At 47.6% G+C, this 122422-nt stretch overlaps 4 protein-coding genes across 7 annotated transcripts; 2 read left to right on the plus strand and 2 right to left on the minus strand.

The window, feature by feature from the left end:
- The first annotated feature begins 1738 nt into the window (after window positions 1-1738).
- CCDC9B (coiled-coil domain containing 9B) lies at window positions 1739-29715 on the plus strand. 2 transcript variants are annotated; one of them, XM_058027032.1, is made up of 15 exons: window positions 1739-1783; window positions 3143-3196; window positions 5435-5548; window positions 5945-6049; window positions 6757-6819; window positions 7206-7373; window positions 10601-10750; window positions 16559-16633; window positions 18449-18633; window positions 19989-20050; window positions 20556-20609; window positions 21040-21145; window positions 21713-21770; window positions 22135-22947; window positions 27445-29715. In XM_058027032.1, exons 2-14 carry the CDS (start codon window positions 3176-3178, stop codon window positions 22915-22917), a joined length of 1944 nt encoding a protein of 647 aa, XP_057883015.1. In that variant the 5' UTR covers window positions 1739-1783; window positions 3143-3175; the 3' UTR covers window positions 22918-22947; window positions 27445-29715. The 2 variants fall into 2 exon arrangements, with proteins under 2 accessions (XP_057883015.1, XP_057883014.1); XM_058027031.1 differs by lacking the exons at window positions 1739-1783; window positions 6757-6819 and having other exon boundaries at window positions 2992-3196.
- Window positions 29716-34878: 5163 nt separating this feature from the next.
- On the minus strand, window positions 34879-35403 carry INAFM2 (InaF motif containing 2). The gene has a single exon (XM_058026614.1). It carries the CDS (start codon window positions 35263-35265, stop codon window positions 34879-34881), a length of 387 nt encoding a protein of 128 aa, XP_057882597.1. The 5' UTR covers window positions 35266-35403.
- A 5966-nt stretch (window positions 35404-41369) lies between these two features.
- On the plus strand, window positions 41370-75690 carry PLCB2 (phospholipase C beta 2). Its single transcript, XM_058027081.1, has 32 exons — window positions 41370-41742; window positions 45246-45323; window positions 46817-46885; window positions 54026-54166; window positions 54859-54938; window positions 55225-55278; window positions 57372-57447; window positions 57805-57905; window positions 58198-58364; window positions 58571-58717; window positions 58976-59133; window positions 61017-61099; window positions 61465-61549; window positions 62677-62848; window positions 63626-63723; window positions 64419-64515; window positions 64632-64716; window positions 64988-65112; window positions 66078-66232; window positions 66589-66753; window positions 67718-67817; window positions 68092-68196; window positions 69171-69256; window positions 69349-69445; window positions 69608-69661; window positions 70191-70401; window positions 70596-70767; window positions 71714-71790; window positions 73400-73495; window positions 73771-73828; window positions 74381-74467; window positions 74689-75690. The coding sequence occupies exons 1-32, from the start codon at window positions 41659-41661 to the stop codon at window positions 74959-74961; spliced, it is 3636 nt and encodes a 1211-aa protein (XP_057883064.1). The 5' UTR covers window positions 41370-41658; the 3' UTR covers window positions 74962-75690.
- Window positions 75691-79615: 3925 nt separating this feature from the next.
- PAK6 (p21 (RAC1) activated kinase 6) lies at window positions 79616-118127 on the minus strand. 3 transcript variants are annotated; one of them, XM_058026192.1, is made up of 13 exons: window positions 117694-118127; window positions 106297-106620; window positions 105787-105985; window positions 105124-105188; window positions 99999-100186; window positions 96271-96479; window positions 91787-92389; window positions 88174-88665; window positions 87799-87932; window positions 85015-85141; window positions 84710-84835; window positions 83905-84039; window positions 79616-81652 (listed from the first exon to the last, which is right to left on the minus strand). In XM_058026192.1, exons 6-13 carry the CDS (start codon window positions 96472-96474, stop codon window positions 81485-81487), a joined length of 1989 nt encoding a protein of 662 aa, XP_057882175.1. In that variant the 5' UTR covers window positions 96475-96479; window positions 99999-100186; window positions 105124-105188; window positions 105787-105985; window positions 106297-106620; window positions 117694-118127; the 3' UTR covers window positions 79616-81484. The 3 variants fall into 3 exon arrangements, with proteins under 3 accessions (XP_057882175.1, XP_057882174.1, XP_057882173.1); XM_058026191.1 differs by having other exon boundaries at window positions 99996-100186; XM_058026190.1 differs by lacking the exon at window positions 99999-100186.
- Window positions 118128-122422: the final 4295 nt, after the last annotated feature.

A 122422-nucleotide genomic window follows, 5' to 3' on the forward strand; every position in this document is an offset into this window, starting at 1 on the left:
ACCTTCTCTGGCTCCTCTCCTTCCCAAAAGCAAACCTCTGGGTATTGGAATCCCTGGTGCCTGGATGATGGTCCAGAAGGATTGCCCACAGCTTGATGTAGGCACAGACCTCATTGGAAGGCAGTGCCAGTTTTGGGATTGACACTGCACTGTAGAGAAAATCAGGAGTCTTGACAGCTTTTTAATGGGGACAGCGGTGGTGTTACTGCAGCCCTTTCTGGCCACAGTGCTGGGAATAATTAAATGTACATGCATATTCATAATCCCATAAATCTTGGCACATTCATAGAATTCTCTTTTCTCCTCTGACTGTCCCAAGGGCACCGGCAGGTCCCCAAACCAGCCTGTTTTGCCTCACTGCTGCAGCTGCAGAAGCTGCTTCCTTGACTGGGCCCTTTTGCCCATGGGTTTCTGTGTCTGCAGTGTTCACTGAGGGTTCCCATTGATGTCAGATGATGATGCAGAAGTAGGTGCCTGTCATTTGTACCACTCAGACATGGTAAAGGACATCTGAGACATGTCAGCTCTTTGTATTGAGGTCAGGAGCAGCTGAGACTGCCCTGGAGGGAAATGCAGATCTCCAGCAACATCAGCAAAGGCAAAGGTATTTTAGGGATCTTCGCCCCTGGTTCATGGCACTGCTCATTGCTGGAAGAGCTTGGTCACACTGCCAGGAATGGCAGGGACATAGGATGCCATGGCTGTGAGGTCTGGAGAAGTCTGGAGAAATTCCTTGTGAGCAGTTGGCTTAAGCCTTGATAATTTGAGCATGACATGGGCAGCACAACGGACCCAGCTGCATGTGGTGTTCAGCCAGCAGTGCACACAGAACCTGGCCTTGGAGTTTGGGTAATGGTTTCTGTTTTAACCTGAACCTCAGCATCAACATAGTCTGCAGTGTCCTTGAGGCAAGAGACATGACCACCTCACAAAAAGGACAATGCACAGGATAATGCACTGGGGTCCCTCACCCCAAAAGGCCACACAAAGACTTGCATTTCCTTCAGGGTGGCCTTTCAGCGGCTGTCACTTTGTTTTCTTCCCTTTCCTGGCTGCCAGCAGGCACAGGGAGCAAATAAGCCATACTGCACTGCAGGAGGGGTGCTGGGGGGACACATTTTTGGTGCTGGGGTTTACATCCCTGGCCAGGGCAGGTTGTGATGCCTGGTCAGGACAAGGTGCCTCCCAGGAGGCAGATAACAAAAAGAAATGCAGGCAGTGCTGGATGGTGCCTATGCTGATGAGGGCTTCAGTGTTTCCATGAACACTGACTCCCTGACTCAACCCAGTCCTGGGTGACCTTGTCCCTGTGGTCTCCAGCCCAGCTAAAAATGGGATATCACTCTGCCCTCAAAAGAGAGTGTGCCAGCTTGGAAAACCAAGGCAGTGCCATCCCACAGTTCCCCTCCGTTCCCAAGTCAAGGTAAAGCTCCCCATGACTCTGCATTTCCTGCACAGCTTTGTCCACTACAAACATCTTGACAAGCACTTGGGCTCCAGCAAAGCTCTTTTTACTGATTTTCTGCCCACAGCTGAGTCTTCATTTCCCTCATCAAGCCTGAATCCAGAAGCACTGCCTTGGAAATGGTTTCAATTTCCCTTCATCATTGAGTACCTACTAATTAATATAAGTCAGTCTGTCCCTCCAAGAGCTTTTACTAAGCTGTGCTTCCATCTCCTTAGTGCCTTAGCCGTGATGTCCAAGTCATGTGCAAAGAAGGGACCAGATTCTGAGTTCTGCAAAGTCTTTGGCAGATTTCCCTTCAACTACTCCAGGTTTCAGGTCAGTTTTCTCGAATTTTGTGAGGAGTTGAACTGCTTAAAGGTTTAGAGTGGACAGTGGGCAGCAGTGGACCAGCTTGGTTTTTTTAGCATATGAACATAGAAGAGCCCACATTAAGGGGGGGCTGTGCATCAATCCTTGGGCAACAAAACATTCCCTGGTGTACTTCCATCTGCTGTTTGCCTCACACTCGATCTATGTCCCTCAGGATGGAGGGAGAGGGTAGCCAGTCTGTGCTGAGGGAGAATGTAGCACATGGCCAGGACACATGGCTGAGGTTTGTTCAGCCTGGAGGAGACTCATTGGGGTCTGCAGCTTCCTCACAAGGGGCAGTGGCAGGGGCAGCTCCGATCTCTGATCTCTGTGACCAGGAGCAGGAGCTGAGGGAACAGCTGGAGCTGTGTCATGGGAGGGTTAGGCTAGATATCAGGAAAAGTTTCTTTCCCCCAGAGGGTGGTCAGGCACTGAGCAGGCTCCCCAGGGAGTGGGCACAGCCCCAAAGCTGACAGAACTCCAGGAGGGTTTGAACAATGCTCTCAAACACAGGGTGGGATTGTTGTGGTGTCTGGGCAGAGGCAAGAGTTGGGCTGGATGATCCTGTGGATTCCTTCCAACTCAGGATATCCTATGGTGAGGTAAGGGTTCATGTGGTGACTCAAGATGCAGCAGCTGAATGCTGTTCCCTCAAAACCCTGTTGCTACTTGTGACTCTCCTGAGAGTTGTTTTGGCAGCTTTCAGACAGGGACTCATAGGAGTCCCTCTGCTTTGGCTGTGTGCTTCCTGCTAGTCCTGCTGCCAGCTGGTGATGCCCACCCCACAGCACTCTTCTGTTCCTTCCTGAAAGAAAGGCCCACTTTAACAGTGGGGAAGTCATTCCCAGAGAATACTGAAATTGAACAGAAAAAGGCAAATCTGACCCATGTTTTCCCATGAAGGCTCGTGCACACACTCACACTCAGAAGACGTGCAGGACCCCAGATATTTCCCGGCCCCGCCAGGCGTGGAGCCAGCCATGCATAACAAACAACACGACCCCGTGAATGGCCACGCAGCGAAGCCAAGCTGTTTGCTGATCCATCCGTCATTGTTCAGCCGGCTTTTCCCACTTTGAACGAGGGTTTGTGGCATCAGGAAGTTAAAAGGAGTCAGGAGGGGGGAAAAGGGGGAGTGTTTCTTTTAAAAAGAGAGTGAGATTGGAGAGGAGGACACAGGCACTCCAAACCCTGTCTGTGCTTGGTATATTAGGCAGCCAGTGCTCTTGGCTGGGAGCCCAGACGAGGCTTTTGTAATCAAAACATGATCTTGTATGCTGTGCAACCAGTGCTGAGAAAGGCCGTCTGATGGCTCTCCTCTTTTAGCTCTGCTCTGGAATCCGCCGGGCTCCGCCGCCGATGTCCAACATGCACCGAGCTGTGAGTGCTGCCTGCGCGGGGCCTGGGAGGGGCGGGGGCGCTGGGGTCCCTCACCCCAAAAGGCCACGCAAGGACTTGCACTCGCTTCCTTCAGGGTGGCCTTTCGGCGGCTGTCGCTTTGTTTTCTTGCCTCGCCTGGCTGCCAGCAGGCACGGGGAGCAAACAAGCCGTACCGCACCGCGGGAGGGGTGCTGGGGGGAGCGCATTTTGGGTGCCGGGGTTTACATCCCTCGCCGGGGCAGGTTGTGGTGGCTGCCTCAGAATAAGGTGTCTCCCGGGAGGCAGATAACAAACAGAAACGCAGGCAGTGCTAGATGGTGCCTGTGCTGGTGAGGGCTTCAGCTGCAGCTGTCAAGGAAGAGGATATTTCTTAAAAAGAGCGGATACATTTGCTTACGCAGAAGAGCGTTAGTACGGGCCGCTCCTGTCCCCTTTCCCTCCCCCCCTTCCCCGCCATTCACACTTTCCCAACCCTGCTGTCTCCGAGGTCTGGCTGTGGAAGCAGGCGATCGTAGAAGTGTATGGGAAAACACTGCACGCAGAGACAGTCTGGAGCGAGGTGTCCCTCCAGCCCCCAAGGAGCTGCGTAGCCAGAGTGTGTGCCACTTAGGAGAGGGGCTGTCACACAACGGGATGTCGTCATTTAACTGAAGCCTAAAGCCGATAGCTTTCAATTTTCTCCTTTTGTGACATTTTAATTTGCAATAGAATGAGGCCTCTCGTTCCGTGGCTGTGCCCTGCTCTCGCGGAGGCTTTGGGTTCAGCTGATTGCTGATTCAAAGCCATCGCACGTTTATTCTGCCAAAACCATTTATAACTCTCTGTCGCGGTGACATACGGGCACCTTGGCTCCCCGGAAGAGCTTTACTCTGGGGAGGGCACGGTGGAGCCACTTTCCATCCTGAGCATCAGCTCCAGCACGGGCTGGAGCAGCGGGTTCGTTCCAGAAAGGGAGGACATGGCCCGGCCCCCTGTTATCGGCTGGCTCGGAGCGGCAGCTGACGAGCAAACGCTGACTGGGCTGAAGTGTACAATGGGTGAGCCCCGGGGAGCTGAGCGTGGGCTCCACACGCTGCCCGGCGCTTCGGCCGCGGGGCCCGGGTGTGCGGGTGAGCGACCCCTCCCGCCCACAGCTTCCCAGCATTTGCTGAAACAGGTTGTGCACAGAGAAACACCATAATGGCTTCGTTAATAAAGGGAAGGAGAAGTGCTGAACACCAGCAAACTTTCCTTCCAGTGACTTGTTTCCAGCTGGAAATGGAAAGACTCCCTCCCCCCAATACCAGCCGTCTTGCAGTGTAGACAAAATGCTGACAAATGGGCAGAGGGAGGACAGCCTGACAGGCCTTTTCCATTTTTTGCCTTAAAAAGAGAAGAGCACGAATAAAACCTCTGCAGGAATTTTAAATTTTTTCTCAAGCCGGCAGCTCTGCCAGTTCTCCTTCAAAAGAATCTGAAGATGAAAGGGGTGTGTTTGAGGGCATGCACCACTTTGATCCCACCCTCAGCAGCCAACACCCCAGAGCTCAGTAAACAGTGAACCTGCCAATTTAGTGCTCCCAGAACAGCTTCTGTTCAGGTAAACACCGAATTTGGCTTTAATCAGCCTTGCAAAATGCCCATGGAACTGTATCCACCCACAAAGGCAATCTGCTCACCTGTCGCATATCCGATGATGAATGGCAGTGGAAAAGCCATTTGTTTCCCACAGATCTTGACAAAATCCCATTGTCCAGCAGAAGAATGTGTGGAGGCAGTTTAAATGTTCCTGTTGTCCCACTGGGACGCAGATGTGTGCCTGTGTCTCTGTGTCCTGGTGAAGCAGCCCTTGGCAGGGGCTGTAGGATCAGATACCCCTCACAAGGGATGCCAGTGGGGATGGGCAGGTGCAGGAGCTGCGGTCTGTGTCATGAGCAGGTTCTGCTGCCTTTCCCTCACTGATGTCTGACAAGGTGCCTGAGAACACGTGAAGGTGAGGGTCATGTACTGCATGCAGATAAGCAGGGTGTTAACTCTGGAGCCCACTGACAGCCATCAAAGTGGGGCAGCAGCGCTTTGCTCAAACTACCTCATTGCTGAACAAAAATTGTAAGAAAAGGAAATGTGAATTCTGTCAGGAAAAGTCAGGGAGAAGTTATGGGAAAGACTGTTTCACTTCCCACCTTGTCCAGACAGAAGGAGCAGGCTTCATCCTGTTGGTAAAATGACTGAGAAGAGCTTTGCTCCTTGTGTTTCTAGGATGCTGCTGTGGATGATGCTGTGTTAAGGAAGAAAGAGCAGAAAGATGTTGAACTTGATAAGAAAATCTTGGCTTTGCGGAAAAAAAATGAAGCACTGATACGAAGGTACCAGGTGAGTCTGCAAGTCCTTACCTTCCCCAGCTCTGATCTGGGGTCCTCAACTCACAGTGTAGATTGTCAGCACAGTCAGAATGACTGTGTTACTTAGATAGCATGTTTGTATTGGAAACACTCAGAGAAGGTGGGTAGAGCTCTGCCTTTAGCTTAGGCTTTACCTTAGCCTTTAACTACAATTCTTGAGTTGCTTCAGAGAACAGACACTGACACTTGTCTCACTGCTGCAGCATCTCCTTACACACTGCCACCTTCCTCTGTCTGCATCCCATAACTGGGACACAAGTTGGTCCACTCCCTCTTAGAGGTGGAGGTGGGTGCATTTAGCAGAATTAAACAGGAAAATGAACAACATCCAGGTACAGGCTTGTGATAAGGGCTATCTGTGTTTCAGGAAATAGAAGAGGACAAAAAGCGAGCGGAACAGGAGGGAATGGCTGTTACCTCCAGGAGGCCCAAACAGGATGGACTCACTATTACCATCACCAAAGCTCACAATGTAAGTGATGCCTCTCCTTCACCATGGGCCAGCTCTCACTCCAGTCCTGCTCCTGCAAAATGGCATTTCTGAGAGAGACCATCCACAACAAAGTTCTTTGAGCACAGGAAATACATCCTAAGCCCTGAAAAGTGTGTGTGAGTTCTGCAGAGATGTGTGATCAAAGTGATTTTAGGTGCTGCACATACGTTTCCAGCCATGCCCAGGCACCTCTACCCATGCACAAAGAGATAACTGGCAGATGACTGGGTGTGTGAACAGGCACACTTGGCCCTTGACAGGTCCCAGGTGTCAGCATCACTGCAAATATGTAGGCAGAGTATATCAGGTATGTGTGTGTCACTGGAGGCATCAGGAGGGCCTCTGAGAATGCCATGGAAAACTTATGGTCTCCTTAGGCTTTGGGAGTGAGCAAAGCAAGTGGCCCTGGGCCAGAGACTGTGAGTCCCAGGTTTCCTTCCTAATTGGATCAAATCTGATAAGCTCTGTCCACCCATCCTGGCAGCATGGGGCTTGGGAAGCCAGTCCTGCCTTAACCCCTTGGTGAACTTCTCTGCCAGAGCTCATGCAGAGCCTGCTGAGCCAGCCCACCCTGCTTTCAGCACTCCGGGTTGTTGGATCCAGGCCAGTGCATTGCTCTCCTCCCACCCCGGCCACGGCCCTCGCCTTTCTCGGGGTGCTGCTGCACACATTTTTCTCTCATACAGGACCTGAAAGATGCAATTACCCAGACTGAACACTATGGACAAGATAGCCCAGGCCTCTCGATGGTGAGCACCACCCTCAGCCATCCACTTGGCTTCCAAGGCCACCTTCAGCAGAATTTGGGCTTTCCCAAGCTAACTCAGTGTGCTGCAGAAAGAGATGAGGATGGCATTTCTTTCCCATAACTCTGGCATTTTAGTCTGAAATGTCAGATTTGTAAGTGCAAAGGATTTTTCAGCCCTGCTGTCTTTGTGGGTTTTGCTGCTGAGCAGACAACAAGCCCCTTGTTCCCCAGGAATGTCACAGCAGTGTGCCGGGCACAGAGAACTTCCTGGGGGCAAGGGCTGTTCTGTAGCTGCCTTCCCGCTTGTGTGCAGGTGTGTTTGGGGAAGGGAATCACATCCCTGAGTCAAGGCTCTGGATTTGCTAATGGAAGTGGTTCATTTTCCAGGACAAAAGGGTGGTGAGTGAGAAAAGGGGCAACCCCTGTCCTACAAGCCCTGGGTTTGGCATTGCCAGTGAGGAAGAGGAGGAGGAGGAGGAGGAAGCAGATCATATGTTCACATTCAGGATGGGGAAGAGGGTGCAGCTGGCTGTTACCATGGACAACAAAGCAAAGGTGAGTAGGGAAGAGGATTGCTCTCACACTGCAGCCTCTTGCCTTACAAAGGAGCTTCTGTTCTGCCTCTCACTTGAGCTTTCTGTCCAGCGTGTCACATCCAAAGGGAGCAGTTCCTTGCTGCTTGTTTCCTCTCATTTCACAGTTATTCAGCACAACCTCAGAGCTACCACATGCTTCCCTCTCTATATTTGATTCCCAGGAATCAGCCCTCAGGCCTTGCTAGCCCCCTCAGCAACACCCTCCACCCAGCCAGGTGGAACCAGTTCCCTTTCTAAGGGATCAGTCAACTTATTGCTCTCCTGGGCCAGTCTGGTGGTAAGCTGTATTGCTGTGCCTGGAAAGAGGGGCTTGCTTGGTGACACTGGTGTGACTGAATGAGGCACCACCATCCTTCCTGTGACCACTGCAAGGTCTCAGCACCAGAGATCCTTGGCTGTGCAGGAAACCACTCACATCAAATCATCAATAACCTAAATCATAGTCAAGCGAGATGCCCCAAAGGAAAGCCAGCTGGAAAGTTTCAAAAAATGGACATAAGTCCAGGAGTTTCCTTTGTTCCCCTGTTATTTTTCCTGGCATGCCCCGGATGAGTATTTTTAACACTGCCTCTGCAATCTGGGGCATGCCTCAGGCATGAGATGGGCACATCTCACCTTACAGTGACTCTGTATGGGGAGTGGTGTAGTTCTGACTAAGCTAAAGAGCTGGTGCCAGAGTCCCAGATCTCTGTCAGGCAGGGAATGACCCAGGACAAGCCCTGTGGAGGGGAGGAGTTGGCTCTGCCAGGCGCTGTGGCTGTAGACCTGCTCTCTGTCCCTCTTGGCTCTGCATGGGTGCTCTCCTCATATGACATCTCTCACTCTGGGAGCTGGGACACCAAGGACCAGGATTTCCCAATGTGGGACAAGCAGGCTGAGAGATCACCCAGACTGTAAAATAGGAAACAAGGAAAGAAGACACATGTCAGCAGACACATTGAGCAGAATGTGCCTTCAGGCGAGGCAGCTTAGCCAGAAGCAAAATGGGGAGGAAGGGAGGGAAGAAGGGAGGGAAGGAGTGGTAAAGGGAGGGAGAGCAAAGGGTATTACACAAAAAATCTGGTGGTCTCCCAGCCTGGATGTGTCTAGCTGCCACATCTATGTTAAATAGCTGTTTCCTGTATTTCCTTTGAGTCTTCCTTGCCATCTGCTCAATAAATGCAGGGTTAAAGACTTTGTCAGCACACCAGCCTTCACACCATGCCTTTTAACATCCAGTAGCCCAGGGATGGTGTCACCTCCCTGTAATCCAGTGATGTTCTCTGAGGCTTCTGTTGAGCTCGAGGTGTTTGGGCACAAGGTTCTTTGTGTTGGGTCTCATGAGAGACTTTCTCAGACAGCAAGTGATGAAGTCACCTTCAAATATCCTCCCAGTGCCAGACCTCCCTGGCAAGAGGTATCTGTGACCCTGTTACATGTCTAAAGGATGAGCCATCAACACCTAAACACTGAAGAGCTCTAGGGAACAGCTGTTGACTTAAGATGAATAAATGCTTGATGTACAACTTGTGGATTAATAGCTTGCTGTTGCCTTCTAAACCATCTCTGGGCTTACTTTCTTAATAAAAAAATTATGTTAAGTAGAATGCCAAACACCTCACACAAGTGCTCTGGGTAGGGCAGAGACAGGCCAGTCTCCAGTTCAAGTTCTCACCTCAGCAGTACAGCCTAGAATTACTGAACCCAAAAGCAGAGCTAGAAATCCCCAAGGGAATATGTAACAAGGTTCCCACCATGTCTGTTTATCTGGGGCTGACAGGACAGGCAGAGCCAGACCACTCCTCTCCCCTGAATCAGGCTGACTCAAGAACTATCTCTGCTGAAACAGCAAAATCACACAAATGTGAAAGATGAATAAACAAGAGACTGAGGTTCTGCTGCTGGAAATACTCCAGTGTCTCCTAAAACATTTATCATGTGCTAGGAAGCCCGATGACTGAGAAGCTGTAAAAAAGGTCATGCTGATGGAGGCTGTGAACAGGAAGGCTCTCTCCTTGCTAACATCTGCACTCCTGGCAGAGCTGAGGGAAAATGAGGTTAATGTGAGGCTTCTTGGTATCACATGTCATGGCAAAGGCCTTGATTGCATGTCTTCCCTACAAACCAGAGGTCTGGGTGTGCTTTTTGTTTTTAAAAACAATTTTGTAGCAACAAAGTTCCCAAGTTTCACTAAAGTTTCCTTGGAGATTTTGAGTACCTTTTAAATCAAGGCTCCAGTAAATGTGAAAGCTCAGGGTGGAAAACAGAGTAAAATGCACCATCCTTTAGAGAGGGAAGCTGCTGAGGTTCCTTCATCCCTGGTGAAGTTGAGCAGACTTCATATGGATGAAGAGAAAAGAAAAAGATCAGAGATAACGATGGATATGACTTATTAAGTCTCTCATTTCCTTGTAAGGCAAAAATAAAAAGGCACATGACTGGCCTGAAAGATGACACTTTTAAATGAGAAAAAGAATGAGTATCTTTTTGTACAAAAGATGTGCTCATTTTGTGGAATTGATGGCTGAGGGCACTGGCAGGACATCAGCCAGCAACAAAGATCATTAACAAAATAAGAAACAGATGTAAATCCATGTAGTGAAATCATGACACTAATACAGACAGCTGTAAATAATATCTGAGAAGGGTAAACTGCCCTTGCTCAAGGAGCTTATATATCAGGTTTCTTAAGTATTCCACTGCTGAATAAATAATTCCAGAAATACAAACACACAATGACTATGAATCGATGAATTATCAAATGCTAATCTAATACATTTCAGGGGAGTAACTGCTATGTGGACAAGGATGAAGAGAATGAACCCCACTGTTCCCCTTCTCCTCCACCTTCTAGGCTTATGCTCTAAGGTAGCCTCACATTTTATTGGGACATGTTGTATGGGGAGGGGACAACCTCACATTTGTTTCTAAGACACAGACACTAGCTTAAAATAAAACCATCCTTCAGTGTTCATGCTGCAGATTATCTAAGCAAGGTAAATCCCACCATGCTGGTGTTGTGCTCAGGTAAACACACCTCTGTAATATCACAGATCCCTTCCAGTGGGGTGGCAGCTTTATGAGCCAAGGGGTCTGACTGTTCTGCTCATTTTCTGTTCTGCCAGGCCAAAATCCTTTGCAGTTTGAGATGGCCACTCTCCTAGGAGGGCTGATGGGGGTGTCCTTAACTGAGCCTGTGCCTTCCAGGGCAAGAGGATCGTCAGCGAGAAGCGCGCCGAGAGCTTCCCTGGCCCGGGCCGAGTGCCGGAGCTGAGTGAGGAGGAGATGGACCATTTGGTGGCTTTCCGACGGGGAAGGAGGATGCAGATTGCCATCACTATGGACAACAAGGAGAAGGTAAGTACAGTGCTAGTGACTGGCCTGGAACCTATCCATGGCATCCACTTCTGCTGGCATGAGGAGAGCCTAGCCACAGGATGTTGGGAGACACTCTATGTTAATAGGGCAGCTTATCTCCTTATCTCTGCCTTCCATCCATGTGAAAGAAGAAAGTCACAATCTTTTCCCTCCCCTGTGATCCTAGCTAAAGCTAGAAGCCTCCTAAACACACTGAGTTCATCAACAGATGCTGCTTTGGAAGGATTGATGAAAGCACTGCTAGATATGGGGCATGAATCTCACCTTGTCTCTTACCAGCTTTTCTTTGAAGCTACACCGCAGACTGGAACAGGAGCAGTGTCCTCCTGACTCACTGCACCACTTAAACGTTAACAGAGCTGGGCTATATCTGCCTCTGAACCACATCCTGCTGTGCCTGGCCATCACCTGCTGAGTGAACTGGCTGAACTTTGTTAATCTTTGAAACATATTTCAAATACTTCTTTACAAATACCTTTCCCTTTACACACACAGAGGCATGTGCTATTTTCCTCTTTGGAAGCTTTCACAGATAAGAAAGAATGCCTGCAGCAAACAGGGTCAGAGACTGTGTAGGAAAACACACTTGGTGTAGCTACCAACCACCCAGGAATGCTGGGAGACATCTGCAGCCCCTCTCTGGAATAGTGCCAACCATTTGCTGCTACTACCCACACTCATCTTCAGCTTCTCCTCCTCCCCAGGGCTTACCTAGGCTCCAGGAGTTCAGGTGCTCCTTTCTTGTGGCTGCCAAGCTGTGTTTTGAATGCCATAAAGCTTAAATGAGCTGCCTGGTTGAGCCACTGGTAACCCCAGAAGTCCCCATGACAGACATCATCACCAACATTCCTGGATGTAATGGGATTGACCTGACTGTGCTGTTTCTGCCTTTAAGCTTGTCAAATGTACTTCTGTAATGTGCCAGGCAAGTGTCTTCTGCTCTCTGCTGGACCTGTTCAAACACTTGTCTCTGAGGTCATCAAGGTTGGGGCTGTACTAGGATAGAGCAACAGGAGGAGTGCCTGGATGTTGGCTTTAGATCCTGTGGTCTCTTAAGTGTATGGACTGCCCTGGAAGGTCATCTCTTATCTGGTTTTATTATGGAATATGAAATTTGAGGCTGAGCATCCATGTATTGGTTTTGGCAATGCCTTGCTCATACTGGCCTCAAAGCATCTAGATTCAGAGCATATGAGGGTGGGCCTAAGGCTGCACTGGCTAAAGCCATAGAACCATGGAAGCTTGGAATCCCAGACTTGTTCAGCCTTGTTCCCTGACAGCTCCATGTGCTGTTCCTGCATCAGGGGAAGTAGTGAATAGATCATTCCCAGCACTTCCCAAAGCACAAATGATTTTATCGACCTGTTTCACATCTTCCCTCAGCTATCTCACGTAACTTAAGAGATTGTCCCCATTTAGACTTGTCTGCTGAGGACTGTTCTTTATTTCTGATCATTCTCATTGTCCCCATTTGTGCTTTTGTTATTTTTACCATATTCTTTCAGTACAAGCAGACCAGAACTGCACATGGTATTCCAGCTGCGGGCTCTCCAGGATGTACTCAGTGACATAACAATGTTCTGGTTTGTTCTCTATTCTTCTCCCAGCAAGTTTGCATTTTCTTTGCTTTTTTTTTTTTCCTAAATAATTGAGCTAACATTTTTAGAGAACTAGTCACAGTAACACCAAAATTTCATTCCTGACTGTTAATCATAGCTCAGGACTCATTACTCTGTGTGTGTATACAAGAAGGGACATTTTTCTCTGTGTGAGTTATTTTCTATTACTGATATTGAATTTCAGCTGTAATTTTATGATGCAGGCATTCAATGTCAAGAGATCTTTCGCAGCTCTTTCCGGGCAAATTACATTCTTTGCCCTGGATGATTTAGTATCATCAGCAAACTGTCATCCCTCTCTTCAGCTCCTTTTCCAGACCATTTATGAGCATGTTGAGCAGCACATGTTCCAGTGGCACACTCCTGCTAATCCTCTGCCATGGAAACCACCATTTTCTTGCCACTTTTTCTTTTCTCTCCTTTAATCAGTTGTTAAAAGAGAAACTTCATTTTCATCCCCAAATAATCAGCTGCTGGGGAGCCTGGTGGGGTGTCAGTGACTGGGTAGCTGTGTGTTAGGACCTGAGCTGGGACCCCTGATTCAAGGATTAACTTTCAGTCCCTCATTAACCCCAGCATGGTTCATCCTTTGGGCCTTTTTACCTTGTGCCCCAGCTGGTTCCCTGCTCTTTTGGGGTTCCCACAAAGGCCGAGGAGAAAGAGTCACATCCATCACTCCCCCTCCAGTAGCCTGGCCCCTGTCAAATTTGCTTCCTCCTCTGTGCATGTGTCATATTTATCCAATAAAGTATTTGATGGGCATCCTCATTACCACACATTTTCTCTATTTTTATTCTTGATGAAATTCAATAAAGAAAAAAAGACCAAACTAACAAAACAAAACAAAACAAAACAATCTCCAAAGAGGAAACCTGCTCCCATTCTTGCTGCCCGTGGTGCTTCTGGCTAACCCCACGCTGTCAGTCCCAGACTGCAGCAGAGCTGAGATAGGAGCTACCAAAGGAAATGCAAGGGAAAAAAGATGCTTTCATGATCTCCTTTTCTGAGACGGCTCCAGTGCCATAAGCAGAAAGACTCTTTCACTCTCTGTTAGCCCACGGGGCTGAAGGGACCAAATTATCCTGTCTCCTTGCAGAGTCCATCGCTCTACTGCTGCAGCTTCCTGACCTCCAGTGCTGCTGCTGGCTTGGAAGTGCCACATCTGGGATCCATCTCCGCCTGGCTGCCCCTAAACCTGCCTCAGGGCTCTCCTGCATGTAGGGCTGCAGACAATCCTTCATTTTTAGCCCTAAAAAGCCACTCCATGCTTTGGCAGTGTTTCAGGCTCATTAGTACATTAGAGCTGGGAGCCAGCAGCCCAGGACCAGTGCAGCACAATGGTTAATTAACAGGTTACAAATCATCTTTTAAATGGGCAGTTGATAGAGCTTCAGGGCTTTTAAATTGTCCTTTTATTAACAGAGTTTCCCAGGATGGTGTATCAGAAATGACTGTAATCAAGAGACACAAAAGCTGCTTTCAGGGACTAACACAGAGGAGTCGGACTTGGTGCTTGCAGAGGAGAGGAACCAAACCTGTGGCAGGAGAAACACTTGCTTTTACATTGCAGATGGGAGGGAAAAATAGGCAGAGAGGGTGGCTGAAAAGTCTTTAGCTCCCTTCAGGCAGCACAATTAAGGAGGCAGATTTTTCAAAAGAGTTATAAAAAAATCCTCTCATGTACTAGTTTCAAAAATCCTGCCCAGTGGGGAATCTGAGCACTAGAAAAACGGCTTTAAGCTTCTACAAAAATCTCCTCATTTCTTCAAGAAGAAATGCCAGTTGTGGTGCTGACACGTGCCTGGAGAGGTGGGTATAAAGGGTTTGTTTAACTCATCTGATTGTCCTTATTTTTAAAAAAAGAAGGCGTTGAACTAGCCCAGAGATATGGAAGCCTGTCAAAGCTTCTGGAGAACTGTTAGTACCAACCAGTGCTTGGCTGGATAATGGCATCAGTACTGTCACCACTGCACAGTGACATTAGCTGGGAATATGTGTGCCAGGGAGTCAGAAAGACCCAGTGGCAAAAGGCATTTGGGATCCCAGGGCTGGTTTGGAGCAGGCTCTGCCCCACCTTGGGCCCCACCCTGGGCCACTCTGGACTGAAAAACTGAGAAATCTTGGCAGGAACCTCAGGATAAACAATCATAATCTTCCTTGACTGCTTCAGGCTTTTGTGTCCTCCTCCTGCTCTGCAGGAACAGTTACACTAGGAATGATAACGTCCATGTCATTTTTCTTAATTTTGGGGGCAGAGAGGAGAAGAAAAAGAAAAACATGTTTTGGTCCCTCTTGGCCTGGGTGTGTGGTAACAGGAGGAGCAGTTCTGGGACAGCAGGACAACAGGAATTCTGCTCCTCAGCCAGTGCAAGAGCCAAGCTGACTGTTCTCTGCACAGCTCAGACCCGCTGTCCTGGTACAAAAGAACTACATTTTTGTGGTCTTCTCCATTTTCCACAGTGCCCTCTGAGAAGCAAAAATAGAAGCAGACTGAGGCAAAAGGCAGCTGACTTGCAGTGAGGGTGTAAAAGGATGAAGGGTTGTGCAGTGTCTCTGTGACCCAGGTTTGTGGTGGGCACTGATGAGCGACCATTCCAAATGGGACAGCCACTGGGATGTAGGGCCCTGGAGAGCAAAGTTTCCAGATTTCTGCTGTTTGATCTCTCAGTAAATGCTCAGTTTGGGACTGCAGAGAGTCATTCAATTTCTCACTACAGGTTTCTTCAAACAGGGCTGCCAGAGCAGGTGATTTTGAGTCCAGAGGGAGCATTTTTGGTTATAAAAGTTTACACAGCAACATTTTGAAATAAATCCCCAGTGTCATCTTTCACCATATCCCCTTTTGCAACAGGCAGGATGTGGTGAGGGGCAGCTTCTCTGAGCGCAGACCCATCTGCATTTTTCCCAAATCTTTGCAGAGAAATCCCAGGACAATATAGCTAAAATTTTCCTTGTTATTTCCAAGTATCTGTTTGAACAAACCTCCATCTGTACTGGAGCTACAAGTAAGACCAGTGAAGCTGTCATGCACCAAGTGCAGTGACAGTCCATGAACTGTATGGCTACATTTCCCACCTGCCTCAGACTTAGCATGTGTGGGCAATCCCCCAAAAATGTGTCCCCAGCTCATTCCCTGCATGATTCCATGGGATACATGGGAACAAGCTGCAGCAGCATTTGTTGCCTTAGGAGATTGGGCAGAGCTGCAGGTATCAAGACTGATATCCCAAGTTTTCCCTGTAAAACTAAAGCTGTGTCTGGTGAATGCATGGAATAAAAGTCCTGTTTCCAGCCTGGGCTGGACCTCACCACGCTGCTGCTTTCTGGAAGGGCTGAGCTGGCAGTTTGTGCTGCCACGTTCCTCTTTGTGTTTCAGTTCTGCTTGGCACTGCAAAATGGCAGCAGGACAAGCTCAGCCCCCCACAGCCCCACCCCTGTAGCTGTCCAACGAGGCAGGAAGCCTTTCCTAAAAGATCTTTATGCTCTGCAGACTGTTTTGTTAAGACCCACTGCAATCTCACCCTGGCCTCTGACATGGCTCTGTCTCAATTATTCATCATGTGTGACAGAGAACCCCTGGCTTGGCCTGTGTTTGGTGCCTGTAGCTCACTGAGAAACAGAGGCTGATTGTCACCTCCTGCCAGGCTGGGGAATATCAGCACCACAGCAGAGCTTGTCAGTCTGGTGGCAGCATGGGTAAACCCCACGGGAGCAGGGATGGACCGTGGTAGAAGGATGCCATGTTTGCCAGGGACTGAAATCACTCCTAGTTTGACCATGCTGGGTTGTAGCTCCACCAGATAGCTCCTGTTTGTAGCTATCCAGATCTTGTACAATGGAATTCTAAAATGGCCCAAATCTGTAAAAGTACCTGAAACTTGGTCTGCCTTGGAAAGAAACAGGACCATGCAGGACACCACTCTGCTTCCAGCCTGGGAGAAGGAATGACCTCTGGGATGCTTTTCTTATGCACTCCTTGCTTTCTGACTTCTTTTTTTTCTACATCAGTTTGATTTGGGGCCCCAGAAAAAATCCTTCCTCTTTTGCTGATCTTTTCTGAGAAGTTCTTACATGTCCTGGTCAGCATAGGTTCAGGTGCTGATTCCCCGGCGAGGAATCCTTGCTTAATCCTGAAATAATTCCTGTGTCCGTGTCCGTTCTCTTGCAGGGAGAAGAGCGGAGAACAGCAGAGAAGAGGAGAACAGAGAGTGACAGAGGGCCAGAAAGTGAGCCCAGCCGGAAGGTGAGTGGGACCCAGGTCCCTTTGTGGGGACCTTTGTCTTGGAAGAGGAAACCAGTAGAATGTGCCTTCCCACCATAATCCTAAAGGAAGGTGACCTTTGAGGTCTCTTGAGACCCAAACCATCCTGTAATTGTGTGAAGCAGCCTTGTGCTCTGATGTGGCTCCTGCTGTTCATCACTCTCATCATACAAAACTTTGCTAAGCTGCTGACACACCTGGAGCAAGAAGCACTGGAAAGGTGACAAGAACCTGCCTCCATACCTTGTCATGGCTGCTCAAGCCCTTCACACAGCCATAGGGATGTTAGGAAGGGTAACATGCTCACCTCTGTGGCAGCACAGTTTTGGCTGTTTCCTCTCTCAAAACCATTTCCTTGTGGATTGAAAAGCTCAGGCTGTATTAGCTACAGCTCCTCACTTCAGCAGGAGATGAGTAGGATGGAGGTAAATTAAAGCACAGGCCTTCCCACTGACTGTTTAATGCAAAGCCTGGAGACATGCTGGCTCCCTCGAGCCTGCAGATGCTTTAATTAATGGAGCACAAATAGAATAACCCCACCTCAGTGTGATTCATTAGGAGGACACAGATGGGCTCTTAGACACTAAATCCAGCTGAGCCCCCCAGAGCAGGAAGGGGGAGCACAACAGCCTGTGGTCCAGCTAACCACAGCTACGCTGTAATTGAGGTGAGGGACCGACTCCTCCTGATGCATAGGCCCCCAGCCATTTCTGCCTCTCCCCAAAAGGGAGCACAGGCATCAGCCTCAGTCCTTCCCTTGCTTTTGGCTTTATGGATGCATCAGGGTCCATCCTGGCAGGACCCGCTCACCTCTCCCTCCTTGGGGACACGGTGTCAGGTCCCCAGCTCCTGCCAGCTGAGGAATGCAGGAGCAATTGGTGCCACCCCAGCTCCGGCCCACGCAGGTGAGTCACCTTGGTAACAGGGTTTTCAGTCCCTTCTTCCTGCTGCTTCTCTTACCCGCAGTGCAGGGCTGAGGAGTTAATTCCTCTTTGGGGAAGGTGTGAAGGTGGCTGGCATGGAAGGACACGTGTATGAGGTGATGAATTATCTGCTGGTAATTAGCACCCCAGGACTCAGCTCTGCACTAAGCTATTCCCTACACACTGTTGCTTGACAACACACCACAGCCTGTCAGCTCCTGCTTCCACCTCATCCATTAACCTGACAGCTGGGCTACTTCCCCCCCACATGCTCCATCAGCTCTGAATTGTCTTTCCATTAAGCTTTAAATTTTTGAGCAGTGTCAGCCCTTAACCAGTCTGTCATGAGGAGTGATAAACCAGGAGCCTGACAGCAGTGAAGGTAAAGAGCCCCTTTGCTCTGAGAATGCTGCTCTTGAGCACAGGGTTGGCTGCAGCTCTGTGACTGTGGGCTCCCATGGATGCCTGGTGGTCACACAAGGCTGGCTTCCTTCCCTGCCTTCTCACTTTAAAGGACTTCACAGGCGTAACTTCAATTTATGTATCCCAAAGCCTTCAGGTTGGGGGACTCATCATTCAGACCCTGTTGAGAGATATTGTAAGCACTCCAGGAACTGACTCTATGCCATAAATAAAACTTAGCAAAGGTTCCTGCCTCAGTTTCCCTTCTGTAGAGCCAAAAAGCCCCAGTGTATTTGGGCTTTGGGTAAAGCATAGTCCTGGTGTGCACACAGCACTTCAGAGAAAGGAGCTGACCTTGTCCAAAGTTGTTTTCAAATATTCCTGAATATTTGTGGTGGTGACAGTACAAAGCACCCTGAATGCAGCTGTTTCAGACAGTTTTATTAACCAGAAGCTCTTTTCCCTCCCCTAGGATGGTGGGAAGCAAGTCCAGAAGAGCCCTGGAGACCCGAGTTTCCCCATGAGTGGCCGGGAGCGCTCGGAGTACATGCGCTGGAAGAGGGAGCGAGAGCAGATTGACCTGGAGCGCCTGGCACGTCACAAGAACGCCAAGGGCGAGTGGCGACGGGCTTGGGATGTGGAGAAGTCGGAGCACATGTAGGTCCTTCCCTGTCCCAGGGTGCTTTGCCTGCAGCAGGCCTAAAGCCAGAGGTGGGATCTTGTGCAGATACTTATGAATCCCATGCTGTCATGTGCCTGACCAAATCCACACTGCTGCTTCTTCCTCCCCAGAGCATGCCCATAAGTGGGATCTGGTGTCAGAGTGATTCTCATGTTTTCTTCCTAATATGAGCTCTCCTGAGAGGGGATACCATGTGCTGACAAAGATTGCCTGCCTTTGGTCCAACCAGGATATGGACTGTAGGAGGGAGGAGAGCATGAACCAAGGTTCAGTCTGCATCTGGAGGATGCTTCCATTTCCACACAAACAAATCTAATGGCAGGAGCGTACAGGTGCTCTTCCAGAAACCTGGGTGGACAAACTTGCATTGCTAGTCCACAGGTTCTCTAACTGCCCCCACTCCTTTGTCCTTTTTAAGCACAGGAGAGCCCAGCATGCCTAAATCCTCCCCACTCTGCAAACTGAGCCTGTTCAGGCATTGCAGGGCAAGGGGGTCACTTCAAAAGGCCACCTGTGTCATACAGGGACAATGCTGAGAACAGCAATGTGGGACAGCTGGGAATGGGGCTGGACACATCCCTGCCTTAATCACTGTCCCTCTGACTGTGCTGGTTCAGCTGGGTCACACCAGCTAGAGAGCTTTGGAGGATGACTTGGCTCCTGTAGCAGGAAAAGCTTCTGGTAGGGTGCGGAGTTAGACTGTTACAAAGGTTTGGTGATAGAACAGTTTGCACAGGACAGGTAGGTGGGACAGTCATTTGGTTGAGGAATGGAATCAAACACATCAATTTTCAGTTGCCGAGACCCCAATAATTAGGGGTGAATTGACTGAAGTGGGGGCTGAGTGTTGATGTCAAGACAGCCCTGAGCCCTACTGTTTTTCCAAAAATCCATTTTTAAGAGAAAAGCCATAATATATAACAAGCAGGGCTAGAAGCCAACCAAATGGTCTGATTTGAGATGACAAATCCTGAAGCTACTTCAGATTGTATTTGGAAGCTTGGGAAGCTGCATTTGAGTGTAGTACAGCTACATCTATACATCTACAGAGTGGAGTACACCCTACATCTATAGGAGGTTCATAACATGCAATATATACATATGGGTACTGATGAAAGGTTTTAGAGGTTCTTCTTTGGGGTAGAACTACCTCACAGCCTCAGTTAGCACATGCTGCTTCAGCTGCTGCTGAGAAACCTGCACAGGTTTGCCTGAGGGCAGGTGCAGAAGGCCAAAGGCCGGAGCTTGCATCGTGCCAAGGGCTCCTGCCCACACTTTGCACACTGGAGGAGGATGGTCAGGTCTGACAATGCCTGTTTTTAACCTGCAGGTTTGAAGAGGACTTTGTTAAGGATGGGGAGCCAGCCTTGGATAATCCCAGCAGTAAGAAAGGTTGGCAAGGGACACCTAGACTCTGTCCTGACGCTAGTGAACGCTGATCGTGCGCATCCCAGTGCCACAGCAGCTGTCGTGGCTGTCAGCTGTGAAGCTCTGCTTTCCTGGGCAAACACCTCTGAGCTGGGGGCTCAGCCCTCCCTGCTGGGCAGAGGGCTCGGGGGATGGGATTTGAGCAGCTGGGTGCTAGAGCTTTGGACCTTCCCAGGGAGAGCAGTGGCTTCTGGAAGCTGGTACAACACAGTGTGGAGGCACAGCCCCGCCTCCTTTCCCACACACTCCTTTAAGAGGCAGTCCTATTCCAGAGCACATCATCTCTGATCCCTATGGCACATGCTGGCTTCTTTACGAGCATAAGTCCATCCTGATTCCTGTTTCTCAGGAGATGGACTGGCAAAACAAAGCTTTCCCTCATGACACCCTATTTGAACATCAGGTTTTTTCTGCCTGTCCATTACAGACCCTCACTCACTTTAGTGCTTCCTTTGTTGTGTCCTTGCAGGGGGAAGGAATGCAAGGAAATTCCAGCACAGGTCCTTTCCTGCGGATGGGAGAGGTGAGTAAACCACAGAATTGTGTTATGTCACCCCACTAAATGCCAGCACCTCTGATATCCCTCAGGGAGAATGTTCTCTCCAGACACTTGCAGATTTGGAGAGCCTTTTGGAACATACCACATGGCTGCTCTCATAGCTGTGTGCAGGGGAGAAGTTTTCCAAGAACAGCACAAGTAAGACTGTATCCAAGGAATAAGATTTAAAGTTAGAATTGGAATTTGGAATTTAAAAAAAAAAAAAAACACAAAAGAAACACCCTAAATTCTTTATTGTCTTCATTACTTTAGAAAATATATGTGCATTATGCACACAGCTTCAAAGGCTTCCCACCTCAGAGGTCCTGTCCAAGATTACAAGGGTGTTGGCCTGTTCAGTGGTCCATCAGCTGCTTCTGCCTGCTTTTGCATGGCATTCTAACTTGTTTTCTAGGTGGAGGACATCATGGAGTCAATGTGAGCGACCCTGGGCCAAAGGCAGTGCCTGCTGTGAGCAGCCGAGCCAAGGGGAAGGACAGACTGACAGGCAGAGCCAGAAGGTGAGGAGCTGGCAGCATGGTGTGCACATCCACACCTCACTCCCTGCCTAGTTATGAAGAGGCAACCTGTGCCAGGGCCTCATCACACTCACATGGAAGCATATGCCACCCAACACTTGCCTGTGTCAGTGGGAAGCCATTGGCCCTTGTCCTGTCACTGCAGGCCCTTGTAAATAGTCTCTCTGACTTCCAAGCTACTTCAAAGTAATTTTAGCCTTCAATATCTGCCTCTGTGATTGCTGTCGTGGAGACCTGGGACACTTGGGCACTGTCAGGCAAGCAGGCCCAGACTCTGGCAGGCATCAGCACAAGCAAACTCTGTCTTCTTAGTCTGACTCAACTGTCTGTTCTGGCAATTGAAGTTCATATGTTCATTACAACTAGAATTACAACAACCAGTTCATTAAGATTTAGTGATCTCAAATGAGTGTCTCTGGGTAGGCCTGGACAAGAGGCTCAGACAAGGAATACATGGCCCTGGAAGAAATCCCTGTCTGGGTGTCAGGCAAGGGACACTGGCTTTTTAAGAACTTCAAGGCCTAAATTCTGATTACTTTTTCTTGACAGATGGGATGCAAAAGAAGGCGAGGACATGTCTCTTGTGAAGGATGACCTTGATGGCCAGGTGAGTTCCTAAGTTGCAGGCTGGCAGCTGAGATTTGCAAACACATGCACTATCAGGAATATTGAATAATTTCAGCATTAAGAAAGGTTGGCAAGGGACCAAGGAATCTCTATTCTATTCCAGAGCTGGAATAGAGCTGGTTTTGGGTAACTGTACTCACCACTAACACTCCTCACATGGCCTGGTTACTTCTTACCCTGACCCTCTGTCCGCACAACCACCTCACCTATTCTGGTCCCTGAACACTTCTCCACCTACATCCTTTTACATCCTTTTTTCTCAGGTTTTCAGAACCATCACAGACTAGAAATACGATATACTGGTATTTTAATAAGCTAAACTTAATATGTCCTTTGTTTCTCAGAGGAGCCTTGGTATGGACAGGCAGAAGAGCAGAGGTGACGAGGGGGTGGAAGAGAACTGCACAGCTGAGCTGGAGGAAAAGGGGAAGCAGCCAAGCCTCCAGGATCACGGGGCCTCCTCCTCCCAGCGGCTGCGAAGTGGGAAGGTCCAGCCTGCCCAGAATGGCCAGAAGGAGGAGCAGAGGGGAGTGAGGGGCTGCAGCACAGAGGTGTCTGTGGCCAGCACTGGGGACTCAGAGCCAGGGCCCACGCCAAGCAAGGAAAATGTTGGGGAAGATGCCAATGGGAAGCCTGGCACTGCTGACGTCTCCCAGGAGAAGGAGAGCACTGACAGCACTGCTTCACAGAGCAGCCTACAGAACACTCTGCAAGGCACCAGGCCTGGCAGCGAGGAGACCTTGTCACTGCCCATGGGAGCGAATGTAGATGGAGCTGGGTTGGAGAAGCAGCCAGCTTCGGAACAGGAGTCCTCTGAGAACTCTTCCAACAGCCACGGAGGAAAGCTCGACACAGCAGCAGGAGACAGGCTGGATGCAGACCAAGGACAGCTGGTGAGCAAAGGAGGGGAAGAAGTGACCCAAACCACTGTTCTTGAGGGACAGGCACTTGCACTGAAAGGAAGTGAAGATGCTGAAGGCACTGAACACCACGAGCCTTTGCCCCCAGGGAAAGCCAGCTCTGACAAGGCTGTTGTGCCTGAGCAGGACATGGCAAAATCCCAGTCTGGGGAAGGGGACCAGCCTGAGGACTGCAAGGACAAGGACAGTGGGGACACTCACAACTAGCAGATTGCCCCAGCTTGCCTGAGACATAAGGTGAGTCATCACATTAATGCTCTCAGCCATAGTACAGAGCCACAACTCCATTTTCTGAGGTACAAAGGCATCATACCAGATAACTGTTTAGAAATGTTCATTAGCAGTGCTATGGATCTCTAAGGTAATTAAATCTATGGATCACAAAGGCCTGTCCTGCAGTGGGTGGGGAAGGAATGCAAAGTCAGACAAAAATTTAGACAGAAAACTGGGCTGCTGAAGTTTGTTGGTGACATACATTAGTTAAGGCACATACTGATCTATTCCTGGGAAACTATGACCTTAGAAAGGATGGGAGGAATAACCTCAGTGGGATGAGTTTATTTCTGTCTCTGGGGTGATCACAACTCGAGGTCAGTGTGGTCCTTCCCCAAAACACTTGCAAAGCCACAGGGGTCCATCTCATGGGCAGAGCTCGAGAGAAGGTTGATTGTATGTGGGATTCTCTTCCAGTAGAAGGTCTGTGAGTGCTACACTTTGAATTACACATGGTAACACTGATGTGCAGGGCAGTGTATAAATACACAGGGTGAGATGATTCCTGGTGTAAAGGCCCACGAACCAAACAGAAGGGAGGGAGAACAGAGCCAGTTATGGAGCAATGCTCCAGGTTTCACACAAACAAATAATTTTTCTTCCATAAAGGCAAATGCAAAGCCAGGAGAAGGAACAACGGATGACAAGCACAAAGTTGAGGTAGAAATTAGGAGGAAGGGGAAAGGAGAGAGGGTAGGGGCTCTTTGCAAGGTGTGCTTTTTCCAGGCAATGTCCCACAGAGCAGAACATCACACTAAACAGAGATGAGTATTCCCAGAACACAGTTCAGCTTGCCTAACATGGGAGTGGCTCTCAGGATACTCGTGCCTCTCTCCTGCACAGAGGCAGCAGCTCTGTTCCATAAGTAGGCACGGGAGGCAATGAGCTGCTCAGAGCCAGGCAGGCAGATCCCCCCACCAAGTGCCTTTCCCGGATTCCAGAAGCTTTTCTGCAGACCCTACACAGCAATGTGTCCCCTGGTGTTGCTCAGTATTCCTCCCAGAGGTACAAATGAGCTTAGGGATGAAGTGGCTAAGCTGCTAACAAAGACTCTCCCTATAATCCAATCCATATAAAAGGCAGGGAGAAGTGCAAGCGTCATAGTGATTTCAAAAAGACAAAACATCAGGAACCAGTAGGAGCTGGTTCTATGTTTGAACTAAAATTCCTTCAAGTGAGGGAAATTAATTCCATCAGCATTTAGGAGTATGTTATGAAACACCTGGATGGACATAGTGGGAGATTACTGTCCAGCTACGCCTCTCCAATCTCCCAAAATTCCCACCAAATTAGAGGATGGAGGAATTAATGACTGCTTTGCTTGCTCAGGATAACTTTAATTAGACACCAACTAAGAGGAAACGATAAATTAGAGTAGTCCATTTTCATCTCAGCGATGGAGATTCCCGTGGTTTGGTAATAGGGCCCTGAGTCCACTTCAGAGCTCAGCAGGTACGTGTAACAGCTGGAAACATCTGTACTCAGTGATAACGATGTGCTGGCCCCCTGCCCGGCTCGTGGGGCCCGTGTCCTACTCACATTAAATGCAGATCTCACATCCCTTCCTGCACAAGTGCAGCCCTGTGCAGCCACCACGTGGGTTTCACAGCTCCCCCTCCCAATGTCTATTTATGGCACTAAAAATCTCCAGCACCTTCAAATCAGTGGGAGATGCTGTGCAGAGAGCTGTGGTGGGGCTTTCATCCTTCGCTTCAAATAACAAGGAATAAATATTTACTCGAAGTGCAGGGCTGGAATCCCTGGAGAATGTCCAACAAGTCCCAGAGAAGTAAACGATACACAAAAACCACAGAAGCTTTTCCCTGAATTCTCTTGAGAAAATTAATCTTAACATCTTTAGAGAAAATGCAGCTGGGGGTAGATTTCCAGAGCAGCTCCAGGGATCTGACCTTGCTGCACTGGCTGACGTAAACAGGAGTGGGGCAGGCAGGGCCTGAGTGCTGCAGGACGGAGGAGGTCAGCAGAGGTCGGCTCTGATGCAAACCAGCGCCCAAGGTTGGTGCAGGAAACAGCACAAGCAGAAACCAGCACTTCCCAAAACAGCTGTGGAGCTGCCGAAGGACAACCAGCTTCCTTGAGGTTCAGGAGACAGGAAGGTACCATCTGCTGGTATGTTTGGGGAGTTGGCCTAGGATTGGCAGGGTCAAGGGCTTGCCTTGAATAGCATTGGTTTCCCTGGTCCTTCCTGCCGCCCACACCACTCTCTGGAGCCCATCCTCATGCCATGGGCATTTTAAATTCCCAGAGCACCTCTGAGTACCACCTAAGTGGAGAGCTCGGTCTTTATGCAGTCAGGGAGTGGGACTTGACATAGTTGTCTCCATATCTCTAGAGTCATGGCACAACATGGGAGGAGAGCGTTAACATTGGAAAACACAGGGATTCTGTGAGAATGGTGCAAGAGACTAGGGACACACAGGGAAGGCTCCAGAGCTGTTGAGGGAATGTTGTTTAGTCTAGGAAAATGAAGGCAGAAAGCAGTGGAATTGTGATCTCTGTAGATATGTGGGTAGTGAACATCAGCAAAGGGGAAGAAACATCCAAGCCAGAACACAATGCTGGGGCAGGGACCAATGTATTGGAAAAGCCCAGGAATAAATATGGAAAATTAGGACAAGGTGGCTTCCAGAGCACTTGGAAGCTCACCATGGCTGAATCCTGAGGGCCACTTACTGCAGCTTAACACGTCTAAACATAACTCAGGGCTCTGATGGGCGAGCTGCTGCCATTCCAAACACCAGGAATGGAGCTGCTCTCATATCCCACAGTTGTTCCTGCTATCCCAGACCTTCATTAGCTATGTTCAGCTGCAGCTTCAGGGAGTTCTGCACATCCCTCCATCACATGGGGCCTGACCAGTAGGTCCCACAAGGACCTGCTGTTGGCTTGGCTGTGAAGGCCATCCCAGTGACATCGCCCAGCCAGCCAGGCTGGGAGGTGTGAGACAGACAGCAGTGATCTGTGACAATCCTTTCCTGTGACACTGACACACAGAGGGAATTCTGCCACCACACAATTCCCACTCTGGTGGCAGAGCCCAGGCAGCACAAGGTGGCATTGCTGCCCTGAGCCCCAGCTCACAGCCAGCCCACAGCTGCTCCATCTCCCACTGGCCCTGGAGTTATGTATGGGAAAGAGGATACAGTGGGAAATGTGAGAAAGGCTAATCACTCTGGCTAATTACCATGAGAAGTAATGACTTTAAAGCCCACCAGTGTCTTGGCTGTAAAGACTCACTCATGCATGGGAAGAAGGTGTCTGTATTGAAAGGATAGTACTGCAAAGCAGGAAAGGGAATTGTCTCCCAGCACTGAAACACAGTCAGAGCCTTCTGAAAGCATCAGTGATCAAATAGATCCACAATAGAAGGACTCGTGCTGGAGTCAGCTCAGACTCATAAACCACATTACTTTACAATATCTGGACCACCAAGTGTGACTGACAGTCTGCTTCTGGCCCTTCCCAGTGTCATTAAATCCCAGTGTGCTGCCACAGCACTGAGCAGCCCTGGGCAGCAGGACACAGCCAGCCCTCACTGCTGCACACAGACAGGAGAAGGAATTAAGTCTCCAGCAACAATCTCATCTCAGCTGTACATAGCATCAGTTGTGTCAGCACCTCGGGTCTGATTTCAGTGCAGTTCCTTATTAAATACATGTGGCTGTGTCTTTAGATGATTCCTTGAGAAGTTTCTTTTTTATGCAAGCCAAGTTTCCTGTGACCTCTCCTGCCTTTGGAGGATTTAATCTCTTCTTTTTTATATCCCTCTCCCCGACTTTTCTTGAGAGCTTTGGGTGCTGAAATCTGCATCAGCAAAAGGCAGATCTATGGATTTAAACATGGATGCAGCAAAATGCCAGCTCAGCAATTCTGAGCAGCACCCAAGCATCTGGCAACTAGAAAAGAATAAAAATTCTGCCTTTCCCAGTTAAATTCAGCATGTCTGGGTCTAGGAGCAGCTCTAGGACAGCAGGCTCCACTCACAGGATAGTTTTTCATTAGGAAAAGCTGATTCAGCCTCTGCCCTTGGGGTTCACAAGTGCTGCACACCCAGGCCAGATTCACCAGGAAGGATCACAAAGCCCTACCTGAAATCAGCCTCTTCTCTTGGTGCTCCAGGTGCTGAACCAGCACACACAAGAACACATCAGGATTGCTGTTCCTGAGATATAAGGAAAGAGTAAAGTTGATGTATCCCAGAGGAGGACTGAGAGTGTTTAATCCAAACTGGTAGAGTCAGCTCATCCCCTGGGCTGCAGAGCCTCCACTGCTCCTGTTCTGATTTGGCAGCAGGTATCTGGGTTATGCCCCAGTGGTGCCTCCCAAGCAGCCCCAGCTGTGCAGGAAGGGCAGGGTGGAATCAGCAGACATTTTAATTTACAGCTCAGCAGTTCCCTGGAGACTGATAATCCTGCGGCTGTCTCTGCTCTTGTTTCACAGGATAACGTGCTGGAGGCAGTGGAGAAGAGGAGCACAAGCTTGTCCTCACTCTTTTACCTTCTATGAAATCAGCTTCAGCACCTGTGCAGTGCCCTTCAGCACCATTCACAATGTGGGGTCCCCATCAGCACCCACTCACAGTTCTGGCATCCCCCTTCCCTATCCGTGTGTGAAAGGCCAGGGAAGGGTGCACACACTCCCACCCTACAGAGAAAACACCATCACTTATCTGTTTGTTTGGCATATATTGCAGCTGCGTGGCAAGCCAAGGAAATGTCTACTGGATGCACTTTATTTTATTTAATGACTAATTCTTTTTAAACTTATGGCTTGGGTTTCTGGGCACACACGCTGTTTTTTCCCCAAAGGCTGGAGGCACGTGCCAGGGGCTGTGCCAGCAACTGGAACAGCAGGAAGAGGTGACTGGCAAAGCAGAGGGGTGAGGTGTTAGGGTGTAGTTCAGTAGGTGGGTGAAGAAGTTGTGTTCAGAGCTCTTGTACTAGAGGTTTGCACGTGGTTGAAGTGTTGGCAGAGGTGTATGGTAGTGGCAGGGGCTGCAGGGCATGAGCAGGATGGATGGATGGATGGATGGATGGATGGAGCGCTTCTGACAAGCACAGATCAAGCCAGCACCTCCTCCTTGAAGAGCCTCCAGCTGTCCTCCCCTTTTAGAGGCTGAGGAGCACATCAGGACAGTGCTTTGTGCCAAGGAAGGTGCCTGCTTGGGTGACCAGGTGTGTGCATAACCCAGCAAACTCCGTGCCCCCTTCCCAAGCGTAACTGGGCATCCCTGCAGCACGGCAAGGAGGGGGACAGCACAATAATCTTCCTCCCCCACCACACTGCCCAAAGCAGTTGGCAGCAGGACCCAGGCCAAACTGGAGCTGGAGGTCCAAGACTTTGTATTAAACATTTTCACCTTCCTGGTTGTGCCTTCCATAGCCATGTGTTTCATTAAGAGAGCAGGAATCCTCTCTAAGCTGCTCTGCAGACCTTCTGACCTGGCCTTAAAGATACCTTTCAAATGGAGGATCTGGAGGAGCTTTACAAGCACAAACATGCAGGAATTCTAGCTGCTTTCCAGTTACAGCAAGCTAGGACCCAGCTGGAATACAGCTATCAGTTAAGGAGAAGGCACAAGGAATAACACAACATAATTTGTGACTTCTGAATGACAGGGCAGAGTGGGCATCACCCTCACTTCAAGGATGCTCTAAAATCTGATGCCAGAGTAAGCGTCCCTGGGACAGGTATATGTGGAGACTGCCTGGAATATCCTGCAGGACGTTGGCTGACCAGGCTGGCAGACTGCCCTGGAGATCAGGTTGGCACGTGTGGACTGAAATACTCTATGCTGCTTTAATAAACTAATATTTGCACAGACAAGCATTTGTTTTCCCACGTGACTCAGACCCGTGACACCTATCATGAAGCACAAGCCTGGGAATTTCCTCTATGTGCCAAATTCAAAAGACTTTACTGGCATCACACCAGGTATTATCAAGAAACAGAGCATGCAGCTTTTGTGTTTTATCAGTAGGAACATCTCCACCCCACCAAAGCCCAGACTGGGTTTATTTGGACTTATCCAACAGATAAAACAGATAAATAGAAGATTGTAAAACTGCTCCAGGTCCTGGAGCTTCTCCATCACTGTTAATAGCTGATTTTCCTTATCTGACTGGCTCAAAAACCTATTTGCAATTGTTTAGTTTTTTAATTCATTATTATTTTGTACATCAGGTCTCTGACCTGGCTCTTGGTCCAGTCAGACTGAGTCATTGCCAGCATTTCCCAGGAGCCAGCTTGCCTCATGGTCCTTGGAACACACAGTCTCAGCTCAAGAGCTGTTGTGCCCCAGGAACAGTTGGACACATGGCCAGGCAGGAATTTTACATTGCCCTGGTCCAGGACTGTGTTGAAGAGATAAAAAAACCTTACTGCCCTAGAGTCCATTCTGTAAGGAAAAACCATCACTGGTCCTCCATTCCCTCCTTTTTTTCCTTTCTTCCAAGTGACACTGCAGGTAATGATGCCCAGGAAGAACCGAGTCTGATCCAGGCTCTGGGAATGGGACTGGACAGCTTGTGTCTGTTCTAAGTGTATTTTTTCCTGCTCATTAACACTTTGCTCAATGCACTTTGTTTGGTGCCTGGGTTGTGATTTTTCAGACAACTGTGGCTTAGCTGTTTCTTCTTTATGGTGAGAGAAAAAACTGAAAAGTTGACAAATCTGATGTAGAGGGATTATTTATATGAAATAAAAGTTGGAATGAGGAAAAACCTCCTGTGTCTTACTATTTCTCAGTTCCACATGTAGAGATTTCCAAACAGAGTCAGTAATCTCTGCCTTTTAGAGCAACAGCTCTGGTTCAGAGCACTGATTCCTTTGGGAAGCACTGAACTCCTGGGCTAGCTCAGCTTCCTCACCACAAAAGCTCCCTGCAACAATGCCAGGAAGATGAGGATCACTTTTTCTATGAGGCATCAGAGCCACCACCTCATCACCACTGGACTTTTCCTGCAAGCAAATGCAAGGACAGCTCACAGAGTTCAGTCACCTGCCTGCACAGGACCTGTTCCTTCCCAGCAGTGGCTGGTAGCTCAGGGATTTCGTGGAACTTGTTCCAGCTTTTCCAGACACAAGGGAAGCAGCAGCACTCCCAGGCAGAATGCTTTTTCCTTCAAACCAAAGGATCAGCTGGCCACTAGACAGCGTTCTTTTCCTTAAAAATTTGGAAATCAATTTCAACACAGCCACTCTGTAGCTAAAACTATCAGAATTGATCCCAGACTGGTGAGTCAGCTCTTGCATAAAGAAGGTAATTTAACAAACTTCAAGCCAAGGACAAAAATACATTTGGATAAAGTTGGAGATACTTGTTTCCAAAGTAATTACTGAAGGAGGCAATAACACAAAATCCTGACAGCAGTTCAGCTCTCCATTCCTACCTCAATAAGTCCAATACTTGCAGCAGGAGCATACACACAGACCACTAACCAGTAAAGCCCAATACAGAGTCTCTAGATATAAAAATAACAGAAAATTTCACTGGTTTTCCACAATGATCTCCCTCCAGATAAACTGGTTGCAAGTGGCAGAGGACACTGAGGACACTGAGGACACTGGCACTTAGCTATCAATTTTATATTTTAAGTGCATAATACAGTAGCTAGTGCTTTTCAAGTCAATGGGAGGCCCAGAGCAAGAGAAGGATACAGCACTGCTGAGAAGTTAAGGAAGTTCAGGCAGCCTGCTGCCTTCCCTGGAAAGGTTTTACAGCAGCAGCTCAACCAGCTCCCAGGCTCTGCAGCACTGGCAGGCAACACTGAAAGTCCATGGCTGATTCCTGCTCACACCATCCCAGTGCAGTGACACAGCACCTGGCCAGTTTTCCCAAAACTGCCTCTGAACGTGTGTGGAACAGCCACAAGCCAAGATTCATCCCCTTAGCTTCATGCTATGACTGTTTCTTATGCCATTCCCCCCTGTGTGCTCCAGCAGCTCCTGGACTCAGAGCCAGCCGTCGGTAACACCGCCCTGAGCAGCCCACTGAGATCAGCTTTGACTTCTCTGGGGGAAATCCCCGATGGCCAGAAGCAGCCACTGGTTTTGTTATCATCCCTACACCACACAACTGCTTTTCAGCTACTCTCAGGGATTAAGCCAAGATTCCCTGTCAGAAATACTGCACAGGAATCTGGGATTAAGATCTGATGTGCATTGCATCAGATGAGCCCGCAAGAGAACGCGCATGGGGAAAAAAGAGCTTTTAGAGATGGAAACGTGAGCCAGCTGCTGGAGCACATTACATGCTCCAGTAACTCTTCCTGTTATTTCCCTTCTTTCTGGTCCCTCTGCATGTGAGTTACACTAAATGCTCTCCTTGGACAAACTGGACTCATTTGGACAAGACCAGTCTGCACAGGCAGAGGGCAGGTATTAGATGTCTACCACAAAAGCAAAAAGCTTTAAGGTAGACTCAAATTTCACTCACATTTGAGTATTTCCTTCATCCAACTGACTTCCAGATGTCTTCCTTCCTCACCGACATGGGAACATGGCACAGCTCTGTTGGTAGGTGACATGTAGAACAGCAGCTGTGTGAAGGGAATAACCTTCCCCAGCAATTCCAAGGAATCAACATCTTGAATCACAAGGTTACAGTAATTTCTACCTGGGAAGCAACACACAACCCCGTGCCTTGTCGTGCCTGATACAATCACACTAAGTGAACCTGAATTTTATTATTTTTTTGAGGAGCAATGAAGGGAAAGGGTGAACTGGAGCTGAAGTAACACAACAGACGACACAACCATCTGCCTTTTAAACCTCAGCTTTACCCCAGACTGGTGACTGCACCATTTTAGGGCACTAAAGCAATTCTGCTGAGATGCAGATGACTGTCTCAGTACAATGATAGCAACATAATGTAAAAATTCGCAGTCCAAGTATCTGTTGCAGCCAATCTACTTCCCAAGAAATCCCTAGTGCCCTGAATTTTAAGTTAGCTTACATCTAGAACCCAGTCCAGATGAGCCATTTTTGTTACTGGAGTATTTGCAAAGTACACTTAGTCACCGATTTCTTCGACAGTATGTCATGACAAGAGTAAGAAGCACAGCAACGGGCTCATCACAGGCTGACAACAGCATCCCAATGGGAACACATCTGCCTCTGGAGGACTATGACTCCTGGCTAGAAAAAGGATGGAGAAATTATTATAGCTGAAGAATATATGTCCAGAAGATTTGGAAAACCAGGCTGCTGCAATCACCAGAGCTCCCTGGCCGTTAGGCTGGCAGCACACAACCCTTCTGCATCTTCCCCAGGCAGCTTCCCCTCCCTTGCACACTCAGTACAACTGGAGTGAAGCCCCAGGATGCTCCAAAGCCAGTTGTAATAGGTACAGAAATAGCAGCATTTCACTGAAATCTGTTTGTCAGCAGAGGAGAAGATGCAAAAACACAGTCTGGGAACTCACCAAGCCTGCACTTTCCTACAGGAATGCAGACAGCCACAACCATCCTCATACTGGCTCATCAACTATTTTTAGCACCAGAAGGGGAGGCAGCCATCAGTGAAGGGCCTGTTCCCTTTGATCCAGTGGATCTGAGCACTGTCTCTGTCCCAGAGATCCTTTGCTACCAAAACCACAAACCAGGTAAAGAACTTTAAGTTGTTCCTGCTCCCGAGTACAAGGCATCTCTCAGCAGTTACACGACAGGTTGGAAGAGGGCCACACAGCCCATTTAATTCCATTCACTTCCTCTCCCCTCTGCACCACACAGCCAGGCCCTATTAGTCTTCTGAGAGCAACTGTAGTTAAAGTGAAGGATGCCAGGAGGCCCTGGGCACTCAGCGCACAGAGTCACCAGCTCCAAGCTGCAGGCCAGCAGCACAGAAATCCCAGCATCCATGGCATTGCACGCAGCTTTATTTATCTCCAAGGTTTTACAAGTTAAACACAAGCTCCTTCTCAGAGACACTTCCCAACTGGTTCTGCATTGCCACCTGAGCTGAGAAGCAGACTAAACTCAGCTGGCACCACAATGATCTTGGTTTCTCTGTCATTCATTTCTCCCTTGGGAAGCTGCAGGAACTTTGCCCCACAATCAAAGGTGTATGCTAAGGCCAGCAAAAGGCATTGATGTCACCAGGAGCAGAACTGCTGTGGGTGTGAGCAGCCCCACAGAGGGATCAACACACTGCAGGCAGAACCACCAAAGGAACACAATGCCCCACTCACAGAACAGACACCCATGGGGCCTGGAGCCAGTGCTGCTCTGGGACACTCAGCCTTCCCCCTGCAGATGAACAGGGAGAGCAGAGGAGCACCTCAGGAGGTGACAGCTGCAGGGCACCTGTCTGCTGACTCAGTGCTTCCAGCTCTTCCACCTGCCCTGCAGGAGGGTGGCTGTGATCCCATGATTTTGGCTGAAGTGACTAAGCGGGATCGTTTTGTCCTTCCCACCAGCTTTTTGTTCCAACAACACAAAGCATTCCCTGCATGCTCTCCGGAAAACTGGAAAACAGGGTGAAAAGAAGATCACAAACTACTCTCCATTCACCTCATTTCTCCCTGCAAACCTTCTGCTCCTGGTTCTACCTTTCACAGATGGTGTGAAGGCAATGCCCAGTTGATGATGCAGCCTTAACAAACCACCAGTCCCAAACCCCAATTTTGATATGAAACAGCTCTTTTCAAGCAGCCAAGTGCTGTATTTTATAGTACCTTTGTGATCTGCACAACTCAAATACGTACGCCACGTTACACCACATTTGCATCCCTCAGCAGAAGGAATCTGAACTGCTGTGATTCTTTTATAGGGATGCAGCACAGCCTGGCAGCTTCACAGATTCAGCTGAATCCATCCATCTGGAAAGCAGCAGCTTGGAACAACATGGCTCTTAAGGTTTCCTAGTTTATATCCCACATCCCAGAATTACTAAAGGCCATTTTTTCACCCTGCTCATCAAGGAATAGAAGATTTCTCAGGACCACAGGGCAGGAAACCATGGAGCTGGGAGGACAGCTTTCCCAGGACTCACCAGGAGCTGCCTGGGCCAGACCTACCCTGGTTCTGCATGCCCCAGAGGTGCGGGGACAATCCGTAAGCGCTGCCATCCCTTGCGGGCAGCAGCACGAGGGTACAACCGCGGGTACAACCAGGCCGCAGCTCAGAGCCCACCAGCACCCACCGCCACAGCTCCGCCTGCTCTGCCAGCACAGATCAAACCTTCCCAGCACCACTGCTTCGTTTCCACAATTAGCCACGTACAGAGGTTTCTCCAGCCTCACCTACAGAGACCAATAACAAATGAATCAACATCATGTACCACAGCTGCCCATTGCAGTGGCCAAATTTTTGTTACTCAGACCCCTTCCAGTTCAGCATTCCTCCTCCCACCACCGAAGAGAACATACTTTGTTACAGAGACTTTCATATTGGGAAAATATTTTAATATAGTAAACAAGTCAATTTACCTTCCACATATTTTAAATAAGTTTATGCTCATCGTTAAACAAAACTGTTTTTACTTCAACAATGGATTACAGCCTCTAAATTCGTATTGTTCCCAGCTGATCCTGTAAATAGCGAGGAATTTTGGACACCGATATCCTTGTATAGGTAACAGACTGGCATAAACAGCGCAGGAATTCAATGCGGGTTCAAAGGGAGAGAAGCTAGCCCTGGTGAGGAAGAAAACGAAGCCACAAAATTCCCTTTTGAGGAAAAATCGGGGGGAAAAGAAGATACCGCAGTTCCACCGAGTCCAAACGGGGCCGAGTCAGTCTCCAGGTCAGTCTCCAGTCAGTCTCCACGGGCGCTGCACGGTGCCGCAGGGACGGGCGAGCCATCGGTCTCCATCCTCGGCCGAGCCCCGCGGCCGCATCCCCGGCGGCGCGCGGCCTCCCGCGGCCCGCCCGGCTCAGGGGCTGCCGGCGCCCGGCCCGCTCCCGGCCGCGGGCGAGGGGGACGCGGCCGGCGGGGCGGTGGCGGCGGGGCCGGGGCCGGTGCGCGGCGGCGCGGGCGGAGGCCCCGCCGTAGGTCCGGCGGGCGCGGCGCGGAGCTGCGCAGGGGTGGCGGCGGCGCCGGGGCCGGGGCTGGAGGAGCCGCCGCTGCCGCGCACCGGCTGCCAGATGAGGCTGTAGTAGACGGCGAGCACGATGGCGGCCAGCGAGACGGAGAGCACGTAGGCCAGCACGGTGGCCAGGCGCACCCACTTCTTGTTGGTCTTGGCCGCCATGCGCGCCTTCTTGTCCCCGGTGTAAGTGGCGGGCTTGCCCCGCTCCGCGCCCGCCTCCTTCTCCTTCATGGGGGCCCGGCCCTTGGCCCGCTGCTCCACCGAGCCCTCCGTGCTGGCTCCGGCCCGGATCGGCCGCCGCCGCCGCTCAGGACATGCCGGTACCACCCGTGCTGCCACCGGTGCCGCTGCCCGCGCTGCCCCGCCGGGGGCGAGGGGCGGAGCGTAGGGGGCAAGCCCGCCCTGAGGGGTGGGAACGACAGGAGGGGAGGAGGGCAGGGGAGGAGAGGAGAGGGGCGGGCACGGGGAGGAGCCTGGGCCACCTTTAAAAGGAGCCCCCTCCCCCCCGGTGCCCGTGTCACCGCACCCCTTACCCGCCCCGCAGTGAGGGGTGGGCGGGAGCGGTGCCTCAGGGACTTGGGCAGCGCTCGCCGAGCCGCAGGAAAGCTTCTGGCACGGCCTCCTGGAACGTGCCCAGCGCTGGAGGAGGTCAGGAGTCTCCTCTCTACCTTGGCTTCCCGACGGAGTTACTTCTTGCGCTCTCCCTGATGCAGGTATGTGCTGCCTGCACCTCTGTGAGGCTGCAAGGGTCCCGAGCCAAGCGGCATTTTTTTAGAGGGAAAGACTGCCTTAGTTTGGTCCAAATTGGGTTCTTCCCAAGCCCGTTATTGATACGATCTAAACCTCCTCTTAAGTTATGGCTTCACCTTACTCCACAGGTGTTAGTTCCCTACAAAATTGCTCTATTGTCTTGTTCAAAAGACAACTAAAATGATGATTTGGGGCATAAATTAGTTGTTTTTTTTTTCTTCATGCTGCAAGAAAATTACTTTTTGGAATGATGTAGTTGTGCCTTCTGCAATTGTTTTCTCCCTCCCCTCAATCTGAGGTCAGTCAGGTGTAGTGGTTGCAGCAAAAACCTCTTGTAAACCAGGACTTGTAGATCTGCAGGAGCCTACAGCAACTGGAGAACTGCCTGTAACCCAGAGGCTTCCCCAAGAAGACATGTTATGGAATAAATGGAGTAGCTGCAAAATAATTCTAATTCTTGGAAAGCAAATTTATAGCACTTCATACAAAATGGATTTGCTAGTAATTTTTCAATGTGTTTTCCCTCAGTGATGGGTTTGCTCCAGCTCCTCCTTTTTTTTGGTTCAGCAGGTGAAATGATGATGAGTTACTACCTCCCACACGTCCCTTCCCTATGCTCTTGCTTAATTCCAGTTAAGAGGCAGAGGGTTGACAGGTACCAAGAATGCCTCTGGGGCTGCGTGAGGTCTCGACAGTTTTTGTCTGGTGCTTGTAGGGTTGAAGTACTGAGGCTTGAACAACCAGGCCCTGAGCCAAAGCTGACCTCTCGATGAACCTTCCAACCAGATGTTGTATGTGTCCACTCATTTCAACCAATACCATTAGCAATATGGTAGATGTATCTGGTCATTCTCAAAGCATGTATTCGCCTTTCCCTGTTTAGGAACCAGATAAGGCTGGATGTGCAGGGGAGCTGTTGGAACATTCTCAGCAAATGTACAGAGTGTGATGGGCTTGCGATGTTCTGCCTTCAGCCCAACAGCCTCCCCTCCCTGTTGCATTTATTTGTGACTCACTCATGCTGCAGTGGAGACTTGCCCTTCCTAAAACACACAATTCCATGGTAATATTCAAGAAATTCAGTATTCTTAAGGCGCTCTTCTCCCTGCCAACCCTTTGCTCTCAGGGCTTTGAGTAGGAGCAGGCTTGTGTTCATTAAGTGTGAAGTCTTGGCTTTTGCCAAGGTCAGGTGAAGGCTTTTCATTTTATTGTGGACAAGTAACTGCATGTGAGCTTCTCTGCAGGCAGCTGTGAGCAGGTCTGTGCCCTCTTTCCTAAAGAGAGCTCCTTGCTAACAACCATCCCTAAAGAGCTGCAGTAATGGTGCTTGCTTTGGCCTTGTGGTTTTAGCAAAAACACCAAGCTGTGCTCTGAGTGGATTCCTGTGGTACAAAGCTGGAGCTCTGGGGTCTTGTAAAGTCAGTGACTATGTTTGACACTAGACACAGCTTGCAAATTATCCCTCTCTGGGATTCTTCCTAAAGAGCACAAAAGAGGTCACTTGGAGACAGAGTCAGGGATACGTGATGCCCTCAGGGACTCCTGCCAGGGAAGGAGAACTGCAGAGTCCCTAAACAGCCTTCCTCCCACCACTCCACAAACTGCTCTGCAGGCTCCTCTTCTTTATAAGCTCCTTTAATTTTGACTTCTCATGTCTGAGGGCCATAGAAAGCTTGAATTCTGCTGCTACCTCTTGCAGTGGGATGTTTGTTTGGTCTCCAGGGACTCCCGAAGGATGTAGCTAAATGAACCTGCATTATTGATTTCCCACAATCACAGTCAGTGAATAGCTTCCCAGTGCTGCAGGATAGGGGAAACTTAATTAAGGGAAGATTGCTGGCCTGAGATAGATTCTCTCCATGCTTCTGAGAGTACCAGAATATTGGATGGGATGCCTGGGACATCTGTCTGAGCTGTGCAAAGGCCTTTGCAGGGAGGAGGAGAATGCTCTAGGTTAAGGCTGGATATTACAGAAATGAGAGCTTTGGGCTAGCATGTGGAGAAGTGAAGGGAAGACTGTGGTTGACACTTGTTCAGTTTCATGAACCCAGTAGGCAAACAGAGTAAGTTGGGCTGGTGCAGTGGGAAGTAAATGTGGATGAGCTTAAGAGCACAATGGGGCTTTCTCCCCCAGTATCCTGATTTCCTCTGCAGTGTTTTGTACTGGAGGTGAATATGGGTGGGAACAGGCTGCATTCACCTCCAGGTGTGGTACAAGTTGCTTTCCTCTTCTTGTTACTCTGCTACTGAAGTGTACCACGAAATGGGCACGTTGTTTGTGTGCCACTGCTCCTCATGCTTCCTTTCCTGTTAATGACCTGTCTTGGAAAGTCTTGTTCTTTTCCCAGCAGTCAGGAATGGCATGGTACAGCCAGCCCTGGGCAGCAGTGACCTGGCACTGCAGGAATGTATGGGATGTTTAAATGTGATCCTGCTTGCAGCCTCACTGTGCTGGTTGGAAACGTGCTGAAAGCTGTCAGTGCTGTAAACACAACACACTGCCCAGTGAGCAGTTAATTACAGGCCTAACCATGTCTTGGTGGTTGGACAGATAGTTTATTGGGATTTGGGGTTTTTTTGCACAAGACCTCACTGCTTTTATGGTTTTGTGGCATCTGTGGTCACTTCTCTGTGCCATAGTCCACTGTCCTCTGACTTTTGCAGATCAAGCTGAAGAGTCATGCTGAAAGCTGTCAGGAGTCCTTGGCCTTGTGGTTTCGGCTCAGAATGGGACACAAGATATGTCCCTGTACACACACTCAGCAGTTCTGCTCTCCAGGGTGGTAAGAAAATACTGTCTTTGTGGTCTTAATGGGATTGTTAATCCTTTCCGGATTGCCAGCGCTCTGAGGGCAGAGCAGCCACAGGAGCAGTGGGATGGGCTGGCATTTGCAGAGCTGGGAGTTCATTGCTGATGTGCAGTGTCACAGCTCTTCACTAGAGGACAGCATTACACATGGCAAAGTAATTCTCCTGCAATAATGCTGGGAGAGATTTCTTACAGATTTTCTGTGCCAGGAGTAAGCTGGGGTGGAGGTTACAGTAATTTGCTGGAAGTCAGGAGGGAGGTTTTAACGGTGTGGCTTAAATGAGTGTCTGGAAACCTTGTCTCCTAAACCTTGTCTGAAGGGTGATGCTGCCTGCCTTGCTGCTGCATGCACCCTGTGGGGGGGTACAGGCTGCTGGATAGGTAGCACAGGGAGAGAAGGAAGAATATTAAATTAAAAAAGAGAAATGTTTTCATATCAAAACTACTGTAGCAAGTGGTGGGTAGCCTGGCAGGGAAGGTATGGAAGGAAAGCAGGGAGACAGGGATGTGCGACAAGTGTGCACTAAGCGATGCGCCTTACAGGACAGAGAGAATAAAGGATGCTTTGAATAAACAAATACTGCTCAAGTGCTGCTGTTCGTGCGTGCTCTGATGTTGCAGCTCTCAGCAGAGGGCAGGACTGCTGCTCTGTCCTATCAGGGCTCCATCAGCCATCTCTGCATGCAAGGGACAGAGGCTCCTACAGAGCAAGGAGTGTGAAGTGGAAGATAAGGAGGCTGGGTTGGGCAAGAGGAAGGGAGCTGCAGCTTTTGTGACAATCTTTGTGCAAGTGGGGGTTTGGCCCTTGCTGTTGGGCATCACATGGCCTTGCAGGGCAGCCACCAACTTGGGCACTGATCTTCTTGCTACTTGTGTTGAGTCTCAAATATGATTTCATTATTCATCGAATTAAGGTTTTATTCCTTAGGGGAAGCTGACCTTGAGTGACATGTAGAGTTAAGCTGTGGCAGGATTCTTGCTTACTTTGTTCACGAGGCAGAGAAAGCTGATGAATATCCTTCTGAAGGACAGAAGCAGCCTCTCAGTGAGGCCCTGGCAGGAAGCACACTTGGTTCACAAAGCTGTGATAACTGACAGTACCAATCAAGCCATGGGATCCAGTAGCTATGACTGATCTCACCTGCCCTTGGCAGTACCAGGTGGCAAAGCTCATCCCACCTCTCACTGCTTTGCAGCTGTGACCTGCAGGGCCTTCCTGCAGTGCTGTCAGTGTTCCAGAGGCTGGGAGGACTGCAGCACCTCTGAGCAAGATTAATGCTCTCTATTCCCTCCATTGCTGCTCCCTAATTTAAGGGAAGCGAACCTGAAGCTGCTCTGGCCTTGCAGAAGAGATTAGGTGAGTCTAGAGAACTCTCACTGCACTCTTTATCATCTTCTGTTTCTCTCCTTGGGAGTAACCAATTTTCCTGAGTGTGGGATCCTGGTGACACTGGCTTGGCTGGGCCTGGAATATCCCAGTGACCCTAAGGAAAGAGAGCCAACTGCCTTCTGTTGGATAGCCAATTCCTGTAAGTGCAAGATTGATAAGTGCAGAAAATGCCATGGTAGCTGGAAATGTGGAAGCTCTCTTATTCCCAGGGTTTTTTTTTTTTTGGCAGACCCCTTGAAAGACAAGGGATGTTGTGTTTGCTCAGGGTTCTCTTTTCCTGCAGCAGGGAGCTCTGATTCCTGCTTTTACTGTTTTACAGTTGGAGCACTTGCTAAAGTTCCACTTTATCTCTCCTGCCTCATGTCAGTAGCACCTGAGAATGCCCTTAGGATTCCTTCAGTGACCATTCCCCCGCTGTCCAGGCTGCTCCAAACTGCCAGACTCATCACATCAGGGCTGGGGAGAAAGGAAAGAACAAAACATGCAGCTGGCTCCTCTTACAGAGTTGGGGGGGGGGGGGTTTGTTCTCCACTTTTTCTGTGCTACTTTTGCAGCAGCTTGTCCCTTTTGAGCCATGGCAATCTTGGCTTTGATAGGAGGTGAGGATGACATCCCATCATGTGCCTGGGAATCCACAGCAATCATAGCACAGTTATTTCCACTTGTAATTAGTTGTGGGGCTCTGCCTCTGACTAAAATTGATCTTGGCCATGTCAGACCTTTTCATAAGCTGCTCTCTAGGTTAGCCAGTGCCCATCAGCCAGTGGAGCTGCTTTCCTCTTCTGCTGCCCACATGGAATTCCTTTGTTCCAAGGTCAGAAGCAGAGACTTGTTTTGGCCCTGTTTGCCTCTAACCTGTTCTGCTTTTGGTCCCTTCCCTGCTGCTTTGTCACTATAATCCCCATCTTGCCCACCTCTCCTGTTCTATGTCCCATGTATCTGCCACAGAACCAAGTGAGTGTGTGGAACAGTGCAGTTCCTGGGACTCTGGGAATGTTTCGTTTCATCTGGGGAATTTCCAGCTGCCCTGCTGGTCTGTCTCACTTTGAGGCTGACATTCAGAAGAGCCCATAAGAGAAAGGAAAACTGTTTAAGATTGGACAGTGCAGTAAGTGGCCTCAGAAATGGCATCTGTCCAGAGCAAGGAAGGAGTTTGTTTCCTGGGACATCTGGCCTCTTGCATGAAGGGGGCAGTCTGCTTGTAGCCAGAGCTGAGCTGCTCCGCAACCACAGCTGCAGAAGCAGTTGGAGCGTTTCTGGCAATGCCTGTACTTCGTCAAGAGAGCATTTAAGGAAGTTGAGTTGCGGAAGTTCACTGAGCCGGGTGCCTCACCAGCACAGCTCCAAGGAGTGGATCCCTCCCGGAGGGACGGTGGCTTTGTGCCCACCAGCACGCCAGCCATCGCCAGCTTTGCTCTGGGTGACCTTGGGTGAGGCTCTACTTGCCTGGAGAGCTGTTGATTTACAATGCAGATTCATCGCTCCTCGCCTGCCTGCCCCTGCCCCTCCTAAATTGGACTGGGATATAAGAGGCTGTTTGCTCTCCGATGCCAACAGAGGCCATGGCAGAACGCCCTGCCACGTGAGAGGCAGAGATAGAGGAGAGGGGGCTAAGGAGGAGTGAGCTGTGCAGTTGCTCTTGCTTGTGGTAGCTGAGGAGCACATCTGCAGGACCATGTCTGTGCTGAACCCTGTCCTGCAGCCCACGAAGGTGAAGGACTACCTGTGCAAGGGCGGCCGTTTCATCAAATGGGATGATGTGAGTACTGGGGTGTCCCTTCCCTGGGCTGTGCCTGTGGTGGCAGGGAGACACTGGCTGGGTCACGGTCTGTGGGGAGGCTGGGGGCCTGTGTTCTGTGTGGGATCCCACCTGACAGCAGAGATCTCTAGATGGGGAGAGGGAACTGGGAAGAACAGGAAAGCTGAGGACTGAAGTTAAGGGGATGTCGCATGTGTGTGTGTGTGTAAGGGGCTGGGGATATGTTTTCTACATCTCTTATAGTGGAGGATGGAAACAAATGGAGCAAGTGTGCTGTGTGTGCAGCCCCTGGTGTAGGACACAAGGTCCAGCCCTGAGGAAGATGGTTGCTGCTGGGAGTCTCTGTGGGGTGATATGCAAATGCCACATTTGGGCTTTCTGGAGGCACATAAGGGGTAGGGTAGGATCTACTCCAGAGCAAAAAACACACATTGCACTTTTCAGATAGAGATGAAATCAGGCTCCAAGTTGCTTCCTCTTATGGCCCTGTTGCCTGAGTGAATCGGGGGTGAGCCATGGCCTCCCACGCCTGCCCGGCCCCTGGGCCTGGGAACGACTGAAGAGCAAAGGGCCTGTGCTTTAACAGGGCTGAAGCCTCAGGGTGCTGCAGCAAGCTGCTGCTCTCTCCAGCTCATTGTCCTCTATACCTTCAAAACAGCTGCCATGCAGTCACTGCCTTTCTGTGTGAGGGGAACAAAGTGTAGAGCAGCAACAGTTCATTGGAACGTAAGGGTTCCCCTCCTCACTTTCCAAGGAGGCGAAGGAGTGCTCACCCCAGCACCCACAAACCTGAGCAGGAGGAGAGCTGCTGCCCATCTGTGCTGTCTGGAGATGGACTGTCTGCTGTTGGGCAGGGATGTTGATAAAAGGGGGAAAGCCCAGATTATGGTTATTCACAGGGGTCTGGGGAGATGGTTCATGTGGTGGTGCAAATGAGATGATCAGAAGGAGCCTGCAGCAGCAGTGCAGGAGGGATTAGCACTTTTGTGGGTGTGAAGCTGGAATAGAGTGTTAAGTCCCAAAGGAGCATGTGGGGGAGTGGATAACCTGTGCTCAACATCAGTGGGGTGGTCCAGCAGCACTGAGAATGAGAACAGTGTACTGTGCAGCTGGCAGGAAGGATGGATGTGAGGAATAGGAGCTGGAATATGGCTGCCAGTTCCCCTGTGAGCAGTACATAAACAGGAGGATGACACTGGGTACAGTGAAAAGCACAGCCTTCCTCTTTCCTGTGGGCCTGCTCCCTGCAGAGTGCACTTAGGGCTTCTCAGAATTTGAAATCTGCTTTCTCAGAATCACAGTAGCCAAACTTGTCTAAAATTGCTGATGACTTTGTGTTCAGTCCTTGGGGGCCATTCTCCCAAGCATTGGAAGCTGTTAAGTTCATCACTGGGTATTCCTGGGTTAGGGTCCCCTGAAAACCAATGTGAGTCAGTTGGGCTTCCAAGACCCACCAAGTGTTTATTTCCTGCTGTAGCTGTTGATTAGGGAGCTCAAGTCCCATCTGGATCTTTCCTTAAGGTTTATATATTTGTAAACATTTCTAAGTGGTTGCCTCAACTAAGTAGTTTACAGGCTTCATCTCCACCAATAAAGAAAGGCTTCTCCATGAGTGGGCTGTTCTGGTCACATTGCTCCATCACATTGGGCTTTCCCAACCCATGGTTAGAATAGGCTGCAGAGGATGATGGTGAGAGCTCCAGACTGCAGGATTGCTGCACTTTAGAATTCACGAGTGTTAAGTTTTTTGTATCTCTTTCAATTGACAGGACTGTACTGTTGGTAACAGTTTTGAACTCCCTCCAGGATAAGTGAGGCAAAGGAGTTCAGGAAGATCAGGCTGGCCTCTTAAATCACTGTTCAGCTTGGGACTGAACTAGGGCCTTCCAGCAAAAATGCATACCCACACTTTTTCTACAGAGCCCTCGCCTTGTCCAGCTTTGGTAAGGCACTGTCCAGAGGAGAGAGCAATGGGTCCCTGACAGGCAGGACTGTTCTGACCTGTCCCATGGGTTAGTTGCAGGACCTTGGGGTAAAGAGCAGCTCTGCAGTGCTTTGGTCAGCATCCAGCAAGCTGAGGCTCCTAAACAGACTGAAGAGGTGAAGTTCTGCTACATGGGTGGTAGCTGGGTTAAAGAACCAGCTGGGAACCCTGTCAGAACCCCAGGCAGGGCACGAGGCAGTAGATGACCTCTTGGGCAGGGCAGATGGGTATGGGTATGGTTCTGTGCTGCCTCTGAGTCCTCATAGTAGAGTCAGAACTGTTCCTATCTCTGAAAGATTATGGATTACAGGATTTTAGCAGGCAGTGTTTGCTTTTTGCCCCACAGAGTGAGAAGCAACCAGGTTGGCTGCCAGACCATCTTCTGTAGGATTGCCCATTTCCTTTGCTGCCAGGAGCTGCCCCATTGGAGAGGCTGCCTGCACCCCCTGCCAGGAGTCTGGCTGGCAGCAGCTTCCTTGAAGCCTCAGCTTGCCATCCAGAAAGCTGCTTTGTGGGAGATAAGGGTAATCTAGAACATGGCACAATCCTCTGTGGTGGTACCGTGAGGCCTGTTCTGCTCTCCCTGGCCATGTGTGCAGGGAGCAGCCAAGAGCTCTGGGAACATGGACACAGTGCTGGGCAGGCTGGTGCTGGCCCTGGCACAGCAGGGGAAGACAAAAGGCTGTAAAAGGACCACACACAATGTGCTGTGCAATGAGCACTTTACTGCAAATATTGTGAATGGAAATGGAGGTCCCTGAAAACATAGATACACTCTAGAGTGAAGTATGAGTTGAGCAAAAAATGGAAGAATCTGAGGCCAACAGACAAGTACAACTTCCAGATTTCATTACTGGTTTCATATTAGCAGTGATGTGCTTCAGCTTCCTGAATTGAATCTGGAGCCTTCCCAGAAATGGCTGTGTGGGGTTCAGGATCAGCCCCAAATGATTTCATCTTATTGCAGCCTCTGGTGTGGGTGTTTGTGTAGCTGCTTCTTTCTATAGTCCATGTAGAGACTGAGTGTACAGTCTGTGGAGTTTCAGAATCTCCATCTAAAGCAACATAATGATGCTGCATTGATGTATCCCCTCCTTGAAGCCTTCCTGACAAGGAGCCCAGGTAATCTGCACAAACACCTGGATGGGAGATGCCACAGATGAATGCTTTCTCTGCTTGGCGTGGGTTACTCCTGAGCTTGTAAAATGGAGCAGGTCAAAGAAGACTTATCAAATGAAAAAATTGAATCTCTAGATACTTTATCTCAGTTCTTTATGTAGAAAACTCCAAGACAGCTGTTATTGTTAAACGCACAGGTTAGGTGAGACTCAGGATTCAGCTTCCAGAGCCTCACAGGTGTCACTGTGGAGATGTCCTAAAATCTTTGGGTTCATTTTCATGAATCCCAGAGGGTGTTCACCTGCTGGGTCTGTATTTGAACTGGGAACCTTGTGTCCCAGGATGTTTTCTCCAAGTCACCCAAGGTGCCAACATTCTTTTGCTGTTTTTTTTCTGTCAGGAAACATCAAATGCTTCTCCTGTGATTCTCCGAGTCGACCCCCAGGGCTTTTACGTGTACTGGACCTATCAGAGCACGGTAAGTGCTGAGGCTGCACAGCTCGGGCTCCAACCAGCCAGCTCAGGTTTGTGTGAGGTGACAACACTGCAAGTGCTCGAGTCCTGCACTTGGAAGCAAACTGCCACACTTATTCCTCTTAGTGGGACACTGCACCATGTAGTGAGAGCTGCTTAGTGGCAGGTTGGTCTTCACAGCACCAGGAAAGTGCAAGAACTGAAGGTGTGAGTGTGGCCTTTCTGTGCCTTTCACGCTTTCACATTTTTTGACTCCTGCAAAGCTTATGTGTCCTTCAAAGGACTTCATGAAGAACAGTTTGTGATATCACTGATACCTGTAAAAAACCAGTGCTGATATAGCTGTCACCCAGCAAGATACAGGATTCTCCTAACCTGTGCAGTGGGCCCATTAACTGACTCATTGGGCTTTTAGACCTTTTAATTAAAAAAGTAGTGACTGTAGTGATGTAGGGCCTACATGGAGTCTGGAGAGCAAGTTGTGCTCAGGGTGATGTTTGCAGGCTGCTGGAGGAGAGGGAGAGACAACACATGGAGGAAAGAGAATTCAGTTCCTCACTGATGAGTACATCAAATGATGGAGAGGGAGGTGGAAGGCTGGCCTTAGTTCCGCTTTCCAGAGCGGGCTGTGGTTCGGCTCTACTTCCTCCGCCTGCCCTACATGCCATGGCAGTCAGACAGTCCTGCCCAGGCCTGGCCAGGGACCTGGTGGGTTGGGTGGGCTCTGCCTTTCCAGAGATTGTGCCCAGTGCCAGCTGGGACCGGGCACTGCCACAGCCACATCCCCTGAGAACAGTGTCACAATGCTGGGGACTGTCACAGCCCTTGGTTTCACTCCCGTTCTGCTTTCAAGGTCCACTCAGGCAGTAGAATATCTGCTCTAAGGGTGCCAGCAGGATGAAGAGGAGCACAAAATGAGACAGGGGGAGCTGGTGTCACCATGGAAGGGAGATATTTCATTGGGATATCTGGGGAAGGGGCTGGGGTAAGGAAGCTTAGCTTCCACAAGGAAAGCCAGACTGGAAGGGGTCACACATCCTGGAAAATGCTGTTGGTTAGCAGCTAAAGTAAACTGAACTGCTTTTGCACTAGAGACTCAGAACGGAGTGGGATTAGGACTAAAATTACTTCCTGCTTAACAATAAAATGGGGATACAGCCAGAAGACATGGCATCCACATTGTCCTGTAATGTGATCTTGGAAAATAATATTCTGCTACAACAAGTATAAGTTGTTCTCCAGATCCATGGTGAGAAGAAAAATTAGTAACAGAGGAAGGAAATTCAGGTTGGATATTAAAAGAACAAACAAGACAGCAAGCCAGTAGTGAGGACATGGAGGGGCTGCCTGGGGAAGGCTGTGCAGTGGGAATGGCTTCCCTCCCTGCCTTGTTCCTGCTGGGAGAGCTCTTCCACAGGCAAAGACACTAAGCCATGGAGTGCTTTCCTTCCTCCTTTGTCTTTCCTCATTTTTTTTTTGTCCTTATTCTGTTTGTAGGAAAGAGAAATTCTGGATATCACCAGCATCCGAGACACCCGAGCAGGGCGGTTTGCCAAAACGCCCAAGGTGAGGCCACAGCTTCTTTCTGTCCTGTGTTTCAGTGGGAAGGCAGGGCTGCCTGAGGTTTTGGTGGGCTCAGGCAGCTTGTCCTGAATTTCTGTAGGAAGAAGCTAGAGAGGATCTCATCTCCTTACATCACAGCTATGTAAATACAGAAAAGCCATCTTGACTCTTGTCCCTGACCTCCCAGGGGCCCTCTGTGCTCCCAAAAGCAGCACTTCCAGACTGTGGTAGATGGGCTCATTGGGAGGAATATGTCAGAAAGCCAGGAGAAACAATTCCCCTTCCAAGTGCCCTGCTGTACTGCTAAATCCTGCTGGAGACTCTGATGCTCCTGCTCTGAGACACTGGAGCTGCTCTTGTGTAAGGATACACAGGGTACCCACAAACTGGAGTTAAAATGCCACTCCAACAGTGTGTGCTGGGATCTTGCCTTTAAAGGGCAGAAAATGCATTTTCAGAAAAAAACTTTTCCCTCCTCCCCATATATTTTTACATTTGCACATGATCAGGGCTTTGTTCTCAATTTCAGTTATAATTGAAGATTCTTGCAGCCCTTGTTAGGACTTTGCTTCTGGGACTTTGTTTGTTTTTAACTTTTCCATGTATGGAAAAGACAAGCAGAAAACTTAAGTAAAGCACAAAGGTGGAAAAGGGACAAAAGAAGTAAAGCTGATGCATCATGTGGTGACATAGGTGACTCTCTAAGGCAAAAGGGAAAGGTTTTGCAATATCTCCTGAGCCTCAAGCAGCCTTTTGCATAAGTTGTGTGGCTGTTTTCTCAATCTGCTCTGAAAATGTCTATTCAGAGCTCCCCAAGAGTGGTATTTTTCAAAATACCATAAAAAGGTGGGTGCTAAAGGCACAGCAGAGCTCAAGAACAGTGCCCATCATAAAAATCATATCTCCTTCAGAAAAACTGCCTTTCTCCTTAGAAGCTCACTAGACTGCAACATACTTCAGTTTTCAATGAGCCTGAAACTTTGTCAGCAACTTGTTTTGTGGGAATTGTGCTTTAAAAATGCTGTCAGAGGTTGGATTTTCATTTGAGAGAATAAAATATTTGGGACTGTTTGAGTTGGTGCTGCCCTCCAGATGGGACACACTAAGAGGCTGACTTAAAGGATATACTCTTTTCTAGGGTGTTAAACTTTGAGAAATAACCTGTTGACAAAATGAATTGATCTTTGATATAGATAATAAATTGCTGGGGGAAGGCTGGATGTCCTGGTGGTAACAGAAGGCTGGAGATGGCCTAGATTTTAAGAATTAGTTAAGGAAGACTAAATTGGAGAGTACCAAGAGAAGACAGTTTGCCAATGGTACAGAGTTATTTGGGGTAATAAAATCAGGCTGGTTTGTAGGAAGACCTTGAATTGCTGATTGAATGCATGATCTAATGAGTGATACATTTTATACAGATAAAAATCAGGCAATGCATACAGAAAAAATCCCTCATCCTTCTGTAATAACAGGCCCTGAGTTGACTGTTGCTACTCAGAAAACATCGTGGGTGTGTGGTAAAATATCAATGTAGTGTTCAGCAGTATTTGCCTCCTAAAAGTAAATTGTATCTTAGAGATTATAAGGAAATCGTTACGAAGTTGTGCTATTGTTTACACCCCAAATTGATCCATATTTATGTGCAATTCCTAGTGTACTGTAAAATTTAGTGAGAACTGGAAAAGGTATGGAAGAACAGCAAGATTAACAAAGGAATGAAGTGGCTGCTGGGGGCAGAGCATCTGAGTGGGAGGGACTGTGTTCTGGCAGAAGGAGTAAGGTGAAGGGGATGTGGAGTGCTGTAATATCAGCAGTTGAATGGAGAAGGGGAGCACGAAATGCTTACTCAGAGTTTGAAGCAATTACTCAGGGTTTCTTCCAGTGCAGGATCTCCATATAAGGTGGAATTTTCCAGAGGTAGGAGTGGCACAAGCAGGAGGTGCTGCTGACTGTCCCACCTCAGATCACCATGCCATTGGTAATGCTTCCTGCCCAGTCATGGAAATGTGAGTATAAAAAGTCAGTACAAGAAGGAAATGCCCTTAGGGGGTTATTAAATGTGAGATAATGTCTCTGGGTTAGGAAGCTGCTGATTCCCAGATTGCTGGGAGCTACAGGAATGTGTCAAAGAAGTGCCAGTGCATATGCCCTGCTCCAGTGCTTTTCCCTAGGCAACTGGATGGAGCTGCTGTGTTCTAGTTGTTGTAATAGGCCAGGGATGGGATTTTAGAGCCATGGGAATTGGCTGCAGCTCATTTTTGAAGAACAGTGAAGCAAGGGTCAAGCACTGACTGATTTATTAAATATTCTCAGTGGGCAGAAGTGATGCACTTGATGACAACCTTTGCTGTGAAAATCCTAAGTGCTCTTTGAATTCTGCATTTTACAGAGACTCGTTTGAAATAAGTCTCCTTTTTATTTCAGGGAGTCTTCTGGAATTCTGTGATAACATGTAGTAAAATACACTAGATTGGCTCATTATCCATATTTTCCTTGTGGATGCTGGGAGGCCTTATGTGGGCACCAAAGGGGTGTTGAACCAAGATGTGCCATCTGGGTCTGGAAGATTGTTACTTACACATAGCTCCGCTATCCTTGATGCCTCTGGCTTAAAGCCCTCAGGGTCGTGTTCATTTGGCTGTCCTGAGAGCAGAAGTTCACAAAGGAATGCAGATAGCAGGGAAAAATTCTTCACATGAACCACCACACCCTCCACATGGGGCAGCTGTGTCTGGGGCGTTGTTACAAAAGGCATTAATATAAAAAACTGGTGTGGTGAAGCAAATAAAAATCTGTTTAGAGGTGGAAGAATGAACATGGGTGCTCTTCTGCCCTGTTACAAAATAGTGGTTTGGAATGGTTGTAGAATAGAACTGTTGGAATTAATACAAAGAGTTAATTTTTTTCACTGCCTGAAGGTGAAGAAGAAATGAGCCATCAGCCTTGTATAGGACTGAAGAAGAGCAGGATCACAGCTGTAGGAAGAACTGTGGATGGCACCAGCAATAAAAAGAACATCCTTTCCCCTTCCCTGCAAGTGATGCCCCAGTCAATCTGCAGCTGCTCTGAGGCAAAGCTTGTAGCCTGATTTTCCTGCTGGATTGTTACTGAAAGAAGTCCAGAGGAAGGAGAGTGCTGTATGGAGAGCATCTGTACCACTGCTTTTCACAGCAAGGGGCTGTGCAGATTTGGGCTGTGGCTCAAGGATGTAACCTACCCTCAGTTTTCCAGTCCTGTGGCACAGAGAAGTCTCCCTGGGAGGGGGTGGGTCACTGTGGGTGTTGGGAGTTCCCTGCTTTCAGCAGCACCTTCCCACGACTGCCTGCTCAGAGGTTTGGGGTTTTTCTTTGTAACCTCTACACACAGCAAGAATAATAACACCAAAGCAGCCACGTGAAAAACCACTTGAGAAGAGACCTGCTGCCGTGGCACTGCCAGCACAGGTCACAGCTGGAGCCCTGTCCATGGTTAGGGATGCTTAGGGAGCAGGTGAAGCATGGAAAGGGACTCACCAGGGGCTGCCAGCCATAGGAGCAACCTCCAAATGGAATTGGCCCTTGCCTGCCTTCCCCAGTCCTTGCCTCACCACAGAGCAGAATCTTCCCCGGCCCCTCCTACGCAGGGCTCCCCTGTGAGGTTCTTTAAGGGTGGCTCCGCGTTTCTGCCATGACTTTTCTTCGCGGAATTTTTTTTTTTTTTTTTTACGTGGGGCAGAGCGAACTTTGGCATGTGTTCAAGAGAATAATAAAGATAAGAATGAGCAGTACCTTTGAACAGCAAGGAGACAAGATTTAAAAGCTATTGACTGTAGTTCAGCAGTGTGCTGATACAGATTGGGCTGTTATTTACAATCAGGTCTGTGTTTTCTTTTCAGTAATGAGGAACAATAAGGGCTGCTCCATTTGTGGGGCTTCTTGTGGTTTCTTTTTTAAGGCACCAAGACCCTGGAATGCTGACAGAGAATCTAATAATAATAAAGGCCAAAATACATGATGTTTTAGGCCAGACTTCTGGCTATTGGCTGTGTCTTGGGGTTTGTTTAGATGTTTTAGGAGGCATTGGCTTTGAGACAGACATTTTTTTAATAAAAACAAAAGTTGTACTTTCTGACTGTCATGATTATAAACCATCTTCATGCTCTGTCCTCATTCTGTTGGTGTTGAACCTGGAGCTACAGCCTGAACTGCACATGTACAAGAAGAAAATTGTACCAAAGCATTTCACTCATCATGTTTTGAGATGATAAAGTTAAAGCCAGTGGGTTTGTTTAGGAACCCTGCAGGACAATCACAGTGCCCTCACAGTTGTGGCTGTGAGCCACAGGCTCTAAACACTGTGGGTGGTCAGTGGTTCTGCTGCAGCACAGGGGCTGACCAGCTCTGGCATTGGGATTGAGCAACTTGTGAGCCCAGGATGGAGCTGAACTAAGTCTAACTCCAGCCCTCCAACTGGAGAGTGATCATATGGAGGCACCAATCTGTGAGCATGCAAGAGAGAGGCAGGTACCGGCCTGTGTCTGGCAAAGGATTTATGAGTGGTGGAGCAGGAGCTGAGCAAGGAAATGGGCATGTGTGGGTGATGACCTTTGCCATGCTGGGCCCTCCTGCTTCTGCCATCGTTGTGCAGTGAGTTCTGGGGCCACAACATCCACAGCGACACGTTCTTCTCTGTCCCTGGCAGTGTGTCCCTGCTGGATTTCAGAATACCATGGGCTATTCTGTGCCTGCGACTCTGAGCTGCTGATTTTCCAGTTCCTTTAGGCAAAACACTGAGGGCTGAGAGTGCTTCACTGTGGATTTTTGTCTGCCTGTGTCCCTAAGATGCTTGGCACAGGGACAGGTTGGCCCTCCCCATTCCACAGCCGATATCTCCAGCACGGAGCAGCAAGGCTAACGGGGACAGGAGTGTTACCTCCAGAGTCAAAGGCATCCCCCAAATATCTTGGGGCTTCCTTTTTCCCTTCTGACAACCAAATAAGAGCTCTCTTCTCCAAAAGAGATGTGTTGTCCTTGTGCCACAAGACACAGCTCTGTCAGGGCACAGTGACAAACAGGTCCTGCAGTCAGTTGGCTCTGCCCCCTCTCAAGGACCGTCCCTCTCCATCCTGTGTCTGTCTCTGACTCTTTGTTTATATTTGCATGAGAATTTGCTTCTCTCTGGACTATGGATCTCTGTAGAGCTGAGGATTTTAGGGAAATCAGGAGGGTAGGACATGAAACTCCAGCTGACTCCATATTTCAGCCACTCTGCTAATAGGTTGTTTTTTGCTTGTCTGGGTTTTTTTAAGGAGATTTGCTAAGAGTGTTTCCCTTCTGATTTGCATGGCTAATATGCGTGTCCTGATTTTCATGCAGCAGTTCCTATTTTTCCTTCAAGGCTGCCTGCAAGGTGACAGTGAGTAATTCCAGAGTAAAGCTGTGGCACAAGGTGCTAAACGAGTGCAGGTTGTGAAAGAGCCATGATGTGGCATCAGGTTCAGAGCTCCTGCACACAGTCTCTGGTCCTCTCTCCACATCTTCCTTGGGTGTTGGATGCATCACTGCCTGGATAAGGGCAAAAGTGCTCGGCTTGCTGGGGACATGGCCTGGTCAGAGAGGTCTGGAGAGAGCCAGGTAACAAATGTCTGCTAGGGAGTAGCGAGAGTAGCGTGCGGAGAAGGAAGGGGTGGGTGGAGCCCCGGATAACAAATACAGGAAATGAGTTCAGCACAACCACAAGTTCACTATTGTTTGGGCCTCCTCTCCTGTACAGCCCTGGAGCTGAACAAATGCTGGTGCATTTGCAAGATGAGTTAAAATCCCAACATTTTGCTGCTGGCACTGGAAAGTTGAGCTCCAACATGGAGTTACCACGAGCCTGGAAAGGAGATGTGGGTGTTTGGTGGTGCTCAGTTCTGTGAAAGAAAATGGCTCACGAGGCAAGAAGGAGCCATTTTAGAAATCCCCTTGTAGAAAACAGGCAAATCGTATTCCTTCCCTTCCCTCCCTCCAAATGCTCTGGGATAAACAGGCTGCAGAGTTACCCCCTTGGAGAGTTGCTTTTCCAAAATAAGAGACAGCAGTCAGATGATCCAGAGTTACAACCCACCTTGTCCTGTTTTTCTTAAAGATGCCTGTTTGCTACTGCTGTGACAAAATAGCAAATGCTTCAGAAATTAGGAAAATTGAAGTAAAAAAATTCTGCAGTTCCTTATAAAATGTGTATTCAGCTGTGTGTGTGATGTGGTGCTGAAACCTAAAGGTGCTGTCAGATTCCAGCTCCAGTTTAACTTCCAAGTCTGACCTGCTCTAACAATCCCAGACTGTGGATTTGCCCTGTTTCTAAAGGAGAGCAGGTGCTCTGACAGCTCCCTGTTTGCTTGGCTTGGACTGGGATTTGTCCTGCTTCAGATAAGGGATTCCTGTGCTTTATTCTAGGAATGGAAATTTTTATCTTCCCATTATAAATAGCACCATCAGTAAAACTCTAGGATACCTTGGATACCTTGGCTTAGTGACACCATGCATAGGAATGCAGAAAATGATGAATAATTTAAAGCATTCTATAAACACTTTCATATGGTGCTGCAATCCAAGTACCACTAATCGGATGAGCCTTAAAGAAACAAGTCTCTGGTGAGCCATTGCTATAGGGTACTGGAATTGCTGTGGGAAAAACCACTACTACCAACTGACAGCAGCAGAAGATGGGGCTTGGAGGGGAAGAAGCCAACTCTGAAGTGACAGGGGGTCCCAAAAACCGGGTGTCACACTAATACGCTTTCTAATGTGTGTATTTTGATAAAATCAACTGGTTACACCTGGCACAAGCAGGCCAAACCCTCCCCTGCTTGTTTGCAAGTCCAGCCTGAAGTTTCAGAAGAAATTTCTTTAAGAGCAGTCTCCAGCTTTGACTTTTTCAGGGTTGTGCAGGGATGTTAGTCATGGTGATTTGTCCCATGGAGGATCCAGTAATGCAGACTCCAGAATAAAGATAAAAAATAAGGAAAGCCAAGGAAAGGAAGATTACACTAAGCAATTTTGCAACCCTTTAGATGATGCTTTCTGTGAATCTGAACCAATGTGTGTATCGGAGTCTGGTTTTTTTTGGGTAAAGTTTTCCCTCATTCTCCAATTACTCCCCTCTGTTCTGTTTCTTTTGCAGTCCCCGAAGCTCCGAGATGTTTTTAACTTGGATCACCCTCACAGCACCTTCCTGCTGAAGAACCTGACAATTGTATCTGGTTCTGATATGGTTGACCTCACTTTCCATAACTTTGTGGCCTACAAGGAGGAGATTTGCAAGGTATCATGGCCTGAGGTCTTGGAAGTACTGGGAACCTCTAAGGATTGGGATATTCATTGGGGAGCAGGAAAGGAGAGGAGGAGACATGATAATGTAAGACAGGAGTTTAAACATAAAGCTGAGCTCTTTCAGCATTACTGACAAGGTTATAAACAAGCAGGTTTATGTTCCAGTCAGGTGTGGTATCTCCAAAGTTCTAGAAGCTTCTGCCCTGTCAGGAGAAGGACCAGTAGAAACTGGTCATTGTTGTCTTTCATGTGTTTTGTGTGGATGAATAGGCAGCTGAGAAGTAGAAAAGTTTTAGCTCCTAATGTTTATAGGCAGGAGGAAGATGATAGAGGAAAGCCCAGAAGTCTCAGACAGAATAAGGGGTAAGAGTTTTAAACTGGAAGAAGGTAGATTTTGATTGAATGTGAGAAGAATTTCTTCCCTGTGAGGGTGAGGGGCCCTGGCACAGCTAGCCCAGAGAAGCTGTGGCTGTCCCATTCCTGGAAGTGTTCAAGGTCAGATGGAGCTTGGAGCAACCTGGAATAATGGAAGCTGTCCGTGCCCATGGCAGGATGTGGCACTGGATGGGCTTTAAGGTCCCTTCCAACCCAATGATTCCAGGATTCTGTGCCCTTTCCCTGTTTGCTGTGTACTTCCTGGAGCAGATCAGTAGTGCCCCACTGCCTCTGCCCTGTTTGTTCCAGGACTGGGCTGAGGATATCATGGCCATTGCCCGGAACCCCCTCACGTACAACGCTCCCCGCTCCACCTTCCTAGAGAAAATGTAAGTCCTTTCTGAGTAACTTTTTTCTCTGAAATGTCCATGTCCTGCTCTTTCTGACAGAGCTTGAAAAAAAAAAAAGACTTCAAAGCATCCAGGTCCCTTGGCAGCCTCCAGACCAAGGCCTGGGTCATGCCAAGGTTAAGCTGATGGTCTGTAGGACCCCGATTTTCAATTCACTGTTAGATTGTTTTCCCAATTGCGTGTTTTTCCTTTCTTCTCACTTAGTGGGATCTCTTAAGATGGTACAAATGCATTTTTGTAATCTTGTTTGGGTTTTTTTTCACAGTCTAGTGAAGCTGAAGTTGCAACTGAATGAAGAGGGAAAGATTCCTGTCAGGAAGTGAGTGTGGATATTTGTTTCATTGTGTGTTCAGTCAGACTACAGGCAGAGCACCTGGTGAGAGGATGGTTGCTCAGTGGCTCCAGCTGTCTGCTCTTCCTGCGCTGAAGAGGAGGAGAACTTTCCCTCTGTGTCCAGACCATGGAAGTGCTCCTGCTGCACTGCCATAGGTGACACGTAATTTGAGTCTGGAAAGGAAACTTTGTGGCCTTCATTTACAGCAAGAAATGGCTTAAATAGCACAGATATAATTTCCTGCTTGTTGCCAAGAAAAGACCAACAAAACAAAGTAACTTTGGTAAAATTCTGATCACAGATTATTTCGCAAACCTGAGCTGAAAAGTGGATGAGGTGCAGGATTGTTTCCCTTTCCTGTAAGGAGTTCTCCATCTGGAGAGCTCTTTGCTGGATTCCCCAGCTCGCCTGCAGCAGGGCTCCTCTGCTTTTCTTGTCTCTTTCTCCCTGTGTGAGCACTCCAGTCCTTCCCCACTTCCTCCATCCCTCAGCCTTCGCTCTGGATGTGCATGAGAGTGAAGCAACCTCTGGGCCAGTGTTAGTGCTGGCTTAGGAGCAGAACAGATGGAGATTTGTCCTTCCCTGTCCCCAGCTTGGCCTTGTGCATCAGGTAGGGCTCCCATCAGAATGAGAAAGAAAGCCCAGCCTGTCCCTCCTCCCCTGCACTATGTGGCATGAATCTGGAATTGATTTTGTGCCATTCAGTGTCTTCCCAAGAAAAATTGCTTCAGGGCTGGTCCTGTGGTTCCTCTGTGTTGATTTAGCTCATAGAATCACAAAAGGCAGCACTGCCATGTTGAATTCCCTTTTGGGTCCATAAATTATGCTTTGTTTTAAGAATAAGAAGCTGCAGACAGTGCATTTGGGAAGTTCTGAACCACTCTGCTCTAGGTCTGTGCTGTGTTACAGCATCACAAGAGGTGAGCACTAATTACCCCAAATAAATACAGGCTCCAGGGTGTCTTGTAAGGCAGACCTGTGCTGGATTAGGGCTGTGCTGACTAAATGGGCTCCTGGAGGGCTGAGCTTTATTCAACACTACACATTTTTTGTTATTTGTTTTCTAAACCACCAACCAGCAGAATTTCATTGTCAGAAACCAGAATATTCATCAAAGGGCTGTTAAAAATGTGTAGGTCTATAATGAATAGCACACTAGGGAAGAGTGCTTTGAATTAATCTTTAAAATGCAAGCAAGGTAGCATTGCTGCAGGGAGAAACCAGCTTATTCCTCTGGAAAAAACTAGAAAAAAATATCTGATACAGGATGTACCTCTCCTCAGTGCCCACTTCTTGCAGAATGGTATAAATGCAGACCATTAAATAGTCCACATTAAGAGCAAGGTTTATAAAAATACTTAGTACTGCAGGGTAAAAAAATTCTAGTAAAGGCTAGCTATAGGTAAACATAAAGCTTTCAAAACTCCTAAAATTCTGAAAATTCCACAAGCATTTGCTTTTCCTTTAAATATGTAAATCGCTCTGGAATCATACCAAGGCTGCTGCAGTTTTGCCTTGCAAAGGGCAGGGTTTGCATGAGCTGCTGCACCCCCACCAGGCATCACAGGACACTCCTTGTTCCCCTGTTTGCTGTGAGCACCTGTGACTCCAGGAACTTAACAGAACCGAGGCTGTTAAGTGCCTCCATGCACTTACAAATCCAGGAGGATTTATCCGTGGTGGAGACCATGGATGTTCTGGGTGGATGTGCAGGGATGTTCTAAAAGGAGGGGAAGTTCAGTTATTGTTACTTCTCCCCGGTACCATAGGAAGCACCTCCAAGAGGGGCAGCAAAGGACAGGAGAGGGATTTTGAGTGACAGGGCTCTTACAGAGTCCACTGCAGAAATACAGAACTTCTGCTTTAAATCAGCAGTCAAAAAATGCTGTGTAGGTTTATCAAAGTCAGTACCTCAGTTACTGCCCTGGAAAAACACTGTCTGTCTTTGCTGGTTCATGTTTGCAGTTATCTTGCCCGTCTCCCTTGCTGTGTATGTGGAGTGTCCTGCACTGCCTGCAGCTCCAGCCCCCCAGCCTCTGTCCTGCCCCATGGTGATGTTTGTTTGCCTGTCTGGTCAGTATTTTTCAGATGTTCCCTGCAGACAAGAAGAGGGTGGAAGAAGCATTAAGAGCTTGTCATCTGCCTAATGGCAAGGTAAGGGTTTCTCTGGGTATCCAGAAGTCTCATGAGCTTGAGAAGGATCTCTTTCCCTGCCCTGACTGAGATGCCTTTGGCTGTGAAAAACCATCAGCCAAGATGCTCACAGTTGTTTACCTTACCCTACCACTGCCAGGCTTTAACTCTGGCCTGCTGGCCTCAGCTCTTAGTGTCTTCCAGTAACACTTGTGACTCCAGCACGTGCACTGTGTGGCACAAGGAGCAGCAACACCTGGCCCAGATGTTCCAGTCATTACTGGGGTTGTCACAGCCGAGTGCTGAGCTGTGGGTGTTCATGACAGGTAAGAGCTGTCCCGGGTTTGTGGTCCTGACACATCTTCATTGCATTCTCAGAATGATGCCATCAACCCCGAGGACTTCCCCGTCCCGGTGTACAAGACGTTCCTCATGAATCTGTGTCCACGGCCTGAGATTGATGAGATATTTACCTCACAGTAAGTTTCCCTCGAGCCACAGCCCAGAACTTGGTCTCTTGTGGCAAAAGATAGACAGGAAGGAAGGGATTTGGTGTCATGGGGTTTGTGAAGGGCAGGATCCCAGGTCACTTAATGCCTTCACTCATGGCCTGAATAAAAAGGATGAGACCTCAGTGTGCTATAGGACTCTGAAATATATGGGCCCAGAGGGAGGATCAACCTGAGGAAGGATCAACCTCTCCTGTGTGAAAAGATTTCTGGGGTAATTCCCAAGCCTTACCTCTGCCCCTCTGTGATTCTCTCACTGCAGCCATCTAAAAGCAAAGCCCTACATGACCAAAGATCACCTGGCAAAGTTCATCAACAAGAAGCAGCGCGACACCCGCCTCAATGACGTCCTCTTCCCACCAGCCAAACCTGAGCAGGTGCAGAGCCTGATAGAGAAGTATGAGCCCAGTGGGTTTAACGTCCAGAGAGGTGAGTCTTGTTCAGTCCAAAGCTCTTGCTATACAGGTGGGATGACAGAGCAGAAGATCTTGTGCCCTCTGCCATCCTGCTTTCCAGGGGAGCAGCCAGCCTGCTTCCCACAACTCCCTGTTGTTCCCACAACTCTCTTTCCACCTCCAAAGAGAGGCCAGAACCGTTCTGTTTGGCGACTCTGAACAGCTCTGTTTGCCATGCAGGGCAGCTGTCTCCAGAGGGGATGGTCTGGTTCCTCTGTGGCCCTGAGAACAACCTGATAGTGCTGGACAAGCTGATGCTGTACCAGGACATGACCCAGCCACTCTCACACTACTACATCAATTCCTCACACAACACCTATCTGACAGGTAGGGCTGTGCCAGGCCAGGCACACCCAGGGACAGGGGAGGGACACAATCAACCTGGCAGATGTGTGTGCCCTGGGGGATTTGAGGGCTGGGCTGACTCTAAATGCTGTGTGACATGAAGCAGTGTCACCCTGCAACCAAAAACATCTTGTCAGTCTGCTGCATCCACCTGCTGAAGGCTGGCAGAGACTCCTGTTGCCCCTGTGTGTGCAGGAGCTGTCCTGTGTGAGTAGCTAACACTGAGCCTCTCTCCTGCAGCTGGGCAGTTTTCTGGGACGTCCTCTCCCGAAATGTACCGGCAGACGCTGCTGGCCGGCTGCCGCTGCGTGGAGCTGGACTGCTGGAAGGGCCGGCCCCCGGATGAGGAGCCCATCATCACCCACGGCTTCACCATGACAACTGAGATCCTCTTTAAGGTAGTGAAGAGCTTTCTCCATGGATGCTTTCCCCTGCCTGCTTTTAGACTGATTGCTGAGGGAGCCAGATGGCTGAGGATGTTTGAGAGGAAAAGACTGATGGCGAGGTGACAAGTGAATGAATGTGTGGGTAGAAGGAAGAGTGAACAGATAAGCACTAGGCTGGAGTTTGTACAGTTTTGGAATGGGAGGAGTAGAAGAGAGGTTGATAGCTAGATGAAGATGGATGGATGGATGGATGGATGGATGGATGGATGGATGGATGGATGGATGGATGGATGGATGGATGAGGGAGATGTGGGAAGTCAGGCAGAAGCCATGGAGAGACGGCTGAGCAGAGGTGTGTGTGTACACAGGGCTGTGCCACAGGATGGATGCACAGAACTGGCAGGAGGCTGGGGGGTTTATAGATAGAGGCACATCAGAGGAGCGAACAGGAAACACAGTTAAATGAGTTAATCTGGTCTGCAGCAGGTTTCTATGGCTGACTGCCTCAAGTGGAGGCTTTTGGAAGAACAGGGTTCAATTCCTTGTTAATGACCTGAGTGTTGGAATGTGTTTTGTGTGGAGCAGCTGGCTTCCCTGAGGATTCAGCTCCCAGCCTTTGGAAGCACAGCACAAAGCCAGGCAGTACAGGGCATTTATCCACAGCTTGCAAGTTACATATAAAGGCATCACACTGACTTTTTTTCTGCACTCCTTTACACAGCTGCTGCCAACAGGTAGAGGCACTTTAGATGTTTTTTTCCAGCTCTTTATTTTTCTTCTGTATCTTCCTCCCAATTCCCACACTTCACTATTACTAAAATATTTATGTGTGAAGGGGAAAAAAACAACAAACCAAAGCAGTCCTTAAGGTCAGAGGTATTGTCCTCAGACTCAGTTATTTCCAAAGCCCTGTGCTATCACTGCTGCTTTTTGCACAGCAGTTCACTGCAGATGGAACAGAAATAATGGCATTTGTAGCTGCTGTAATTGCAGAGTGCTGCTGAAGCCTGGGACCGTTTCTCAAGGAAATTATAACCTGCTAACACAGCATGTGCTGGGTTTGGGTTTTACATAACACATAGTCCTTCCTTCCACTAAAACTCCTGTGGCCTTTTAGTAGCATTGTCTGAGGCTTCTCCTGAGAGCCTGGAGGCTTCTGTGACAGACTCCCAGTGGTCCATGGAGGAGCAGCTATGGCAGCCTCCCTCCCTACTGAGGTCATGGCTGATCCAGGATTTGAGATGATCGGGGGACTCTAATTGCAAAGGAGCAAATGGCACTTCTTTACCAATTAGCAGGACCAGAAAGGAAAATAGTGGAAAGTTTGTGGCAGTTTAACAGGGGCTTGGGGAAAATATTATTTTTTCTTACATCATTAATGCTGGAAAGGTTTCCATGGTATTTGCATTTGAAATGTCAGCACAGCTGGTAACTGAACACTCCAGCTCTCTTTGCTGCCAGGCAAAAGGATTTTATAAGCAGCAGAAATGATAGAAAATTGGGCAGGTTCAGAGGTAAGTATGGATAGAGCTTGCAGTGGTTTAATGTGGTGCTGCACACACCTTTCTGTGCCAGTTCAAGGTGCTTGGGGCAGGGGTTTGTCCCTCTGGCCACACACTCTCATGTGCAGTGATGTGTAAACTGATCTGTGCAGCAAAACCAAAATCTCACCTTCAGCTTCATTTTGGTGCAAGCTGTTGAGTTTAGCTCAGAGTGCATCCTCTGGAACTGGAAATCTGGGCAGGTGTGACAAAGACAACACTTCTCAGCTTACTGGGAGAAGTTTAGTCACTTTGAAAGGAGCTCCTGAGAGACAGTTATGGAGTCTGTTCAGTGGGAGGTCAGCTGTTATTAATGACTGCTGAGCTTCTCTCTGACCATGGCCTCTCCCTCAGGATGCCATCGAGGCCATTGCAGAAAGTGCATTTAAAACATCTCCGTACCCTGTGATCCTGTCCTTCGAGAACCACGTGGACTCGTGAGTATTTGGTGATTGGGAGAACTGGCTGCTGTGTCCAGAGCAGAAAATACACAGGCAAGGGCTGCTGGGTTTTAAGAGAGTGCTGAGCTGAAGTGAAGCGTTAATTGAGGTCTCTGAAGCAACCAAAGGTGGGTCAGAGCTGAAAGATGAGCCTTAACCTGCAGAGTGGGGTGATCACAGTTGTGCAGCCTTTTACCTTAGGATTACGGAGTATGAACATAGGAGTTGGCTTGGGAATGGGACCTTAACATCTGCATAGCTGAGATGGTTTTCTGGGTAGAGGACATGGACACCTTTTGTTCATGCCAAACTCTGATTTTGGGCATTTGCTTTCCTCTTCACTCCTGCCTGATCTCTCTTAGGCCCAAGCAGCAGGCAAAGATGGCCGAGTACTGCCGAACAATTTTTGGAGACATGCTGCTGACAGAGCCACTGGAGAAATACCCGGTATGAGGAGCTGGGGCAGGAGACCACTGGCGAGGCCTTTCTGGAAAACCTGGTCACTCCTGGTGCTGGGGGGTGCCACAGCAACAGATACAATGCCATGGACATGGATCCTGGTTCATAGAGATAGGTGGAAAACTCTTGTTTAGCACTCTGTCACCTGAGGGGCTCTGGGCACTGAGCTCTGGGTGGCCAAGGATATACAGAGGGTACAAGGTGTGTTCTGTATGTGACACTGGTCCAGCTCTGTCTGCCAGCACTTGGAAACAGGAGCAAAGGCCTAATCCTGCTTGTAGCCTGGAAATATTCCCTTCCAGGCACAGGTGGGCAGGTCAGTGTCATGTGCTTGGAAAAGCTGAGGAAAGCTCCTCCTCTGCTTGACCTCAGTCTTCATCTTACCTGTACAACAGGTATTTCTGTGGCCCCAGTGACACCTTTGGTGAGACAACTGCCCTGCCAGGAGACATGGTTTTAAACATCTGAGCAGGATCTGTGTTCTGCAGGACATGAGGCAGATCCTTGGGGTGCACAGAGGAGGGATAGCTGAGGTACCTGGCCACGGCATCTGTTTGAAAGCACTGAGACCCAAAGAAGAGCTGGAAAGAAGCAGTGAGCCAGCAGCAACTGCCCACTGTCTAGCCCCATGTCCAGGCAATAGGAACAGAGGGATGAAGGGGGAACAGTTCAAGAGATCAGCTAAGCTATTTACAGGCCTTTGCTGTCTGTGCAGACTGTCACATGTCCTTGTCTTGAGCCACCTCCTCTGGGATCTTTTTTAAATCTGCTGCAGGCAGTGTTTAAACGTGGCCTGAGTACTGAGGAGGGACTGAGGATCTGGGATATAATGAGAGAAGTAGGTGGAATGGGAAGCCAGAGGTATGTGGCTTCAGGCCATCTAGGTGGTTTTTTTTAGCAGAATGGGTGGCTAGGCAGCATGGCAGAGCTGACAGGTGCAAAATGCTGGTCTGAAACCACAGGTGAAATCTTAGGAAAAATCTGCATTGACCTAGCTGGCAGATGGAGGAAGTTAGGAGTATAGTGGGTGAGAGATGTGTCTGTGCACTGGCAATTGGCCAGGGGGACAAGAGAGGTCAGTGTTTGAATTTTGTGATGAAGTTTATCTGTTACAGCTGAAGCCAGGAGTTCCTCTCCCAAGTCCTAAGGATCTCTTAAGGAAAATCTTGATTAAAAACAAAAAGAACCAATCTATGTCTGGGAAGAGGCAGAGCTCTTTGAAGAAAGGGAGGAACGCGGAACCAGAAACCACTGAGCAGCCAATCTCTGTGGATGCTGAAGATACTGGTAAGTCTGAAGGGAAAGTGGAATAATAACACTGATGGGCAAAGCCTTCTAAATCACTCAATACTTGGTGAGCTTGGGACAAGCCAGCACTAGTAATTAAGTCAGTTATTCCAAGCAGCAGCAGAAAATTGGAAGAGAAATTAAATCTTCAGAATACTTTGAACACTTAGTCCAACCAAAAGAGAAGATCATTTACCTGCCCATCAGGTCATCCCTTAGTGATCCACTGATACACTCTGGCTTTTGGGTTGAGGGAAGGGGAATAATTTGTTACTGCTTGTAGCTCTCTGATAACCACAAATTCACCACAGCCTAGTTCTTCACCATGAGGGTCTTGGAGGTTCATAAAACCTTCAGCCCCTCTCTCCTCCCTTCCTATCACCTCCTGGGCTCAGGGCCCCTGTGGTAGAACAGTGCCAGTCATGGTAAGAACACATGATGTCATGTGAGGACAAGGTGAGCATCACTGCAGAACACCTGGAAATGGGCATTTATTCCCACAAATATATGTGACCTAGGAGGAGAAACTGCCCAGTGTTTGTTGCTCCTGAGTGTGAGGGGAGCCTGCAGCCAGAATGGTTTGGTCTCTTGGGTGTGCTCATCCTCAGTGTACCAGTTCATGTTTGGATTTGGCCAATAAAATCGTAGGATTCTTCCCCTCAGTGTTCCAGCATTACTTGGTGGTGAAGTCTGGCAGAGCCCTCCACTGCCAGCAGCCTGCAGGGTCCTGTCTGTGTCCTCCTGATCCATACCACTGATAAGGGCCTGTGTGCTTAGTCTGGGCAGGTGATGTGGCTGAAGAGGAGCCAGAGGAAGAGGATGAACAGCTCAGAAATCTGGATGAAGAGGAAATTAAAAAGATGCAGTCAGATGAGGTACTGTCACTGTTGGTTCTTTTCCTTTTCTGTTTGGATTTTTGCTGGCTTCCATTTTTCTCTGGGGCCTCACCCTGTTGAATAGAGATGAACCCAAAGTGCAAAGGGGAATGAATCTGTGGGGGACTTTCCATCCCCCACAGGACAAGACCTTTGCAGTAAAAACTGAAAAAGAAAAATTTTGTTGCAAGCATAAAGAATGTGGCAGAGGAGTTACTGCTGACTGTGCATGATTTGGAGATAACTGTTTGCCTTGGGGGTGTTGGAGAGGCTTAGCCTTGGTCTGAGAAGTTGTTACTGAAAGTGCTGCTGCTGAAGGAGGAGGGAGGAGATCAGCATTCCCTTGAATGAACAATCTGTTTCCCATTTCCATCTCCCTGGTATCCTTTGGAGAGGAGGAAAAACAATATCCCCATTTATCCCAGACTCCATGTTCTGAGGGGTCAAAGAGATCCTGGGCTTTGTACATCCTCCCTGGAACCTCTCTATGTGCCTTAATTCCATTTTTGCCCAGCCACATGGAGATCCTGTGCCCCTGCTCACCATGGAGCTGCAGGACTGGGGAGCCAGAGAAACTGGAGCACTTTGGTCAGAGCAGCCACCAGAGCTCTTTGACTGGGAGGCCCTGGTGCAGTTTGTTTCATCTCCAGGGAAGGTCTCTTCATCTGTTCCCTTTTGAATTGTTCTCCTCTCAGGGCACGGCTGGCCTGGAAGTGACGGCGTACGAGGAGATGTCCAGCCTGGTTAACTACATACAGCCCATCAAATTCAACTCCTTCGAGCTCTCTGCCAGTAAGTCAGCCTCAGTCCCTTTGGAATGCAGGCCGAGTGCTTCCTGCCTGTGTCAGTGCCCGTGCAGAACGGGGGCTGGGCGTGCCTTGCTCCTGAATGCAATCTCCTGTTTCTAGAGAAGAACCGGAGTTACGTGATCTCTTCCTTCACCGAGACCAAGGCTTGTGATCTAGTGAGCAAGTTCCCCGTGCAGTTTGTAGAGTATCCTTTTGGCAGCCCTTTCCCAGTGCCATTGGGTGCTTGGAGTGTGAGGGAGATTCCTGACAGGATGCATCCTACTGTAGCAAATGTCAAGACTGCCAGATGCTTGTCCTTAAGTGAAAAGTGTATGGACAAGGAGCCTGAGCCTCCCTGGGGTCTTGTCTGGAAGGCTCTGAGCATTTGGCAGCAGAGCTCCAACAGTTTTTATAATGGGAATAAGTGGGCTGGCCCCAGGACACAACAGGAATGGTGTTTCCTATAGAGCCTGTAGATACAACAAGTGGCAGATGAGCCGCATTTACCCCAAAGGCACCCGGATGGACTCGTCCAATTATCAGCCCCAGATGTTCTGGAATGTCGGCTGTCAGATGGTGGCACTCAACTTCCAGACCATGGGTGAGTGTCAGGGTGTGCTCCAGCCTCCGAGCAGGTGAGGTCAGGCACTGCTGGTCCCCAGGTGCTCCTGGTCTCTGTCCCTTCCTTTTCTGCCATTTCCCTGGTCATTGTTCCACGTGCCTTTTCCCAAAGTGCTGCTCTCCTCTGATTTGATCTCCCACAGACCAACAGCACTTTTCCATGCCCAGCACAGACCTGGCATGCACACATATGGACTGCTGTCGCCCTGTGTCTGGGCACTGTCCCTGGCTGTCCTTTTCCACAATGTCACACTGAATCATATCCATGACGGCACCTGCAGCTCCCATCCCCCAAGTTGCTACCTCTACAAGGAAGAGGCAGAGCTCCATCTGGCCACAACACTGACCTGTCTGTGCCATTATTTCCAGAATTTTGACCTGACCAGGGAGGAAAGGCCTTTCTTTGCTGCACAACCAGCATAAGAAGGAAAGAAAAGCTTTGAGAGAAAGCTGTACCTTACCCCTCTTCCTTCCTCAGAGGGCTGTGTTATGTATAGAGCATAGGAGACAAAAGGGAGCAAGTGCAAGGTTGGTTCTGAAGAGGATGGCAGTGCAGACAGATGCAGCAACCACCAGGCAGTGTCCTCACTAGTGTCAGACAGAAGATGGCCTCAGAGGAAGCCCAAAATGAAAGGGGGAAGGCGCAGAGGAGCTCAGACAGTTACTTATTCCCACCCAAAAATAGCAGGTGGTCCTTAAAGCAGGTTTTAATTTAGTTCTGCCCATGACTTAAGGTGCAAGCACAAGCAAACCACTTCCCTTCCTTACAACAGCTGCTGTAATACTTTTCCCTGTAGGGTGCTGAGAGGCTTAATTAGTTTTCAAGATAGCTTTGTGAGCTGGGGCTGGCAGGGGCTGGGAGCTTCCGGCAGCTTTCAGCTCCCTCCCAGCACACAGGCTGCCTGTCCCCCCCAGCCCTGTCTCACTGTGTTGCTCTGCTCTCAGATGTGCCCATGCAGCAGAACATGGCCCTGTTTGAGTTCAATGGGCAGTGTGGGTACCTGCTCAAGCACGAGTTCATGCGGCGCCCCGACAAGCAGTTGGACCCCTTCTCTGTGGACCGCATCGACGGGCTGGTGGCCACTACTGTCTGTGTCACGGCAAGTACAGCCTGGGGACCCTGTCCTTTGTCACCCAGGGGGACTCTTAGTGCCACATGAACCCATGGAGTCCTGTGAGAAAGCGTTACTGTGGCAACTCCCAGGCTTGTCGCTATTTTAAATTAATCATAATCACATGAAAATGGAAAATGAGCATCTGCCGTGCAGAGGGAGCCAAGGCTGTGCTGGTAGGGAGAGAGGAAGTGCTGAAGCAAGAAACAGAGGTGAAGGTAAAAGAAGAGCTGGAGCAGAAAAGCTGTTTTGGAGTGGGAGAGTGACTTTAAGGTGAAGGAATGGGTGGGTCCCTCTGTTTTATTCTTCCCAGCAGTTGCTAACTCTGTTTGTTTTGTTCACAGGTACTCTCTGGTCAGTTCCTCTCAGACCGCAGCGTGAAGACCTACGTGGAAGTGGAGCTCCTTGGGCTGCCAAGGGATGCCAAACGCAAACACAGAACCAAACTGACCTCCACAGCCAACTCCATTAACCCTGTGTGGAAGGAGGAGGCTTTTGTTTTTGAAAAGGTGAGAACATTTGATAGTCATTTAGGCAGAAAATCCTTAAAGCTCCTGATGGCTATGAGCATTGGCTTGGCAGAGGTCAGTGCCAGCAGAAGGGACTCCCCTCTGGAGACCTCTAGCCTGGCTTTGGACACTCTCAGGTAACATCTAAACAACAATATCCAAAACAACTCTGCATCAGTATTTCCCAGAACAGACAAGGGGTAGCTGGGAATGGTTCTGGAGATATCAGATATCCAAAGTCTCCCCTCTATGATGCCCTCTTCAGACCGATCAGTTTGGAAAACTTCCAGCATCAGAAGGGAACTGAATTTCTGTGGTTAAACTGTCAATGAGAAACAGCCAAGCTGGAGCAGTAATGGGACCAGTTTTCAGTTGTGTCAAAACATGGAAAGCTGCCCTGTCTCTTCCCAGGAATTCAGTGATCACCAATCCAGCTGCAGGGCACAGGGAAGATAAATCAAGTATACATTATACAATTCATCTGTCAGGCACAGTATGAAGCTACAGATATTTTCAGCCTACTTGGCTAAAATATCCTCCTTTCAGAAACACTCTGAGGCTTCACTCCTGGCAGGATAATTTTGAATTCATTTTATGGCACAAGAATACAGGGAAGGATGGAGTCAAAAGCCTTTATTAACGATGTTACCATGTTTGCTAAATTATCCATTTCAGTTCATTCCAGTGAGTTCTTCGTGGAAGCAGTGGTTTGGAGGGTTTGTTGCCCTGTTTTTGTCTTTAGGTAACCTGTGATCCTGGGCAGGCTGAGAAGACTGTTTGGTGGAGTTTCTGGGCATTCAGAAATAATATCTATGATAAACTGTGCCCTTAAATTACAAGGATTACAATTTCCAGGATGGCAGTGCCATCCTGGAAGAGATGGAATTGTTTGGTTGGAAGGAGGAGGATGCTGCTATGAGGAGTGAGGTGAGGACACTGGTGCCTTACTCTGCTTTTCCCTTAGATCATGATGCCTGAGTTGGCATCTCTCAAAATTGTGGCTTGGGAAGAAGGAGGGAAGTTCATTGGCCAGCGTATCATTCCCATCATCGCAATGCACCCAGGTAAATCAGGGGAAATTGCTTCAGCTTTTTGTGCCCTTCAGACCTGTCCAGTGGGAGCCATAAAGACCATACAAGCAGCTGCATACTTTGCTCCTTAATCTCCATGCCCACAGGCAGAGGAACCTTGAAATCCATCTTTTTATAGCATTATGGCATATTTTGGCATTATCCCATGATATACAGGCTCCTCCTGTAAAGAGGAGCCATGGGCTGCTGGAGCAGACAGGGAGGGACAGGATGCCACCAGCTCAACTTCCTCCTGTCTGTGCCCCAGGCTACCACCACGTGTGCCTGCGCAGCGAGAGCAACATGCCGCTCACCATGCCCGCCCTCTTCGTGTTCCTGGAGATCAAGGACTATGTGCCAGATGCTTGGGCAGGTAGGGAGCGCTGGAATGTGGGGGGTGTGTGTGTGTGTGTGCACGCGCGCTTCTGGCCTCCTCCAAACTCTGATTCAGAAGTATTTTTCCAGCATGGGAAGCGCTTTCCTGCTGCACCCTCAATTCCTTGTCAGGGTGGGACTTGAGTGCATGCCAGCATCCTGTCACAGCCTTGTTGCCTTGGGAAGAGCGTGGAGGCTCCCACTGCAGCTGTGCCTGGCTCCCACCTGAGGTGCAGTGCAGGTGGATCAGGCTCCAGGGTGGAATGGTCAGCCCTACCCTTGTTCAGAGGCAGGGAGAGGTTTCCTTGAGAGAATAGACGACATCTCTCAGGGGCTGCAGAGAACAGGGCCTTTAGGGAGGTTTAAGGAGTGATTCTCTTCCCTACTGGAAGAGAAGGGAGATTCTTGCTGGTACTGGGGTATCTTGGAGATACGGGGACCTTCCTCTGAGAAGGGTCAGAGCTGGATGTGACAGAAGCCTCACCAGAGGGATCAACTGTCATGACCAAACCAGAGTGCAACAGCATCAGCCACAGGAGCTCTTGTGAATACTTCTCATGTTTGCTCTCTCTCTCCCTGTGTTCAGACAAATGAATCTTATTCACTGGGGAAATCCTGAGAAATTCGATTTATCACATTTTTATTACAAAGATGAGGTTTATACAATGTTGGGCTGGAATTGGAGCAAGCAGCTGTGCAGGTGGGAAAAATCTTAACTTGGCCCTGGCTTTTGGGAGCAGAGTTCCCAAAATCACTTCACAGAGCTACCCTGAACATCAGTTGTGAGCCATGGCCTTGGACTGGCACTAAGGTGAAGGAGGCTCCCTTCCTCCCTCCCTTGTGCTGTCAGGGAGACTTTGGTTACAAGCAGAGAACACAAACTATTCCTTCTTCACAGTGTCCTGCACTGGGCAGGGAAACGAGTCCATGAGTTGTTTGCTATCCAAGCCAAGCCCTGCTCTCTGTTTCCAGATCTCACTATTGCCCTCTCCAACCCCATCAAGTTCTTCAACCTGCAGGACAAGTGCTTGATGAAGCTCAAGGATACCTCAGGGGAGGTGAGTTTTTCCAGGTTCTGTTCTCTAGAGCACCTTGCATGGATTCAGCTTGAAATAATGGAGTTTTCATTTACCTCTGATCTTTGTTTTAGAAGCCTGGCACACAGACAAACCTCTCATCTGCTGAGACTAATGGGGTGGCAGGCTCCACTAGGAAACTCAGCATTCCTCCCTCTAAGAGGTCCACAGGTAAGTTTCCAAGCATTTAAGCATGTTGGCAGTTTAATTCATTCTTCTGTACTGACACCAACATTCTTCACACGGGCTGTGTTCTGGTGAGCTCTCCTCTGTCCCTTTCCAACCTGGACATCCAAGATGGGACATTAACAGGAACTTCTTTTGGGATTTCAGGAGCAGCAGTGTTCACCAAGGATGAAGCCATGTTAGAAGTAATGCAGATGGCAGGTAACTCCTCGTGCTGGTCACCTGGGCTGAGGCCCTGCCTGTCAATTTATATTTCCACATTAAAAAGACTTGTCCCAACCCTTCCTGATGTAGCCAGCACTAAAGATAAATCCCAGGAATCTTGGGGTTCCAGGACAGGCTTCCTTCAGCACAGCTGCACTCCCTCTGCAACATGTTGTTCACCTGCTTCTGGGTGCCTGAATGCAGTGTAATGCCAATTCCTGCAAACACGAGGCCTAATTGTGCCTGAAAACTGAACTGAAGGCACAAGAGGAAACCTGGTTCACTCAGGATATGTTGGCAAATTACTGTTATGTACACTGCTTTTTTAGAAGTTATTCCTAAAGAAAAGGGTTTGCCAGGACAGAATATGTACCTGGGGAGAGGCATCCCAAGGTGTGGAGCAGAGGGGGCTCTGGTTTGGATGTGGTGATTGAGGTGCTTGTATTGGAGCTGTATGCTCCAGTTTCCCCACTCCAAGCCTTGGGAAGGAGCTGGCACTGTTCAGCCTTTTTATTTTGTGTTTCAGAGCCTGAGACAATCACCCTTGCTGAGCTGCAGCAGAAGAAGCGCTTCCTGAAGCTGCTCAAGAGGCAGGAGAAGGAGCTGAGGGAGCTGGAGTGGAAGGGAAGCAAACAGAGGGAGGAGCTGCTGCAGAAATACTCGGTGCTCTTTTCAGAGCTGGCCTGCTCTGGGGACAAGAAAAGGACAATACGCACAAGGAAAACACAGAAGAAGAGGTAACCACAGCCTGGGGTCACCTTCCCAAACCAAACAAGGATCCCCAGGGAAGCATGGCCTTCCCTTCTCTACAGGAAGACGGAGCAGTGCAGGCATGTGCACATGCCTGGGTTGTTCTCACTGAGGGTGGGTGGGAAGATTGGGATTGTGTTGGTGTGGCGAGAAGCAGCACGGCCCCTGTTCTGTTCTGCAGGAGCGTGACCCCAGGTGATGCTGGTACCAGTGCAAATCCTGTGAAAGCAGCAGAGAGCATTGACTGCCACTGGCTCGTGGAGCTGAGGGAGAGGCTGGAGAGGGACCTCATCCACCTTGGGGAGGAGCACCACAATTGCATCCGAAGGAAGAAAGAGCAGCATGCTACCGAGGTGAGGACTGCGAGTGACCTCAAAACGTGTCCTGGGACAGCCCCAAAAATCCCAAGTTATTCACTAAACTGAGCTTGGGAATGTGGGCCCAGAACATACCTGACACATGCACACACCAGGTAACTGAGAATGAAGACATGAAGCTTATTATATGTCTGCTATTTTTTAAAACAAGAGTAGCATTGCCCTGGAGCACATCATGCTCCATCTGTTCCAGCTCTTCTGATGCCTTGGCATGGAGTTAATGTGGTGTTTAGTGGTTTCACACCTTGCCAGGTGCCACCTCTCCAGAAGCCCGGGAGCTGGGGTGATGTGGGGGTGGGCTGAGGGCTCACCAGTGGCACCATCAGAGCATGTTCTGCTGTTTGACTTGGTGGAAGTCAGAGTCCAGGCGAGGGGAGTCCTGCAGGCTGAGCTCAGCCAAGGCCAGAAGGAGCCACGGTGGTGCCTGGGGACAGAGTGCAGGCCGTGGGAGGGTGGTGATGGTAAATCCAGCATATGCTATCTGTCCCAATGAAAGGGGAGCGATTCCAGGCTTGGGAGGCCTGTTCCCATTAGTGTTTTCTGAAGGAATTTGCACAGATATATCTTCAGTTCCCTGGTGCACCTTAGGCTTGACAGGCCTCTTGCAAGCTGTGTGCAACCCTGAGGGGAAGATAACACTTGGGCACTGGCTCACCTGGGAATCAGGTTTCTTACCTGGGAGAGGAGCTAGGGATGAAACCTTCCTGTCTCACAAGTGCAGTCCACTGGCACAGTGGGGCCTGCATGTACAGCTGAGCTCACTCCTGTGCCAGTGTTTGCACTGAGCCTCAGGGTTTCAGAATTTGTTGCTCCTGGAATTCAGTACAGGGAGGTGTACAGCTGGCTTGGGTGCAACTGGATGAGGTGCAGTGTCTCATCCTGCTTTGTTCCCTTTTGGTTCTTGTGTTCATCCCTTAAACAGCAAGTTGCCAGGATCCTGGAGCTGGCCAGGGAGAAGCAGGCAGCTGAGCTGCGGGTGCTGAGGGACACATCGGAAAGGTAAATATGGCAGTGGAATCACAAACAATGCCAGGTTCTGCTCCAGGCAGCACTTTCTGCTGGATCTCACAGCTCTGCTCTGCAGCCAGGGAGGGAGAATGGTGAGAAATTGAGGCAGGGGGATGTGACAGGGGATCTCACACAATGGTATGGGGGAAGATGCCTCTTGTGATCTCCAGAACAGTGTTCCTGCCATGAGGCACCGAGCAGGATACAGTGTTCCATCTGCAGTGAGCAGCAGCCTGGAGCCACTGATGGGGAAGGATAGGAAATACACTGCTGGTGCCTGGCTGCCACCTCTGGCTCTTACAGTCGAGACCTCACATTAATCCCTTCCAGGGACTGATGTGCTCTAAGTCAATTGAGCATCTTGGCTCCAGTATTTAAACAAACTGGCAGAATCAATTGACCAGTTTCTAGCCAGACATGTATCCATTTGTTCTTACAAGAACTTTGCCCTGAAGCTGGAATCCTCACTCATTCCTACTTCCCATTAAATGCTGTCTCAGTCTTTAGTTGCAAATTCATATAAAACTGCCTCTTTTGTGTCTGTACAAACCAGAGTCCCTTCACTCAGCTATTCAGCATATTCACGCAAGTCTAAGGAAACAGGTGAGTAGCCAGGTAATGTTTTGCTGACAGTAGGATGTCATTAGTACAGTCACATCTCCCTGACTGGGAGAAGCTCCAGAAAGATTCCAAGATCTGCAGCAACAGGCAGTGAAATGGCAGTTCAGTTCAGCAGGAATAAATATACAATAATGTGAATGGAAAACCCTGGCCATAGCCCACCAGTGCACTGGTTTTGGCACTCAGGTAAGAGATCTTCAGCTGCTGTGGATGTTCTTCATTCCCAGCTCTACAGTGGCCAAAGTAGCAAACGGGATTTTGGGAATTGTACAGGGAAACAAAAAAAAGGTTGAGTCAGCCTTGTGCCACTGGATCCATCTGCATAGAGCTGTCCCCTTCTCAGTGTGCCATCTCAAACAAATGGAAGTCTTTGAAAGGCCAAGAAGAACAGCCAGCACTGGGGAGCAATTTGTGCACAAAAAGGAATTAAATGGGACAGCTAGGAGAACAGATGTTTGAGGGAATGAGACAGGAATGTGTAAATCATGAATGGTCTGGAAGAGGGAAGTGATTGCTCACTGTTTCTCAGTGGAAAGAAGGATGGGACATCCAGTCAATGTTTTGGGCCTGTCTGTCACGTTGTGTATAAATTAAGTGCTGTTCTTCTCACAGCAAAGAGCTGTGAAATCCAAAAGTGAAGGTAAACTCTAAAGTACAAGTGACATCATGGAACATGATACCTGTTTGGATACTGGAGGAAAGATGGAAAGACTGGAAACTGGGAAGGTGGAGGAGGGAAAATTTCCTGTACATTTGTTCTTTCTTACACTTGCCTTTAGCATGTGCTGCTTCCACTGCTGGGCCAGGACATATCCTGACTCAGGACTCAAAATATCCTTGAGACTCCAGGCCTCCTGCTGCACAGTCTCCCACATTTGGTGTTTCTGGACAGTGGAACACTCCAGAAGGCTGTGGCTGGAGGACTGCTGTGCTGTCTGGGGCTGGTAACCAGGCTGTATCTCCTCTCTTCTCTCCACAGCAACATTAAAGACATTAAGAAGCGGATGGAGGCAAAGAGAGTGGAGCGGGTCCAGGCCATGCTGAGGAATACCAGTGACAAGGCTGCTCAGGAGAGGTGGGGGAGTGGATGTTCCTGGGCTCTGCCCATGCAGGGTCTCCTGCTGACTTGGAAGATGAGAAAGTAGAATTTTGCATCCAGTTATTTGCCTTATGGCTCAGCCAACTCTGAGTGGTGTTTTGGTGTTTTATTTGTCCTTTGTAGCAGAACAGCAGCTTCTCTCTGTGGTAGGACAGGGTTGTTGATCACTATAGAACTGATCAGTCCTGACAAATGGGTTTTATGGAAGGAGAAGAGCTGGATTTTACAGGGTTTTATAATTTTCTTTAAAGGTTGAAGAAAGAAATTAACAATTCCCACATTCAGGAAGTGGTGCAGACAGTCAAACGGGTGAGTTCAGGGGGGTCAGGCTGCTCCCGCAGCTCTGGGTTCTGCAGGGGAGGGGGTGGCCAGGGGAACTCAGTGTCCCGGGCATTTGTAACTCATGACTTGGGAACAATGGGAAAGCCACGTGGGAGGAAAGACACCTCAAGGACCCCAGCTCTGCCCTTTGAAGACCCAGTGCCAGTCCATGTCTGTCTGTGAGTGTCAGCATTTGAGTCCATTTGTCCATCTGTGTCCAGCTGTGTCTGTGTCCATTTGTGTGTAGCTGTGCCTGATTGTCTGTGGGTGAGTACAGGTATCCCTGTGTCTGTGTGTGTCCAGGTGTCTGTCCTTATGCAAGTGTGTGTATCCATGTATCTCTGTGTGTATCCCCCTGTATGTCTGCATCCCTGTCCCTATGTCCCACATGCCCATGTGCACTCAACCTGCCAGGCTGTCGTGGTATCCCTACATCCAGGCTGCTGCTCCTGGCCCACCCTGCTAGGCTGAGCTTGGGATATCCAAAGCCCTTGCTTATAAAACTGGAACTTGAGGGGGATTAATTTATTCTTTTTAAAGATGACAGAGAAGACTGGCAGGTTCCAGCAGAAACTGGAGGAGAAGCAGGCAGCAAATCTTCAGTCCATCAAGGAGAGAGAAAGCCAGGTAAGAATAATGTTTAGGGTCAGGGCTGTTCCTTGGCACAAGAAGTCCAAACCCCAGAGAATCAATCTTGATGGCTGCTCTCAGCCCACCCATTCCCAGGGGGTGAGAAAGTGGATGAGAGAACCCACACAGACCCCAGAAGGACTAACAGCTCATCCCAGAGCTCCTGCTCTCTCTGCTTGACTCCAGTGTGTGGGAATGACCTGATTCTCCATTTGCAGCTCCAGCAGCAGGTACGGGTGGAATATGAGGAGAAGTTGAGAGCTCTGAACGTGGAGGTTCAGGAGATGGTGAAGAACTACACCAAAGCCAGCTTTCCTGGAGAGCCACAGACTGGGAAGGAAGCAGGTCAGAGCATTCCTGAGGGAGAACAAGGCTCTACAGATGAACTGGAAGCAAATATCCCAGTGGCAGAGGTGTCCAGGCTTACACTGGCAATGACTGAGCCCTCGGGAGCTGCAATGGATGTGGAGATAGAAGAGAGCATATTCTGAGATGAGGCCCTTCTTTACTGCTCACTGCAAGAAGTTATACGGTGAAGTAACAACCAGCTTCACAAACTACTGCCATCCCTTTCCGTTCTGGGGAGCTCCTGAAATCCTTCAGGAATGTACCACATTATTCCAGATATCTGGAAGCAGTCTGGAGAGCTCACCCTTCAGAGTACTGCACTTTCTGTGTTCCCCAGCCTGAGCTCTGAGGTATTTAAGCAGTGGGAAAGGGCCTGTGCCTGCAGACCAACGCTCCCTGTTGGCATCTCAGCAGCAGCTACAGGAATATTTACTTTGCATTCAGAACAGTTTTTAGAGTCAGTTCCCTCATCATTCCTCACATCCATCTTTTCACATCAGTCCAGCTCCTCCTAACACCTTCCACACGGTTCAATGAAACAGCAATAAACAAACCTAAACACTGATACAAAGAGACACCACAGGTGGGGATAGGGGTGAGAAATGGGCTCAGTCACAGCAAAGCACACCATGCTGTGTGTCCTACAGGAGAACAGTTACACCGAAGCTGCATTAATAAACAATTTCAAATGCTGCTAGAAAACAAACCAAACCCCAGGTCAAGCAGGTATGAGACAGCATGTTCCGAGCCTAGTCTGAACACTCAACAAGAGTCCACCTCTCCCCTGTGGTGTCACCAGAGTACTGGAATTATGGATTGTACATTTCTGAGCTATTTATTTTCTAAAAAAAAATAAAACATAGCAGTTCTTAAACAAGGGGTCACTTGTTACTTAGCTGCAGTTAGTGTGTGTGTCCATCTCCACGTGTGTGTCCAGGTGTCTCTGTAGCTGTATCCACGTGCCTGTGTTCATGTGTGTGTCTATGTGTCTAGGTATGTACGTGTACGTCTGCATGTGTCCATTTGTGTGTTTGTGCGTCTGGTGTCTGTCCATTTGTGTCTGTATGTCCACATGTGTGTGTGTGTGATCCATGTCTCAGTGTGGGACTGTGTGTGTGTCCACATGTCTGTCTGCGTCCATCTATCCAGTTGTGTCCCTGTGTATTCTCTGTGCCTGAGTGTGTGTTTGTGTCTGTCTTTGTATCCATGCATCTCTATGTGTCCATGTCTGTCTGTCTGTCCATGTCTGCAAGCATGGGCGTGTGTCTGCATGTCTGTGTGTCTGTAGCCCGGTATGTGTGTCAATCTTTGCATCTGTCTTCTGTGTGTCTGTCCATGTCCCCGTGTCTCACATCTGTCTGTTCATGTCAATGTCACAGTGTCTGGGCCTGTGTGGCTGTGTCCATGTGTGCCCATGTGGGTGTGTCTCTCTGTTCCATGTGTGTCTGTGTGCACGTATCTGTCTGCGAGTCTGTGTGTCCATGTCCCCGTGTGGCTGTCTGTCCACCTGTCTCTGTGGTGTTTTGAGGCCCTTCCTCATCAGAGAACAAAGATCCCAGCAAGGTCTAACTGCAGCCAGGGAGCAGTTGGAGATTTTACCTTAAATCCAGAGAGGCAGCACTGGCAGTTCTAAGGTGGAGCACAGGGGCACTGAGCCCTGCATCCTACACCAGTGTGTCACCAGCTTTGGCCACTCAAACCCCTCCAGAGGAGCTTCTTAGAGGTTATTTTAAAGGAAAATTTGTCCCATCTCTCCCTGGGGGGAACCCAGACACCAATGTCAGACCAGAACATGGGCACAGGGTGGCCCCTTTTCCACATACTGCCAAAGTTTCAGGGCTAGTTTTTTTTCCCTCAAAGCATCTCTGGAAATGAATCCTGCAGAATAAACCTGAGTCAAAGAGAGACGCAGGGAAAGCCAGCACACAACAGCAGGGCCGGGGCTTGCAGGTTTTCCTTCCTCCAGGATCACACCCTAAAGATTCTGTTGCACAGGGACAGTGGCAGGCAGGACATGCTCTGTCCCTTCACACAGCATATGACAGGACAAATACTCCAAGTCAGGCTGGCCAGGTTCACTCTCACAGACTGCTCCTACCAACAGCACCAGCACAAGCTGTGACACTGGACAGCACCACTGCAGTCTCCTTCCCTCCATCCTGCCACAATTCCCAAACAGTTTCACTTTCCAGCTTGGAGACCTCTAATTCCTGCCTTGCTTCAACTGCCCCCCCCCCCCCCCCCCAGGAGTCATTTGAGAGCCCGCAGAACCCATTGCTCTGCCCTCCTCAAGCTGAGCTCCTCTGTCCCTTCCCCATGCAGAGCATCAGTGCCCCCACAGCTCTGAACAGCACAAACCCAGAGGCCAAAGCAAGGCCTGACACAGCACTGGAGCAAAATGCTCTGCAGGGGGTTCCTTGAGGCATGGGCATTTCAAAATTGACCAGAGCTCAGCTGGACTATGACACAGGGAACTTCAGCACAGAGAATTTGTGGCATTAATGTCCACTGATGTTTGAAACCTGAGCAAGGAAACCCACCACAACAACTTGTGCCCTCCCACAACCCCAGCACAGTTTCTGCACTGCAACCCTTCTGTTATGGAACCCAACACTGGCACAGGGGATTAATGCCAAATTTCATTAAAAACAGCTGTAATCTTTTACACAGATTTCACCTCAGTGCTAAATAACACCTTCTAAATGTACTTTTCAGTGTGCACCAGAAGCATCACTAAAAGCAAAGCCAGGGCTCCCATGAAGCACAGACCACACTCTGCATCACCCCCTTTCTCCCCAGGGTGCCTCTGAGCCTGTGTGCCGTGCTGCCTCCAACACCTCCCTGCCTGTCTGCACAAAATGGGGGAAAGTTCTGCAAGATGGGAAATGGACAAACAAATGAATAATAAAGAATAATAAATAAAGGCACTAAACCAAACGTTACTGCAAGGGTTCCTGAGCACATCTTGAACCCGACCATCCCTCCAGCAGCACAATTCAGTCACACCATGGTTGGTTACTCACAGACTCCAGAGGGGAGAGGCCATCTGATTTTCCAGCACTGTTTCTTCCCACGGGATTCAGACATCCTTGAGGATTCCTTCCTGTGCAGCCCTGCCCATGTTTTCACTTACCTGCCAAGCACAGGGCAATGTGGTATTTTGCTCAGACAGGCCTCCCATCAGGCCTGTCATTACACACAGAACTCCAGTTCAATGGCAATTGAGACAGTAACATCTAGTCAGACACTGAACAGCAGCAGATTCAGGTACAATCTCTGATCCTTTCCAAATTTTCATCTTTTAAATGGAATATTTTAGATCTCATCCTGCGCCCAAAATATTTAAGTGAGGCCAACCTTTGTACTAAATAATTAAAAATTAGATAATGAGGATGTCTAAAGCAGAGGAGGACTCCAACCCCAGCAAGGGACACAAACAGGAGACACTGTACCTAAATGACCCCAGTCCCTTTTACCTCCATAGCAAAGGTACTGCTGATGTGCCTAAGGCATTCAGAGAAGGAGCTGCTGCACAGTATCTATTCCGTTTTAGAGATACTCTCACTGCCCCACGTGTATCTCACATGTCAAGATTCCCTGAGATTATCTAGATTATTACTTCTTATCCCATTTATAACCTGGTCAGGGCATAGCCAGCAGCTCTCCCCAGCCTGCAGGGGAAGGGTGGCACTTGTGTCAAACAGTGTCTCAAACCAAACTGAACAATGTCAAATTCAGGAACCTCATTTGAACCAGGGTCCTTCTGTTGCCACTGGTTAAAAAACAGGGGCCTCTACACAAAGATTTGTTTGGTTCCAAAAGAAATGGGATAATAAGCTGCTGCATCCAACATCAGAGGCCTGTTGGAGGGAGACAGGCACCATCATAGATAAACCAGTGCAATTGGGATGTGACAGCACTGACAGACTCCCTGTTTGATTCAGCAAATTGTTCATATAAATACCATGTGCCATCTTCAAAGGCCTCCGGGATGCTGATTGCCAGAGCTATGCCAGCAAGGAAAAAGGCTCTATACCAGCAAAGCTGACAGGAAGGAAAATACAAGGGAAGGATTCAGGGGAAACATGACATAGAACAGCAGCAAACCCTGCGACACGAGTGCACCCTTGTAGAAAAGGAAAGATACTCAGAGAAAACAGCATCTCTGAGCATAATTACCCACTGAGTAGGCTCTGGGCTCATCAGAGTAGAGGCTGCACCTCGTTGTACAATCAGATGTCACCAAGCATACATGAAATCCCGACCTGAACACTACTGCAATACAAATTCCAAACCTGCTCTGCATCCTCATTCTCCTGCCTGGCTGCCTGGTTCCTGGGGAAGGAGCTGTCGGCCCTGGAGACAGAGCTTCAATCTCTCAGCTAATCTAGATTTATCTTAGGATTTATGTTTGATTCCACACTCATCTAAGTAATGGAGCAGTTAATTGGTGCCGGGCCGTGCATGAACTGCAAAGAGAGAAACATAAGAAGCAGGAATTTAATTCTACACTGCACAGGAAGATGGATCCTTTCTGCATTCCTCAGAAATATGGTAATGAGATTTTAAAATTTTATAAGATACTTGAAGGCAATTTTTCCAGGACCTTCCCTCACTGTGTTTAGTTAGATTTGGACTAAAATATAAAATGGTGTTAAATGCTAAACCTATCATCTCTGTCTCCCAGAAGCCTTTGTTTCAGGACTCAGGATCCAGGCTCCTGCCCCAGTCTCCTCGGTTCACACTCGCATCTCTGAACTACAGACACATTTTTAAGCATCTCAACACTTTAACAGGTTTATGAATAAATCAAGAACTACTTTAATTTAAAACACAAGTGCAAAGGATTCACAACTAAAGACGAGCAGGACTGTTTGTTTCAAATTATAAATCTTTTCCAAGCCCTGCTTTTTTTGCATTAAAAAAAAGCAATATATCGGGAATACAGAAACATTTTACATCAAAAAATTTCCAGTGCAGCTAAGGAGGAGCTTAATGAATTGATTTCAACCAACTCCATCAGCCCAAACTTAGACATCGAGTTTACAGAAACCCCCTATGACCTCTCTACCTGCCATGGGTGAGAGAGAGAGTGATTTTGTCCTTCAGCAGATGTCCGAACCAAGGGGATGAACCACCTCTGGAGCTGTTGCCCCAGGGGTGTTCCTCTCCCCATGGGCTACAGAGCCAACCTACACATTCTGCAGACTGGGTGCCCACCCTCTGCTGGCTGGCAGCAGTGCAGATGAATTCCATCCCAAATTACTTCAAGTAATCAACCATGGCTTCAATTTTGAAGCAGGATCTGTAGCTGGAGCAAATAGCAGAGGACAGAGGTTATGAACATCTTCTGAAGAAAATGCAGTTCTGAGGTCAGTTTCTGAGACAGCAGGACTGTCCTGAGAATACCTAAAAGTCCAAAATCTTGGTATCTGGAGTTTCAAAACAAGATCCCAGCTCCACATCTACAAACATATTCTTGAGACCTCACAACAACACACACCATCACTGTACAATGTTAATCCCGACCTAGAGTCCAATTACCTTGAGGATCTCACTGATCAGAGAGTGCAGCATACAAAATACCTAAAACTACATCAAAATAGCTGAAAGAGCTGTTTAGACAACCAGAAACCTTCCACATTAAAGGGCTGACGGGGAAGGGCAGACCAATAGCCAGACAGCAGCACACAAACACAAAAATCAATCCTGGGATATGCAGGATAGCTCAAATATTTCCATTTGGTCTCCTACAGCATCCCCAAAATGCTACCCAATAACTGCCCCAGGGCAGCACTTCTCAGCCTCTCCAGAGAGAAAGGACTGGGAAAGCAAGTCACAGGAGTATGCTGTTCACATTCCAACCAGCACACAAGGTGTTGCAAATGGTGAATTTTTAACCATATGATCCTGGTGGTAAGAGCACCTGGTCTTCATAGAGTCCACTTTGAGGACCGTATCCAAGGGCTTCCCCCTCCAAAAGTTTAAAATCATGAAATGGATTCAAGATTGACCACTAAACCATACACATTCTGCAGCAAAAGAGAAGCATGTTGATGCAAGAGAGCCACTTAGAAACAAATATATACATATCACATCTGCTCCCTAAGGAAGTGTGTGCAGGTTTCTAGGTCCATATTTAACCAAGGGAAATTAAAATAATCTGTGAAAAAGTCTCAGAGGAAAAAAAAAAGGTCTTTGTGCATTGACAGTTTAAAGGGGTCTGTGCCCCAAAGTGAGTCAGCTCATGGCTCCAGTGCACAATGAAGGAAACAAAGATCACATTTCTAGGTGGGAAATATCGTTCCAGCTCAGTAGTCAGCAGCCTGGGTGTGCAGAAACCCACAGACATTCAGAAACACAACTTCAGACTCCACTTTTGAATGCCATCCTTCGGCAGCAGTGATCCGCAAGCCATGGAATACCCGCTTTATCCTTGAGACAGACTTGGTCTCACTCAGATCCAGTCTGTATTGATTGTCTTCAGCAAAGGAGAAGCCACAGGAGGCTGAGGATGCATGGACAGGATTCATATTTGTCCTCCAAAACAATCACTGGCAAGTTCCAAGCACCATTCACAGGTTGAGACTGCCTGGGCTCTTTAATTTTTTCTATATATTTCTTTTATAAACACTCCTTTTCCCTAGAGTTTCCCCTCATATAAAGTCAGCAGGTGGAGGTGCGCTTCCTGTACTGTTGGATAAGGGGCACCAAGCACTCTGGAAGTCCTGTCTGGAGCAAAAAGGGGTGATCCAGAAGTTCTTGTGCTGTTGCTCTTTCCAATGGATCCCGTGTCAACATCCTCTCCAAGAAGTCTCTCAGAACAGGGGAGGTCTGTGAAAAAGCAACCAACCAAGTCAACCCTGCAAAGGGACCAGGCACAGCTCATGCAACACCAGGCTGCCAAGGTGGGTGTGGTTAAAAGGATCCTGCACATTCCCAGTCTGTATCCCTGTTTTTCCAGCAATGTGACATGGGTCACATGCTTTTTATGCTATGGACATAACTTTCTGTCACTACTAGGCACAACACTTAGGCTGTTTTCTTTTCAATGGGATACAGTCAATTAAACTAAGACTAGCTGCCACATCCTTCCATTTGAATTACTTCTGCTTCCCATTTTGTTACTTAAACTTTCCTGGATTTCAGCTAAAAAACTCTGCAGGACTCCTGCTACCTGGGCACAGCACTTGAATGGGAAGAGGGCATCAATGCATTCTTTTACTGGTCACAGATTATGGAAAGGCAGTTAAATAGAGTTCTCTGTCACCCTGATTTCTTAATATTTTCTAAGCCTTCTAGTGTTGACATTTTTGTATCGAACTTTCTCATACACTTGCTGTAGATAGTTGATTGTTTTGCATTCCTTTATGGAAGAGGAGAAAGTTGACAGACTGTTAGTTTGTCCAGTGTCATTGGAGAGGTGGAACTGTCACCCTCCAATCCACTGTCACTTTTGGAAAACTATAAATGTTAGAGTAAGAGAACAAACTTCCCTTTTACCTTCACCTTGAGAACAGTGATGTGTGCTTGTGTTCTTTCGTGTCCTATAGCCACAGTTCTCCCCTAGGTTCTGAGAGCCTGAAAAACCCTCGTGCTAATGGTACAAGAAGATGAAGAAGCTGCAGCATCAGTACCAAAAAGCTGAATGACCTCACAGGTTTGTCCTTTGGAAGGGGTGTAAAAGCCTGGTAGTAGGCAGCCCCAAGCATCACTTCATGACCCTGCACATCTCTGACTGGTTTAATGCTCTGCATTATTAAAATGGAATTAAAAAATTATCTTGGCATATATTTATTTATTGTAATGCTGATAATTACACCCAGTTTAGACTGGGGCATTGTCCCAGCTCTGGTTCCCTCAGTAGATCCTGAAATACTGTTCACACTGAGATATTGCTCATCTCAGGAGTGCTTTGGATGACTTCACTTAGGATTGCTGGAGAAGGCACCACACAGCTCAGGACGAGTGCCAGGATCCAGCTTGTATCCCTGTCTATAAATCTGCCCATGTTTTAGCAATGCAGCAGGGATTATCCTAGGTCACATCCCTTTAACCTGCTGCCCCCAGAACTGCAGTCACCAACCACAGTGAGGCATGAATGAGCACCGGAATGGAAGGCTGGATCCACAGCTGGAGCTGCACTCCAGCAGGACACTGGGGAGGATGCCCACCAGCCTGTAAATCGGTCTGCTGGAAGCCAGTCTGCTTTCCAGTACAAAGTGGAGCAGAGCAAGATCGTAACCAGCTCTGATTGTCACAGCCTGTGGCATGTCCATGTCACCAAGCAAGGTGTGACCCAGACCAGGATGGTTTTACACTGCCCAAGGAGAGCAAGCACCAGGTCCAGAATGTGACTGTGAAATTTTAATTAGTGTTGCTAAGGCAAAAAGGAAAGAACAGCTGTTGATGTTGGAATGTGTGCTGTTAGTTCAGCAGTCTCCTCTCTTAAATAATTCAGTTTTAGCAGCTGCAGATGCTCTGATTAATTGGAAAGGCTGGGTAGCTCAGGATGCTGCAGAAGCTGTTTGATCTCAGAGGCTGGGCATGGAATGAAAGGAAGACTTCTTTAAGCGGGCACTGAAAGGTGAGCACTACTTCTCATGTCACTGCTACTTTTTCCTAAGAAACCATGGAGCCAAGTTCATCTTCTGAGCTGCTGCAGTGTCTCCATGAGTTTGCATCTGTCCTGAGCTCACCTGCTCTGACCATAATGCATCCTTTGTAGTCCTGAGGGTCATGAAGCTGAAAACTCTCATGAGCAGGGATCCTCCTGTTCCCTTCCCTGGAAGATAAGCTACTCAATCAACATCAGTAAGCTGGGAACTGCTGGGTCCATCTAAAGCAGCTCTGACCTGCACTCTCCATTTATGCCCAGGTGCCCTCACACTGCCAGGGCTGTTTCCTAAAGCAGCCACCAGCTGTCAGCAGCAGCTTGCAGCCACTAAGACCCTGAGGCCAAAGCTGTTCCCCAAGAAACATGTCCTAGCAAGACCATTTCCACAGCCAGCTGTACTGAGAACAGCTGATATGGATATTTGCCCATGATAACCATCAGGCTTACAAGTGTTTGGCAGCATGCTCACCCTGTGGAAGTTTTTCAGTTTGGGAGGAGGGCTGTCACGGAGTCTCTTCATTGCCTGGACTGGAGAATCACTGAAGTAGGGGGGTTCTCCATCTACCATCTCTATGACCATGATCCCCAAAGACCAGATATCCACCTGTGGGACACAATGTCATATCAATACACACACTCCAGAGGAGCAGGTCTTTTATTTCGTTGCTTTCACAAAGACCACAACACCCCATCCATGACAAATGGTACTGAGAGTCCGACACTGATGCCCTTAATGCTTTTGGGCTCCTTACAGAAGTTCAACAAAGTCAATTTTGCACCCAGGACTGAGCCATGCTGGTGTTGCAACATGTAAAGGTGTGCAAGTAACCGCCTGTACCTGGCTGGTTGGTAAACAAAACTAGTCAGTCTGCTGCCACCTGCCCAGAACTCCAGAGTTCCCATGTCTGCTTTCCCTGAGGTGAGCCTCTCAGAGCTCACATCTCCCCCCCTCCACCACCTTTATGGAACTGATTTACTGATCCCTATAATGTCACAGGCTGCTCCTTGCTCGCATCGGTCGACAGCAAACACAAGTCTAGGCCAAGCTTTAGGTGTAAAAATACAAGAAGTTGATGCCTTGTTCCTAGAAGCAGAACAATCTGGTTTTCTACTGATTTAGGAAATATTGATGTTAACACCATCAAAGCTGTAGTCATAGTTGAGTTTGTTTTCTAAATAGAATCTAGAGACTTCCTAGAAAAGCCAATAGTTATTTTCCTGTGACACTTCAGACTGTCACTTGCTCTCCTGCTATTAGGGAGGTGGTCCCTTACCTCGGTGGTGTATGGTATCCTTGCAATGACTTCTGGAGCCATCCAGTAAGGAGTACCCACCAGGGATTTTCTTTTAGGTACATCTTTACTGATCTGAGCACAGAAGCCAAAATCAGAGAGTTTGACCTGTACAAAGAGAAAAGCAACCAACCTTAAAAATAAGCCTTAAACAACACAGAGGGAAATGCTACAGACAAAGAGAGTAAAAGGACAAGGGGAAAACAAGGGATTGGGAGCAGAAAGGAAGTAAGAGACAGAAGCTGCAGCAGCAGAAGACAGGAAACAATTTGTCTGAGGAAACACACCCTGCCATCCAACGTCAGAAGGATGGAGTCGCTCTTGATGTCTCGGTGAATGACCCCCTGAGAGTGGAGATAGGTCAGAGCCTGCAGCACCGACTCACACACTGTGGCAATCTGCTCCTCGTTCAGCCTGCAATTACAGACAGGGCACTTAAACTGTGCAGAGCACAGTGCTTCTTCACAGGGGCTCAGGGGTTGAAACACAGACACTTTGGTTCCCTGTGACAATCACCATCTCACCATCACCATTCCACGTCTGTTACTGAGGAAAACATTTTTTACTTGAGGCTTGACAACTTTAAAGTTTTCATAGGTTTAATACCGAGAAATTGCACTTTGAGTTCTGTACCTAAATTCATTCTGCAAGATGCTGTTTCAAGCAGTTCTGACAGGCAGCAGTGCTGCTTGATGCCAAGGTGCTGCAGTAACTGGTGAGACAGCTATTTTTAAGCAAACACAGTAAAGACATTATTCACAAGGCTTATTGTGCAACTGTATCCACAAAAAAATCCAAATGCATAATTCGACAGCGAATATAGGGATCCTTTAGGATCCTTTAGGTGTTTGCAGACACCTGGGGTACACTCACACATAACTAAAGATAGCACAGGCTACAAGCAGGGAAGGCACTACTGATTTCTACCACTGTTAGCACATGGAATATGAGCCCCAAGAAGCCCCTCTTTAGAAGCTGTTGTTAGAACAGCAATACAGAAACCTTCACAATCAAGTGAAAATGGTAGAAATGAAAATTCTCTCCTGTACCTGGGGACAGTGATAGCTCTCCATGTTTACACTGAGCAATGCTAGAAGTAAATTATTTCAAAGAATAGCTGAAGTACCAATTTGTGTACTGTGGATTCTCAGCCTGTCTCTAGCAGTTGTTCTGAACAACCCCTGGTTGAGGACAGAAATGAAACCTCCTCAAATTCGGATCTGCAAGTGAGCCTAAGGAGAAGAGAGCACTCAGAAGGCAGAACTGTGCAGTGAACAGTACCTTCCAAACCCATAACAATTCCTATAGCATCAGCTGAGAAATCTACACTTGTGCTGCTTGTCTGGCATCCCAAACCAGGACAGCTACAAGATTGTACCTGCACTGTGCCACACTGATGGCAACTAAATCTGAGGGATATCAGGGGGCTACTTCTGTCTTTAAGATTTAACCTGAAAAGGGAGAGGGAAAAGGCTACCTGTGGCACTTCCCAGCACAGAACCCAATGCCTTTAGGAACAGTGCTTTTCCTTTCATAGTGCCTGAGCTGATCCACCTGAAAGCCCTGGGGTTCCCAAAGATCACAGGAGGTGCACTTTCACCCTGTCACGTATGGAATTTGGTTTCAGTCAAGTGACTGCATAGTGTAAAACAGATTACTGGAGGATTACCTCACTCCTGGAGATGTAAATCACTTATTCCCCTCAGCAAAAGTTTAATGACTGCAATGATGGCATTTTCCTTCCTGGGAAAAACTGATAAAGGTTTGCAGCTTACTTCTGATAAATGTTATGGTTATAACAGATCCTTCTTCCATCATGAGATTTAAAAAAAAGCATTCACTAACAAGTTTAAAGGAAGCTTCTTTAAACAAATCATGGCTGAGGTCTCACTGGTGGATATAAATACACAGACCCTTCATAAACTTCTTCATCACTTTTTATCTGCAATTCAGTGCTGGCCAAGAGCTACAGGAGTTTCATTGGCCCTGTAAGCTGTGACTGAGCACTCCTCAGAATTAAATGTTGGCTTGCAGACCCTGAGATGCCTCTGAACTCAATTCTGGAAGGGCCTGCCCAGGTAAGTGTCTCCAGAACACTCCTTCCAAGTGGGGTTGTGGAGGCTACAGAGGACAATGTGGCTCTTGATGCCTCTCAAAATTGTACTTCCAAAACTCAGAATCCAACAGAGCAAGATACATGCCTTAAATCCACCAAGCAGAGTAAGATACATGCCTTAAACCCACCACAGGACCTAGGCCAAGCACATATGTGAACTAAAGGTATACTATGGTCTTTTAAAAACTGAATACAATTAGTGCTATCAATACTGCCTAACTGTAATCCAGTTAAGATCCTGAATCTTCCAAAAAGAAACACTCATCCTACAGACCTTCTTGGTCAGTCTTTCCACTGGCATTCCCTGTCCCAGTTTCCAGCCTTGCAGGACTGCTCTGAAGCAGGAGGAGGGTGCTCCAGAGGTGTGGGTAGGACACAATCACCATAACTGCATCATCAGAACACCTTCTGAGAGGGACCAGAGGCCATCTGAGAACAACTTATTTGCCCTACAGAAATGCCTTGGGTACTATTGAACATGAAGCAATATAGATAAGGAAACAAATTAGGAGAGAGTCCAGTAGTTGCTATCTTTAGGCAATGAAATTTGGGAAGGAGTCCAGATCTCAAGGCTTTGCTGCACTTCTCCAGAGGAGTTAGTGAGGTTGAATTTGTGGCTAAGGTTGCACCACTGAAAACTATTTCTTTAATACTTATTCAATGAAGGTCCTGGCTGGGATTCAACAGATACAGTAAACACTTTTTTAAAGTACTGTGTTTTACAGGGAAGGTCATCAAGGAGATGACTAGTGGGAATCTAAAGGGATCAGTACTTTAAATTAGTCCCTTCTACATCAGAAGTATTATCACATACTCAAAATTGATAACAGTTATAAACTGTAGTAGTTTCAGGGCACTGCAAACACAAGATCTCTGAGGGAACCAATTTGTCCCAGAAATCCCCACTCTGCTGTCCTTGCTCTCCCATGTTGATGTCTGGGATTTTGCTTTATACCTGATCTGAGACACGATGTCTGTGAGGGCTCCTCCCTGCAGGAACTCCATCAGCACCCAGAGCTCTTCTCCCACGAGGTAGCTCTTGTACATCTCCACAACGTTGACATGTTGATAGTCCCTCATTATCACCACCTGTAAAACCACAGTGGACAAGTGACCACCACAAAATCACCCACTGCACTTCATCCTATCCAACCAAGTGAGCACACACAGCCCTGCAACTACAGCACAGAGCCTCCATCCCCCAGCAAGAGCTGTTCTTGGTATGAGCATAACACTACTAAAAGGAAGATGATCCTGCTCTTCCCTTCCTGTTGCCACACTGATGGTTCCAGTGAGGACAGCAGAATCCCGCTGTCTCCAGCACTCTCACCTCATTGAAGAGGAGCTCCCGGCGCTGCTGCTTCCTCAGGTCCATCATTTTCACGGCCACCTGGCGCCCCGAGTGCTTCTCCCGAGCGATGCACACGATTCCTGTGGAGCCTTCCCCAATCTTGATGTAGTTTTCCAGCAGTGCCCTGGGATCTCCCTGGTCCACAACCATCCTGAGGGCAGCTTTGAACTGCTCGTGAGTCACAACCACAGGGTCCTCACTGGCTGGCTGCCCCTTCCCAGCAGAGTCCTGGGGCAGGTGGAGGTTGCTAGAGCTGGTCTGGGTCTGCCTGTTCCTGGGGGACCCTGCTGGGGAGGGCCGGCCTGGTGGCACTGCCACAGCCTTCTCTGCTGTGGGGGACTTCTGGGGGGTCCCAGCTTCGGAGATCATCCTGGGGAACTCAGAGGCAGGTTGGTCTGGGGGGAGAGACTGGGCTTTGGCTGCAGGGCTGTGCGGGGACCCCCACTGCTGGGGCTTGAAGAAAGCATTAGGCTTCAAGAAGAACAAAGAGGAAAAACAAAGTGATGGTTGGATTAACAAGCAGAGAGAAATCAGCTCTGTGTCATCCCACTCTGCCCTAGCCCACCTTGGAGCAGACTGGAGTCAAGAGCTTCAGGTTCCTGTCTCCAGGTCTGTCCAACACATGGCTTGGATGAAGATGTCCTTAGATGCAAAATCTTCAAGAATCCCTTAGGGAATGGGTGCTACGCTTTAGCGGCCTCCAAATTGAGGCAGTTTAAAGGGAACATGCTTTAAAAAAACCACCAAGACACAAAACCCACAGAAAAAAACCCCAGCTGCTAAAAAGCATTCCAACCTTGCCACCAAAAATCAGGGGCAACCTGTGCTGCAGAGAATTTGAAAATCCTTTATCCCTCCATGCCTCTGATCTTCCTTTGTATAAAAGGAAAGGGGATTCATGCCAAGGCTGTAAATCACTTTGAAGTCTTGGCCTAATTCCCTTTGGGTAATTACACTCTGCCTACTGAAAACACTCTCTGCACTTTCCACTGGTACCTGTAGAGCATTCCTGTCGATCAAGCATGGAATTAGCTCTCCACTTTGGGAAAAGCACCAGGCACCAGGACAGCTGGAGGCAGCCAACATAAGACTCCTGCTACACAGAGCTAGCTACCTGCCCCCTTGCTGGCTTAAAACTGACCTGCAGTGAATTTGGATTAGAATTGCTCGAGGTTTTTGGAGACCTCCCACTCAAATGACAAGCAGGCTCAACCCTATTTAGTGTAGGAGATGTAGTAAGATCACAGCCTGTGGGAATGTGGCTTCAGGATATGCATTCCATGCCAGGAAGGATAAACACTGTCATGCTAATACTCACCCTGGAAATATTGATTAATTAAAATCAACAACATTTAGCAGGTGAGGTACAAAATACATTATATACGTACATATGTATATGTAAAATATACATAGTATACGTATATAAATATATGCAAAATAATAGTAGATCTGTCAAAGAAGCAACTTCAGAAAGAGCAAACCCATCATTTATATTATAGGGCAAAACAAACTTCAAAGCAAAAAGCTTTTTCTCTCTCACAATTCAGAGAGATTTATTAATAAAGTTAATAATATGGGCATGGGAACTGAAAACTGCCAATTGAGAATTTTTTACAAGAGCACTCGTTTTCCCTGTCTCAGACAGGGAATAATTGTGTAGGATTTAATTCTATGCACTTTGGGTTTTAATCAAGGATTTTTGTCAAGAGCAGAATCTGCATAAGCCTCACACACAGAGAGGCCCTGGAAAACACAATTGAGCAGCATCAGGGCACAGCACAAACACAACTGCCTGTCAGGAGCTCCTTCCTCTCCGTACACCAGCTCCACCCCGGCAGTCCTGTGCTGACATGCTCACAGCAACACAGAATTTACTTCCCAAATCTTGTTTTGTCTCAGGAGAGAGAAAAAAACCACGTTTTACATAACCCAGAGCATGCAGAAGGGCACACAACATGCATGCAAGCTCACACATGTTTGCTTAACCACGTATAAGTCTTATTTCCTGCTCCTGTAATCTGACAGTCCCCATGTACCTGTTCTCTGTCTTGGGACATTTTGAGGTGCCACTGGTTCTACCACTCCTTCCCTTCATAAGGAAGGTGCAATCAAACTTACCATGGTGCTTTTCAAGGCACCACCTTTTCATTCCAGCCAGCTACCCAGCCAAGTGGTGGATGCTCCATCTCTGGAAGTGTTCAAAATCAGGCTGGAGCAGCCTGGTCTAGTGGAAGGTGTCTCTGCCCATGGTAGGGGGTAGAACCCAATGGACACTGAGGTCTCTACCAACCCAAACCAGTCTTCCATGATTCAGTTATAGTTCCTTTAATCTGCAATTACACATTTCTTACACATCTTACACAGAGCAGGCAACCCAGGTTTTCATCATCAGAGGCTGGTAAGAACATCTTAGATAAACAACTATGGCACAGATCCCTCACTGGATCTGTGGGAGATAAATTAGTCCTAAAGGTCTTCCCTGTTCCTCTCCTCTGACAAACAGCTGGAGCTCACACACTCCCAAGCACATTCACTTGGCTGGCAACTTTGGGTCCTGCTCCTGGAAGTGCTGAGCATGGCAAAGACACTCTGGGGAAGAGAGAAGTGGCCAGTTCTAGGTACTCAGGGGACAGGCCTCGAAGCAGTTTAAATCAGCCCAGAGTCACTGAGACCGCAATAAATGCGGTTTGTGTTACACAAGGACTGCATTCTTTCAAAATCCTCTCCCTTGGAAAGAAAAGCCGCTGTGCCCAAAGCCTTGAGCCTGGATCCTTATACAAACTGCAAGAAACTGGATTGGAGACATCTCCTCCCTGCAACACCCTTCAGAACAGTCAGGTTGGTTTGGACAGTGGTTCCTGTCATCATCCTCCCAGTTCACAGCTGTTGGGAATCAGCCAGGCCCAGCATCAGCTTTGAAACTATGCACAGAAGACAGATGCTGGGTCAGCCCAGAATGGAAAAGAAGCAATGGTTGCATTTCCTATCCAGTACCAGGAACCAGAGATTTTCAGTTTAACAAGAAATGAGTCATCCATTCAGGACAGCTTTCCTGGGGGAGCTGTAGCTATGAGCTGTCCCACCCTTTACAAAATCCAACAGTCTGACTTCCTGTGTGACAGCACCGTGGGTGCTGCTGCAAACCCTGCTGCTGTAGTGGCCTGGCAGATAGAGCTATAACCAACACACTCCCCCAAGTTAGTTCTGGTTTACACAGGCAGAAGAATACTCTGCTAATGCAAATCGTGGCAATTTCCCAAAAGGCAAAGGCTTTTTGGGGCCAGCAGAATGGCATTGCAGCTATGCCTTTACCTCACAGAAGGCAGTGACTAAGTCCCCTCGTCCTTCCCAGCCCACGTTCCTGCAGCTCCGCCAAACCTTCTGCTGGAGATCTGGCTGCCATCCTGAGCTGTGCCTTGCAGCATCTTATGGAGCTCAGGCGGACCACACATTTCCTCTGCTCAGGACTATTTAATTCCAACATTAATCATAACAAGAACAGATGGTTACCCGATGTTTGCAATTAAATTGGCTGCATACGTAACCTCTGGAACTGTAAAGTCAACACTGCAGTCCAGTGAATAACTCTTACCTTGATCTGCAGGGGAGGGCCCGGCTTGTTTGAGGTGCTGGATGAGGGGAACACGCTGCGCAGGAGCCTCCTCTTGAGGCTGTTCTCCCGTGATTTGGAGTTGGGGCTGCCTTCCCCCAAGGGCCTGGCGCTGGGCTGGCGCTGAAGCCAGCCCTCCTCCGGGCTCCTCATGGCCGTGTCACTCTCCCCTGGCACAGCGGGCACGTGCTGCAGCCCAGAGATGCGCTGCACACAGCTGCCATCGGCGCCCTGGAACTCTGAGGGCCCCAGGGACTGGGCTTTTGTCACCATCCCGTTGGGATGAGACTGCCCTTCCAGGCGGGGCTTGTAATCCGGCCACATGGTCTGCCTCCGGGCCACCTTGGACCCACCATTGCAGTTGAGGTAGTTCCCATACTTGTCTGCCCAGTCTCCTTCAGGACTCTGAAGGTACATGTCTGGGGGTCTCTCATCTCCCAGGAGCCCGAGGGACTGGGCTCTCCTCCTGCTGGTGGGGCTCCTGCCTCTCAGAGTGTTCGAGCTGATGGCAGAAAGCTTCTGGATGTCATTGAGCAACCCAGAGATGTAGCCTTCCACTTCCACGGTGCTGCCCCGCACCACGGTCTGGGAAACACAGGGAAGGTGAGAAACAAGTCAGTGTTGTAAGAATCAAGGCTTAATTTGTCTTACCAAAGGTTAGATTTTGTACATATAGCCAAAGACAACTCAAGGAATTCAGGAAAAATTACCAATTTTTGTCTTTTGTTTCAATGTCCTTTACTGAGGGAAAATAAAAGTCCTTGGGTTACATCCCGCTGTCAGAGCAGCAGCGCTGTCAGCCAGAACAGTCAATTCTGCTGTTGCGCTCGCATTCTAAAAGACTATGTAAGAGCAAAACTGGGATATTTCAACACTCCTGGCTTTCTTGTGCTGAAACTGTGTGACACTACATACATCACTAATGCACTCACCAAGCTCCTGAAATATTAGTTCTCAGAAGTTCCAGCATGCTGCAAGCTCCATTTGCAAAATTCACCTTTGCTGTGCCAACACAAGGTTCATCTCTCCCCTGAAGCACTCTCAATAGCGTTGTAATCAGCGTCCCTCAGTCTGCTTCCCTACAATTGCTGCTAATACATCCCAATTCTGACCACTGCAGACTTTGCTGTTCCAACTCTGCCTCCCTGCTCTACTCTGCCAAGCTATTATAATTAAAAATGATGAACAAAGGGTCACAGCAGCTCACAACTGCCTTGTAAGCAAACACTGAAGAACAAGGCTTCCATCCAAACAGGCACCAGCTCTGTACAGTAGGACAACCTGAAGCTGTTGGTATATTAGGTAGTGTTCTACCTTGTTTTTTTCTGGAACTGAAAAGCTTAAAGAAGCTTTTCTAGTGCTGGGAACCAAAATGTTTCATTTCTCCACAGAAATTTGCAGCATAGGATCACTCCTACACTTTCCTGAACCTCTGCTTGAGGAAAGTCCTTCCCTGGAGTGACAGCAATCTTCTGTTTGCTAACTGAGCTCCAGGGATCTTCTAAACATGCTGAATTAATTACACTGAGACTAATACTTAGCTGGTGCAACACAGTAGCTCCAGTAATTTCAACAGAACACCACCACAGTGCACAAACGAGCACCTGGTTTGCTCAGTGTCTGAGAACGAAAGGCAGAACAGAAGATTTTTGTTCAACAGGGTGAAGAAAGGACAACTCAACTCACTCCATGGCACACACACCAGCTGCAGCTGGAAATTCTGGTCTTCACTCCTACTCTCTCACCACACACACACCCCTTCCTCCACAGCCCAGCTGCTGTCATGGAACAATCTGCTAGGGACATGAACTTTTGGTCCAAAATGGACAAAAGTAATTCCAGAAAGACATGGGTATTCTCAAAATAAGAAGCCTCCAACAACATGCTATGGCCTCTCCAGAAAATCCCCTGCAGTGCTCTTCTCCCCTTCTAGCTAAAACTCCCTAGAATTAGACTCAGGTCACTCCCATGAAGTCAGACCTAGCCCCAGCAGACAGGGAAGATGGGAGTTAATCTTGCTTTGCTGCTATGTTTAAGCATTGCATCAGATTAATGAGGAAACATCCAAATTTGAGCCAAATGTATATGGAGTGCTCTTACATAGCTCATGCCTTACTGACCAAAACTGAGAAATTCTAATAAGTAAAGCATCTTTTTATAAGCTACACACAAACCCAGGAACTACTATGATAGTTTAATCCAGGACTATATACAAGGGCTTGGCCAACTAGCACTTAAAAAAAAAAAATCGAATTGATTGGTATCATTGAACCAGAGTTAATTCAAATGGAGTTTACCAGAAACAGTCAGCTTTGTTATGCAGTCCATGAGAGTGCTTGCATTTGGAATTACTGGGAAAAACAATGTTAGTTTAAAATGATTCTTTAGTTTTTTAAAGCCAGTTGGGTATTCTGTCCTTGTTCTCTAAAGGATTTGCACCTTCTTTCAGCTTTTACCATCCCCGGGTTTAGTAAGTCAGACATGAAAGTCCTGACCAGAATAAGGCTCAGGGCAAACTCCAGGAAATCTCTTCACACACATTTCTGTTTCAACAGTGATGCCTCACTACTTTTTGAGCATCCATGGCCTAATACTTAAGGAAATTTGGCTTGCTCTGGAAATGCCATCGGTGCAGTGCCCAGAGGCTTCCTGAAGTCAAGACACAGGGGAGTGCTATCACTTCTCCCTGACCCAAAGCCCCTTACCCTGTGATTAATGAAAATTGGGTTGCTTGATGTGATTCTTTTCTTGATAAATCCATACTGGCTGCCAGCTATTACCCTGCTATCTCCTTGGAAGTGGTTGCAAATAGATTACTTGCTTATTTGTTCCAGTCTCTTTCTGGGGATAGAAATTATTCTGACTGATCTGCAATTCCTTGAATTTCATTAGGCCCAGCTGACTTGAAAATATGCAACTTCTTAGCTAAGTCTCATTTCTGTTCCTGTTCTTTTCTTATTCTGGTCTGCATTCTCATCCCTTCATCCTCATACTAATTGTCAGCCCACTGATCACACTTAATGAAGACCAGAGAAAAATCATTAAACACTTAGGAATTCTCAGTATCATCTGTTAACTTTCTTCCAAAACCCACAGTGAACAAATTCTTTCCTTCATCCTTCTTCTCCTCCTCATTGCCCTCATGATGTGTCCTCAGTGCCCTTTATGTTCTTTGAGAATAACATCTCTTTTTTGTGCATTGCCCTTCCAGTTTTGCTCCTACATGAATTTCTCTTCTCTTTGCCCTTTATAACTTGACCTAGTTTCCACCCTTCTGAGCAATCCTCCCGCAGTTTAAGCTCATTACAGAGCTCCTGATCTAACCAAGTTGGTCTCTTATTACACATTTTATCTCTCCTCTGGATTGTGCTTCCTATCCCTCTACTATATTTTGAACCTCAAAGCACATTCAGGCCTCCTGTCTTTTTTTTCCTCACCTATTCTTCTTAAACAAGTTTTTCCTTTATAAACCAGCATTCTGCTCCAAGATCCTGATGAGCCATTTCATTTGTAGGTTTGATTATGTACCAAAGCTTACATTTTACCAAATATAGTCCTCTTTATTCCCCATGCTTTAAGCACCTGTACACAAAAAGCTAAATATATTCATCAGATAGCCAACTCTTTTTTTAAATCCCTCCTGAAACCCAAGTAGCAACATCTCTGTTTTACAGCACACCTTCCAGTTTTTAGGCTCCTGCAGGGCTTTTTGCCTTTTTTTTTTTTTTAACTGGGAATAAAAACTTCTCCCAAGCAAGCAAGATTTTAAGCACAATATTTCTGTCACCATCTTTCATTTCCTTTCCTGAGAGGTCACCATGAAGTTGCCTTTTCCCACAGCATATTCCTGCTGTCACTTACACAGTCTCCAGATGCCAGTACCAGCAGCCATCTAAACCCACCCATCTACAGGAATCACTACTTTTTCCTTACTGAAGGACACTGTTCCATTACTATGTCCCACTTTCCATTAAAATGCTGGTTTATTAACCCTTTTAGCCCAGACCCTAGTTCAGTCCTTGTGTTCCTTACTTGTCCGTGAACAGCAAGGCAGTGCTACATTGCTCTCTCTCCCACTTAGGCTTCCCTGGCAACTAAATTACCAGCCAAATTTGCTCACCCACAAGAATGACAAGCCTTCTAAAACAGGTCTCTCCACAAATGCTTCTCTTGGCTTTCCTGTACAACAGCTGAATGCATCCTGGGTCCTGTCAGCTACCACAGGAGCTTTCACAGGTCCCCATCACTGTGACAGGCAGCCAGCTGGTTATTTCAACAGCAACAGGTCAGGATCCTACTGTCCTTACTCCTGATGAAGTTACTATCACTTTGGGCTATCAAAGCCTGCTATCCACTGAATTCCATACAGATACCACCCTTAGTCTCATTCATGGGGCACCAGAAGCAGAGCCTCAGCTCGGAGGCAACTCCCTGAGGAACAGGAAAGAACTTTCTGCCTCCCTCACCTTCATAGGCTGGAGCTGCATCCTTGTGATTCTTGAAGGGTCTACCACTGGCTTGGGGCGCCTCAGCGTGTCCAGAATATTCTGCCATTGAGGAGGCAGGCCCACAAATTTGCCCTCCTTTGGGTCAAATGAGGTGTGGACACGGTGCTCAAAGTTCTGTGGGGCCGAGATCTCCGGGCGTTTCTTCTTCTTCTTCCGGAACATGATGCCTGAGGGGGAGAAGGCAACACGGTCAGTGCCTGTCAAGGGCTGAAGTGCCCAAGCAGTAAAATCAGGTATCAATTCTATGAGTTAATTATGTTGTATTGAGAATATTTTCCAGTGAAAAGCACTTTATCAGGAGTTGATCACCTGCTTTTATAGATGAGGAAACAGGGACCAAGAGCGCAATGATTTTGCCCAAGGCCACCTTGCAGGTTCATGGCTCAGATGGGATTTCTAGTGACTTCCCTTATTTCTACAAATTCATATTGCCTGATAAAACTATTTAAAAAGTAATTAAGAGATACATATTTATATTTTACCTGCTTATACCTACATTAAATGGCTTTGGAATCCACCCAGCTAAACAGCATTGATTCCACCACAAGCCTGAAATTTAAGGTGGCAATGGACAGGGCTCAGGTTGTCTTCCCACTGCTTACTCCAAGTAAGTAATATCTACTTGGTTCCCATTTAATGACAGCAGAGCTGTTGCCAAAGGAAAAGCTGCCAGAGACTGACTCTGGATCTCAGTTTTTCTTGCTTAGAGGGCTCGGGAGGGAGGGAGGAGGTGGTAGGTGGAAATCAAACTCTGTCAGCAGGTAGCTGAAGAAGCTAAAATTAAAAACTAAGATTCTTTTCCCTTGGGGGCTTGAGAGAGACAGCTTGTGTGAACAGCCAGTGCAAGTGCAACAAGCCAAAAGCACCTAACACTGAAATATACCCAAACACAGGAGACTTCAAAATCTGAATTAAGAATTTATAAACAAATTTATAACCAAAAAATATACTTAGACAGAAAGCTCAGAGACTGGACCTTTCTGAAATCAGGCAGATATGAAGGAAAAGGAAGAACCAGAGTTATGCATGCAGACAAGAGGTGGGAAAGCTGGAGGACTGCAGTGGATTGACACAACCTCTTCACAAAAACCAGATAGGGAAGACAGGGTGAGGTAAGGAGATTTTCTATGGAGAGCCAGGTTTTTCATAGTGGGGAGTGGTGGGAGTGAGAGACAGACAGGCATAAATCAAAATAGGAGTGGTCCCAACAGTATAGAAGCAAAAGCTTTCCTGTGACCAGGAGAGTCCAACATTGGAGCAGCCTGCCCAGACAGGCTGGGCAGGCTCCATCCTCAGGGGTTTGCTCTCAAAGCCAAAGCCCTGAGTAATCCAGCCTGACCCTCCAAGCTGACCCTGCCTTGAGCAGGGGGGTTGGGCTGCACCTTTCAAGGCCCCTTTTCCCTGACTCTATTTACTGCTTTAGGAATAAGCTGCACAGGTTTTTTAAACCAATTAACATCTGCCAGTAAACAAAAATAACAATATTTATATGCTCTTCCTTTTCCAAAGACAACATTCCTATTGGCATTTGCCTCCCACTAACACTGTTACAGCCATGAATGCCATCTCTTCCCCAACATCAGGCTTAGGATTTTTACCACTTAATCTTCAACTTTGTAGCAGTCACTCTTCCCCTGTACTGGACCTCAGTTTCCAACTATTTGTGCTGAGTAAATATTTACAAGGGTCAGAGAGACAGACCGCATAGAGAGATAACCCACTGCGGTGTAGACATGAACACACTTCTGGAGGACACCAGTCTCCAAAATCAGCACATCCCAGTGAAATCTATGTCAAACATTTCCCAGATTGTCCCACTCTAAACTTGTTTAGGGAGCAAAGTGCAGCCACCACCTGAACAATGGCTTTGCTCCCTGGTGCTAGACTGGAATTGGATTGAAAATCCAATACACAATGGCTCCCAGTTTGGTTACAATGACCCTGCAGTCACAGGAATAGGAAGTGTTTGTATGGCAGAGAAGGACTTTGCTCCATCTAACCCCCCATTCATGCAATACACCCTTGGTGAAACACCAACTTCACATGCACTGTCCATTTCAACAGTCTACTAAAGATACCTCACAGGTGAAAAAGAAAACAAAAGGTTAGGAAAGAAAAGAAAAAAAAAACCAAAAAGCTTACGAAAGAGGCTGGAAGCAACTGCTCTGCCTATAAGAGATTTTTCAGCCAGAATAATCTTTGCTTAGAACAAGCTCCAATGAAAACCCAAATAGATCTTAATGGAGAGCTTATGGGAAGGGTGTCTGTGCTCCAGGTCTGTATTGCAGCTCCTCAAACACAGTGATTCATCTCTCAGGCCCCTTAGGTGCTGCTTATTAACTAATAATCAAGACTAAAGTCAGAGGGCAGTTCTTTAAGGAAAAAAAAGTGCAGACAATCCCAGAAAGGAAAGATACTCTAATAGCTCGTGGTGTTAGTAGTGCTCAAATCAACAGCTGGAGCTGCTGAGGAGCTTGAGAGCCTCCAAGGAAAGCAGGGAGTAACTCTGTAGTATTACAGCAAGTGGTTCAGTTCTGAATCCTTGACTACACGTGAGTTATGACAGCTCCTTGATCCACCTTAACCCAGCAACAGCAATCCCAGGGATCTTACTTTTTCAACTAGTACCTCTTCTTCTGCTCCTACTCTCACAGCCTCATAATGAGAGGATACCCAGGGCACAGCAGACTGTCTTAAGTTTGCTTTTTAAGTGCTTCATGTGGCAAAGGGTCCTGTAAAACAGGGTGTTACAAATGCCACAATCATTAGCACTTGTAGCATCAATGGTTTTCTGAACCATTTCATGATTTCCTCATAACAAGAATTATTCTGGCTTAAGTATTTCAAAATGCAAAATTTTAAAGCCCAGATGATATTTTGGCCCCAACCAGAACAGTGGCTCTATTTCACCATCTCAGCTTGCAGAAGCATAAACACAACACTACAGTTGTATATTTGCATAAAATCCCTATCCCTGACAATCAACATGTGGACTACAGCTGGATCCCATAGCGAAAAGCATGCTTCCAAAACCCAGAAAGGAGCACCTACTGAGTTCCTGGTCAGTTTTAAGTGACTGGTTGGCATGGCCTGCATCTGCCTTATTGGCTTAAAACAGACAGCTTAAAAACAACAAAATGTAATCAGCTCCAAATACAACACACCCCTGGGCATCCAGTGGCATTTGCTCTACATGGTCAGCATCAATCCCTGATTATAAAGAGATCAGACAGGTGGTTTAAAGGTAAACTGCATTAGGATCAAATGAAATACATACACTAAAAATACTTATTTGAAATCCAATGAATTCTAATAATCTTGGTAGGTTTTGCATCTCATTGAGGAGGTCTGTATTTAACCAGTCTCCTTTCACTTTGTGGTTTTCATGCAAGATCTATTTACTTGTATTTCCAATGCTCAGCTAAAGAATATTTATTGTTAAATAAAACACATAAATCAGGCCCTTTCTAAGTCAGTAAGAAATTCATAAGAACATTTTATGCATATAAGATTTTGTAAATCAAGCCAAACCTGTATTTAAACATAGACAGCATCCCTTTAATATAACAACACAAATACTGTAACACTGATTTTATAATAATCTACTAGACTTTAGTCTTTCATTCAGTGCTGACAACTGTACTGTAAGAAATGTCACAAACATAAATAATAAAAGTCACTACCACAAGACAAAAGCAGTCGGAGATTGAAATTCTCTCAGCGATCCATTTCTGCTGCCTGGGAAACCACGTTAGGTTTTCAACTCCAGATATAGCTGTTCCTGGATGATACAGTTCCAAAAGCTGTCACATCTGCCAGTGAGCACGAGAAAAAATCCCACAGCCAGCAGATCCAGAGCAGGGGGAGGGATCAGCTGGGAAGGAGGGGCAAGAAGAGAGAGGGGTCAGCCTCAGATGAGAGGAAGGGGTGGGAAGATTAAGGATGGAAAGGGAATGAGTGTTAGTAAGGGAGAGAGGAATGGTTGGGAGACAGGCAACCCGAGGAGGAGGGCACAGAAAAGAAGCAACATCACCCGGAGGGGAAGAAAAAAAAAAAAAAAAAAAGAGAAGTAGATAAATGTTATCAGGAGTGGCTCGTTCCAACGCCCAGACAAAGGCAGCAGCATGCGCTGCCTTTTCACCCGACCTGCCTCCACCCTGCTCACGTCCAGCCACACGTTCCACTAGGACACCGCGCCGTACGGAGCCGTGCTCATAGCCTCCCTCACTCACACATGCACTTGATGATAGCACGGCAGCACAGAGCTACTTCAGTCTCACTTGTGCAGTTTCCAGTTAAAAATAAGCTCTCCCTCCCCCTCCTTGCTGCAGCACTGAACTCGCTCATCAGCTCATTGCGTCGCTATCGCAGATCTGGATGCAGTTCCCTACATTCCTCCTGCCCCGGACTAGAGATAACGCTTGGTCCCTGGGCTCAAGAAAGCCATTCCCATCATTTCCAAGTCCTCCCACAGCTGATCTGCCAAACTGCTCTGGCCAGCTCCAAGAAGAGAGGGAGAGAAGGAGAACTCTTCCTACAGGACCTGAGGAACTGCAATATGCAGATTGAGTTTGCAGTGGGAAAATGAAGATCCCAGGGAACACACCAATTAAAAGGAAAAAATGTATTTCCATACTCTGCTGCTCAGGTCACTGTCATGTGCTGCATTTGAAATGGATTACAGGTTAACTAGGCCATTATCCATGCATGTCATATGCATGTGTTCACACAAATGTATGTGTGAATATGCACACATGGAATTTCACTGCATCCCATACCTTCTAAAATACTCATGTTTGCCTTCCTGAGGTTTCCAACACTCTTAGTATTTATAACAAGCCATAAACTATCACAGCAGTTTGCAAATAAAGGGAAATGACAGGTTAGGTCCCTGAAGAGCTGACAAACTCGAACGTGACTTCACACAGCAGGGAATGGCAACAAGGGTCAGTGAAAGGGAAAAAGAAAAGCCAAACGGTCCAAAATCTGAAATGGGATCTAAGAGCACTGTCCTGACACCTTCTACATTTTTCTGCAATTCTAGTTTTAGAAATATTGGTTGAAGTATTTTTTTCCTCCTAAAGGAAGAGTGAATATTTCCTAGCTGTGCTATCCCTTTCCTCATTGCAAGTCCTTTCCTTCTATTCCTTTCTCCCTCACCAGCCCCCCATGGCAAAGCTGCATGTTGGAGCAAAGCAACAGCACAGCAAACTGATGTAATGCTCTAAATCCTGCCCAAACACACACGAGAGCACAGATTAATATTACATTAGAAATAAGCTTAGGGAAAGACATATTTGTTATATTGGTGGGTTTATTTCTGGGGAATGAGAAGAACAGCACAACTGGTTGGACATTTTTGGCCATATCTCCACTGAGCAGGGTCTGAAGGTCCTGCCTCTCTCTCCTCTGCTCTATTTCCTTGCTCACAAATTAGGATTAAATCCCAGTGAACGCCTGTTTGCTCAGCTTGTTTGGGACGCTGCTGGGTTACATACTTTTAGATGTGTTTTAGTTATACCGTACCAAATTCATTCTGGGACATATATAAAAGCACTTGCAAAGAAAAGACCTCTTGAACTTTACAAAACCAGCACAGGCATGTACCAAATGCTAATGGGCTTTATCCCTTAACAAATAAAGTTTTCCAATATTTACAGTCCCCCAGAAATCCCAGCTGAAGTCACCATCCCATTGTGTCTGTCTCTGAAGTCAGGCCCCACCCTCTGGAGGTTTCATCTAAACAGACTAAAGGTGAGGAAAGGGAATTATTATCCTCATTTGCAGATGAGACAAAAAAAATTACTAGCCCTGTTTCTTCCCACCTATGTCTAGATGAGCAGATCTACAACATCTTTGAGCTATGTCTCCTGGCTGCTTTTTAACTTTATATCAAGGCCAGATCCAGGCCCAACACACCCTGGCTTGGATGGAAAACATGGGTGCAGGGCCCCAGTGGAGGCCAAGACACACTCTGACCACAGGTTTGATTTCAACACCAGCATGTAGGTCCAGAAGCCTTGACAGAACTAAGCAGCACAGACAGAAATCACACCCAAACCTCAGCTGCAGTGCCTTCATTACAAGACCAGCCTCTCCCCCTTGAGCTCAGTGTGTGAGAGGGTACAGCCACCAAATGCTGCTGCAGCACGAGGGAAGGCAGCTCATTCATCGCGTCCTTGGCACACAGAGCCAGCAGGACGTGTGCTGCAGGTCACCAGGCTGAGACCAAAGCCACAACAACTCTGACCCTTCTCCTCCACCTTTTATGTGATTCATGTGGCTCATGTCCTGTTCTGGCTATACCAAGCCATGCTGTGCTGCACCTGACACTCACCTCACACCCACATCCCCTCCCTGACCCCTGTCCAAAGAGCAGCTACATTGTTCCGCATGGATTTCTCCACATTATTTTGCTATGAAGGATGCATCAGGGTTAAAACCAGGTTGCTGTATTTTGCTGTTAATCCAAAGCCCCACAGAGCTTCAAGACAGGGCTTGATGGATTCAGGGCTTCACTCTTCACTGTCTTGTGTGACAGATCCATTCAAAACCAGCATAAAAGTACTACTGAGATTAGAACAAGAACGTTTAAGGTCCTCTCTCCAAAAATCCACATGAATAGCAACATCTTGCATATCAGACAAGAGGTTACATTGGGACAAGCCAAGGGGCCACATCTGGCATGTAGGGTCACATGGCAGGGGAAGGAGCCAAGGCACTGGGCTGCAACACTGGGAGCTGCATCCTGCAGCTCCATGTGAGCCCTGGAAGCTCAGCATGCTCTTGCACTGCTCACAGATGCAGCTGCCTCTGGCACACGGGGCTATGAGAGGGAAGCTGCAGCTCCATCTGCAAATGGGCACAGCACAGATTTTACTGTGTGCAGGAAGAGTCACACACTCAGGGAGCAGGGCTGGATTCTCACAAGCAGATCTGTCCCAGCAGAGACACTGGTGACCACCACCCTGGATCCCTGTACTTGCTCCAGTAGCACAGCAAAGTGCTGACAGAGACACCCCAGCAATTCCCCAGATGACCCAAGTATAAAGATGCAAGAGTTAAACTTCCTTCCAGCCAACACTAAACAATCTCAGCCCCTAGTTATGCTTGTCATGTTCTCCCAAAGAGAGATACAAATATATTTAATTGCTGTCAGCAGCCTGCAAGACAGTTTGCTTGTGTTGTCCCCACAGGATAACTGATGGGAAAACTCCAGCCCAGGCAGTGCCCCCCAAAACATGGAAGGACAGATCTGCTTAACCCCACAACCTGCCTGACTCTCAGTGCCTTCCTGCTCACTGCTGCCAACACTGAGATGCAAATTTAAATTACAACAGACAAGTCTTCTCCCAGGGAATATCAGTTATCCTGCTCTGTTTGCCACAACTGTGAGTGTTCACACGGCCCTCTCTATGTTAAACCTGAGGTGCACTCCTAACATGAGATAAATGACTGCTATTGGCTACAGCTACATTTTGTTCATCAATTAATTACAAAATAATCTAATTACTAACACTACAAGTTAAATGGCTGAGCCCTAGGGAAAGTGTAATTTCCTGAGACATTTTGAGGGAAACAGATTTCAACTTTTAGTCTCTGGGCACCCTCCATTCCCACTGTTCTTTTTTGCCAGACAAATGGAAGGTCAGTCTAAGAACAACAGTACCATTGGTAAGACCAAATGGCAGTGCATTAGTCCTTGAACCACATGGTAATCCTGCAGCTTAAGAAACCATAATGAGGAATTCTTTAAAAACAAGACCTGTAGCAGCCAAGTGCTGATTTTGTGCTCCATTGCACTAAGTCTGTGACATTATAACTCAAAGTCAGCGAGACTGGGGCAGGAGCAGCGTTGGTGGCACAGACAAGGAAGGGGCTCCCCAGGCCAGAACCCCCCCCTGACAAGGTGTCAGAGGTTGCTGGGCTCTCTGCAGCCCTGAGCAGCACAACTCCTGGTGAGCCTTCAGCTATTCCTGCTCACTTGTGTCCTGTCCAGGTACAGCACTGATGTGCTGCTCTGAACAGGATGGAACTTCAGTAGAGTACCCCTGTGGGTGCCCAAAAAACCCTCAAGTGCAATACAGAGCTCAGAGCCTGGCTGTGTGTTTTTTACTTGCAGTTGGGCTAAGCTAGTCCAAGCCGCTTTAAGCAATTTTGTTTAAAGCAATTTACACAAATATTTAGCTCTTTTCTCTGCCTGTGAATTTCCCTAAGCATATTAAAGAAGTAGGTTAAAAAGAGCTCTTTTTTCAGATTGGAGGCAGGACAGCCAAACTTTAAAGAATTCTCCTTAATTTCATTCTTCTTGGGAACGAAAACCATTTTGTGGCCAAGTAAGTGTTGTTTCACACTTTGCAAGCCTTGGCAGCAGGACCCAGGGTAGCCTTCCCAGGTACATCCATACTCACACCCAGCTAGACAGAAACAGCCCCTGTGCACAGAGCAGACTTTCCATCTGGGAGCACAGTTACTAATCCAGCAAGCTATTTGCTGATAGTGCTTTCCACTATTTGATCAGCTTTACTTCTAGATTCATAAATAATTGTTCACATAGCATGCAGGATGTATGTACCAAGGCAGTACTGAATGTTAAAAGCAATATAAAACTTCATCACATCATCAGGAATGAGATTTTTCTGTGGGACATGGCTGGAGAGAGAGCAAGGCAGCAGCTTCCCTTCCCCAGCAGCTGTGTTAGGGGCTGACAGGTTGTACCCAAACAGAGAACCCAGAAAAGCAGACAAAGAGTGACCAAAGGTCTCTTACTCTCCGTACATCCCCCAGCTTCACCTGAGAGCTCACACTCACCAGACACAAATTGCTCTTCTGTTTTTTCAGTGCTCTGTCCCCAAATATATTAAAGCATTAATGCCCTGGTAAAGAAGAAAGCAAATATTAACAGACAGGACTGTTTTCTGTCACTGCAAATACCTGCCTGTATGCACCGGTTACCTGACAAAAATAATTAAATACAAATGCAGAATAAATCCGTATATTGTAACTTAAATAGAACAAGATTAGGCAGCTTTCAGCCAGCCAAAACACACACATCCAGCCTCACACGAGTACTCCAGCATAGCTTCAGGAGGTGTTCTGAAAGGATCCTGGCCAGCGCAGCTGCCAGACGGTTGGGAAAACAACAGGAAGGGTTTAACTAGACCTCTCTGTAAGGTATGGTGAGGGTCCTTGCAGATAGAAGATACTTAAGAGCAGACACTGCTCTGTCTCCCGTAAAGGCGATGAGCATGCATGTTCCTGACATGCTGTCTGCTCTCTCAAGCATCATCCCGAGTAATTTTTAACCCCTTCTTCACCCCAAGTTTTAAGAGCATCACCCTGCGAGATTGAACAAGGCATTTTCCTTCCACATTCCCCATTCTCTTGAGTGTCAGTTGGCTAAACTGCCAGACCTCAGCCTCACACGTTGTCCCACCTCATAGACCCTGGAAAGTAAAAACCACAAGATCTTACTGGCAGTCCTGCTGCAACAATGTTGGTGGTGGACAGTTCCAAGGGAGAGGACAAAGAAGGGTCTGGAGGTAAACTCTCCCACTGTCATGCAGCAAAGCCGATTGGAGGACGGTGTTGCTGGGCTATAGGAGTAAAGATGAAGCAAACTCCTTCCCAAAGGAATCCAGCTCCCAGTTTTTCTTCTCTTCCAGAAACATCCCTTGAGAGAAAAAAACTGTATGACCCCCTGAACTATTCTACTCTCACTTCACCCCAGGCGGGCACTGCCAACACACGTGTGATCATTACACTAATCCATGGCGGTGGCACGGCTCAGCTCCGAAGAGAAGGGGTTAAGCCGAGGCAGCACAGCCACTGGGAAGCAGAGACTTAGTTTAAACTGACAAACCCAGTCCTCCGTAAACACAGGGAACAAATCCCACGAAACAGCGGCCATTAGGACGGTTGTTCTGGCTTTAAAGCAAGCAAGCAAATCAATGTTGATCCCCAAATCTGCGGGAGGGCGCTTACCCCTGACTCCTCATTGCTCCGTGACCAGAGATGAAGTGAGAATGCTCCGCCACTGGAATCCGCTGACACGTCGATAAACTTGAGCGAGAAAGACGGCAGGAGAAAGCGGGAGAAGAAAAAGGGGTGGAGGCAAGTCTGACATGTTTGTACAGTGCCTGATTCACCTAAGCTGCCGAGTTTGATTTCAGGGTGTGGTAGCAGATGGGACACAGGAGCACTCAGCGTAGAGAAGACTCAGATTTCTGTTCCATGGAAAACGACAGATGCCAACAGCAGTCTCTTGGGACCATCTCGCCTTCTTCTCACAGTCTCCTCTCTTGGTCCCTAGAGGGGGATGAGAGAGAGAAAGAGCTCAAAGTCACACCTGGGCACCCCGATGTGCCACGTCTCAGGCAAGAACTTTGGGGCGATCATCTCCTATTCCCCTCCACCCTTTTTCACACCCCACTTCACTGTGACTTATTAAAGCTCCGCTCGTCAGCTCTTCTCCCTCAGCTCCACAGCCTCAGGGCCGGGAGCTGCTGAAGCTTCTAACAAACCCAACATCTCCGCCTGTGTCGCCTAGCTGCACATTTCGGGACCTGCCACCAATCCCTTGTCATTCCAGGAAGGAAAGCTTTGATTGCTTGCTTTATGGCTCGCTGTAGAAGAATTCATCCTATTTATTTGCATTGCAGATGAGCAGCACATGACCTGGTGCTTTTACTTTTCCCCTGTCCTCGCCATGAGTCAGTGCTGCCAGGTCTGGAGTCTGGGATCACCCTCTAATTCAGTTGTGCTGCCTGTGCCTCAGGCTTTACTGACTACTGGAAATAGACTTTCCACAAGCAGCAGGACACCAGCTCTGGCAGTGCCGCCTGGGCTTGGTGACTGGGCCATCATCAGAGGACACTTTGGGGATTACAGCCTGGAGCGTTTAGAGTTCATGGCAGCAAACTCATCAGCTGCCCTTGCTCCATTGCAAACAAGGAGGATTCTTGGCCTATCCAAACCACTGACAATGCTGGCTTAACCCTCAGATAGTTTTAGGTCCAAAGAACAGAGATATAAACCATAAAAACACACCCCTGTGACTTTTTAGGGTTTTTAAAATTACATTGGTTTTGTTGAACCACCCTTAAATAAATGAGAGGCATGCTACAAATAATCATTAAGCGGTCATTATTATTGCTGAGAGTGGCTTGTCCCACAGTGATGAGCCAGCCCAGTGACCTTTTAGCCCTGTTCCCCCATTCCCATTTTCCTCCCTACCTGTCCATTCCAACTAAAACAGCTGCAGTATCTTTGTGCAACCACCTCAGTCTCAGCTCTAGTTGGAATTCATGAGCTCTACAGTACTATCATGGAGAAGGAACAGAACCAAGGCTTATGGAGACAACCTTTTGGAGCTGATGGTCTGAGGTTCCTAATCCTCATTTCCCAACCTGCTGGCTAAGTTGTGGAAGGCTGGTTCCCGAACGTGCAGTCACTGCTTCTACATTACACTGCAGGTCCCTGCCTGCCACAGTGACCCAGGTTTCCTGCCTGTTCCCTCCCCAGGGTATAGGAAATAGAGCCAGCCAGGTTCCTTTCTGTCTGGGGATTAGCTTCTCCCTCCTACGGGGCAGGCCCCATACACAGATGTAATCAAAAGCAGGAAAGTTCCCTTTAATAGTAAAAAATCATAGTAAATAACAAAGGGGGACAGCATTCTTTCCCAGCGCACTGGAACTCACAGGGCAGAGCAGTGTGGTGGAGGATCAGGGATGAGGAAGCAGAGTATGAACATAGTAGGTGTGGATGGCAAACCATCCCTGTCATCTGTGCACCTGGGCTTTGCTGCTGTGCCAGGCAGCGCGGAGTCATCTGCACAACCATGGCGTGGGGAGCGTCACACACAAACAGCTTCTGCAGTCTACAAGGAGTCATCCAGCCTTGGAGCTCCACATTTGCATGAGTATTGTATTTCCTGGCTTACATGCTAGCACAATCTTCTAGAACAAGACTTGAGTTTGTTATAAATGGCAGCGCCTGATTTTACTTGTCACGGCACAAGCTTAGATGAAACCAAGGCAGTTCTGAATCAGTGTGAACCTCTGCTGCCTACAATCTTAATGAAAAATTAGGACACTTTCCAGTCTTTATATTCACAAGTTTGGTTCCAGCAGTCCTGCACACTTTGAAGAAAAATTTCCCAGTAAAAGTGACACGTCTCTAATTTTCCCCTTCAGCAACTATCCCTTTATTAGACATTTTACTGCTCCTTGCCTGCCCACTGCTCTCTTCTTAGCTAGAGAATTGCACAAGACAATATAAATAATTATACTGGCGCATTTATATAAACACACGATACACGCCCCACTCCTCCTACGGCTGCTCTCTCAGGTCCCGTCGGTCTGCGGGACAGCCATTCCTGGCAGCAACAAGTGCTGCAGGGTACGTTGACTAAATGTCTGCATTGCAGCCTGCCTGATTTATCTTCTCAGCAAAGGCCATTCCATATTCCATGTCCCCTCCCCAGACACAAAGCAAAGCAAATTTCAGATCCAAAGCGCTGATCTCACCTCGTTCCTCATCCTGCCCAGCCACATCATTGTGCTAGGAGAGCTCCAGGATCTCACATCCTGCACTGCTGCTGGAATAGGTTCCATTTAATCACCACTGGAGGAAGATTTTGTGATGAAAACCCCATTATTAAATGTTTTCCTACTCCAATAGACAAAACTGGGAACTTTTAACTTAAAATATAAAAAGTCTGAGACAGTCAGGCCAACTGTACCATATACAATGTCTGTCTTCTTTCTGCCTCAACCAGGAGGCACATACCTGCTCACCTGTCTGAAGCTTGTGGAAACTGAGCAAACTGCTAAGGAAAATGGATCTGTAGTCAACAGAGCTTCCAGGATAAACCTAACACCAAGGCACAGGAAATCTGATACATTTATGAAATCCCAGTAAGAACTACAGCAATTCCACCTATGAAGCCAGGCTGTGGCTCAGGACCGGACTTTCCATCAAGTCTTCCCTGTGCTCAGGGATCAGATAGGAAGCAGAAATGCTCTTCCACACAGAATCCCTTCCTTCATGGTTCTGTAAATCTAGAGAAGCTGGGCAGGGAAGTGAAAGAATACACTTAAGGATTGGGACAAAGGGGTCACTAGGAGAGAGGGTGTGTTGCACATCAGAACCAACCCGTGTGAGGAAGCACGAGATAGGAATCAAGTCTGGGAGTCTCAATCAACACATGACAGTGAAGCCAGGACTGCAGATAAGGAGGGAGCAATCCACAGGCAGTTTCACCTTAAATAAGTACTTACAGTTTAGCCACCTTTCCTTAAGGGTATCCCATTCGGAGGTGGGCAGAACATTCCAAGAGAGCATTAATTACCTGGATAGCCAGCTCCAGTGTTTGGGTTATCCTCCTGCTTACTATGCATTGCTGCCATTATCCAGGTAGGATCCTGAGATGCCAACAGGACAAAGTCCTGCTTGTACTCAAGCTGCATGAGCTCACCCAGTGTTTTTATCCAAGGTTTACAGTCTAAACCAGAAGAGGTTTTTTCCAATTCAAAACAAAACACAAATGCATGAGAGATGAAGAACTGGAAGTTCATCGAGCAAGTCCAGAACTCTGAGTGCGGTCAAAGATCTGGACACAGCCCCACACTCCTATCTGGCAGCTGAGTGTCTTTCTTTACCCTGTGCCAAACAATGCAGATTAGGGCACGTGGAAGAAGGGAATTTGTCCTGCTTCAGGCTCACAATGGGTTACAGCCAGGCTCTCCTGGCCAAACACCTCCGGTGGTGGAGCAAAGCGTGGCCAGCAAGGAAACAGCACAAGGACCTGCGAATTCTGCCAAATTTGCAGAATGCCAGAGGTAAGAAGCACAGAATCATTAAGGTTGGAAAAGACCTCTAAGATCATCAAGTCCAACCTTGGACCCATCACCACCTTGTCAACCAGACCAGAGCACTGAGCACCACATTCAGTCCTTCTTTGAACATCTCCAGGATGATAACTCCACCGCTGCCCTGGTGCAGTGCCCCAGTGCCTGACAACTGTGTCAGTGAAGAAAGCAGGTAAGCTTAGAGAGGGTAAGAAAACACCAGACTCTTTGAAAATTTTAACTCCTGCTCTGATGAGAAACTGAAGTTAAAGCTCAAGAAGATCACCTGAACACAGCACATGCTATTTTGCTACTGGTTAAATTCCTGTGGCTTGGTAGATGTTCCTGCAGATAATATCAATACAGCTTGGAACACAGCCACCTCACACGTCTTCCAGATCTTTTACTTGTATAAATTCACAGACTTATTTGGTTATAACAGAAGTAACATCATGGTCCACCTCACAAGGCTGTGCCACCCTCTACAAAAGGTGCTTCTTCTTCCCACAAAAGCCACGATGATGAGTCCTGCAATGGCGACATCACAGCAGAAAGCCCACATTGCCTACAGATTCCCAGGTCACCTTGGGAAAGGCATTCTGCATGCTGCTAAAATGACTGTGACAATGCTCTACTCCCCCAGAACAGAGGCGGCTTAATCTGTTGTTTTTCCAAGCATGCTGCGATCCTTAAGGATGCTATAGAAATGCAGATTGAAATCCCTCGCTGGCACCAGAGGAATACAGACCGCAGCCTCTGTTCTGAATAACTAGGTCAGTCAGCTATCGCTGAAGTATTAGCCAGAATCCAGCGAATTCCTAGTGGCTAAAATAACGGCTGCCGAAGTCTAACACCATTTGCTGCCATTAGTCACTCTACCTCTGGGTACATTCAAACCCAACTCTGCAGAGCTTAGAATAATTTGAGGGCTGGAGCCTATGCTTGTCAAAATCCAAGCACGTGCCTCCGTGCAGCACAGGTTTGCCATCCCACTTGCAGCCGTGTGGAGGCAGGGAACAACTGTCCTTGCAGCCAACTCAGCCTTACCCTGAAAGCATTCAGCCCAGGAAAATCAGGAATATGCGCTGCTAATCCCATGCCAGGGAACAGGCGTCACCTCCCAGCAGCAGCTTCCCTACAGCAAGTACAGAAGAGGCTTTGACCTATGGTGGTGAGTGGGTGACATTTTGGGGGGGAACGCTGATAAAGGCAGAGCAGCTATTGCTCTCTGTGGAAGAAAAGAAGGAAAGGGCTGACAGCTGCAATAGGAACAAGTATCCAAAATATATTTCAACCCCTTCCAGCTGCTGACACTGGATCAAGTATTTGGTTTCTTCTCCCTAGAAGCAGGAGGCAGTTGAAGGGTTAAACCTGGTTGGGGTTTTGGGGGTTCTTTTTTTTTTTACTATTATTTAATTTTTTTTCAAGCTCTGGTTGTCTCAGGAGCCTGGCCTATGGTTCAGCTGCATGAAGTCATGCCACAACACAGCAGCCACAACCTGCAATGCAGGAACTGGACCTTCTTGTTCTGCCACTGAGAGCAGCATGTCACAATACTGAACCCTCGGTTTCCCTTATCTCCACAGGCAGCGAATGCTGTGGAGTCCACAGGAGGGGTTGCAAAGGATTAAATGATTATAATCCCCACTTAGAGATTTATTGATATAACACAGAAAAATGGTAGCTGAGACATCCTTGTCTTGCATTCGAACTGCTACGACAGAGGAACAAGTTAATTCCTACTTCCCCTAAGAGTGAGTTTTGCTTTCCTGATAGTAGTTACACAAGTCTTACTTTCTCTATCCTCAGCAATCTCCTCCATCCTTCATTTAGGCTGGAATTTTAATAGCTTGAATACTGCCCAAGCCAGAAGGAGGCACTGGTTTGTTCTGAGGTACCGGTTTCAGCACAGCACAGACTAGTGGGCAAACAGTAAAGTTCAACTACCACAGTCTCCATTAAAAACAAGTTTCCAAACTACCCAAAACATCTGTGCAACTACTAAGGCTGTCAGATTCCACAATAAGGAACTAAAGCATGCACACAGTCAGGCAATGCACGTTAGAAAGGACTGGAACACACCGGCTGTCTCTGGTACTGTAGGAACATTTTTCTACCACAGCCCTACCCTACAATTAAGGGAGGCCAAACTGAGCACAGGCACAGCCTGAGCACATGGACCTGCTGGCACTTGGCAGAGTGAATGCCTGTCCTTTGGAAGAAGCCTAGATCCTGCTGGCTGTGAGAGGGGAACCATGGTGGAACAACTCAACCAGAACCCTCTTCAACATGACACCAGAAACTAGTCCACTGATATACACGTGTGTGTATGTATATCTAAATATTAAAGAAAATCTCCATCATCACCATCATCCTTAAAGAAGAGCAATATAAGACATAGCCATTTAAGTTGTAAATAAGATGTAATATTTCCTAATCTGCACATTTAGAATTCTGAGGCTAGCAAAAATAACTGAAAAACTTCAGTTGATCTTCTACTTAATCACCATTCCTCAAACTACTAATCCAAAAAAACCTCCTTTTCTTGTTCACGTGCTCTCTGAGGTGCCAAATAAATTCTATAAATAAATTAATTTTTAAAAATACATTCCAACACAAAAAATATTAACTAGTTTGTCTCCATTCCACATGTGATCTTTGGGGGGAAAAAAGGCTTCTTAACACTTAAAATTACCATTTTTAAATTTAGCTCTTGAGAATTTTAATGAAAACTGAAAGCCTGGGTAACAGTTGTGCCCAAAGATGTCCAGCAGAAATACTTGAGTATTTATCTGGAAAATTCCTTCATTTTCTTCTTTCCACAAGTAGCAGTCTTGGTCTAAGCACAGCCACAGACCACTGAAGGTGATCCACAGGCTAGGAGTAGCCAGAAAATTCAGGTGAGCCCAAGTTCTAACAGACTCTTTAAATGAATAAAATGTAATATTCCTAAATAAGTTATTGGCTCAGCTTTATGTGACCCAGGCTGCTGTTTTGAGATGCTTTGGGAGAACGTATTTAGAACTTGGAGAGAACACAAAAGGCCAAAGAGCTTTGCAAGTTCCTGGTTCGGGAGCAAGCAGTATTATTTTCTTTCCTTTAATTCCAAACAGTATTCTATAAGAAAGAGGCAGAAATCAGGAGGTTTTCTCAGCAGCAGTCACAGACAGGAGCATTTTGTCTACTGACATCATCTCATGGCTGATGAGGTGCAACAAGATTCTAAGCTATTTGTGCCATTAGTTAATACATTTAGGCTTCTAATGAAATAAACACAAGCAGGCGTTTTTCCTTTTAGGCCCCAGTTACTCCATCCCAGTGCTAGGTTTGCAGTCTGACTTTTCTCCTTTCCCTGCACACTCAGGAGCTCTGATGGCTGCAGACTGAGAGTGTCCCCAGAGCGGACAGCCTGCTGCAGCATGACCAGCTCAGAGATGACTTGCCCAGAGAGACTTCTTCCCAAAGTCAGCTGTAACATCTGTTCTTCGGATGCAATCCGAAATCCCTTGAAACCAGAGCTTTTTCACTGACTTCCATAAGTGCTAGAAAGATCCTCATTCTAAGCTGGATGTTACAGGAAAGAAGTTAATTTCTAGCATTATTGTATGCAGTGATGTACTTTTTTGGCCAGGGCCCAAAGTACTCATTATGAAGTGTAACACCCTGCTTAATTCTTCCAGAAGCCAATCATAAGGCTACTATGAATTTTAATGAGCACTGAATCAAGACCCAGATGGTTTTTTAAGCCAAATTATCCTGTTCTTGGTTATTTTAAGATCTGTGTAGTGCCTTCTGGCCACTACATGTTAACTCCTCTGTTCCTGGCCCAGATTAAGGACAGATTTGAACCCTTCTCCTCCTCTAAGCACAGCTTTCCAGCTGTGCTGTGAAGACCCTCAGCTCCTTCTGTGCCTTGAAAAGTCACAGATTTAGAAGACTCAAATGTTGACACAGGTGGGGTAAAAAGGTTTCCACAATACTTGGCAGGGAAGAAAGTAAAAAAACTAGAAGGCCATCAATAAGGGAACACTGACCCTACAGACAGTCAGCTCTATTTATCCAATTCTCAGGGACAAACAATTGAGCTCACAGCCATCAAGTTGACATTATCAACTCATGGAGTCACTGTCCCCGCTCAAGTTGCTGAGTACCATTTGCTTTCTAGTTTGCAATGCCATGTTTCATTTTAACAATGACACAATCTTGTCTATACATTCTCTCCATGCCATATGAGCAGGTCACCTGCCCCTGGCCAGGGGATGCTGCTGCATTGCCTTGGCTGGGTCTACACCAAAAATGACACTGCTCAAAGACACTGTTTAGCTAAATTGATTTTTCAGAGCAGGTTAAAAATTGCCTTCCACATCTACCACAAGCTACTATCATCTTACTCTGTCCTTTGACTAGACTTGGGGTTTCTGGGGGAGAGCTGAGGGTAGTTGGTTGGTTGTTTTCACAGGTGGGGTAAAAGGGAGAGGAAAGGAAGAAGAACACAAAAGGAAAAAGGTTCAACTACCTGCTTTCCTGGTCCCCAAGTATCCAGGATCTTCTCTCACTGCAACAGCAGGTCTCATTCTAGTGTCCCAAAGCCTCTTCTTCATTATATACTCATAGAATCACAGAATAGTTTGGGTTGGAAGAGACCTTAAAGATCATCTAGTTCCAGCCCCCTTCCATGGGCAGGGAACCTTCCAATAGATCAGGCTCCTCCAAGCCCTAACCAGCCTCACTTGTATGGATTTTTCTTTTTGTATTCTGGGATTATTTCCGCTCCCCTCACCCCCTCCAACCTTGTCTGTAAACAGATGGATGTCACAGAAATGAAAAGCATGAAATGGAAGGAGTAACCAAAACTGAAATGCAGCATTATGCAAGGCAGTTATGGAGAAGAAACATGTTATGTCACTGGCTGTTACTCAGTCAAGAGTGGTTAATGAGTTCACACTATTTAACCACCTCCCCAAAATGGGCATCACAGCTTGAGGAATGCAGATAGAACTCTAGGATGATCGAAAATAAGGAATGGGGGGGAAATAAGGAAACCAAAAGTGCTTAATGCTCTTTCTTGCCTTCAGATGCATGACATGGGGCACAGTTGTCCTAAGTCTGGGTCTGAAGTATTTGTTTTTAATTCACAGAAAACACCCTGACTGAGCAGCAGGAGTGCAAGTGACACACAGAACTTGCCATCATTTCTTAAAGCAGAGGGAGCTCAGTCTCTGTGCTGGGATTGCCAAGTCCTGCAATAACATCCAGCTCAGAAATTCAGCTCTGTCTTTGGAAGTGCCCTGAGGAACGTGTGCTTTAACCAGCATCTCTCCCTTTTCACTTGAACCACATTTGAACTTCTTAGCAGTGAAAAATCATTCTGCCCTGTTTCTATTCCTCTGAGAAATTGCACACAGGCCCCTCTTATTACTACATTAGTGTAATTTTGTCTCTGACATTCCCCCTGAGAGGAATTACTCATGTCCTGCTATTATTTATTTTACTGCTAAGAACCTGGGTTTTAGGAGTAGTTTTAATTAAATACCAATGCTCCTCCTCCTCAATTAGGATCACCTTTATCTAGGTTGCTGTGCTTTGCATTCTCTAGCAGCAACACTTGTTTCCTCTTATTTATCCATCCTACCACGGTTCTCTCTGGAACTCAAAAAAGCCCCCCCCTACCACCAAGTCATTGTCAGGCAAAATACAAGGTTTTACCAGGTTTAAAGAACCATCCCATGGAAGATAACCCAATGTTTAATACTGGCTATGCAGAATTCCAGTTTAAAATTATGTCAAGTGGCACTGCCAAAAGCAACAGCAGCAGCTTTCATAATCCCCCAAAGGTTGCTCTGCTGGCCTGTCCACCAGTCCACAGCATGTGGCTACTACTGTCCTTTTCTGATTTCCCTGCTCCTCTGGGGCCTTGCTTCCACTTCCTTTGCTCCTCCCTACCCTCTCATGTCGTGATTTTCTTTGGGAGTTTGAAGTGCAGCACAGCCACCCCTGGGTAAACACCTCTTCAAAGTCTTTGCTGTCCCTGGCTAATGAATCAGATCACAATGTATTCCAGACTTGGGTACACAGGATTCTTGGAAGCTGCCCTAGATTAATGATTTAAGAGTTATTCATTCATGCTCCCCAAGTGACAGAGGCAGAACTGATGACTCCTGACTTGGAAGTTGGCAAGAATATCCTCAACTATTTCTACAGAGTGGAATCAAGCTGCAGCAACTACATCCAAGTGCGTGAGCTGATCCAGTGCCTGGCAGCGACAGCTGCAGACACAGCACAACGTTACACAACCACTGCTGGCACCAAGGCCCTCCTGGCCACCAGCCCCTGCCTCAACACTGGCACAGGTGCCCTTCCCCAGGCAACCTCACCCAGCCATTCTGCAGTCTGCCCAGGGCACAAATTCCCTCCAGGCACTGTTTGGTTCCCACCTTCCTAGGGAAAAGAAGAGGCAACAAATTATTTTGATGTCTCTCTTCACAGACTTGACAAGGCTTTTTTTCCAGAAGTTTACTGACTATAGTTGTTTCCCTAACCAGAAGGTGGTTTTGTTTTATGAGCACATTATTCCTTTTCCAAGAGCAAAATGGAACTGCATTCACGTATTAGCACCAGTAGCATGCAAAGAGAAAGTGTGGATGCTCTGCCCTGCACTTCTGGGCTCAGCAAGTGCCTTCCCTCCACGGCTCCAGCAGCTCTGCCAAATCCATGCTCTGCTGTACTCCCATCAAGGACTATCATTTATACCCATGACCTAAGCACACATTTCTTAGGCTGAAGGGTTCCCAGCTAGGAATAATTTCAGTATATGGAAGGGACACCGATGAGCAAACATTTTTTAGGTGTTACCAGTTTTTTTCAGAGCCATCTCTGTACATTCAAGCTATTTTTCCCTCCCTTTAACAGGCTTTTCCTGCAGCTAGGACAAGCTCCCTACTACTTTCTGGCCTCTCAACCAATAGTTTTCAACAGCCATAAACTGATTGTTCAGGTGTCATACAAATTAAAAAGGAAGTTTTATCTCCTTGCTCTAGGTTTCAACAGCATTTCCTCAAACCTTGCCAATTAAAAAACTTTAAGTCCAAATTCCCAAGGCAGGAACCATCTTCATTTCGCCTCCTACAGAACACAAATAATCTAGCAATGTTGAAAATCACTAAATTAATAAATCATAAGCTGATGTCTATTTACTAAATTTTACTTTCATTCACCTACTGTTCTTTCAATACCCATCATTCTGCTACTTAAATGTAAGTTTCACAGGCACAGTCCCTGGCATTTATTCACCACTAGAACACAGGCAGTGTTAAAAAAATTCTCTCCCACTCATTTTTATGGCTTCAGACCTCAGAAAATTAGCTCTTATTGGTTGATTTTTCAGCCTAAAAAGGGAGTACCAGAGACATAATACATTTATCTGAATTCTACAGACCGGGAAGGTAATAAAAATGCAAGAAGTCATTTTAGTTTCAGTGTCCAGAATGCTGAACCCTGTTGCCCCGTCTACCTCCCACAAAAGCAGGCTTACCTTGAAAAAAGATCCCAGAGAAATACTTCTGGAGTAAATTCAGTCCCTTCTTCCTTCTGACTGCAGGTTGCTGCTTGTCTTAAAAACGGGAAACATCCCTTGCTTCAGGCAAAAATTCTCAGCAATTTAGTCTTAAAGCTTCTGCAGAAAACTCCTCATGCACGTGCAAAGCCCCCGGCTCCAGCTGCTTCCTCGGCGACACTGCCCCTTGCCAGGTGCTGAGCAGTGATCCCAGTGCTCCCACCCCTGTTCCTGGCAGGCAGTACAGGTGTTAGCACAACTCAGGGAAGGTACAACAGCCTCACAAACACCAATTCCATTGAAACCTTGCAGTTCCGGCTGAGGAGATCTCATTGCAGACACATAGCCCTGTCAGGATGCTGGGATGCAGTGAGTCAATGTTTTCTGGGACCTTTTTTTATCGTGGGCTGATGCTGTGAGCTCAGCAAAGAGGATGGCACAGTGCCTTGAGTGGCATTTTGCACAAAAGGCAAAAGCAAGATACTAATCAAGATTCTGGTGTGTAGAGACTCCATGCATTTTCCCCTCAACCAAGCCTGGAAAACACAGGCTTAGCATCACACTGGGGTGGGGAGAGAGCTACAGACATAACAGCCTTACACTTTGAGAATCTGTTATTAAAGACTCTCATGCCCTGTAAACTGCAGGCCACAAGTGGCAAATAAAGTGTCATTCCATCACAGACTCGTTTCTCTATGTGGGGAGCATTGCCACGTCTTTTTGTGGATGTCAGGACTCTGGGCATTGTGCTGGTCTTGCATAACTTGCCTGGGTCCCAAGTAATGCAATTTCTAAAATTGCAAAAGCTAATACAAAGTTGTCACTTCTGCAGGCTAGGTTTCAGCAACAGTTCGCCTGGCACCCTGAGAAGGAGGGTAAACTGTTCTATGGCTTCAGACTTCACAGGGATGTAAATGAGGACAGATTTATTAAGGTGATTGAAACAGCTCATACTGGCTGAAACTCTGCAGCTGTAACCATTATATTCCTGATCCTTGAGTCCAAATGCAACCCAGCAGAATCCAATGTTTTAATCAAGACACCAAGTGCCATGGCTTCTCCCCACTGCAGTCAGTTTAGAAATCAACACCAGCAGGGCTGCCAGGGAGGTAATTAGGTATTTTCCATAGGTATCCTGATAAAGAAGCCAGTTATTTACAACTTCCTGGCACGTCAGTTACTTCAGTATTTCCTACACAACACTCAGAAAAGAGAAGCACTGTTTTTTGGTGTTTTTTTTTCTCCCAGATAAAGGTGTTGTATTCCAGAGCCAATTCATTTTTCTTGTTCTTGAAGCTGGCTTCTATTTCCTCACCTGGATAACCACAAGCACATTTTTGTGAACATTAGGTAACAAGAAAGCCTGCTGCTAATTCCTCCTCATCAGAGCCTGGGGAAAAATCTGAGCTGTTGGGTGAAAGCTAAAAAAACAAACAGAATAGATGGGAGGGGGAAGAGGAGTGAGAAATAATTCAGGAGTGAGTCAGTCATACTCCTCCTGCTTAGTCACCTGTAGTTGTGCTCTCCAGACACACTGAAGATCGGGAATAAGATTGCTGCCTGCCCTCCACCTACCCCCTCCTGACAAGGACTTGGAAAAAGAGATAGAGCAGAGTTTGGGGGACCAGAGACTAGAGATGCTTGTTTTCCAGTGTAAGAGAGCTGCCAGTAGCCTCTTTGTTTCCCACCACCTCCTGTTGCCCCTGCACTATTTTGCAGTTAAATCATCTTGATTCAACCTGTTAATCTGCTGGTCTGAGTTCCTCTGATGGTGCCCTGCAGTTTTGACATCGTAGGGGGTTGCCATGGAGAAGAGGGTGATGTCATTGACACAAAAAGCACCGAACTTACAAATACAACAGGAACCGAGCTATTTATAAGAGCTGCTTCTCTTCCCCCACTCTTTGCTGAGGTGGGTGGAAGCAAAGACAGCAGCTCCATTCTTGATGTTTCTGTCAACAAGTTTCAGAAATGAATTTTCTTGTCAGAAAATATCCCAAGCCTGTGAGATTACTGAATGCTGTCAGCTTTCGGACTTCATTCATTAGAGCTAGATTTATCTTTCCCAGCCCCGCACTGGTTTGAGGTTAAATAACATTCATGTTTGCAGAGTAACTTCTGCCCTGAAAATCTCTGCAGCATTACTGATATACAACCACTTCTGGAAGGAAAGACATGTCACAAAAAGAGAGGGGACAGAGACCCTGGTTTATGTAAAGGCTTCATACTGCTTATAACCACTCAGTAATAATTCATAGAATCACAGAACAGCCTCAGTTGGAAGGGACCCCCAAGGATCCTGTGACTATTGGTTTGGCCTTGGCTGTGTGGGGTTTGCACATCAACACAATTATTACAGAACTAATGTTTAGTGCATGTAAAAATGGCAAAACACAGAAGAGAGAAAAGGGAAGATTAATAACTTCGAGAGGAACAAAAATAATAATTTTAGAATGCACTTGGAATAAGCCAGTTCAGTTCACATACAGGTGAAGTACTAATCCAGGTTGGCTCTTTAGGGGTAGATGCAGAACAGTCCAGTGCCTTTACTGCATATCAAGGAAGCATACCAATACTGAACTCTGCAATACTCCAACTCTTTTTTTCCCTACAAAATGATTCCCGAGTGAATGATAACATAAAGTATTGCACAAAGTACATTACTAGTTTAACTTCAAGAAAATATACAACCCAAGGTACTGAAAAATCAAGAGAATCCAAAGCACTGGGAAAAAAACCCATCACCTCAGGCCTAAAAACTGAACACTAACGTTTGTCTTTTATCAGCATTGTGTCATCCAGCTCCTGATCCTGCTCGGTAAATCACACTTCCACACCAGCTGGAACCATGAGGTCAATAATTAAATAGCTTTGGATCATAGTTATTACAAAAGGAAAGCAGAGAACAAATATTTCTAAAACCAACAAATGAACAACATCGTTCCTCAGCCTTTACTGAATGACCTTGATGTTCATGTTGTTTAATAATTTAAACTATTATGGAAATGAAACCTTCATATTTCTAAGCTTCCAAACAGCATCCAGCTTCTGCTGGATTAACTGAGCAGAGGGGCAAAAAGTGTGAAATAGTAAGAACCAAAAGAATGAAACTGTTAAAGGAGTTCAGTGTTCCTTGTCAAGCTTTAAGGGTGATCTGTATAAACACAGGCACATCCATGTGACTGCAGTGCCCATAGCCCAAGGCTAAAGGAAAGACTCCAACCACCAATTCCCAGCCCACAGGCAAATAACTCACTTCAAATAAGAACTCAGCTTTTTTACATCGAGGCATCCTTGGGGAAATCACTGGGGCATAGCAAGGAGCACTGCACCTCAGGAGCTGCACCTTAGCCCAAATGCATTTTGGAATATTATTTGGGAAAGCAGCAGCAGAACAGAAGAAAGATACAGAATTACTTGCTGATGCTCATGCAGAAGGGGTGATTTGTCTTCTTTAAATAATAGAATCATTAAGGTTGGAAAAGATCTCTAAGAGCCCACCCAGCACCACCAGGGTCACTACTAATCCAGGTCATCCCCACATGCCACCTCTATATATTATTTAAATCCTGCCAGGGACACTGACTCAACCACTTTTTACTAAAGAGTGCCTTAAAGTCCCATAAGAATGGAGATTCTTCTCAGCCCTTTTTGTTGCTCATTTATTTATAGAACCATTTTTATACTGTCTTTCACAACAGTACCCAGATTAAGTTTTAGTTGGGATTTGGCCCTTTTAATTTTGTCCCTGCATAACCTCACAACATCCTTATTAGCTCTCCTGAATTGCCTGTCCCTTCTAGTTTATTCTGGAAACCCCAAAAATCCTAGTTTATTCTGTGAAATCATTTTATCTGCTAGCACAAGCTCAGGCTTACCCTTCTGATAATGTACCAGTTATCAGGTGCATCTTTCTCTTCTGAGGTTTTCTTGATCTTTTTATTGAACACAAACCCCAGGCTGCAAAAGTCTCACATACATATATTCTGAGTGCACTTATGTGATAAACTTTAGGAGATTTCCCAATTATCTCAGAGTTAGGATTTTAAATCTACAAATCACATACCTTTGAAGACCAGCAGACAATCAGTACTCCTTACCTTTCCTCAAGCTTCCTTAAAATGATCTCTTCAAATGTTAAGTGAGAAAATAAAGTGAGTTTCAGAGATCCCAACGAATTTGTAAATGCTTGCAGGTGTACCTTAAAAAGCAATTAAGGTTCTGTAACATCATTGGTCACTCCACTAAGAGCCACTAAGGAGGTAACCTGGACCACCTGTATTTCACAGGTGTAAGCAATGATCGTGGTGAGCCCTCAGAAACAGTGCAATCAACTCCAGCTGCAGCTTCCAGAGCTTAAGGAGAAGAAAATGGCTCACACCTGTGGGGTTTGTCCCATCCACAGCTCAAGCACATTAAATCAGCTCCCATTTTTCACCTTTAGCATTTTTGGCTGCCCAGTGATTTCCTGCAAATATTTCTAGACCCCTTTTTGCTTAACAGAGTGGGCATTAATTTGATTATTTCAGTTTCTGAATCAAAGCAGCTGAAGCCTGCAGATATCTTCCAGACATCCCTCTTGTATCTCTGGTCAAGTTCTGTTCCCAAGCAACCTGGTACAATCATGACCCATCACATTCCTATTTTCCTTTGTGCACTTTTATTTATATAATAGGCATTAAAATTTTCCATAGCCCAGATTCCATCA

Source organism: Melospiza georgiana, chromosome 6, assembly GCF_028018845.1.
Source record: "Melospiza georgiana isolate bMelGeo1 chromosome 6, bMelGeo1.pri, whole genome shotgun sequence".
Classification (NCBI taxonomy): Eukaryota; Metazoa; Chordata; class Aves; order Passeriformes; family Passerellidae; genus Melospiza; species Melospiza georgiana.

Excerpts from the sequence above, each read along its gene's own strand:
- INAFM2 (XM_058026614.1), bottom strand. The coding sequence starts at position 35,265 with ATGAAGGAGAAGGAGGCGGGCGCGGAGCGGGGCAAGCCCGCCACTTAC.
- CCDC9B (XM_058027032.1), top strand. The coding sequence starts at position 3,176 with ATGTCCAACATGCACCGAGCT. Across the intron at positions 20,051-20,555 it reads TAATCCCAGCAGTAAGAAAG|GGGGAAGGAATGCAAGGAAA; the intron begins GTTGGCAAGGGA and ends GTGTCCTTGCAG. Across the intron at positions 20,610-21,039 it reads CTTTCCTGCGGATGGGAGAG|GTGGAGGACATCATGGAGTC; the intron begins GTGAGTAAACCA and ends CTTGTTTTCTAG.
- PAK6 (XM_058026190.1), bottom strand. The coding sequence starts at position 96,474 with ATGTTCCGGAAGAAGAAGAAGAAACGCCCGGAGATCTCGGCCCCACAG. Across the intron at positions 87,933-88,173 it reads GGGAGCTCCTCTTCAATGAG|GTGGTGATAATGAGGGACTA; the intron begins GTGAGAGTGCTG and ends GTGGTTTTACAG. Across the intron at positions 84,040-84,709 it reads GGATACCATACACCACCGAG|GTGGATATCTGGTCTTTGGG; the intron begins GTAAGGGACCAC and ends TGTGTCCCACAG.
- PLCB2 (XM_058027081.1), top strand. The coding sequence starts at position 41,659 with ATGTCTGTGCTGAACCCTGTCCTGCAGCCCACGAAGGTGAAGGACTAC. Across the intron at positions 64,717-64,987 it reads TTCCCCGTGCAGTTTGTAGA|ATACAACAAGTGGCAGATGA; the intron begins GTATCCTTTTGG and ends TAGAGCCTGTAG. Across the intron at positions 69,662-70,190 it reads AGAAGTAATGCAGATGGCAG|AGCCTGAGACAATCACCCTT; the intron begins GTAACTCCTCGT and ends TTTGTGTTTCAG.